Source organism: Salmo salar, chromosome 14 (assembly GCF_965601325.2).
Source record: "Salmo salar chromosome 14, fSalSal1, whole genome shotgun sequence".
Lineage (NCBI taxonomy): Eukaryota > Metazoa > Chordata > Actinopteri > Salmoniformes > Salmonidae > Salmo > Salmo salar.
The window spans coordinates 32937144-33081322 of NC_138304.1; the positions used below are offsets into that span (position 1 = coordinate 32937144).

Genomic DNA, 144179 nt, shown 5'->3' on the forward strand with positions numbered 1-144179 from the left:
ATCAAAATATAAACAATGCTGTGGTAAAAATACTTGTATCACTAATGTTTATGAAAGAGGAAAATAAAAACTTTTGAAGTGTGTTTAATAAATATTAATGTGCCACATCATTATTAGGCCTATGAAGCAATGGGAACATGCTTGATGAAATAATAATCATATTTTTTCTCTTCCAAATTAATACTATGTGTGATTCAGGTGAGATGTGGCAAATTGAAAGCAGCGTTACCTGGGGGTTCTTCCGTTAGAAAGCCAGTAGGCTACTGCACCCCGCTACACAACATCCTTTTGTAATGTGCACACTATTTACCCCTGGATTGCTCCAGGCTAATGTCTCAATAACGTTCACTCCTTTCTCAGGTCCTTCACACAAAGGACTTAACTAATGATCCATGGACAAAATGAAGCATTTAAATTTATTCATTAATCATTCATCTCCAGCTCATTGAAAATGCTAAACTTCCACAAAATTAAGATTGAATATTGAAAAGTGATTGAGGGAGACAGCTTTCTAGAAGAGGGAGAGAAAATGAGAGAGGGAGAAAAAAAATGAAACAACAAAAACAAGTGTGCTTGTCTCCTGAGAGGAAGTGTTTTGCTCGGGCATTGGTCCGGGTGGTCGAGGTAGTGTACTAAGTGGTAGTTAAGGTCACGGTGGGTTTTAGTAGTCCTGATTAGATCTCCAAATCTGGAGAAGCTTAGAATTTCTGTCAACACTGCCTGTAATTATTCTCTTTTCCAATTAATGGTGACATAGATTAATTATCTGATGAGGCAAAGCCAATTGCAATCATTCACCCTGCTAAAATTAGATCAGTCCTGGCAGCAGCATGAAAGTCACCTGTTTCATTGTTATGGATCTCCTGCTGGTAAGAGAGAGAGAGAGAGAGAGAGGGGGATAGTGAGTGAGTGAAGCGTGCTGGGGTAAGTAAGTTGTCTGGCACCAGGTGAATGTCCAATTACACTGTTATCTGAACTGTAGGCATCTTCTTCTTGTTCAACCCAATGGCATCCAGACCCGCTTGTTTGTTCACTGCTGCTGTCTCCATCGTCGCAGCATCATCACTGGTTGTTGAGTCATCTGCCAGAGAGTGCAGAAATGCAGAAATGCGCCGGATTGCTTCTGACAACTCCTCCTGTTTGAATAAGGGAGCAAATAGAATCAATGAATACATTCTAATTAAGAAAACAGAGTGACGACAGTCGTCAGACGACGTTGAGTCGGGGAGATTAGAGGGAGAGCAGCAGCTTTGACGACAGACATACAGTAGACAAAAACAACTCTAGTGTTGATGTGATGCTTTCTCCGTTCTCTGTCTGTTTCACTACTTGCTGCTTGCTCGATGTGCTGTCTAGAGATAGTGAGAGTAAGTTACGCCCAGCGTCTTGTTCTTTATTTTGTAGAAGGAGAGAGCGAGAACAAGAGAGAGAGGCTCCTGGTTGAACCATGGCGCAGGTTCAGTGCGCCTGTGTTTTAAAAATCTCAGCATCCAGTTTTTCTATTAAACTGCCTGGCACTGTCAACCAACTTGGGAATCTGAACCGGCCTAGCCATGCAGAAATTCTCTGACTAACAATTATATCAGAAACAGGATCTTGGATTACTGTCCCTGGAGACTGGGGCTAGTGGGCGTCTGCTACTATCATTACTGGCCATTCAACAAGCACTCTGCACTGTGAGCCTCACCGCTGTTAGCCATTGTCAATTATGCCATCCCTGGTGTAAACTGGCAGAACACAAAAACTCAACTGCCAGTTCTGGCAGCGGTGTTACAGGATGACAGCGCCCCCACCACCACACACACCCACCATCCCACACCGCCCATTGCCTCCTCCTCTGAAGCTACTGCAAAGCAAGAAAATAAGTTACATTTGGCTTCATAATGCTAGTGTGCCTTGGTGGTGGAAGTGCAGAGCTGACCTTTCTGATCTTCTGCCAAATAGGTTAAGTGGACATGATGGATTAGTATAGTACCCAGCAGGATTCAGTCCATGAAGACTCCATTTTGGTACATTTGTTTCATTATGGTTTGTTCTGTTGGTGCGAAGTGGGAACTGTTATGAGGCCATCACCATCAGTATATAAAACATGCAGTGCATCACTGAGGGGCTTTGGTTTTAACATGAACGTTACTCGGAGGGTCTTTCTGTTAAAAGTATGCACTGCTTTATTTGTAAGTGTGCACTACTTAGAGGGTCTTTGATTTTTAAGTGTGTACTACTCTGAGGGTCGTTTTGCTTAATGTGTGCACTACTCTAAGGGGTCTTTCTAAGGGGTGTGCACTACTCTTAGTAAGGACCCTGAGTAAGGAAGCTTAGTAAGGAAGCTTAGTAAGGAAGCTTAGTAAGGAAGCTGTGCGTAGTGCGTAGTAAAGCCTGCTTTAGTCTGCAGGAGCCGGGTTGGGGGTTTAATGTGAGTAGCTGCTCTGCTCTGAGGGACCCTGTGCTGGGCTGTGACGGGTGACGGTGCGCTGCGCTTCAATACACCAGCTCTTTTGTCCTTCACACTCTGCAGCTCCCTGATAGCTCCTCCCTCCTCCTCCTCCTCCTCCTCCTCCATCTCCATGCTCCACTCCTCCCTGCTCTGCTCTACCCTCTGCTCTGTGTTCAGCTGCCTAGGGCCTCCCCTCCTCTCTTCGGGGCTAGACCTGGGAGACATGACTGCTCCCTCCCTCCCTGACTGACTGGCTGTAATGTCTGGCTGGATAAGACCAATCAAAAAGCATGTCGGCAATACAAAGGGGGAAGGAATGGATGGATAGGGAAATAATGACTGAATGTGTTATTGCTCACTGTGTAGAGAAGACTAGACACAGAGGGTCTGAAATTATGTCAAATCAATTCTATCTGGGAAGAAGTCTGATCGAATCAAATCAGTTGAATTATAATTTGAATCGCAATGAAGACCTAAACAAAACTTGTATTGTCTAAGTCTGTGGGACTGTGACATAGGTAATGGTAGTGCTAGCTTGGAAAAAGCTGATAGACATGGCTGGCTGTCACACCTGGATAGAGAGCAGGGGCAAGGAAACAATGCTGAATGTAAACACCTCTGTATAAAAAATATAATGGGTGAGAGAATGTGAATGGTTCCATGGTTGAATGGCACCTGCCTGCTACACTATGATGGTCAGTGAGGGTGCTACAGGACAGAACATTTGATAAAGATTCATCACTCTCCTTCTGTCCGCTTTGACCTCCTCTCACATCTCACCACATATTAGCCACCCATTATCCAGTAATTGAAGATCTCCACTTCTCCATGCACCCCTGCAGATTCAGAATACGTGCCTACTACTTTTTCAGCAAAACATGAGAAAGGTAGCTAGGGGTTATTCAACCTAGGAACACAGGAGGGGTTGTAGTTGTACCATAGATAGTTATCCAGTAGTAACACCCAACACAATAAACATAAGGCAGACACACAGCCAAACGTAATGTAGTGAATAAATATGCGCCCTAATAGAGTGAATGTATAGTTCTCTGGAGAGGAGAAAGGGCAAAGCTTCAGATGCCGGGTCGCAGCATGCCATAGGCACTCGCACCGAAACATCGTCAATCACGTCACTGCGCCGGCGTTGTGACGACTGGATATATGGAGGAAGGGTGATGGTGGCGTCTTTAACTCTAGTGTGATGACGCTACAGACGGGTGTGGTGACTGGGGAATGTTTTCCTGTGGGTTAGTGGACTGGTTAGTTCCCTGCCAATGGAGGCATGACGCTCAGCTCAACATGTTTTAACTTTGGGATGCCACACATGCTCAGCATTACATGAAGTCATTACATGAAGTCATTATACTGTCATAAATTATTATACTCTTATTAAATTAATAAAATCTACTCATCCCATGAATCCTCCCAACGCTTAAAAATATTATTGTGATATACTGCAGGACTAGGCAGGCGGATTGAAGAATTGAAGAAACCCCATTGAACTGGAATGGTTATAATGTTGTATGTGTGTGGATTCACAAGGAAAAATCCTGTGAAACATGCATACCTGGACAGTTTTTATTTTCTGGTTGTTCTCGTTATTGAGGGTCTGGAAGCGGGCCAGTTCAGCCTGGCTATAGAGGTTGCGTTGTCTGAAGTATTTCACCACAGCTTTGTGCATCCTCTTCTGCAACAAAGAAATCTAGGAGGGGGCAGACAGGGAGAAAGAAGGAAGGGAAGAGAGAAGAGAGAAAAAGGAATTGGTAAGGCAGGAGAGGAAATTAATGGCAGTGTTCAAGAAGAATGATGGAGGGGAATAGAGAAAGCAGTCAATAGCCCATTCTGCAGTACACAGGCCTGACAGGAATTTCACAGTCTCTTGGTTTCTCTGCCCACTCGTGTGCAGTCATCAGAATCGAGTCACATCTGGCTGCCAGGATGGGGGGTTAATTTTCTCTAAATGCTTCAGCAGTTTTGTTCTAGCTGAGGCAAACTCTGTGACTGCAAAGCTGATGAGTAAAATATTTCTACTTCACCCAGTTTAACTTTATATCAATCCCCTCAAGACATATTTTACACATACACACAGAGTCATGAACCCCCCACCGAAACTAGAAATTATTCCTAGTCTATTGGAAAGACATGATGCTCGCTTGCTTTATTATTTGAACACAGTTTCAAGCAAAGGGGTTTCTTTCAATTCTGATAGATGCCATTGCTTTTTCTCCCTCCAACTCGGTTTTCTTCCTGCAAAGCTTATCATTGCTTGGCAATGTGTTCCCCAGTGCATAGAGAAACTAAAGCGAATTAGCTCAGCCATCTACTGCTGAAGGAAAGACAATAACAGGAATTCTCTTCATAGCGTGCCCTGTTAAAAACCTGTGCTGAGAGCTCCATCCACATAAACAAAACAATGCTTACATGCAGTGATGAGGCCACTTAAATGAACCATAAGGTAACTGATGCTACTGGAGGAGAAATAACACATCACCATTGAAAACCACTTTTAGGTTAGTGCTATCCTAGTAGATGGGGGTAGGTATAGTAGGTAACCATTATACCAAAAGGGTATTTTGATATTGCCTAACATTTGAGGAAAGTGTTGGGTTGGATCATTGAAGCATTTCAGCTATGTGCAGGTGATAAACAAATGTACCAATTGTAACAGGAACTTACTGTATAATGTCAACTAATAACAAATGCCATAAATTCAGAATGTATCTTTGTGTAGAATGTCTTATTACTATGGTGCTAACTACGTTTGTATTATAACAGGCCAAAACCTGTAAACCTTGGCTTGATGAGTCAGGCCAGTAGAGCGCCTTAGCAGGAGCTTCCATTGGCTCCCTCTGCTGAATATCAAACATTTTACAGGCTCTTTAAACAACTGAGAGCTTCTTCCATGTTTGGAGTGAACCAAGTCATTCCAGTACACAGTATTGCTATGGGCTGTCAAAACATGTGTGCTATGATATGATCCCACCAGTGTGCTGGGTCCTTTGAAGCTAGTCTTTCTTCTCTGGGACAGAAGCAGGTTAGTTAGCCACTATGAATAAAACCCTGTAACATTGGGTATTGAGAAAAAAACAACTGATGGAAATTAGATTGTCAGAGGGATATGAAAATCAGCAACAACAAAAACTAAAAGGAATGAATTACATGAAATCTGTTTCTATTTAGAATGAGAAAATGAGAGATGTTGGTAGGTGGTTCTGTACTAAATGTCTATGTCTAGAGCTGAAACAAACACAAATGGTTAAGGAAGGCTAAATACAGAGTAAAAGAAAAACAGGCTTTGATCATGAGCGTGGAGAATCCTGCCCACAGGATTTTATTTCTGCATTTTTCACTTGATAACATTCATTCAGTCAGATGAGGAATTGCTCAAGTAAAGGTATTAGTCATTTTGGAGAAACAAATCATGTCTATTGCTTATTGCCTGAAGCAGTGCATGTTTTATTTCCTGTTTAGGCTATTGAATATCGTCTTCATCTGCAATTCCTTTTAAGATCAAAGTTAAATTGCGTCCTGGACCATAAAAACCGAAACGGTTTAAATGTTGTTTTCTGTAGCCTCTCTCACAACTATTCAACACCTTTAGGAGTATACGTTGTTCTGTAGTTTTCATTTAAGACCTTTGGGAGTATTAGCATTGAGAGTGTATTCTCTTTTTCTATTATTGACCTGTACCTGCTAGCCCATTGGACACCTAGCCCATTGGCCAACCTAGCCCATTGGCCAACCTAGCCCATTGGCCAACCTAGTGAACAGAAGCAAACATAATGAAACATGTCACCTTGGAACACCTGTATAGTGAGCTTAGTCTTTATGCGTTTGCATGAATTACATCCACCTATCCTCTCTCTAATCTCCCCCTGGGCAGAAATACTACTATATCACATCCATCATCCTCCTACACTAAGGTTATCTCATCAAGATCAGATTACTGCAGTCATCTCCTCATTGGTTACCCAACTAAAACAATCTGAAAATTACTGACCATGCTAAGAAACATTCCAATCAAATATAATTTAACATAATATCATATAATGATTTAAATGTATGATTCAATGATAGTGATTATGATTCAATATGTAAAGCTCTATAATTGTATAACATTAGGAAGTAGACATGTTCAGTAGAGAGCCTACCTGTTTGTGATCATAAAAAGATGCCTCTGCTCGATTCCTCTCGTCAAACACCCCTACAGCCCCCTGCTTGGCGATCATCAGGACTTTCTGAAGGGCTCTGTACTCGTGGGCCAACTCAACGTTCTCTCTTAGGGCTACCTTTAGGTCGGACTACAACACATACACATACAAACACACGTTCAGTTACACAGTTTCACATATATTGATAACAAGGTGTCCTGACAATTTTAAGCACTTGACAGGACTTATGAGCGTGGTCCACAGTCAGAAAATATTGAGGAGACATGGCAGGTTGCAGCACAGTATGACTGAGGAGGTCCATCATGGTGGTTGGTTCCATCAACCCCTAGTGGAGAAGAGCTGCTACAGTCCTACCAAGGAACAATACATGCTGAAGCAGCAGTTATACTGCACTGTATACAGTACATGTTGAATGTCAGCTACTGTGGATCACTGTCCCAGGCTACGGCTATAGAAAGGAGAGATAAACATTCTCATGAACCAATAGGCCTGGGAGTGAATCCATGGATGTACAGTATGTATTTAGGGCATACTGTATACTCAGAATTATGACAGGCTTAAAATGAATTTCCAATAACATATTTTGTCATAGGTTATTTAGTAGGGGGAACAAGTACACGTGTGTGAGACTATATGTGTGTGCTTGTGTGTGCATACTACTGGATGTGTGAGTCTTATAATCTAGGGCACACAGGGACAAATACAGACAAACACTGACTGGACACTATTCTGGAAATCAAATAAATAACAATGACTGGGTAACTCTCTCTCTCTGCCTGCCCTCTTCTCAAGTCTCAACCCATTCATTCCCAGAGTATTTGATCACTGTGCTGCTGTATCCATTGTGCTGCTGTATCCTGGTGGTCTCGACTGTACTGTGCTGTACCTGCAGAACGAAGGAACATAATGAAGTGTGTCTGCAGTAAAACACAACAGCAGCAGCACTAAGGTGATGAGTTTAACCCAGAAGAAAGAGGGGGGGGGGGGGGGGGGGGGGGCTGTAAACATGACAAATGCTTTCTATTGATTCCAGTTTTAATTACAGCAGGCAAGGCATGCAGCACTACTGACTAAGCCCATCTGATGGCTGCTGTTATCTGAAGTGTAAATGGAACGAATTACACTTCATTGCCCATAAGAAACTTATGGAGTCTGTAGTTTGGTTGCGTTGTTTACTTTATCCACGGTGACAACTACACAGAACACCAGCTAGCTGCTTGATTACATTAATGAAGGAAGACACTATGTTGATGGTGGAAACGCTTTGGAAACGTTTGGGTTTGGAGATCATGACAGACATTTACAGTGCCTTCCGAAAATATTCATACCCATTGACTCATTCCACATTTTGTCGTGTTACAGCCTGAATTCAAAATGGATTAAATAAATAAAGAATTCTCATCCATCTGCACACAATACCACATAATGACAAAGTGAAAACGTGTTTTTAGAATTTTAGCTAATTTATTGAATATTAAATACAGAATTATCTCATTTAGAGTATTCACACAAAGAGTCAATATATGTTAGAATCACTTTTGGCACTGATTATAGCTGTGAGCCTTTCTGGATAAGTCTCTAAGAGCTTTGCACACTGGGATTGTACAATATTTGCTCATTATTATTTTCAAAATTCTTAAAGTTCTGTCAAATTGGTTGTTGATCATTGCTAGAGTCTTGGCATAAATATAACGACACAAGGCGAGACCCAGATGCAGACACAAGAGGCAGATGGTTTGAGTTCTGATATTTATTATAGTCCAAGGGGTAGGCAAAAGGCAGGTCGGGGACAGGCAAGAGTTCATAACCAGGTCAGAGTCCATAACGGTACAGGGCGGCAGGCAGGCTCGAGGTCAGGGGCAGGCAGAATGGTTAGGCAGGTGGGCTCAGAGTCAGGACAGGCAAAGGTCAGAACCAGGAGGACGAGAAAAACAGAGACTGGGAAAAAAACAGGAGCTAGTAGAAAAACGCTGGTTGACTTGGCAAACAAGACGAACTGGCATAGACAGACAGAAAACACAGGTATAAATACACAGGGGATAATGGGGAAGATGGGCGACACCTGGAGGGGGGTGGAGACAAGCACAAGGACAGGTGAAACAGATCAGGGTGTGACAATAGATGTCAAAGCAGATTTATGTCAAAACTGTAACTCGGCTATAAAATTTCATAATTTCCAATCCCCCATATACACTGTATATATTTTTTGATTTACTGTCTTCTTGGCAAGCAACTCCAGTGTAGATTTGGCCTTGTTGTAGGTTAATGTCCTGCTGTGTCTGGTGGAAAGCAGACTGAACCAGGGTTTCCTCTTGGATTTTGCCTGTGCTTAACTCCATTCTGTATTTTTTTTAATCCTGAAAAACTCCTCAGTCCTTGATTACAAGCATACCGATGACATGATGCAGCCACCACTATGCTTGAAAACATGGAGAGTGGTACTCAGTAATGTGTTGTATTGAATTTGCCCCAAACATAACACTTTTTAGTTAGGACAAAACGTGAATTGCTTTGCCACATTTTTGCAGTATTACTTTAGTTTCTTGTTGTAAACAGAGTGCATGTTCTGGAATATTTGTATTCTGTACAGGCTTCCTTCTTTTCACTCTGTTAATTAGGTTAGTATTGTGGAGTAAATAAAATGTTGTTGATCCATCCTCAGTTTTCTCCTATCACAGCCGTTAAACTCTGTAACTGTTTTATAGTCACCATTGGCCTCATGGTGAAATCCCTAAGCTGTTTCCTTCCTCTCCAGCAACTAAGTTAGGAAGGACGTCTGTATCTTTGTACTGACTGGGTGTATTGATACACCATCTAAAGTGAAATTAATAACTTCATCATGCTCAAAGCAATATTCAATGTCTGCTTTTTTATTTGTTTATTTTTTACACATCTACCAATAGGTGCCTTTCTTTGCGAGGCATTGGAAAACCTCCCTGGTCTTTATGGTTGAATCTGTGTTCGAAATTCACTGCTCGACTGAGGGACCTTACTGTCACGCCTGCTCCCGCTCCTCCTCTCTGGCGATCGAAGGCGCCAGGCTGCCCATCATTACGCACACCTGTCGTCATCATTACGCACATTAGCACTTCATTGGACTCACCTGGACTCCTTCACTTTGTTGATTGCCCCCTCTATATCTGTCTGTTCCTCAGTATGATCCCCATGTCAGCATTAATGTCGTTTTGTTTCCCCTGTCCAGACGCTGTCCGTGTTCTGTTTCATGTCCGTTATTTATTAAATGTTCACTCCCTGTACTTGCTTCTAGTCTCCCAGCGTCTGTCCTTACACTTACAGTTAATTGTATGTGTGGGGTACAGAGATGAGGTAGTAATTCAAAAATAATGTTAAACACTATTATTGTAAACAGAGTGAGTCCATGCAACTTATTATGTGACTTGTTAAGCACATTTTTACTCCTGAACTTATTTAGGCTTGCCATAAGAAAGGTGTTGAATACTTATTGACTCAAGACATTTCAGCTTTTCATTTTAATTAATTTGTAACAATTTTGAAAACCATAATTCCACATTGACATTATGCGGTATTGTGTGTAGGCCAGTGACACAAAATCTAAATTAATTATATTTTAAATTCAGGCTGTCACACAACAAAATGTGGGAAAAGTGAATACTTTCTGAAGGCACTGTACCTGCTGAATAACTGGACTCCAGCTGATTTTGATTCATTTAATTTCAATTGACTCAGTGTATGGGGCGACTTCATGAGTTGAATGGAACTGTTTGTGGACAAACAACAGTGTTTTGGTGAGAATTAGGTTAAGATTAGGGTTAAGGGTTTTGTTAAGGTTAGTGTTAAGGTAAGGGTTAGTTATAGATTTTGGCTAGTTGGACTGTCAATGGGATGCAGGTCAGAAAAGTCCCCTTAATGACTCCCCACACACAAACACAAGCCTCCTCTGAGCTGTTAGCAATACTAATGTGCTCTACCTGACAGTTAATGCATTTAAAATGTTTATGAGTGTTTTGTTCCCATTCAATCACCAGGCCGACAAAAGTATGTTGACACTGACAGACTATGTTTTTTTCAAAACATCCATAAATCACTCATGCCGGCCCCCATTAACTTGGGTCCGTAGTAGGGTGGTCCCATGGTGGGCATGGAGGTCTAGACGCCCCCTTAATGCATTTAAAACGTTTTTGAGTGTTTTGTTCCCATTCAATCACCAGGCCGACAAAAGTATGTTTTTTTTCAAACCTCCATAATTTACGCATGCCGGCACCCATTGACTTTGGTCCATAGTAGGGTGCTCCCATAGTGGGCATTGAGGTCTGTATTCCTACCGAATGCATTTAAAATGTTTTTGAGTGGGTCCGTAGTATGCTGTTCAAATAGTGGGCATGGAGGTCTAGATGCCCCCTGAATGCATTTAAAACCTTTTTGAATGTTTTGTTCCCATTCAATCACCAGGCCAACAAAAGTATGTGGACACTGACAACCTATGTTTTTTTCAAAACCTTCATAAATCACTGATTCCGGCCCCCATTAACTTGGGTCCGTAGTAGCGTGCTCCCATAGTGGGCATGGAGGTCTGTATGCCCACGGAATGCATTTAACATCCCAACAGTCAACATCCATGGTGACCTCTGGGGCCTTCCAATGATAATATGAGGTCAGCATCTTTCTCCTGTGTAATTTTATATCTCAATGTGTCCAGTCATTACTGTGTTTATTCGTTCTCTGAGTCACGCACGGCGGGTTCCAAATGCTTAGTGTGCTTATTATGTTATGCTAATGTGGACATTATGTGTGTGCTTTATATTCAAATCAAATCGAAGCGTATTGGTCTCGTACACAGATTTGCAGATGTTATTGCAGGTGCGATTTGCAGCTTGTGTTTCTAGCTCCAACAGTGCAGTAATAATACCTAGCAATACAAAACAATACGCACATAATCCAAAAAGTAAAAAGAAAGACGTTAATACATTTCAGAACGCGTATAGAAAGTATGGACAGTATATCAATAGAAACTGTGTACATCAGTAGTTATATAGGACCTAATGAACATAATGATCAAATTAACCAATTTCCTTATAACTTAACACTCGCTCTAACTCTTGATCTTTTTATTTGGTGAGAGGGGCGATAGGCCTATTGTTGTTTCCATTACATTTTTTTCAAGTGAAAAAGGCTAAAGCTATTTTTGCATGATTGCCTTTTATCAGGCTAATGGGACTTGTGTCTATGAGGAAGACTTCCTAATTCTTAAATTGTCTCACGCCAACAACTTCTTTAAAGTTGCTGCACTCGCGGATGCATGGCGGCCTAGCTCCATTGCCTTTTCTTGTTTTGAACTAATGCATTCTTGATCACCGTTTAATGAAACTCTATACCACATGGCGATTTCACATTAGATAAGCCATGTGAGACTCCCATCAGCCACGAGGCGGTGGCTGGGCTGATAATCCTGCATGCTGCAGATGAAAACCTTACAATAAATTGGGCTCTCCCATTAAAGGGGCAATCTGCAGTTGCTATATCAATTTTTGGACTCGTAAATTAATGATATATACCTATACGTTTCTTGAAGAATATAACTTAGAAATGCCTCATGAGCTTAATTCAACTGTCTTACTCCATCAGAACCCAAAATATAAGCTTGTTTTACTGCAATGTTTCTAAACAAAGTAAATGTAAACAAACTCTATAGCCTCTAAACATGGTTAAAACTATAATGATGATATCATTGACGGTCACTCCTTGCATCCATAGCTCTGTCTATGAATTTGAGAGTGGTAACATTTCTCCAGTCCCATCCCTCACCTTTTTACCGAAACAGGAGCGGGGACACCCCTGGTTATTCTTTCAACTGCTGATTGCCACTTTAAAACAAAGCTTAAATATAAAATAATGTATACCACAGACATTTTTTACACTCCTTTTTGAGGTGAATACAAAAAATATTACATTGGTAAAAATGTGTTTTATCACTGTGTTGTCAATGGTGTGAGGTTGGGAAGAATAGGCTTGTGTTTAAATTAATATGATTATTAAACATATAGGTAACTGAATACAGCAAATGTCCAACCAAGGAAGATTCACCAATACAGGAGAGGCCTTCCCACTGGGCACAAACTGGGTGAATCAACGTTGTTTTCACATCATTTCAATGAAATTACATTGAACCAACGTGGGATACATGTTGAATTGACGTCTGTGCTCAGTCGGTTATGAGTTTGGAAAAATACTTTCCAACAGTTAGTTGTCACTACTTTAAAAAACACAACACGATTGACCTTGGCTTGTAATTCTAATTGCTTAGGACGCTGTTGTGGTCTTCTCACAACGGATTGTAGCGAGTAATTCCAGTGACACTAATCCACAAATAACTACACAATAAGCTGAGGACCCTTTCAGACTTTCTCTCGTGTTTGTTACCAATATACCACTTTGAAGACAATTGCCAATGGGCATGTTTGAAAACTAACAAATATTTTTAGCCTACCTGTTTTTAGCCTACCTAAATGGTCTCAATTCCAGTAAGATTAGCTGTATGAGGAATACCAGTAACACTAACATCAAATACAGTGAGTACAACATAAACCAAACCACCTTGTATTAACCAAATTACCCAGTGTTTTACCTTGGTTTCCTCCATTTTTTGCTGTCTGGTTGTGAATAGAGAAGTGTGAGTTTGCACTGCTTGCTCAATCCGTTGTTGACAGTTGGTGATATCACGTTCTAAGGTGTTCATGATCAACGTAGCTGTTTGGTTTTTGAACTCTACGGCGTCAAAGACGGACCTGATAAATACAGGTGAACGACAATCAATTGATTTGGAATAATACCAAGCTGATTCCTGTGCTAATATCAATGATGGAAAAGCCAAGGCTTCAAAGTTAATGGTGACGCTTCATGCTCTGAGCACAGCATGAATCAAACTAATACATTCAAGCTTTCCAGGGTCTCTGGTGCAGCAGGCTTACAATGATAATACATTCTAAATAATCTAGATAGGGTAGAAGGCCTATTATATTATATTGGCAGAGCAGAGGGTGGTTCTGAGGAGAGGACAGATTCTTACTGTAGTTCCTCAATGACATCTGGCATTGTGGCTGCTGTTTCCTCCATCCTGTCAGACCCTGTTCTGTATTCTTTGGACTTAGCAGTGAGGACTGTGATTCTGCTCAAGGCGTGGTCAAACCTCTTGGTAACATCTTGGTGTAATTCCTGTCAACGATAAACAAGATTGAAATGAATGAACCATGCGCCACAATGAAACTTGGCAGCTTGATTTCAACATCAAGAACTTTTATTAAGTCCCACCACCCACCTTGTGATTTCAAATACATTACACTATCACTTGTAAATCATGCGTGTGTATTAGGTGTAATACATTATATTATGAAATGTGTTGTGCTAATATCTATTACATTTCTCACCATTTTTTAAATATGGTGACTGTGTGTAAATCCTTGCTTTATCTTACCTTGGCTGTATTTAGATGGTCAAGTTTCAGGTTCCTTTCCTTTTTCAGACAATTTGCAGTGTTTTTGTGTTCGTTTAGAATATCACAGAGTTTCTCCCTTAAACGTTCAATTTTCTGAAACAGAGAAATTAATAATCAATTGAATTTAAAACACTCAACATATCTCACTAAAACGTTTGTAATACAGTAAACTGAACATAAAATGTTAGATTACCTCAGATTTATCATTGTAAATCTTTCTCAGTTTTTCCATTTCAATTTCCAGTTGTTTTGTTGCTGATGACACCTCTTCAAATTCCTTATGAAGTTCCCATCTGGCGTTTTCTGTGTTGGTTTGCTCCTGGTGTAATTCTGCTTTAAATGTTGTTAATGTTTCCTGAAATACAGTTTAAAAACGTAACAAAACTGTTGTACACAAGGAATCATATCACCTTCCAAGATCAGTCTTACGAGATGACTGGTTTTAGAACACAGCTGACTGTAAAAAGATGCTTGACAGAACCAACCGTAAAAGTCGAAACTACAGAAGACAGACAGAAGAGATTTACCTTCAGAATGGCTTTGGCTTTCATCTCGCTCATCATGTCTTTCTTCAGATTCTCAATCACTTTCTGAGGAGATATATGTATGTGTTGCATCAGTAACACTAGTAAAGAAGCCCACTTCATCATGGTACATGAATCTACTAGTGCATATCTGAATGTCTATCTGCAAGGGCTCTTTTCACAAACCCACCTTGATAGAGACTCCAAGCATGGATGAATCTCTAAAAGCATGAGCTTCTCTCACCGACAACTAATGCAGATTATGTGATTGACAATATCTAACGGAATTTGAATCTAAACATCAGACACTTGTGTCAATGAGGAGATGCAACCTTCTCTTTATGTAGGATTAATTTATAAATGAGTGTCTCTCTAACTTACCCTCATAAATTCTGATAAAATGGATCTCTAGTTATGTGTATGGTACTACAGGTAAGAGTGCATGGATCTCTACAGATGTAAGATCTTAATTTGAGCCAGTTTGCTACAGCAGGAAATTAATCCTACAGCAACAAGAAATGTAAATATTATGTGGATTATAATTCATGGACATTTTTGTAGTGCTTGATACATTTTTCATAAGGAAAATCAAGTCTGAAATCTCAAAGTGGAAATTACAAACCTCACAAGCCTTTTTAAACCTCAAATACACCACACGTTTTAAATGTCCTGCATTGCAAATTAAGATCTTACATCTGTAGCCTTGATCATACTACAGGTAAGAGTGTATGGATGACAAGTTAAGTGCATGTCCCTTTCCACACGGACCCTCATCCTCTGCTCCTCCATGAAGGTCTGCTGCTCCAGCTCCTCCAGGTTGACCTTGGTATTAGCGTGCATTGCTGCCACCTGGGACAACTCCTCCTTGGCCTCTTCTCTCTGTTCCTCGTTCACACTGATCTTCTGTAGCATGCGCTTCCTCTCCTTCTGAAGCTGCTTCACTGCCTGCTCACTGATGGACATACACAGACACATACGTAAGTATGCACACACACACACAGAGCTACGTAAGTATGCACACACACACACAAATGACATACAGTACCTCTCATAGATCATGTTACTGTAGTCCTCAGTCTCTAGTTCATACTCTTTGTTTTCCTCGTGGAGAGCCAAGATGTCCTGATGTTTCTTACAGAACACCTCCTCGGAGTGAGAGACCGATGCTTCACCTGCAAGTCTCTGGAATATGCCCCGGATGCAACGTTAGGAAGCAATAAATATGCAATAAGTTGTATGCAATAAATAAAGTATTGTGAGAAATATTCAATGCCAACAATAACTATCATGAGATCACTTACAGTTGCATGGACTTCTTTCTGCAGCTCTGAAATCTCTTCCTTTAATTGTGCAATTTTTCTACCTTCATCTTCAATAAATATGTTCAACTCCACAACCTGTTGCCAAAGAATAACTAGACATTGTATTCTCAATGTGGAAGGAACATTGGTGCATGTTTCAGCATATTCCTTAAGTAAAATTCCTCATTCATTCGTTCATTCATTAAATTATGATAAATGCAGTTGTTCACAGTGATGAAAATAATTTAAGTTACAGACTGGCTCACATGTGCTGACGTAACATACAGTACACAGTTAGCACAGTACAGTACTCACCAGATCATTGACTGCAGCCTCCTGCACCTCTAGCACAGGGATGCGTTGTGACATGTCTCCCCACTCCTCCTCCTTCAAAGCCACCCTCTCCTCTGTCTCCTTCAATGTAATGCAGTAGCCATCCCAATAATCTATCAGCTGCTGGAACTCAGTTCTGGACAAAATAATACAATCATCTTTTGAAGTGAAATTATGAATAAACTTTGCATGTATGTCTAATTGCGCAAACTGCAAGCATGGCGCAACAGTTGTTAGTACTTTATAACAACACTGTCAGGTTAAGTTACCACGTGACTACAGAGATATTTGAGATTTAACAGGACAGATTACTTGGACAATTATTCCTTTGGTTCCTTCTAACCTTTACCAAAAAAAACTTAACTATCAGATACTTTATGTGAGGACAGACGCTGGGAGATGAGAAGAAGGTACAGGGAGTGAACATTTAATAAATAACGGACATGAAACAAAACACGAACAGCGTCTGGATAGGTGAAACATAACGACATTAATGCTGACACAGGGATCAAACTGAGGAACAGACACAGTTGAAGTCGGAAGTTTACATACACTTATGTTGGAGTCATTAAAACTTGTTTTTCAACCAGTCCACAAATGTCTTGTTAACAAACTATAGTTTTGGCAAGTCGGTTAGGACATATACTTTGTGCATGACACAAGTAATTTTTCCAACAATTGTTTACAGACAGATTATTTCACTTATAATTCACTTTATCACAATTCTAGTGGGTCAGAAGTTTACATACACTAAGTTGACTGTGTCTTTAATTAGGGCTAGGCCCCTTTTTTCTCAATTTCTACCTGAATGACGTGCCCATAGTAAACTGCCTGATGCTCAGGCCCTGAAGCCAGGATATGGATATAATTGGTACCATTGGAAAGAAAACACTTTGAAGTTTGTAGAAATGTTAAAATAATGTAGGAGAATATAACACAATAGATATGGTAGGAGAAAATCCAAAGAAAAACCAAACAGAATTTTTGTTTTTTTGAGAGACCATCCTCTTACAAAGGCAAGTATAAGGTCATACTGACAATTAGCTCCTTGGATACAATTCCTATGGCTTCCACAGGGTGTCAGCAGTCTATGTTCAAGGTTTCAGGCTTGTAACTTCAAAAACGAATAAGAAATATCAGTTTTAGGACAGGGACACAGTCTTGGAAATGTGTGTTTGGGCGTGCCATGAAGACAGGACGCACCTGCTAAAATCGGTTTCCTATTGAACATACTTCTTTCCGTAGAAATATTATAGTTTGATTACATTTTAGGGTACCTGAGGAGTAAATAGAAACGTACTTTGACTTGTTGAAACAAAGTTTAGGGGTAGATTTTCGGATTCCTTTCTCTGCACGTTGAACGAGTGGATTACTCAAATCGATGGCGCCAACTAAACTGCCTTTTTGTGATATAAAGAAGAATTTTATCTAACAAAACGATACTACATGTTATAGCCGGGACCCTTTGGATGACAAATCAGAGGAAGATTTTCAAAAAGTAAGTGAATATTTAATCGCTATTTGTGAATTTATGAAACCTGTGCCAGTGGAAAAATATTTTGATGTGGGGCGCCATCCACAAACAATCGCATGGCATGTTTTCTCTGTAATAGCTACTGTAAATTGGATAGTGCAGTTAGATTAACAAGAATTTAAGCTTTCAACTGATAGAAGACACTTAAATGTACCTAAATGTTTAATATCAATCATTTTTATGATTATTTATTTGAAGTGCGCGCCCTCCAGTTTCACCGGAAGTTACAGCTTGGAAAATTCCAGAAAATGATGTTATGGCTTTAGAGGCTTCTGATAGGCTAATTGACATCATTTGAGTGAATTGGAGGTGTACCTGTGGATGTATTTCAAGGCCTACCTTCAAACTCAGTGCTTCTTTGTTTGACATCATGGGAACATCAATAGTAATCAGCCCAAACCTCAGAAAGCAAATTGTAGACCTCCACAAGTCTGGTTCATCCTTGGGAGCAATTTCCAAACGCCTGAAGGTACCACGTTCATCTATACAAACAATAGTACGCAAGTATAAACACCATGGGACCACATAGCAGTCATACCGCTCAGGAAGGAGACACGTTTTGTCTCCTAGAGATGAACGTACTTTGGTGCGAAAAGTGCAAATCAATCCCAGAACAACAGCAAAGGACCTTGTGAAGATGCTAGTGGAAACAGGTACGAAAGTATCTATATCCACAGTAAAATGAGTACTCTATCGACATAACCTGAAAGGCCGCTCAGCAAGGAAGAAGCCACTGCTCCAAAACCACCATAAAAAAGCCTTTTTGGAGAATTGTCCTCTGGTCTGTTGAAACAAAAATAGAACTGTTTGGCCATAATGATCATCGTTATGTTTCGAGGAAAATGGGGGAGGCTTGCAAGCCCAAGAACACCATCCCAACCGTGAAGCACGGGGGTGACAGCATCATGTTGTGGGGGTGTTTTGCTGCAGGAGGGACTGGTGCACTTCACAAAATAGATGGTATCATGAGGTAGGAAAATTATGTGGATATATTGAAGCAACATCTCAAGACATCAGTCAGGAAGTTAAAGCTCGGTCGCAAATGGGTCTTCCAACTGGACAATGACCCCAAGCATACTTCCAAAGTTGTGGGAAAATGGCTTAAGGACAACAAAGTCAAGCTATTGGAGTGGCCATCACAAAGCCCTGACCTCAATCCTATAGAAAATCTGTTGATCTCAATGATCGGCTATGAAAAGCCAACTGACATTTACTCTTGAGGTGCTGACTTGTTGCACCCTCAACAACTACTGTGATTATTATTATTTGACCATGCTGGTCATTTATGAACATTTGAACATCTTGGCCATGTTCTGTTATAATCTCCACCCGGCACAGCCAGAAGAGGACTGGCCACCCCTCATAGCCTGGTTCCTCTCTAGGTTTCTTCCTAGGTTTTGGCCTTTCTAGGGAGCTTTTCCTAGCCACCGTGCTTCTACACCTGCATTGCTTGCTGTTTGGGGTTTTAGGCTGGGTTTCTGTACAGCACTTTGAGATATCAGCTGATGTAAGACGTTTTGTTGGCAAAACTGAAAAAGCGTGTGCGAGCAAGGAGGCCTATAAACCTGACTCAGTTACACCAGCTCTATCAGGAGGAATGGGCCAAAATTCACCCAATTTATTGTGGGAAACTTGTGGAAGGCTACCCAAAATGTTTGACCCAAGATAAACAATTTAAAGGCAATGCTACCAAATACTAATTGAGTGTATGTAAACTTGGGAATCTGATGAAAAAAATAAATGCTGAAATAAATCATTCTCTCCACGATTATTCTGACATTTCACATTCTTAAAATAAAGTGGTGATCTAACTGACCTAAGACAGGGAATTTGTACTAGGATTAAATGTCAGGAATTGTGAAAAACTGAGTTTAAATGTATTTGGCTAAGGTGTATGTAAACTTCCGACTTCAACTGTAGATATAGAGGAAGCAATCAACAAAGTAAGGAGTCCAGGTGAGTCCAATGAAGCGCTGATGTGCGTAATGATGGTGATAGGTGTGCGTAATGATGGGCAGCCTGGCGCCCTTGAGTGCCAGAGAGGGGGAGTGGGAGCAGGCGTGACACTGTAATACTATTTAATATGCTGTATACTGTACTCACAGTCTGTCATTTAGCAGATTCCTGATGCCCTTAAGCTTATTGAACATCAAACCTCTATCCTCATCTGCTTTCAGTTCTTCCTTTCTCATCTCTTCTTGACAACTCTTCAGTTCACTGAAGGTCTTCGAAAATGTCTCAAGGGCCTAAAATAAAAAAATATATAAATATATGCAATATATTATATGCAATATATATGTGACAATAACAGTGTAGAAAAAAAACTTAAACAAAATTCATTGTGAACAGTACCTTATGTTGAGCCGTATTAATTTGGATCATGAAATCGCTCTCCAGCTGCAGTTTTTCCTTCACAAGAGGCCCATTTTTCTTGATGAAATCAATGTCCTCATTTAACCGCTGATTCAGAACCTCTGTCTTGATCATTCTATCTGTCACTTGGTGAAGTTTATCTCTTCTCAATTTCAGATGCCATTTCAATTCACTGATGTCTCTGGTACAGGCCTCATGCTCTGGAGAGAAACAGCACATATCCAGGTTTCAAGTAAAGTTGCACTGTAAGCAATATATAAAGAACTTACCAAACCTACTAGATTACAGTTTATTTTGTCTTCAACAACAAGTGTTACAGAATAATACTCTTAATAAAAGAGTGATAATAACAAGGGATCTTTGTCTTTATGTCACTGACTGACCTTTCTGGACAGCTACAGGGAACTCCTGCTGCTTCCACAGTGAAATACTATACATTTTCCTCCCTAAAGTTCTCCTTCTCTTCTTCTCCGACTGTAGAGCCTCCTCTGCATCCTGGCGATCAGCTTCCAGACGTTCAATCAGATACACTACTTCTACCAGGACGTCCGTGGTTTCCTTACGCAGCGGAGACAACAGGTCACCCTCTGTATGAAGGAAGAGAGATGCTCGTATAGTATACCAGTAGCCTTATCTATAGAAAAATATTGGTAATTGTCAGATGACCTAAGCTAAAATAAAATAAACTACAAGTGGACTCATAGTACAGAAAGCATCTGTAAACAATAGGGGCAGTACTGTATATGGTTGATTCAAAATAGTGCGCATGTTATAGATGCCATTACACTACATCTTTGTTCCTAGACACATTCTGTTGTGTTCATGGACTTCATCATGTGACACAAGGCTGTGCACTGTATCCCTCTCATTTGAGAAAATAAAAAAAAATAAAAAAAAAATATTCACCTCTTTCACCTCTTGCACTTAGTCCAATGCCTTCGATGTATAACTCTGTAGGTATCATTGAAGACACAGATTCACTGGAATTCAATCTGGAAAACATGGAACACATTTCTTCACATACCTGAAGAAATAGGAACATTCATTTCTGTAAATGTAAAGCTTTAAATGATGACTAATAAAAAAAATGGAATCAAATTGTATTCATCAGGTACACAGTTTAAAGAAGGTTTGAAAGGTGCAGCGAAATGCTTGTGTGCTAACTCCCCCAACATTGCAGTACAATAATCAATAATAAATATCAATAATAAGAGTCAAGTCAAAAATAGCAAGTAATAGAAGAGGTTGTATGCATAGATCAGTATAGATCATGAATGTGCTATGTCCAGTATGTCTGTACTTACAAATATCGTGTCTTGGTCACGCAGTTGACAATAGTATATAATAGAACACCAGCGTTGACTGTGTGTGTGTGGTTGTGTGTGTATATTTGTGTGTGAGTCAATGGTTTGTTTATGGGTGGTTGTGGACGTGTTAAACTATACCCCACAAGAATAGTAAACTAACAAAAATGTGACCAACAGGGGACATTTTTTTGGTCCCCACAAGTAAAAAGGCTATTTCTAGGGCATTTAGGTTAGAATTAGTGCTGGGGTTAGAATTAGGGTTAGGGGTTAAAGGTTAGGGTTAGGAGTTAGGGTTAAGGTTAGATTTTGGGGTTAGGGAAAATAGGACTTTGAATGGGAATCAATTGTTTGTCCCCATAAGGTTAGTTAAACAAGATTGTGTGTGTGTGTGTGTGTGTGTGTGTGGTGTGTGTGTGTGTAAGGGTTGGAGGTGACACATAGGACATAACATAGGACAAAAAGATACATCTTGCCTAAAAGTTTTTCTTTTTTGCTGTTCTTCATGAGACATCTGATGCTGAACATTTCCTGACTGGTAGAGGAGACAGGCAGACAAATGACAGAAATGTATTTATTTATTTTTTCATATTTTTGGCCCATAATAATTAACTCAAAAAGCTTTTTTGCATGATCACACTTTGACATCAGAATCTTACCTGTTGACACCAGTTCTCCACTTTCCTCTTCAGCTCCTGAATATGGCAAACAGCTTTGTTGACGCACGGTGAGGGGGTGTTAACCAGGGCACAACTGCGACGTCTGCTGGGGCACACTGCTTGAAGATCTACCTGATCTTAAAAGATATCAGAAATGACCAGCCGTAAATCAAAATTAAGTGTTAGACATATGCCCCGATTCATGATAATTTTGTGTTGGCTTGATGAAAAGCCAAAAACACATAACTGCTTTCCATAAATATGATACATACAAACAACAGTATGACAGTATAACATAAGGAATAATTAATATGACATTTGTATCCCTTAAAATCCGACACAAAGATATAGTATATCGGACACGTATTCCACTTTGTGTGAAAGAGACTTACTGTACACAGTGTTATGACAATACGACAATGATCTTATGTCATTTTCACTATCACCCATAAATGTCCATATAACCAATCACTATATTGTAAGCATCAGTGAATAGGCCAAGGGCCAGGGAAGCCTAATTTGAGGCTCCTGTGGCAGACTCAAGGGCAATATAGGCTTAGCGGTGGAAGGGTGCCATCTGGCTGCAGTATGGCTCCTGGCCTAAATGCACAATATTGAAACAGATATCCTACCCAGGCTAACATACACTTTAGGCCAGTGCTTTCAAGGCACAACATAGCCTACTCTATGTAAGATGATGCTGCAGCTGGAGCGCTCATACGAAATATGATTAAGCAAGTTGGCGACTTTCACCTTTTGTCATGGACTGTAATGTGAGAGTACATTACCTGCTTGTTGTGGAAATCTGTCTCATGTGTCTCTTTAGAAGCAAGACAATGTGTGATGACAGACAGTATCCCCATTGTATAACAATGCTACCACCTGTATCTCTGTTCTGTTTCAATTGTCTTTCAAGTGTTTAGGTGTGTGAGGGGCTTATTATTTGTGCAAAATTTCATTCAAACCTTGTAAACTTGGCCCGTCCTCCCTTGATGGAAATCTGAGTGGTTCAACTTCAGGCATTGTCGCAATATGCAATCTCCACAATACTGTGCAAAAAAACCAATTATTGTTAGTTAGATCAATGTTGGTGAAATTAAATCACTTATTTGCTACCTTTACATCTTGCCACTGTGCAAACTAATGGCAAAAAGCAGGCTAGCTGTGTGTCATGTCTTATGTTATGCCATGGAAGAAAGTCGAAGCGTGAGCGAGTTGGCTATCAACTTACTTGTTCCCAGAATGGATAGGCCTTCGTTCTTTTAAAATTATAACATCCTGATTCCGGCGCTACTGTAACTACCACCGATACGTTATCTGGAAACAATATATCCGGTGAAATTTTCAAAAAACTTTATTTTATGACCAGAAAGTTACAAAAAAGTAGTTGTAATGCCCCGTATGACTCTATTCCGTCTTGAATGGCTGCGTAAACTACCCGTGTCACATGGTTGCTAAGCAACAAGCAAAGGGCTGCATTCAAGAGCAGTAGCAGAGGTTTGTTCACTGTACTTTATAAAATGACAAATAATAACCCCTTTTGTAGTTTTTCACGGCTTCTCGAGGCCGTTTGCATGGCACAGGCATTGCTCGTCTGCCATCTAAGTTAGAGGGACATATTATGCATTGTATTAATTCAGAGGAACGTTTTCACCAAGGTTAGGCTAAAGTCTAGACATTTTGAGACACTATAACAACATTTTAGGATGATACGTTGCAGGAAGTTTCCCAGTAAAACTGTGTGTCTGACTAGAGGAATAGCAAATGTAATTATACTAGGGTAAGTAAGGCTTGTTGTAGAAATGAGTCATGAAACAAGTTGGCCTATGAATGAAAGGACAATGGGGCATCACATTTGTGCTTAAGCAATTGCACATGCATTCATTACAAGTACAACATAAAAATGATCTGTTTGTTGATCATTAATTGATGAGATACCAACACAATAAATGTCACTTCCTACTGGCAATCAATGCCATTTCCACTTAAAGCACAATTGAATGCTCTAGAAGTTAAACAAAATAAGGAGCAGACATTATATGCCTACTATTCTTAGATCTGTGAGACAGGTTCTAGGATAGGGCAGGGTCAATAAGACCTTAACTGGATACTGGTATGGAAGACAGGACTATCACAAAATATATAGATTTTATTACAAATATGGTACAGTACGCCAGTTACTGGGCAGGCGTAATTTGGATGTCACCAAAGGTAATTTACAGTTTAACAAAGGCCTGAAACAAAACACAGCAAATTTTAAGTTGAAGCTCAGCAAACTGATTTTCAGTGCAACACAGCAAACACAATATTCAACAGGGATTCAATATCAAAGGTCTAATAGATTAAAGTGTTACGTGCATAAAACTGCACTCTCTCTCAATCTCCCCCCCAAAAAACAGTAAGCTATTAAACACAATACATACCCCTGCTGCCTCAGCTGTCTCAAGTCCACTCCACTCGACACAGCCACCATTTATTATTTAGGTTGTTTTTTAACCTTCATTTAAGCAGGGAGTCATGCTGAGACCGCGGTCTCTTTCGCACATGAGCTCTGCATGAACACATCAATAAACAACAATTACACTATACATATCTATAAACACATCAATTACACCTCACTGGCACAGATGTCAATTCAACGTCTATTCCACGTTGGTTCAACATAATTTCCTTGAAATGACGTGGAAACAACGTTGATTCAACCAGTGTGTGCCCAGTGGGACAAAAGATGAAAAGCAAAACAACCATATGAAACAAACACATTCTTCAGTAAAGTTTCAAGTTGTCGTGCTCAAGTACAATGAAATGCCTTTCTAAACCCAACAATGCAGTAATCAATCGACTTCCACCGAAGGTGGCTCCTCTCCCTGTTCGGGCGGTGCTCGGCGGTCGTCGTCGCCGGCCTACTAGCTGCCACCGATTCATTTTTCCTTTTCGTTTGTGTCTGTCTGTTTTGTTTTACACCTGTGTCCTATTAGTTAATTTCGGTGGGTTTATTAACCCCCTCTGCCTGCTATTCTTTGTGCGGGATTATGTGCTGTTGTTGCTCTGCTAGGGGTGCGTGTTTGCGCCACAGGTTTTTTTTCCTCACGGTCGTGTTGTACCGTTGTAGTTTATTTAGGAGTAGAGGTTTCTCCTCCATGTGCTACGTTTATTTCCCTGTGTGTGGCGACTTCGTTGGGTGTGTTTCCCCACCTGTTGTTGTCGTGTTTGGGACGTTCTAATAAACGTTTGTGCTTCTGGAAATCCTTGCACCCCTGCTCCTGACTCTTGCACCTACCTCTCTTAGGAGGCACGTAACAATCAATGTAGTACTAAAAATAACATAAGGCAGAACAAAAACACACACATACAAAGAAATAAGAAGAACACAATAAGTAAGTAAGCTATATACAGGGTCAGTTCCAATCCCATTGCAGGGATACTGGAGTAATAGACATCAGGATATATGATAAACAAAGTAGCAGCAGCGTTTATGATGATTGTATGTGAGTGTGTGTGCGTGTGTGTGAGCAAATGAAGTGTGTGTGTGGGTAACATGCACGTGAGCAAATTAAGTGTGTTTTGTGTGTGTGTTGGAGTGTCAGTGTGCATGAGTGTGTAGAGTCCTGTGAGTGTGCATAGAGAATAAAATACAAGGGTCAACAATCCCACGTGTAACTCTATTGTGTGTCGCACTGCTTTGCTTTATCTTGACCAGGCTGCAGTTGTAAATGAGAACTTGTTCTCAATTGACCTACCTGGTTAAATAAAGGTGAAAAAAGTTCGTGTAGCCATTTTGTTAGCTATTTAGCAGTCTTATGGCTTGGGGATAGAAGCTGTTCAGGAGCCTGTTGGTGACTTGATGTACCGGTTCCTGTGCTGAAGCAGAGGCCCTCTAACATCTGCCTAAATTGGAAACCTGGTCTCAGAGCATTTTGTGTTATTCTGTACGTAAATCTTAGACATTTGGGCTAAGTTTAGGAGTTAGGTTAAAGGGTTAGGGTTAGCTAAAAGGTTAAGGTTAGGGTTAGGGGAAGGATTAGCTAAAAGGGTTAAGGTTAGGGTTAGGGGAAGGGTTAGCTAACATGCTAAGTAGTTGCAAAGTAGCTAAAGAGTAGTAAGTAGTTGAAAAGTAGCTAATTAGCTAAAATGCTAAAGTTGTCCGTGATGAGATTCAAACTCACAACCTTTGGGTTGTTAGACGTTTGTGTTATACGCCCACCCAGTTGCTAATTAGCTCGAATGCAAAAGTTGTCCATGATGAGATTTGAACTCACAACCTTTGGGTTGTTAGACGTTTGTGTTATACGCCCACCCAGTTGCTAATTAGCTCGAATGCAAAAGTTGTCCATGATGAGATTTGAACTCACAACCTTTGGGTTGTTAGACGTTTGTGTTATACGCCCACCCAGTTGTTAATTAGCTCAAATGCAAAAGTTGTCCATGATGAGATTCGAACTCACAACCTTTGGGTAACTAGACATTTGTGTTATACATCCACCCAACCACCCTACTTTAGGTTTTGGCTTAAGTAACCAATTGTCTTATGTAACCATACCAAACTTAAAATATCATACTATTTTGAGTATCCCGGATGTACATTTACTATGTTATGTCTGGTCTATAAGACCAAGCTGGAATTGACCTACAGGCACCAACTCCACCAACTTTAAGGACTTTTGGAGTTCATTCCATATGAGGGGCGCAAAAAAACTAAAAGCAGATATACCTAACTCAGTGGAGATTGAAAGGATCTCCAGGGTTTTCCATCCCTGAGTCTGGTAACTTATGTTTGAAGGTTAACAATGAGGTAAGATATGGTAGAAGTTTATGCAAGAGGGCTTTATAGACAAGAATACTGCAATGCATCGATCTACGAGACTTCAAGGAGGACCAGCCTACTTTCTGATACAAAACATAATTATGTGCACTGAACCTATCGGCCGTAATAAAGCGCAATGCGTTATAATAAAATGCTTCAAATGGCTTCAATATAGCATTCATATAGACGATATCGCCATATAATAATAACCAGAATTAATGTTGACTAAATTATTTGTTTCCTACTATTTAAGAAAAGACAGGACCTGTTACTATAGAAGAAGCCTATTTTAATGATTAATTTCTTAACTAACTCATCAACATGCTTTTTAAAAGATAGCTTTTCGTCAATCCAGATACCCAGATATTTATAAGCAGGGCGATCAATGAAGGCACCATCCAAAGTACCCATGCATAAATCATCAGATACATGTTTACTTGATTTGGAAAATAACATATACTTGGTTTTACCTGCACTAAGTACCAATTTCAGTTCAACAAAGGCTTTCTGTAAGGTAATAAAGGCAGATTCACGCTCTGACAGAGCCTGGTCAGCTGCGGGGGCACTAGCATACATCACAGTGTCATCTGCATACAGGTTCATTTGTATTTATTTTGTACAGATAAACCAATATTGTTGATGTAAATAGTGAAAAGAACCGGACCAAAAATTGATCCCAGTGTCATGTCCAGAAAACCTGATTAAACACATCAGTAAATACACACTGTGTTCTGTACTACAAGTTGTACTGAGAATACATACAATTACCACTTTACAAGCAGAGAGACTGGAAAAGGATTATCAAATGTGACTGAAGTTTGCCACTATCTCAAGGAGCAAACTTCATTTAGAAGAACACCATAGCAAACAGTTGCAAGCCAACAAAACAGTTGCAAAACGTTTTGCAATGGAAATTGTTTACTCCAAACGGAAAACGTTTTGCAACGAAAACGAGAGTTTCTATTGGACAAATTCAGGTAGGTCCCTCCTTGTTTCCTTGTTTGATTCTGTTTGCTTCTGTTGGCTTTCGTTTGGTTCCTAATGAATACAGAAAAGTCTATACGTGGACCCAACTCTGATATCACCCTATTGAAGTTATAATGTAAACTGCAAATTGCCTATGCCCACTGCATCTTGCCTATGCCGTTTTATACCATCACTCATTCATATATTTTTTTATGTACATATTCTTATTCATTCCTTTACACTTGTGTGTATAAGGTAATTGTTTTGAAATTGTTAGGTTAGATTACTCGTTAGATATTACTGCATTGTCGGAACTAGAAGCACAAGCATTTAGCTACACTCGCATAAACATCTGCTAACCATGTGTATGTGACAAATACAATTTGATTTGATTTGATTTTGATTTGATTTTAAACGGTTAAGGTAAGGGTTAAGGTTAGGGTGAAGTTAGGTAAGGGTTATGGTCAGGGTAAGAATTAGGATTAGGGTTCTAGTGAATACACCCCAGGTGGAGGTGCATCCAGAGTCACACCTGCAACCAATCAAAGAAGACAAACAGAACCACTATAACCAGGTCTTTCAGAGGAAAACACAATGTTGTTGTCCTTTGCATCCTCTCTATCTGTGTATCTGAGGGGGATGTTCTGTCTTTTAAAAAAGAGGCAAAGCTTACTCTGACAGTGGCCACTGATGAACATAAACCAAGCTGCTATTTCTGTTCTTATCTGATTTTGATGTGATATGCAGATTTCTCTCATCAGTACTCACCATTTCAACAACAACAACAACAAAGAGTGTGCCAAGAGTGTGCAAAGCTGCCATCAAGGCAAAGGGAGGCTACTTTGAAGAATCTCAAATATAAAATATTTTTTGATTTGTTTAACACTTTTTTTGGTTACTCCCTGATTCTATATGTGTTATTTCATAGTTTTGATGTCTTCACTATTATTCTACAATGTAGAAAATAGTAAAAATAAAGAAAAACCCTTGAATGAGTAGGTGTGTCCAAACTTTTGACTGGTACTGTATTGTCACGACTCCTGCCGAAGTCGACCCCTCTCCTTGTTCGGGCGGCGTTCGGCGGTCGACTTCACCGGCTTACTAGTTGCCACCGATCGATGTTTCACTGTTCGTTTGGTTTTGTCTTTATTGTGTACACCTGTTTTGATTTTCCCTAATTATGTTCATTATTTAAACCTCTGCATTTCCTGTTTGTCTTGTCGGTGATTGTTTGTCTGTTTTATGTAGTTGGAGGTGTTTTTTCCAAACTATGTATTTTGATGAGAAGATTAATGGATAATTTTAGTAAACACGTTTTGTTTACCTTTATCCCTGTGTCCTGCGCCTGACTCCTCCACTTCTCTAAGAAAAGCATTACAGAATCACCGACCTGAAATGGAGTCAGCAGGAGCAGCCAGTTCTCCTAGTCATATAGAGGAGCGCGTTCAGCAGCAGGCGAATATGATCCAGGATCTAATGACTGCCATGGATTGCGTGCTGCTGACCATGGAGAGAGTGGAGAGGAAAGCATGTCCCGTCGACCCAGCCACACCACCGCCCAGCACACCTCTGGATCTTAACTATCCAACCGCCGTCTGGATCCGGTGGGATTCGGCTCTCGCTCCCGGGAGCGTATGACGGAGCAGCTGCCGGGTGTCAGGGGTTCCTACTCCAGCTGGAGCTCTACCTGGCGGCTGTCCGGCCGCCGCCCTCGGGACGCGAGAGAGTGAGCGCCCTCATCTCCTGTTTGACTGGTAAAGCCCTAGAGTGGGCCAACGCCATCTGGGAGGTGGAAGACCCGACTCGGGATAACTACGAGGACTTCTACCGCCGCTTTCGGGCAGTATTTGATCATCCACCAGAAGGAAAAGCGGCGGGAGAGCGCTTGTTCCATTTAAAGCAGGAGATGAGGAGCGCTCGGGAGTTTGCACTGGATTTTAGAACTCTGGCGGCTGGTGCAGGATGGAATGAGCGGGCCCTGATCGATCACTACAAGTGTGGTTTGCGAGAGGATGTTCGTAGGGAGCTAGCATGCAGGGACACCACCCTCCACCTGGACCAGCTGGTGGACTTATCGATCCAGCTGGATAACCTGCTGGCCTCCCGCGGACGTCCGGATCGGGGTCCGTTGGTTCCATCCTCCAGTCCCTTAGACCCAACACCGATGGAGTTGGGCGGGGCTGGTACTAGGGAGACCGGAGGGGAAACCGTTCCATGCACCAGAGGTGACCGCAGAGGACACACTGCTGGTCGGTGCTGGGGAGGTTTTCCAGGTAGTCGAGGTGGTAGGCGGAACACTGGTGGTTCATCTCAGGTGAGTAGGCACACGACTCACCCAGACCCCCCTGTTGCTTACGTGGTTATCTATAAGCTTTCCGGGTTTTCCCCGCATTCCCAGCATAAGGCGCTAGTAGATTCAGGCGCAGCTGGGAACTTTATAGATCGGTCTTTGGCCAATAGATTAGGGATTCCTATTGTTCCCGTTGATGTTCCCTTCCCTATACATGCCATAGATAGTCGTCCTTTGGGGTCTGGGCTGATTAGGGAGGTCACAGTTCCCATTGCTATGGTGACGCAGGAGAGTCATGAAGAGAGTATTAGTCTCTTTCTGATTGACGCTCCTGCGTTTCCCGTTGTGTTGGGGCTTCCCTGGTTGGCTTCTCATGATCCTATTATTTCGTGGCAACAGAGGGTTCTCAAGGGATGGTCCTGTCAGTGTTCAGGGAGGTGTTTAGGTGTTTCCTTAGGTGCCACTACGGTGGAAAGTCCAAACCAGGTTTCCACCATGCATATTCCTCCCGAATATGCCGATTTGGCAATCGCCTTCTGTAAAATCAAGGCGACTCAATTACCACCCCATCGACCGGGGGATTGTGCGATAAATCTCCTGGAGGGTGCTGCACTTCCCAGGAGTCACGTGTATCCTCTGTCACAGGAGGAGACGGCGGCTATGGAAACATATGTCGCTGAATCTCTGGGACAGGGATACATTCGGCCCTCCATTTCACCTGTCTCCTCGAGCTTATTTTTTGTGAAGAAAAAGGATGGAGGTTTACGCCCGTGCATTGACTATCGAGGTTTGAACCAGATTACTGTGAAATACAGTTACCCGCTACCTCTGATCGCCAGTATGACAGAGTCATTGCTTGGGGCGCGCTTCTTCACAAAATTGGACCTCAGGAGCGCGTACAACCTGGTGCGTATCAGGGTAGGGGATGAGTGGAAGACGGCATTTAGCACTACATCTGGGCACTATGAGTACCTCGTCATGCCGTATGGGTTAATGAATGCTCCATCCGTCTTCCAATCATTTGTGGATGAGATCTTCAGGGACCTGCACGGGCGGGGTGTAGTGGTGTATATAGATGATATTCTCATATACTCCACCACCCGCACTGAGCATGTGTCCCTTGTGCGTACGGTGCTTGGTCGACTGTTGGAGCATGACCTTTATGTCAAGGCGGAGAAATGTCTGTTCTTTCAACAGTCCGTCTCCTTCCTTGGGTACCGTTTGTCTGCGTCAGGGGTGGAGATGGAGACTGACCGCATTTCAGCCGTGCGTAATTGGCCAACTCCAACCACGGTAAAGGAGGTGCAGCGGTTTTTAGGGTTTACCAACTAGTACTGGAGGTTTATCCGGGGCTTTGGCCAGGTGCCAGCTCCCATTACCTCCTTACTGAAGGGGGGACCGGTGCGGTTGCGGTGGTCGGCTGAGGCGGACAGAGCTTTTGGTAACCTGAAGGCTCTGTTTACCACGGCTCCAGTGCTGGCGCATCCTGATCCCTCCTTAGCGTTCATAGTTGAGGTGGATGCATCCGAGGCTGGAATAGGGGCTGGAATAGGGGCTGTGCTATCTCAGCGCTCGGGTAACCCACCAAAACTCCGCCCCTGTGCTTTCTTTTCGAAGAAGCTCAGCCCGGCGGAGCGAAACTATGACGTGGGGGATAGGGAGTTGTTAGCTGTTGTCGGGGCTCTGAAAGCGTGGAGACATTGGCTTGAGGGGGCTAGACACCCTTTCCTCATTTGGACTGACCACCGAAATCTGGAGTATATTCGGGCAGCGAGGAGACTGAACCCTCGCCAGGCTAGGTGGGCTATGTTTTTCACACGCTTTTCTTTCACTCTTTCCTATAAACCAGGTTCCCAGAACGTCAAGGCAGACGCACTGTCCCGGCTGTATGATACAGAGGAGCGGTCCACAGAGCCCACTCCCATAATTCCAGCCTCATGCCTGGTGGCACCGGTGGTATGGGAGGTGGACGCGGACATCGAACGGGCGTCACGTGCAGAACCCACTCCCTCCCAGTGTCCCGTTGGGCGCGTGTACGTGCCGTTTGATGTTCGCGATCGTTTGATCTGTTGGGCCCACACATCACCCTCCTCTGGTCATCCTGGTATAGGTCGGACGGTGCGCTGCCTTACGGGGAAGTACTGGTGGCCCACGTTAGCCAAGGACATGAGGGTTTATGTCTCCTCCTGTTCGGTATGCGCACAGTGCAAGGCACCTAGACATCTGCCCAGAGGGAAATTACAACCCCTTCCCGTTCCGCAATGACCGTGGTCACACCTATCGGTGGATTTCGTGACGGATCTTCCCCCGTCACGGGGTAACACCACGATCCTGGTCGTTGTGGATCGGTTTTCTAAGTCCTGCCGTCTCCTTCCTTTGCCCGGTCTCCCTACGGCCCTACAGACTGCGGAGGCCCTATTCACCCATGTATTCCGGCACTACGGGGTGCCTGAGGATATAGTCTGATCGGGGTCCCCAATTTACGTCTAGAGTCTGGAGGGCGTTTATGGAACGCCTGGGGGTCTCGGTCAGTCTTACCTCAGGGTTCCACCCCGAGAGTAACGGGCATGTGGAAAGAGTCAACCAAGAGGTGGGTAGGTTTCTGCGGTCCTATTGCCAGGACCGGCCGGGAGAGTGGGCATCATTTATCCCTTGGGCGTGGATGGCCCAAAATTCCCTACGCCACTCTTCCACTAACCTTACCCCTTTTCAGCGTGTGCTAGGGTATCAGCCGGTCCTGGCACCATGGCATCAGAGCCAGATCGAGGCTCCTGCGGTGGATGAATGGTTTCGGCACTCGGAGGAGACATGGAACGCTGCCCATGTACGTCTTCAACGAGCCATCAGGCGGCAAAAGGCGAGTGCCGACAGCCACCGCAGTGAGGCCCCGGTTTATGCACCGGGGGATCGGGTCTGGCTCTCGACCCGAAACCTGCCCCTTCACCTGCCCTGCTGGAAGCTGGGTCCGCGGTTTGTGGGGCCATTTAAAGTCCTGAGGAGATTGAACGAGGTTTGTTATAGGTTACAACTTCCCCCTGATTATCATATTAACCCCTCGTTCCATGTGTCTCTCCTCAGGCCGGTGGTGACTGGTCCGCTCCAGCAGTCGGAGGTACGGGAGGTTCCTCCGCCCCCTCTGGACATCGAGGGGGCCCCGGCATATACCGTACGAGCCATTATGGACTCCAGACGTCGGGCGGGGGGCCTTCAGTACCTCGTGGAGTGGGAGGGGTACGGCCCGGAGGAGCGAAGCTGGGTATCGGCGGAAGACATCCTGGATCCGTCGTTAATCCAGGATTTTCACCGCTTCCGTCCGGATCGCCCTGCTCCTCGTCCTCCGGGTCGTCCCCGAGGCCGGTGTCGGCGCGCTGCTGCAGCCGCGCGTCAGGGGGGGGGGGGGGGGGGGGGGGTACTGTCACGACTCCCGCCGAAGTCGACCCCTCTCCTTGTTCGGGCGGCGTTCGGCGGTCGACTTCACCGGCTTACTAGTTGCCACCGATCGATGTTTCACTGTTTGTTTGGTTTTGTCTTTATTGTGTACACCTGTTTTGATTTTCCCTAATTATGTTCATTATTTAAACCTCTGCATTTCCTGTTTGTCTTGTCGGTGATTGTTTGTCTGTTTTATGTAGTTGGAGGTGTTTTTTCCAAACTATGTATTTTGATGAGAAGATTAATGGATAATTTTAGTAAACACGTTTTGTTTACCTTTATCCCTGTGTCCTGCGCCTGACTCCTCCACTTCTCTAAGAAAAGCATTACATGTATATATATTTATATATATATACAGTTGTAACGATCGTCGTCGGGTGCTGAGGAAGCGGACCAAAACGCAGCTGGGAGCGAACACATGTTTATTCTTACACCGAAATAAACACGTACACAAAAACAAGACAAGGCCGATACGTTAACTTGCTCAAACAAAGAGACAACACCCCACAAACAGCGTGGGGAAAAAGGAACTTAAATGTGATCCCAATCAGAGACAACTAGCGACAGCTGTCTCTGATTGGGAATCGACAGAACCCAACATAGAAATAACCCACATAGAGCTAACACAAGGCTATAACGCAAACATAGAAAGCAAACCAAGGAAAAATACCCAACATGACACACCCTGACCCAAAATACCCGAGTTCACCTGGTCAGGGCGTGACAACAGTGGGGCAAAAAAGTATTTAGTCAGCCACCAATATTGTGCAAGTTCTCCCACTTAAAAAGATGAGAGAGGCCTGTAATTTTCATCATAGGTACACGTCAACTATGACAGACAAAATGAGAAAAAATTCCAGAAAATCACATTGTAGGATTTTTTATGAATTTATTTGCAAATTATGGTGGAAAATAAGTATTTGGTCAATAACAAAAGTTTATCTCAATACTTTGCTATATACCCTTTGTTGGCAATGACCAGGTCAAACGTTTTCTGTAAGTCTTCACAAGGTTTTCACACACTGTTGCTGGTATTTTGGCCCATTCCTCCATGCAGATCTCCTCTAGAGCAGTGATGTTTTGGGGCTGTTGCTGGGCAACACGGACTTTCAACTCCCTCCAAAGATTTTCTATGGGGTTGAGATCTGGAGACTGGCTAGGCCACTCCAGGACCTTGAAATGCTTCTTACGAAGCCACTCCTTCGTTGCCCGGGCGGTGTGTTTGGGATCATTGTCAAGCTGAAAGACCCAGCCACGTTTCATCTTCAATGCCCTTGACATAGAAATGTCCTTGTTTTTGAAAGAAAAGCACATTTATTGTCCATTAAAATAACATAAAATTGATCAGACATACAGTGTAGACATCGTTAATGTTGTAAATGACTAGTGTAGCTGGAAACGGCTGATTTTTTATGTTTATATCTACATAGGCGTACAGAGGCCCATTACCAGCAACCATCACTCCTGTGTTCCAATGGCACGTTGTGTTAGCTAATCCAAGTTTATCATTTTAAACGCTAATTGATCATTAGAAAACCCTTTTGCAGTTAGGTTAGCACAGCTGAAAACTGTTGTTCTGATTAAAGAAGCAGTCAGTGGGAGGCCCCAGTGCACAACTGAGCAAGAGGACAAGTACATTAGAGTGTCTAGTTTGAGAAGAGTTCTTCTGTCCAGTGTCTGTGTTATTTTACCCATCTTAATCTTTTATTTATATTGGCCAGTCTGAGATATGGATTTTTATTTGCAACTCTGCCTAGAAGGCCAGCATCCCGGAGTTGCCTCATCACTGTTGACGTTGAGACTGGTGTTTTGCGTGTACTATTTAATGAAGCTGCCAAATGAGAATTTGTGAGGTGTCTGTTTCTCAAACTAGACACTCTAATGTACTTGTCCTCTTGCTCAGTTGTGCACCGGGGCCTCCCACTCCTCTTTCTATTCTGGTTAGAGCCAGTTTACGCTGTTTATGCTGTTCTGTGAAGGGAGTAGTACACAGCGTTGTTCGAGATCTTCAGTTTCTTGGCAATTTCTCACATGGAATAGCCTTCATAACTCAGAACAAGAATAAACTGACTAGGTTCAGAAGAAAGGTCTTTGTTTCTGGCCGTTTTGAGCCTGTAATCGAACCCACAAATGCTGATGCTCCAGATACTCAACCAGTTTAAAAAAGGGCAATTTTATTGCTTCTTTAATCAGAACAACAGTTTTCAGCTATGCTAACATAATTGCAAAAGGGTTTTCAAATGATCAATTAGCCTTTTAAAATTAGAAACTTGGATTAGCTAACACAACGTGCCATTGGAACACAGGAGTGATGGTTGCTGATAATGGGCCTCTGTAAGCATATATATTCCATAAAAAAATCTGCCGTTTCCGGCTACAATAGTCATTTACAACATTAACAATGTCTGTATTTCTGATCAATTTGATGTTATTTTAATGGACAAAAATTGCGCTTTCATTTAAAAAACAAGGACATTTCTATGTCTCCCAAACTTTTAGTTTGGTGTATTTATAATGATAATAATAAAACAATTTGATGGGGATTGTTTCCAGACACGCACGTATACTTCCTGTGCATTGTAGTCATGGTGGATTGAATCATTACGTGTTTATATGTTTCTTTTGTCAACTTCAACATTTGTTAAGAGTACACTGACGCAAGTTAAGAGATTCCGCATTACGTCATCGGCAGAGGCCACATACTCGAAGCAAATGTTGGGTAGTGCTAACGTTACGCGAACATTTCTAATACAGCACCACTGCAAAAAGCGTTAGTAATAACAGGATTAGCAGCGTTCTAGGTGTAATGGTGAATTGATCTAAATGAATCGTAATCATATATATAGATACGGCTGACAGTTCAATTCCTGGATGTAAACAATGCAGTTTTATGACCATGCCTCGATGTCCTGGTAAGTATAGACAGCACAAATGCACTGCTACATCGGTAGTGAAACGACATTATCACTCGTTTAAAATCCAAGTTACTGTGTAGTGGGAACTAGTGAGATCGAGAAAAAAATGTATCACGAGGCAAAATGCATGCCAATTAATAGGGTTAAACTATTGACTATTTGGATGTTGTAAAAATGACACCGTTATATCGCTCATTTGTAGAGATGCTTCTGTCGTTACAGGGATACAGGTTATTTTGCAATCGTTGTGCATATAAATCTGTCATCTGTTGCCTTTCTTCACTCACCATGTGTGTTTGACAAAAAACAATGAAATATCATACTGTTTCTCAATTCTTTCTGAAATACACTAGAGCTGAGCATGATCCATTCTAGATAAAATAATCTAGTCATTGACATGGCCATCATGGCTTGTTGTAAAACTGTAATGGCATCATTAACCAACAGTTTGGTATATAGCGCATACATTTCCTACCCATCCAGTTGTTTCTGTTGTTGCGGAGATTACCTGAAGCAGCTTCACTAATCACCACTGTAAAGCTGCCAGTATCAGAGTTTTTTTTTTTCCTCCACCAAGGAGTTCACGTTGGAACACAGTGTCAGTTCAGGAACCACACAGTTCTATTCAGGAACAACAACCATAAACACGTCAAGAACACTCATGAGTTTTTGTCTTGTGGAGCAATGACCCATGGCCTCTTTGCAATGTCTCTGAGTTGTACCAGTTCAGTGCTGTCTGCCCAGGCCAGAGGCCCCATACGCAGATAACTGACTGGTGCAACTCAGAGACAGTACACTGTCCAGTGTAATAGACTCCCAGACAGACAACATAAGACTGTTTAGACTTCTTATTAACTGACTATATAGGCTGCTATAAATACACAATTTCAATATGTGATGGGTGTTGTTATTGGTGATTTCTATACAGTTAACTTCATAACTGAACAAAGTAGACAGCTCTACACCCAGCTCTACACTGTGGTTGGAAATCAGATGCCAACATCAATTATATTCTAATGATGTAAAAATAACACTGGGCAATCAGTGGATGAAAGTAAATACATGAACAGCTGCAATATGTAGCTTATGACTCAGTCTGCAATGGGGAAATGCAGGGTCACAACTCAAGCAACTGCTCGTGTCCCGGAAATACTGTATGACAACCTGATCCAAGTAGTTTAAGACTATAAATGAAAAACACCACAGTCTCCTGTGCTTTTCTTTCTTCGGCTGTGGTAAAAATAGAGCCATAATATAAATAAGGGACTTATAAGGGAATGGTTCAGTGGGCCTGGAACTCAGTTAATAACTGGGCAAGAGAGTCTATCTATCCACTGCAGCAATAATTGTGATCATTTTAATAACACTGAGAGAAACTGACTTTATAGCCTCAGTTTGATTCTGGCAGAGGTGGAGAGTTACAAGTCATCTGCAATGTTTAGTTTATGGTGTACGATGATTTGCTCGTTTCAGGGCAGTTATTTTCTAATACTGCGAGTGTATTTGACACTGGCACAGAGCAAGAGTAATGCTTGCTGGGCAGGCGCCAAGCGAGAGGTTGGAAGGGACTGCAACTGGAGAGCCAGAAAATCTGTACAAGAATGTGGAGCCTGCTCATTTGAAGTTAAAGATAGAGGCAGCAGCACAAGCTGTGTCCTGACAGTTTCTAATTTCAGATATCTGACTGTAGCTAAGCTAACCACCGTCCAACTGAGGCTGGCTGCTTTTGTTGTCGTGCTTGCCTGGTAGAGAGGGCTTTATACTCTACAGTTGTTAAGAAGGACAAACCTTTGGAGTAGCACACAGACAGACAAGGAGAAGGAAACAGAGGAACATGGTACATTCTGAAGGGTACGTTCAACGTTGACAAGTTTGTCATCTCCTGATTTGTGTTGCTTGTAGTTTTCAATCTTCACCAGGGGAATAGTAGTTTGTGTCAATCTTAGCTATTTATTTCACAGTTTAAAAATAGCCTTTGTAAGGTCAAATACTTGGCACAAGAACTTGTCTCTGTTACTTTTGTGATATGAAAAGGGAGTTTGAGTATGTTAACATGTTATTATTAGTTAGTTATGTGTTTCTGCACTACTGTATATGAGACATCTACAGTAGATTGTTCTTGGATGATTCATTAATTATTAACTGAAAAGTGTTTTACATTGTTGTATCTTACTTCAACTAAAACTACATTACAGACAGATCATTTTTGTTTACAGTCATCTTTATTGTATAAATATAGTGTCTAGTGAATGCAGTATTTTTTTAACCAAGTTTACCCAGTGTTACCATAGAGGGCGTAACTCTGCAGAAAAGGATCTGTGTGCAGAAAAATTGTTGTCATTTTTGTTTGTATACAGTACCTTGAATTAGAATTTGTAATGAAACATTTGGAAGTTCCTGCATGTAACCTGAGGCCACTGCATAATATTTGCATATTTATCCCTTTCAATTATATAAATTCTAAAGCCTTATTTGTTGAAAAGTGGCCAGTTTTAGTAGAACGAGTGTAATGAGTCAAAGTTGTTTATAATTTCTGTTCTCATTTTATAATTGACAAGTTCTATTCTAGTTTTATTCGATTTGTAATTCCAATGTATTCAAATCCTGATTCAAACATGAATGGTGCCTGTTAGATCTTCAAGAGAAGATGCATGACGAGAGGGTGGTGAAAAACATTGCTCCACAAACTTGGACCCCTTGGACAGTGCAGCCTTGGACAGTGCAGCGAGGCATGGTGTGAGCGTTCGCTAGCTCTGCCACTCTGCCCCTGCCCCTGTGAAACACTCTTCCTTGTCTCACTCAAGTTTTTCAATGGCCTGACTTATGTTTACATACTTACATTTGTTTTGTGTCCTGAAGGTCAACCAGTAAGAACTTATCTGTCATCAGTGTTTCCCCTAGGATTTCCCCTAGTCCCTCTTGGCTGCACAGACTGTTTTTTGCTGTTTTAAAGCTAATTTCCTGCAATTCTACACATATTACCATGGGGCAGAGATAATATTTTACAGTTTTAAAGCTAGTTTCCTGTAATTCTACAACAACAAAAAATCATGGTGCTGAGAGAACATTTTCAGTTAAAGCTAATTTCCTGCAATTCTACACATTTGGACTTTTGAAGTAACTGTCCAGTGAAAATCTAACTTTTAAAAGTTAATATTCTGTTAACTCATATCCAAATAACGTTGTTGACCTATACTCGCATTTGTGGCCAAAGCATAACTTGGAGACGAACCCCATCTCAAACTTGTATCTCAAACAGACCGTTTAAAAAATGCATGCTATTTCCTCTTAAGCCTTGTTCACATTGGCAGTTTAAAGTGACTCAAATCCAATTTTTTGGCATATCCGACTTGAATCTGTTCTTTTTCCTGCATTCCGAACAACCAAAAAGCACATGGAATTGTATATTTCAAGCCACATTTCAAACCACTTTCATAGGTTCTTTTGAAATCAGATACAAATTTGATTCTTGGCCATACGGCTTGTGTCTGAATGGTCAAATCTGATTTATTTGCCCTAAAGTGGGTTTTAGACTGTTATTTGGCATATCTTGTTGCTTGCTAGTTACTCTGTTGACAGTTTGACAAGAACATGTGGTAGCTAACTAGCTTGTTCATTGTTTACAAACAAATTAGTTAATGTGCTAGAAAGCTAAACAGCTACCTAGCTAGCTACTTGACTGCTGTGGCTAGACAAAAATGACTCATTTTGAAAGTTGGATCATCTTATGCTTTGAGGCTTTAAAAGTGTTCTTATACTTTGATTTTGAACATTCAAGCAACTGGGACTCGTCCATGGCAGGCATTGTCGTCACCTTAGTTTGCTACAGAACTTCTGAGTGATAGGAAACACGAGCACCACCACCAATCAGCTTACAACACTGCGCACACACCCGCCATTACTCTGACAACTAGCGTAGCCATGTCAGCAAATAACTGTTGTCTGAACACACACAAATCCCATTTGTCACTTGTAATTTGCCATTTGGACAGTCGATATTCCAAAATGGATTTGAAAAACAAAACGGATTTGAGCATTAAGTCCTGCAGTGTGACTAAGGCTATAGAATATGATGTCATACTCCTGAGGAAGATAAACTGGCCAATCAGTGGTCTTGGGGAGAATGAGCTGGCCAATCAGTGGTCTACTGTGTTAATATTTTTAATGACCAATATATGCCCACACCATTCTGTTGTTGGGGTACACCCATACCATTCCGACATAGAAAATCTGCTTTTTAACATACTTTACCAGTTTTTGGAAGGAAAACTATTTCACTCATATTGTAGGTAATTATAGGTCATATTTCATAGGAATCTGGAAACACTGGACAGTTTTGTTAGTTCTCAAAGATGACCTTATTTAAAAATGCATAGCTCCATACTTTTTTCTACATACTGTACAGTATATCTGGTTTTAGTTGTTTAAGTTTACAATGAAAACATTTTACATCATCTTTTTTTGGAGTGGCGGCCACAATTTAAATAAATATAGAGGAAACACTGGTCATGCATGCCACCATTTATTCAAGTGAAGATGGGCAGTGTGAGGAGGTCAAAAATGCTCAGCATTGATGAAAAGAATGACCCTAAGTGTCAGTAATTTTACAGATGATGTTTGGTGATGGCCTCTAGGAACTACTGATACAGTATCCTGTGCGGATTCAGGCAAGGAAGTGAATTTAGAAAATAGTGTGTGGATAGTGACATCAAGTGGATGATGATACAGTATGTAGAGTGTAATGGTGGTGATAGCCAAGGGGATAGTGTTGCGCTTGTTGAATAGTGTGTTTAACTCTGTACTGAGAGCTCACTAAATGCATCGAGTCAGTAGGACCGTAGGACGTACATTACATGATAGAAGTTGCAGCTGAGCAGTAGCACTACTATGTGAATAATACTACAACTACTAACAAGTTGTTGAGTTAGTAGTGTCACATTCATGTATTCTAGTGGCAAATTGATTACCTGGGAAGCACTATATTTTGCTGCACACAATTTTTTGCTGCACACATTCATCCATTACAAAGGTATCACTATTAGAAAGTAAACTGTCATGGCCCAGTAGGTGTAATCCTGCTAAGTCATTACTAATGAATAGTCAGTCTGTTTTCCTCTCCTTCTGATCAGAATGATTGAAGATCGTGGGAGGAGTGGCGACATCATGGCGGAGAGACGACAACTGTTCGCAGAGATGCGTAAGTGTCCAGGGCCATCTCTAAAGAGAGACACACATTCAAACTATTATAACTATAGTATACATAATAATGTTATTAATGACATTTACCAAGTCATTTACTAGGCTACTTCTACAAAATATTAATATCGTTAGCATCCAGTATAGGCCTATACAGAAGAACAGCGTTCATTGGGAAAACTAGACAGACATCTAGTGTTAATGTCCACATGAATAGCCTATGAGCAACACTTTTCCCCCAAGAGCTCCGCACAGTCTATCCTCAGCAGCATTCCTGTGTTACTGTCTGTCATATTGCCTTTCACAATTAATGTATTTTTCCTACAGGGGCGCAAGAGTTGGATTCCATAAGATTGTCCACGTATAGAACTGCTTCCAAACTCAGATTCGTTCAGAAGAAATGCAATCGTGAGTATGGTGTGATATCCTATGTTTGATAGTAATAGTCGTGAGTATGGTGTGATATCCTGTGTTTGATAGTAATAGTCGTGAGTATGGTAGAATATCCTGTGTTTGATAGTTATAGTCGTGAGTATGGTAGAATATCCTATGTTTGATAGTAATAGTCGTGAGTATGGTGTGATATCCTGTGTTTGATAGTAATAGTCGTGAGTATGGTAGAATATCCTGTGTTTGATAGTTATAGTCGTGAGTATGGTAGAATATCCTGTGTTTGATAGTTATAGTCGTGAGTATGGTAGAATATCCTGTGTTTGATAGTAATAGTCGTGAGTATGGTAGAATATCCTGTGTTTGATAGTTATAGTCGTGAGTATGGTAGAATATCCTGTGTTTGATAGTAATAGTCGTGAGTATGGTGTGATATCCTGTGTTTGATAGTAATAGTCGTGAGTATGGTAGAATATCCTGTGTTTGATGGTTATAGTCGTGAGTATGGTAGAATATCCTATGTTTGATAGTAATAGTCGTGAGTATGGTGTGATATCCTGTGTTTGATAGTAATAGTCGTGAGTATGGTAGAATATCCTGTGTTTGATAGTTATAGTCGTGAGTATGGTAGAATATCCTGTGTTTGATAGTTATAGTCGTGAGTATGGTAGAATATCCTGTGTTTGATAGTAATAGTCGTGAGTATGGTAGAATATCCTGTGTTTGATAGTTATAGTCGTGAGTATGGTGTGATATCCTGTGTTTGATAGTTATAGTAGTGAGTATGGTGTCATATCCTGTGTTTGATAGTTATAGTAGTGAGTATGGTGTCATATCCTGTGTTTGATACTTATAGTAGTGAGTATGGTGTCATATCCTGTGTTTGATAGTAATAGTTGTGAGTATGGTGTGATATCCTGTGTTTGATAGTAATAAAGTTGATAGTTTGATAGTAATATTAATAAAGTTGTCTTTAAAAAATGACTGCTAAAAGAGAACAGTGTCCATGCATTTCTATTGGATTCTATTCCATTCTGTTATTTTACAGTCCATTTGGTGGACATCTGGAACGTGATCGAGGCGTTCAGAGAGAACGGCCTGAACACCATGGACCTCAACACAGAGTTCACTGTGGCTCGCCTGGAAGCAATACTATCGACCATCTTCTACCAGCTCAACAAGCGCATGCCCACCACACACCAGATCAATGTGGAACAGTCCATCAGTCTGCTACTCAACTTTCTCCTGGCTGCCTATGACCCGTGAGTATCCACCATCCCCTCATTACTGTGGGACGTTCACTGAGCATGATGATGGGACGTTTTTTTCTCTGTGTGTGTGTGTGTGTGTGTGTGTGTGTGTGTGTGTGTGTGTGTGTGTGTGTGTGTGTGTGTGTGTGTGTGTGTGTGTCTCGAGATCTCAGAGGGCCGAAAGAGCAGTACACACAGTCTTTCATGGGAGAATGGAAGTCCAGACTGACTGATGTTATAACGATGCAATGGTCTTACAATGTTCTTGTGCCATTGGTTCATCTTTACTTCTGATGAAAGACAAGAGAAAGTAAACAATAAAAATTATATAGTGAAGATAAATCCAATTGGGCCCTTTTTGCTTGTTTTAAGCATTATTTTTTATTTATTTAACTAAGCAAGTCAGTTAAGAACAAAGTCTTATTTACAGCCTAGGACAGTGGGTTAATTGCCTTGTTCAGGGGCAGAACAACAGATTTTTACCTTGTCAGCTCAGGGATTTGATGTAGCAACCTTTCAGTTACCAGCCCAACACTCTAACCACTATGCTACCTGCCGCCCCAGGCAGGTTGCACAGGTATAAGAGCAACTTAAAGGGATACTTCAGGATTTTGGCAATGAAGCCCTTTATTTACTTCCCCAGAGTCAGATGAACTCATGGATACCATGTTTATGTCTCTGAATCCAGTATGAAGGAAGTTAAATATCGTTTTGTGAACCAATGCTAACTACGGTTAGTGCAATGACTGGAAGTCTATGGTATGTACTAGCATGCTAGCAGTTACCATAGACTTCCAGTCATTGCTCTAATGCTACACTACATGACCAAAAGTTTGTGGACAGCTGCTCGTCGAATATCTCATTCCAAAATGATGGGCATTAATATGGAGTTGGTCCCCCTTTGCTGCTATAACAGCCTCCACTCTTCTGGGAAGGCTTTCCACTAGATGTTGGAACATTGCTATAGAGACTTGCTTCCATTCAGCCACAAGAGCATTAGTGAGGTCAGGCAATGATGCTGGGTGATTAGGCCTGGCTCACAGTCAGCGTTCCAATTCATCCCAAAGGTGTTCGATGGGGTTGAGGTCAGGGCTCTGTACAGGCCAGTCAAGTTCTTCCACACCGATCTCGATAAACCATTTCTGTATGGACTTTGTGCACGGGGGCATTGTCATGCTGAAACAGGAAAGGGCCTTTCCCAAACTGTTGCCACAAAGTTGGAAGCATAGAATCATCTAGAATGTCATTTTATGCTGTAGCGTTAAGATTTCCCTTCACTGGAACTAAGGGGCCTAGCCCAAACCATGAAAAACAATCCCAGACCATTATTCCTCCTCCCACCAAACTTTACAGTTGCCACTATGCATTGGGGCAGGTAGTGTTCTCCTGGCATCTGCCTAACCCAGATTTGTCATTGGACTGTCAGATTGTGAAGCGTAATTCATCACTTCATAGAACACGTTTCCACTGCTCCAGAGTCCAATGGCTGCGAGCTTTACACCACTCCAGCCCTTCGCTTGGCATTGCGCATGGTGATCTTAGGCTTGTGTGGGGTGCTCTGCCATGGAAACCCATTTCATGAAGCTCCCGACGAACAGTTCTTGTGCTGATGTTGCTTCCAGAGGAAGTTTGGAACCAAGGACAGACGATTTAATATATATATATATATATATGTTTAAATATATATATATATATATATATATATATATATATATATATATATATATATATATATATAATCCTAAAACTGTGCCAGGTTGAAAGTTACTGCGCTCTTCAGTATGTTTGTCTATAGATATTGCATGGCTGTGTGCTCGATTTTATACACCTGTCAGCAACGGGTGTGGCTGATATAGCTGAATCCACAAATTTGAAGGGTTGTCCACGTACTTTTGTTTATATATTGTAGTTAGCAATTATGCTAACGCTAGTTAGCAACTTCATCCAAACTGCACGCAGAGATATAAAAATGGTATTGACGAGTTAATCTGACTCTGGGGAACTAGATAAAATCCTGAAGTGTCATTTTAATGTTAAAATGTTTAAATCATTGCAAGTATTATTCTCAAACTGTATATTCTTGACCTGTTCAAATTATACAAGTATACAAATACTAAACACATTTCCTCTTTTAGGGAAGGCCTCGGAAAAATGTCTGTCTTTGTTGTGAAGATGGCCCTGGCAACCATCTGCGGAGGAAAGATTTTGGATAAATTAAGATGTAAGCTCACCCGTTCATCTTTGTTAAGAATAATACATTAGAGAGAGAATTAACCATTTGCAGAGAGTTAATTGTCAATGTTAGCTTTTTGTTAACTTCTTAATAGTTATCCTGCACAATTTAAAATGTGTTTAGTCAGTGAAGTCTCTCTATCGAGGAATTTAGTGATACAACACATTTTGGTTCCAGTGGGTTTTTTCCTTGAAGTCTGTCTGCCTGCACTATTGTTCCTAGATGAAAAAGAGAACAGTGGCCCTTAACTCTCCACTGCTGGGAGAAGTCATTGTTTATAATCTGAAGGATAGGGTTTATTACATAATCCGCCAAATCTAGTGCATCAGACAGCCGCAGCAACTCATGGGGAAAGTAAATGGAAGGTTAGGGTATTTTAGCTTATGTTTTGTGGTAATTACTGTGTATTGCTACACAGCTTTAATTTGTTTTTGTTCTTTGTAAATGCAATACACAGCATGATTGCACTGTCTAATGCTGCAATTAGCTAACAATGGTGACAGCTGACAATTAATTTGATAAATTATTTATATATATTTTGCAGTAATGCCTCCCCTCCCATTTTCTGCCCAGATATTTTTTCACAGATATCAGACCCTGGTGGCATAATGGTATACTCCCAATTCGACCAGTTTCTGAGGGAGGTTCTCAAATTGCCAATGACTGTTTTTGAGGGGCCTTCCTTTGGCTATACTGAGCAAGCCACAAGAACCTGCTTTGCACAGCAGGTAAGAGTCCCCAACTACACTGAAAATTAACATACATTTTCAAGTAAATCAATGAATGAATGAATGAATAACACACTATAGGTATAGAGACTGGATGGCTGTTGTAATTGTGTATAAAACATCCTTTATAAAACTATATTTCTTTGTAGTACTAGCTACCCCATATGCATAACCTGTATGTGATGTGTAACCCTGTCCTCTACTGCATGTCGACAGAAAAAGGTCTCCCTCAACACATTCCTGGACACGATGATGTCAGATCCTCCTCCTCAGTGTCTGGTGTGGTTACCACTCATGCATCGCTTGGCTAATGTGGAGAATGGTGAGCCACCACCGCTACCACGGCATATTTAACACGTTCTTGGGTAGCACTGGGTATGAATTTTGTCTCACACCATCACATTGAGTCACCACACAGTAGACACACTTGCTCAAACACACACACACATACATACACTCACTTCCACCATCACATCACCCTGCCCAATCCCTCGTGATTGACAAGGTACAGAATTAGTCATTAGTCTCACACACACACACTGATATTCACAGAACACCCTCCTTTATTTGAAGAACGCTGTCTGAGAGACCTGCAAAACATCCCAGTGCTGTTGTCCTATATGAAGATATCAGTTGCAAACCAATTTGTGTTTGTATTAACAACTTTTGTGGTATGTGTGTATGTGGACATGCATGCACATGTTGGTGTGTGTGCCCCCCCACCTTGCCCCCTCCGCCCCTGCAGTGTTCCACCCGGTCGAGTGCTCCTACTGCCACAGTGAGAGTATAATGGGCTTCCGCTACCGCTGCCAACAATGTCATAATTACCAGCTCTGTCAGGACTGCTTCTGGAGGGGGCATGCCAGCGGTTCCCATAGCAACCAACACCAAATGAAGGAGTACACGTCATGGGTAAGGGGGACGCCAGCCAGCCAGCGATTTCTGCTCAGCTTCACCCAACACAATACAGTACTATGGGGATGATGATGAGATGGTGATTTGATTCCCTTACCTGTGGCAATGAATATTACATGCAGTGTATTTCCCTTGATCTCTGATGTTCTACATGTGGCCAGATACATTTAAATGATATGGATGGGCAGTGGAGAAATGCATTTTAGATATGGATTGTACTGTTTGTGCTGTGACATTTTGGTCAGTGGCATCTCATCCTATATTATATTTTGAAAGTAATTACTCTGCTTTAAGTACCTCTTCTTGCCCTCTGAAATCATACATAGCATATGTTTGTGTTTCTCCCAGAAATCGCCTGCTAAGAAGTTATCTAATGCTCTCAGCAAGTCACTGAGCTGTGCATCCAGCAGAGAACCTTTACACCCCATGTTTCCTGACATGCCAGAAAAACCTCTGAACCTAGCCCACATTGTGTAAGTATGGGGCTATTCTATTCATACAGTATCACTTGTATTCAAGACCACAGTCATCCTTTTAAATTCCAGTCAATTTCAGATCCATCCCATAATCCCATACTACAGCCCTGTATCCCCAAAGTAATAACCACAATTGGTAAAACAGATGTTTCATCTTTGCTCCATTTTTCTTTGTGTGTGTTCTGGAAATCAACAATGACAATATGAAGCCAAGGTCTTGTAGTGCTACAGTATATCTTTGATGCATTACTTTTCCAACCCTTAACAGCTAAGCCAAGTCAAATGTAGGGTTGCTAAATTCCGGGAACTTTCAGTAAATGTCCTGGTTTTCCCGAAATCCCTGTTTGAAGATACCCGGAATCAGGAGAGAATAAGCAGGAAATGTAAGCCTCCAACCAGGATTTCTGTAAAACCAGGGAATTTATTGAAAGTTCCAAGAATTTAGCAACCCTAGTCAGATGTCTAATCTGTAGTGTGGAAAAGAGTGGCAATGCATTCTAAGGGCTGAGAATCTGAGACAAATATTGATTTTGACACCTACGTAGATTATTTTCATGTGAAAGTGAATTCAGTTGTACCACTCACTGTGGCCGTTGAAGTGCATGCATGGGTGATTGTAACAAATCTCTTTGTTCTTTTCTTGCTGCAAAATAGAGACACTTGGTAAGTTTGCTTTGAATACTTGCTAGAATATGTAGAATATGCTGCTATTCCTTTTAATTAGATCAACTCAAGTACTATAGAAGGTAGTGTATTTGTCACAGGCGTCGTTTTGAACAGACCAAGGCACAGCGTGTATAGTGCTCATCGTCGTTTATTTAAAGAGAACACTTGAACAAAATAACCAAACGACAAAACAGTTCCGTAAGGTACACAGACTAATACGGAAAACAACCACCCACAAAACCCAAAGAAAAACAGGCTGCCTAAGTATGGCTTCCAATCAGAGACAACGAAAGACACCTGCCTCTGATTGGAAACCATACTCGGCCAAACCTGGAAAACGAAACATAGAAAACGAAAACTAGAACACATTCCCCTAGAAACCAACAAACCCCAAAACACACAAAACAACCCCCCTGCCACGCCCTGACCATTCTACTATGGCAAATGACCCTTTTACCTGGTCAGGACGTGACAGTATTATATTACTAGTAGCTAGTGCCATATTCTTTTGTCTGTTGTTTAATCAGATCATGTTAATCCTCCAGGGTCAAGCCTTATATACTATGCCCTGTAGTTCCTCAAAGTGGCACCTTAATTTTAGTACAACCAACTTGTGTGCAGTTCACTACAGGTTTCTGCATCAATTATCCCGTCCCTCCTTTGCGCCACATGTGAATACCTTTTTAGGTCATGTAAACAATAAGATTATGAGGAGTTAATGACCTTCGGATGAGTGAGGAGGAAATCCACACCCACACATTCTTTATGTGACGTGTCACAATCAGAAACTGCAGCTATTGTGTCCCGACTCCCCAGCCCCATTCAATGCTCTTTCGGCCCTCTAAGATCTCGCACACACACACACACACACACACACACACACACACACACACACACACACACACACACACACACACACACACACACACACACACACACACACAGAGTTATGCGACAGTTGCTTCTCTTCCATATGATGATGGCTGTTTGAACATGATCATGTTTGTCTCCTGCACTACAGGCCTCCCAGACCAATGAATAGCACCAATGACTTCATGCTCTCCCACTCCATGCCCACGTCAGGGAACCCTTACTCCACTAAGAAGTGAGTATCTGATATGAAATCAGTCAGAAAGACTGCAATAATGCCGGGTATGCAGAATTTTCAAAGACAGATTCATTTGTCATGAAAATGAACACCTCTAAGCCCCCTTAAAATCCACACGTCAGTATGAATCCTACTAACCAATCTTTATTTTTCTAAACGTGTTTGGATGTATGCAGCTAACTTGTGGAGGTTTGTGTTGTCTCACTCTTTTGTCTGGTGTAAATAGCTTGCCTTATAGTACCAAGAATAATGAAGTTGAGCAGAAAAAAAACATTGGCTAGGGCTGCTTCAGATCTGTTCAAAGGAAAGGGGGTAAGTGACCCAAGTGGGCGTACTGCCTTGGAGAATGGTTTGGTGGTATCAGGGATTAAGGTAAGACCAAGTGCAGACTGTGTGAGGTAACAATGTTTATTGTAACAACAGGGGCAGGCAAACGACAGGTCAAGGCAGGCAGGGGTCGATAATCCAGAGTAGGAACAAAGGTACAGGACGGCAGGCAGGGTCAGGGACAGGCAGAGTGGTCAGGCGGGCGGGTACAGGGTTAGGACAGGCAAGGGTCAACAACCAGGAGGACGAGAAAAATATAGGCTGGGAAAGACAGGAGCTGACAGGACAAATGCTGGTAAGCTTGACAAACAAGACGAACTGGCACAGACAGACAGAAAACACAGGTATAAATACCCAGAGGATAAGTGGGAGAGATGGGCGACACCTGAGGGGGTGGAGACAAGCACAAGGACAGGTGAAACAGATCAGGGCGTGACAGGTGGCTCAAATGCGTACGTGAACTAATTCAAATGGATAGAGGCTGGGTCCGAAATGACATGCTATTCCCTACATATAGTGCACTACTTTTGACCATGGCCAGGACTGGTCTCCTCAGTACCTCCGTACCTTCAGGCTCTGATCAGTCCCTACGCCCAAAGAAGGGCACTGCGTTCATCCACCTCTGGCCTGCTCGCCTCCCTACCTCTGCGGAAGCACAGTTCCCGCTCAGCCCAGTCAAAACTGTTCGCTGCTCTGGCACCCCAATGGTGGAACAAGCTCCCTCACGACGCCAGGACAGCGGAGTCAATCACCACATTCCGGAGACACCTGAAACCCCACCTCTTTAAGGAATACCTGGGATAGGATTAAGTAATCCTTCTAACCCTCCCCCCCTACCCTCCCCCCCAAGAAAGATATAGATGTACTATTGTAAAGTGGTTGTTCCACTGGATATCATAAGGTGAATGCACCAATTTGTAAGTCGCTGTGGATAAGAGCGTCTGCTAAATGACGTAAATGTAAATGGTCTCAAGTAGTGCTCTATTGTAGGGAATATGGTGCTTCTTCAGATGCAGACAGAGTCATTATAGAGCATACACTGCAGTGGAAGCAGTCACTCTTCTGATTTCCTATGTGTATACAAAGTGATACTCAAGGATATATCTGAAATATGCTAGATGGTGCATGCATAGTAAAGACCATTAACCGTTCATTAGGGTAGAGTATCTATTACAATACTTTTCATAGGCGTCCCACATTACCTGGGAGAGTTAAACTAACTGCTGCAAGACACTAATATTAGCTTTGAGTCTCTCTCAAGTTCCTTTTTTCTGTTCTCAGTGTACTGAACATGTACTTAACTTAATCACTCTCTGTAATTTTTACATTTTAGTCATTTAGCAGACACTCTTATCCAGAGCAACTTACAGTGAATGCATACATTTCATACATTTTTTCTCCGTACTGGTCCCCCGTGGGAATCGAACCCACAACCCTGGCATTGCAAACACCATGCTCTACCAACTGAGCCACATGGGACAATGATTGACATACAACTACAGTCCTTTTTTACATACTTGTAAGTTCTTTAATTTTCTGTTTTGCTGGCTCGTAATGTCAGCTTTGGACTCAGGAATAATATAAGTACACGGTAGATATACACACACACACACTTTAGATTTGGGTGTATTGTTGTGAATTGTTAGATATTACTGCACTTTTGGAGCTAGGAACACAAGCATATTGCTACACCCGCAATAACATCTGCTAAATATGTGTATGTGACCAATAACATTTGATTAGATTTGATTTGACTGAGCGAGCCAGGTAGAACCAAGGAAAGTTACAGGAGAAGTTACACACATAATTCATGTAGGCCTATGCCAATAGTGCTCGACGATGCCAAATTTATCATGACCATTACAAATATCAAATCCTACTTGCTAAATTGCTCCTTATATATTCAGTCAATAAAAAAGCAAGTGCCATTTAAAATACATTTATTGAATCCTTGATATCAACTAGTTATATTATATCGTTGAACACAATATGCAAAAAGGCAGTAAGCGCAGCAGGGGCGCTTGCATGTAGAAGCCTGTGACCGTGCAATGGCATAGCCTTGCTTTATTTCCCGAGCCCTTATCACAGTCAACACACCTATTTTATAGTAAAAAAAACTTGATGTAATAGAACATATATTTTTCAAAGGGAAAAAAGATGCCACTGCGAAGTGATGCGCATCTCCCGTCTGGAAAAGTTATTCTCAAAGAGTGATCATTTGAAACGGGGCTCAATTTGCGAAGTTGAAAGACAATTTTTTTCAGGGTTACAAAACTAAATCTGTCTTCTTTTCGATATACAAACTTTCAAATTAGTTTATTTTGCCTGTTCTTAGGAATTTAATAAATGGATTAACAGTTCCACATTGAATACTGCATTGGTGATGAATTACATCTACATCTTTTTCGTGTATAGGCCTAGTTTTAATAATTTTTTATGTCTTTATCAAGCTAATGCTTTTGCAGAACCTCTCTATGTTTAGGGGGGTTATAGCCTAGGCTAACCAATTATTTAACTTTAAATTAAAATGACTTTCTGACAAAATTAGAAATGTATAATATCTGAAAATGTAGCTAGCTAGACTTTCTTACCCGTATACATGGATGGAGGCTTCTCCCTCTCAGTCACGGATGTTTGAAGATGTAATCCGGAGACAGTTGTTTTATACAACCATTCTTCAGTGTGTTCTCTTTTCGACTCCCTCTGCATATTTGCAATCAAACGGCAGACTTTTCTTAATCTCCTTAGCTATCATACTTTAATTACACCAGGCATTCGATTGATTGCAAAACTCGGTCCTCCAGAAAGTGGGAGCCACACTTTTGCAGTTCTACAAAAAAAAAATAATATCTGGACCAAATTGTACTTACCAGTTCAGGCTGCCACAAAGCACATTCCACCAGTGGCGCAGCGGTCTAAGGTACTGCATCTTAGTGCTTGAGGCGTCACTACAGACACCCTTGTTTGAATCCAGGCTATATCACAACTGGCCATGATTGAGAGTCCCATAGGGCAGCGCACAATTGGCCCAGTGTCGTCCGAGTTTGGCCGGTGTAGGACGTCATTGTAAATAAGAATGTATTCTTACCTGACTTGCCTAGTTAAATATTTTTTTTATAAAAAATAGTTTTACAGTACAAAAACGTGATCTCTGGTTAAAGATGGAGCTTTGACGTCCGTTCGAATACTCGAGTACTCATTCCTAGGGCTGTTACGGTGACCGTATTACCGCCACACCGGCGGTCACAAGTCATAATGGCAGTCAAATTCCATGTGACCGTTTAGTCATGGTAATTAGGTTTCTCCAAGCTCTGATGCTGCTGATGGTCATTAGTAGCATACCAAACTTGCTAACTGCCTGGTACTCAGCAGTGGTGGAAAAAGTACCCAACTGTCATACTTGAGTAAAAGTAAAGATACCTTAATAGAAAATGACTCAAGTAAAAGTCACCCAGTAAAATTCTACTTGTGTAAAAGTCTAAAAGTATTTGGTTTAAAATATACTTAAATAACAAAAGTAAAAGTATAAATAATTTCAAATTCCTTATATTAAGCAAACCAGATGGCACCATTTTCTAGTTTTTTATTTATTTACGGAAAGCCAGGGGCACACTGCAACATCATTTACAAACAAAGCATGTCGGTTTAGTGAGTCCACCAGATAAGAGGCCATAGGGATGACCAGTTGATAAGTGTGTGAATTTGACAATTTCCTGTCTTGCTAAGCATTGAAAATGTAACGAGTAATTTTGGGTGATAGGGAGTAAAAAGTACAATATTTTCTTAAGGAATGTAGTGAAGTAAAAGTAGTCAAATATATAAATAGTAAAGTACAGGTACCCCCAAAAAGTAGTACTTTAAAGTATTTTTACTTAAGTACTAATCACCACTGGTACTCGGCACTCTTGTCCCTCTAATCACTCTGACATCAATGCAAAGTAATCGAAAATCGAATCAAACACTTCATGAGAGCCGATGAGCTCCTGATGCGCAACATTTCTATAGTCTATGCAATTGTGTGAGGAAACAGAGTGATGGCCTCTATTAAAAAGAGGAGGATCCCATCAGCTTTCTATAGGCTAGGCCTACTATATTTATTTATCAACCTTCCTAATATTAAGCACATTGCTTCTCTTTAAAACAGGAGTATAGCCTACCTGGCTGGCAGGAGACAGGTCCATGATAATGGTCCATTCTAAATCAAAACAAATTTCACACATATATTATTTAGTATATGTAAAGACAAGATTAAATTAAGAATAGTGTGATGGGTGGCAATATTAGCCTATCACTTGTGAATTATATATTATCACAGGCAAACAGCGCATGCTTTTTTCTCTCTACTTTTTCAAATCATAGTCATACACCTCATGTAGCCTAGCCCATAGACCTATACGTTTTGATAAGGTTTGTATCACAACTAAAGTGTCCAAATAACTTCTTAAAATGAAGCACATTAATCCACTTTACAATGGGTGTAGAGCCTAACTGGCATACATATACAGCGTGTGAGTTTCAAGTTTGGGGAAGTTAATTTTCACCATAAAAATGCTAATTTTAATAAAAGTATTACATGTATAATCGCATTTGTGGTCACTTTTGAGAATGGTGTTTTCCTGCTAATGGAACATTCACGCTTATAGGCTACTGCCTTGTGCGCATTGCTACGCTTATAATGTGAAGAAATAGCCTAATAGTTTATCAACATTTTAAGCTAAACGTTCTCATCTGTTGTGTCAGGCTCATTGCTTAAAACAGTTTTTTTATGCTAGTGGTTGTATTAATTTGGGATCTATCGCATCCCACAACTGTCCCGGACTAAGTTTCGAATATTTATTTCTCGCACAGAATAGAATAGGTCAACTGTTGTACTATGGGGGATAATAGATTGACATAGGCTAGTGCTTTTGCTGTTCGTTAGGACTACTCATCTTGTTGGCTGACGAAAAGTAAATGTGGACAGTTCTTCCAACATCTTCAATAGGCGCCTCGGTATTAGATAAGGACGCGCGCAGTTGCGTCCCTGATGTGTCTGTCTTCACTTGTAGCCTGTGAGAAAGACCTGATCACATGACTGAGAGCCATGTGAGTGAGATGTGCTTCGGCACACAGCAGGGAGAAGGGAATTACAATTAATATATTCAGCCCAAGGGCATAACAGCTACTGGCTGCAAAAGGCATGTTTTTTTTAGGGGGGTTATGGCCACACAAAGGGGATGCAGCTGGGAAATTCGAGGCATTATTAAGTGCTTTTCAAATTGTGAATGAGAGACTGTTGAAGTGTGTAAAGCCGGCGTAAAAAAACAAAGCAGAGCTCATGCCTTTCATGCAACTTTTTTCAAATCATCATTAGTCGCATCATGCAGCCTTAGAATGTATTACTAATCTAAACATATAACCCAATGTTTGTAGAACAACTAAAGTTACATAAAAAACTCTAAATTAAGCATATAGGAGTACCTGTTTCTTTGTTAACCGCTAAACACAGAACAGCCGCATGTGAGCACTCCCTCAAATCGTTTGGAAAAAATATACTTTCTATTTTATTCAGCTATGTTCAGTTGTATTCTTCATACAATAAAATAATGCTACAGAATTCTAAGCAAATCTTGTCTGCTAAATGAACTAGTGTAGCCCACAGCCATTTGGCATAGCCAGATCAGGCCTAACATAAGGACAATGCAGGGTATGCTATTCTGTTCTTCTGAAACAGACTACATTTTCTTCATATGATGTTTCTTTAGACCTGTCTAAAATGAATAATAGATTTATTGTGATGGTGTAGGCTATATTACATGGATTTATTATCCTTTTAAAAATGTAGATGTTCCAAAGGTCATCATCAGAGGCTTGTAGGCTGTGTGTGGAAGACAGAAGATGCTGAATGTGTTTATGTTAATTAACGGAAATTACCATGAGACCGACAGTTATTTGCTTGACAATCACCGACTGAAAAAATGTCATGACCGCCACAGCCCTAATCATGCTGATCCATAGTACCTTGCGTGGATGTGATGATTACTAGAGGTTGAATGGGGGCATGTTCTCTTCTTCTGGCATTTCAGGGCTATTGACAACGTGGTTAACGTTGGGTTTTGGTCTTGGGAGTCTCTAGAAAGCAAACAGTACTTAGCAAAAATCACTCAATCAATCTTGAAATGCTTATTGAAATCATTAGCCTTATTAGACAGAGTGGCAGTTAGTGCATGACTAGGCTTTGTATCTAGGTTACTTGGGAATTTTTCTAAATGTCAAACCAATGACATATTAAAGTTTTGACATTAATTTACTTACAATACTTTCACTGTTGAAAACCCAAACACTGACTATTTAGATCAAATTCCCATAAGGAGATTATGATACAAGATATAAATGCATATTTTTTTCTGTCTGTGTACTGTAGACTATTTGAAACTGCAGTACAGGTTCAGTATCACATTCATATCTATACTATTTGTTTCATAGGAGAATTCAAAAGACGTATCCCAAAGGGATAGCATAACACAACTTTGTTTTCATCTTTTGACTTGTTCAATGACTGAGACAAGGCATATTGCCTGTCCTTGCCCAGTACTCTCTTCCCCTCCCTGTTCTCATCATGTGTGTCATTTGTGTTCTGAAACCCTACACTGTTCCAGGTTAAACTACAGCCTTGATGATTACCTTCAGAAGTCACATAATTAGTTAAATAAAGTCCACCTGTGCGCAATGATCTGTCACATGATCTCAGTATATATACACCTGTTCTGAAAGGCCCCAGAGTCTGCAACACCACTAAGCAAGGGGCACCACTAAGCAAGCGGCACCATGAAGAGCAAGGAGCTCTCCAAACAGGTCAGGGACAAAGTTGTGGAGAAGTACAGATCAGGGTTGGGTTATAAAAAAATATCAGAAACTTTGAACATCCCACGGAGCACCATTAAATCCATTATTATAAATGGAAAGAATATGGCACCACAACAAACCTTCAAGGAGAGGGCCGCCCACCAAAACTCACGGACCAGGCAAGGAGTGCATTAATCAGAGAGGCAACAAAGAGACCAAAGATATCCCTGAAGGAGCTGCAAAGCTCCACAGCGGAGATTGGAGTATCTGTCCATAGGACATAAGCTGTACACGCCACAGAGCTGGGCTTTACAGAAGAGTGGCCAGAAAAAAGCCATTGCTTTTTTGAATAAAAAAAATAAGCAAATACGTTTGGTGTTCGCTAAAAGGCATGTGGGAGACTCCCCAAACATATGGAAGAAGGTACTCTGGTCAGATAAGACAAAAATATAGCTTTTTGGCCATCAAGGAAAACGCTATTTCTGGCTCAAACCCAACACCTCTCATCACCCCGAGAACAGCAGCATCCTGCTGTGGGGATGTTTTTCATCGACAGGGACTGGGAAACTGGTCAGAAATGAAGGAATGATGGATGGAGCTAAATACAGGGAGATTCTTGAGGGAAACCTGTTTCAGTTTTCCAGAGATTTGAGACTGGGACGGAGGTTCACCTTCCAGCAGGACAATGACCCTAAGCAGACTGCGAAAGCAACACTTGAGTGATTTAAGGCGAAACATTTAAATGTCATGGAATGGCCTAGTCAAAGCCCAGACCTCAATCCAATTGAGAATATGTGGTATGACTTAAAGATTGCTGTACACCAGCGTAACCCATCCAACTTGAAGGAGCTGGAGCAGTTTTGCCTTGTAGAATGGGCAAAAATCCCAGTGGCTAGATATGCCAAGCTTATAGAGACATACCCCAAGAGACTTGCAGCTATAAATGCTGCAAAAGGTGGGGAGGGGGGTGAAAACCCCCAAATATTCATTTTAATTCCATGTTGTAAGGCAACAAAATAGGAAAAATGCCAAGGGGGTGAATACTTTCGCAAGCCACTGTATGTGCATTCACAAACCATTGACTTGTTTTTTAAAAGTTGGCATACAGTAATGTAGCTAAACACTTTTCATAAACCATACTGCTTTCACCAGCTGTTACTAAGCAATAGGTTTTGAAGGCTAAATCAATGCTGTTTTGCTTATGAAGTTGTTACAGGGCTGTACAAATTTGCATTTGTTTTGCTCTTCATATAGTAAAAACCTAGTTTCTTGCCCTAGAATTGTCATTTTAATGTGCTTATGATGACAGATTAGACTTTGCTGCGTTTACTTCTTTGCTGTGGCAGTAATCAGTTATTTGTAGAGAATATCTGTGTTTATGTTTGTCCTTTATTATAACATCTTGGACTGTTACAGTAAGTACTTTGATTGGATTTTGTTTCTTGGACTTTAATGCGTCTTTATAAGTTTCAATAAATGCTGTATGATAAATCTCAACTATTTCTACCTGTAATGTTGTTCATTTCGCTGAAAGGAAACTCAGATCCTTACAAAATTATCCAATGGAAGCTACTGACCGTTTCCTGAAGTATCCATCTGAAAGGACTATTTTGTGAGGGTGCTAAGATTAGTAGGAATCATCTGCTTCGGTCCTTGCTGTTCTTCTCTCCTGCTTCGCTCCGCCTCTGTGGACTCTGTAGTAGCATCATCTTAGAGATCTTTCTGCAGATGGAAAATACTTACAGATTCAACTGCATGTAACTTTCCTTAGCATTTGTATAAGCTGAATGTTGTTCCTTAGTGCTTATAGTGTGTGTGTGTGTGTGTGTGTGTGTGTGTGTGTGTGTGTGTGTGTGTGTGTGTGTGTGTGTGTGTGTGTGTGTGTGTGTGTGCGTGTGCGCGCGCGCATTGGTATGTAGCTGCTATAAGGCTTCAGCAAAATGGCTTTGATTTTGTCCCAAAAATGTGCAGCCGAGAACCTTTTAATAGTTTTATCTGTAAAATAGCGTCAACAATTGACATGGAAGTCAATACAAACTACTCTCCAGTGTTTGCATGTAAATACATTATAATTAACTAACCAATCATACAGATACTGTTGCAATTATCATTTGAAATTGATGTACAGTAATGTAAGTAAGTGCAGAACTACTCTTTATATTTGGCAGCAGTATTTTGTGTCTGTGTGTCTAGTTACCTAACTGCAGTAAATATGTAGATATGTAGATGACAGATGACTGTCTCCCCTCCTCTCTCCACCTGTTTAGTTTGCTGGAGAGCAGTTACCACCAGGAGGAAGAGCACAGTCTCATCGCCCACTACGCTGCTAGACTGGCCTCTGACGCAGACGCCGCGGTGAGACACACATGCTATCGGTGGTCATAGTAGTAGGAAATACCATGAATAGCATCCTGACATGTGCTCAGCACGAATTCACATTGATTGCAAATGCCTGTTTTCCTTAGTCAGGTTTCCCATTCAGGAAGAGCTTGTGCCTGTAATCTTGACCCATCAGTGTTCGCTGTGGCTGATTATGTCACTGCTATGTAGTAGTGTATAAGGAAATAACATCAGCCAGATGACATCAGTACTGTAGATAATGTAATGTGTCTCTGTGTGTAATGATGTCATGTGTCCCTGTGTGTAATGATGATGTCATAATGTCCCCATTTGTAATGATAATGGTATGTGTCCCTGTGTGTAATGATAATATCATGTGTCCCTGTGTGTAATGATAATGTCATGTGTCTTACAGCAACAGCAGCAGAGGGTCCCCAACGATATCTCTTTCTCTCTGGATGCCAACAAGCAGCAGAGGCAGCTTATTGCTGAGCTAGAGAGCAAAAACAGGTCAGGGATGGTTTCCATCTGAATTTGCTTTTCTCTCTCTGTTCACCTATTCTTTCCAGCCCTGCCATCGTGCCAAATTACATGAAAGGAATGTGATAGGTTATTTAATGTGGTACTTAATGTGCTTCCCACACAACTGTGGTTGGTAGTTATTCAAATGGGCTGTAGCCCTGTTTGCATGGTAGTACCAGAAAAATACAAAAGCAACTCAAGTCTTAATGTCGTCAAGCTAGCTGGTAGAACCCCCTGTAATCCATCACACCATCTAAATCACACAAACAAAACTACTTCAGAAAGCCTACATATGTGACATACTAGCTTCAACTGGCCTGTGTTTATGTGTGTCACAGAGAGATCTTGCAGGAGATCCAGCGTCTGAAAGTGCAGCACGAGCAGGCCTCCCAGCCTCCCACATGCACGTCCCAACAGAACCCCACTCTGCTGGCCGAGTTACGGCTTCTCAGGTAGACCGACCCATCTCAAATTCTTCTACAAAACAATCTGTGACCATTTAAATGGACAATTACATTTGTATATAAACTCAGCAAAAAAAGAAACGTCCTCTCACTGTCAACTGCGTTTATTTTCAGAAAACTTAACATGTGTAAATATTTGTATGAACATAACAAGATTCAACAACTGAGACATAAACTGAACAAGTTCCACAGACATGTGACAAACAGAAATTGAATAATGTGTCCCTGAACAAAGGGAGGGTCAAAATCAAAAATAACAGTCAGTATCTGGTGTGGCCACTAGCTACATTAAGTACTGCAGTGCATCTCCTCCTCATGGACTGCACCAGATTTGCCAGTTCATGCTGTGAGATGTTACCCCACTCTTCCACCGAGGCATCTGCAAGTTCCCGGACATTTCTGGGGGAATGGCCCTAGCCCTCACCCTCCGATCCCACAGGTCCCAGATGTGCTCAATGGGATTGAGATCCGGGCTCTTCACTGGCCATGGCAGAACACTGACATTCCTGTCTTGCAGGAAATCACGCACAGAACAAGCAGTATGGCATTGTCATGCCACCAGGGTACCACATGAGGGAGGAGGATGTCTTCCCTGTAACGCACAGCGTTGAGATTGCCTGCAATGACAACAAGCTCAGTCCGATGATGCTGTGAAACACCGCCCCAGACCATGACGGACCCTCCACCTCCAAATCGATCCCACTCCAGAGTACAGGCCTCGGTGTAATGCTCATTCCTTCGACAATAAACGCAAATCCGACCATCACCCCTGGTGAGACAAAACCGCGAGTCGTCAGTGAAGAGCACCTTTTGCCAGTCCTGTCTGGTCCAGCAACGGTGGGTTTGTGCCCATAGGCGACGTTGTTTCTGGTGATGTCTGGTGAGGACCTGCCTTACAACAGGCCTACAAGCCCTCAGTCCAGCCTCTCTCAGCCTGTAGACAGTCTGACAGTCTTGTAGACAGTCTGAACACTGATGGAGGGATTGTGCGTTCCTGGTGTAACTCGGGCAGTTGTTGTTGCCATCCTGTACCTGTCCCACAGGTGTTCGGATGTACCGATCCTGTGCAGGTGTTGTTACACGTGCTCTGCCACTGCGAGGACGATCAGCTGTCCGTCCTGTCTCCCTGTAGCGCTGTCTTAGGCGTCTCACAGTACGGACATTGCAATTTATTGCCCTGGCCACATCTGCAGTCCTCGTGCCTCCTTGCAGCATGCCTAAGGCATGTTCATGCAGATGAGCAGGGACCCTGGGTATCTTTCTTTTGGTGTTTTTGAGAGTCAGTGGAAAGGCCTCTTTAGTGTCCTAAGTTTCCATAACTGTGACATTAATTGCCTACCGTCTGTAAGCTGTTAGTGTCTTAACGACCGTTCCACAGGTGCATGTTCATGAATTGTTTATGGTTCATTGAACAAGCATGGGAAACGGTGTTTAAACCCTTTACAATGAAGATCTGTGAAGTTATTTTAGTTTTTTACGAATTATCTTTGAAAGATAGGGTCCTGAAAAAGGGACATTTATTTTTTTGCTGAGTTTATTATGGTTGTTTTTCCTCTACCAGGCAACGCAAAGATGAGCTGGAGCAGAGGATGTCTGCTCTGCAGGAGAGTCGCAGGGAACTCATGGTACAGCTGGAGCAGCTGATGCTGCTGCTGAAGGTGCGTGAGAAAGCCATACAGTTTCATTTCTACTGTAATGTAGGCCTGCTAATGAGACGGGTAGAAAATCCAACACACTTTTCATTATCCCACCACTAGAGAGAGCACTTCTTCAAATCTCACTGGGGCTTCATCATAAGGAAGTTTCCATATCTTCAGTAAATCCTGAGTTGCTCTTGTTTGACAAGTCTTCCTTTCTCATCTTCTTACCATAATCCAAACGTCTCTTTACAAAAAAAGGTGTTTGTGTTCCCCAGTTTCTTCATGTTAAAATGTTTGAGATATAACCTTTTCCAGACCTTCTACTGGTCATTCTACTAAGAACAGTGTTTTGATCATATGTTATGACCACTGGCAACATACAAACAACATAACTCACATAATGGATATATAGGATACAATTCAGTTAGAGTCGGACACAACAACAGTCAATGGGGAAAGGGGTTTAAGAAGCCTCACATAAACTGCTTACTGTACTGAATTAAGTGGTAAGGCTATCAATCTAATTACTCCAATGAAGGGATCAATGCTAATCCAGTTAGCCCTACCTAGCATAACTATGCTAGCATCAGACTTGCTAAAGCCTACTATATGGGAGAAAATCCCTATAAGTTTTTACATATGAAAGAAATTGTCTTCATTGATTGATTATACTATTGTGTGCTTTTGGGACAGTACATGAATAACGTTTTTCTCAACAGGAGGAGGAAAGGAAGCAAGCTGTAAGTTCGTCTGTGAAACCTAAAATAACTAATGCTTCTTACAAAGAAACTTCTGAATGTGATGTTTGTGGTTTTGCTGACAATATTTTATCAGTTCTCATGGGAACTGAAAATGCGTCAGTCAGATGAACTAACAGCATGTTAGATATTTAAATAATATTGACTTAATGTAAAGTGCTGCTAAATGGGCCTAAAATGCATTATGGCACGTGCTCAATGTTTGTTGCTCACCAACCATGGATGTGTTTTCAGCAGAAAACTCTGCTGGCCTGAACTTTAGCAATTTTTGATCCATTACTGGGTCTTATAACATTATAATTAACAATATGGGAATTATGCTATTACTGACACAACTCTTGGAGGTTTCACGCAGTGATGAGGAGTAGGGCCATGAGCTTTTCCTGACCAAAACTACAATCCCTACTTTACGTTCCCCATACAGACCTATGGATATTCATAACTTCATGAATTCCAACTACCCTCCCATGCTAACAGGACAACACCCCAATCAGAAGAGACCAACAGTCCAGCAAGACAGCTATGCAGAAGCGACACAAAGAATAGAGCACCCTGCTGCAGCCGAGCTAAACCAGACAAGGCATCTGCTGAACATAATCTGCAAAAGAATCCATGAATTACTTCTTTCTTATTATCAGACATAGAATAATTAAAAATACAACCTATTATCATTATGAGTTTTACATAAGATACCCAGGAAAAGGGTTAAAGTTAGCTCTTATAAATATATGTAACCTCAGTAACAAAGTTCATGACATTAGTAATTTACTTATCTTAGATAATATGAATATATTAGCAATTTCTGAGGCTCGCTTAGAACACACCTTTGATACAGCAGTAGGAATACAATGATATAACATCTATTGAAAAGACAGGAATGTCTACGGGGGAGCTCAGAGAGGATCTCATGACATGTGAAGTAGAAGTGCTGTGGTTGCAGGTTCACCTGCCTCATCTGAAGCCTCTTCTTTTAAGGTGCTGCTATAGGTCACCAAATGCAAACTGTAAGTATCTGGAGAATATGTGTGTGATGTTAGATAAGGACCCTGATGCTATCAGAGAAATGTATTTTACTGGTGACCTGAACATTGACTGGTAATCATCTAGTTGTCCTCTCAAGAGGAAGCTTCTTACTGTGAGTAATGACTGTAACATAACCCAGGTTATCACTCAACCAACTAGAGTGTTGTCCAATAGTGGTGGATCTGTGACATCCACTTGCATTGAATATATCTTCACCAATGCTGCAGAGATTTGGTCCAAAGCAATATAAGTTCCCATTGGCTGTAGTGACCATAACATTGTGGCAATAACAAGGAAGGGCCTAAAGTTATTTATAAGAGATCATACAAAATGTTTTCTCAGGAGGAACTCTGCCTAGAAGGCCAGCATCCCGGAGTCGCCTCTTCACTATTGACATTGAGACTGGTGTTTTGCGGGTACTATTTAATGAAGCTGCCAGTTGAAGACTTGTGAGGCGTCTGTTTCTCAATCTAGGCACTCTAATATACTTGTCCTCTTGCTCAGTTGTGCACCGGGGCCTCTCAATCTTTCTATTCTGGTTAGGGCCAGTTTGCGCTGTTCTGTGAAGGTAGTAGTACACAGCATTGTACGAGATCTTCAGTTTCTTGCCAATTTCTCACATGGAATTGCCTTCATTTCTCAGAACAAGAAAAGACTGACAAGTTTCAGAAGAAAGGTCTTTGTTTCTGGCCATTTTGAGCCTGTAATCGAACCCACAAATGCTGATGCTCCAGATACTCAACTAGTCTAAAGAAGGCCAGTTTTTCAGCGGTGCTAACATAATTGCAAAAGGGTTTTCTAATGATCAATTAGCCTTTTAAAATTATAAACTTCGATTAGCTAACACAGCGTGCCATTGGATCACAGGAGTGATGGTTGCTGATAATGGGCCTCTGTACACCTATGTAGATATTCCATTAAAACATCTGCCGTTTCCGGCTACAATTGTCATTTACAACATTAACAATGTCTACACTGTATGTCTGATCAATTTGATGTTATTTTAATGGCCAAAAAATGTGCTTTTCTTTCAAAAACAAGGACATTTCTAAGTGACCCCAAACTTTTGAACAGTAGTGTATGTTGGTATGTTGGTCTGATGTGTATAAGGAAGAGAATCCAGATACAGCACTTGCAGTATTTGTTATATTGTTCTTGCCAATTGTTGACAAACATGCAACTGTTAAGAAACTAACTATGAGAACTGTTAGAGCCCTCTGGAAAGATGGTGAATTGAAAATGTTATGGTTCAAAGAAATGATGCAAAAAAGGTGGCAAACAAGTCTGGCTGCTCAGCTGATTGGTTTTTTATACTGTCAATTGAGAAATGTTGTGACTAAATATATACAGTTGAAGTCGGACGTTTACATACACCTTAGCCAAATACATTTAAACTGAGTTTTTCACAATTCCTGACATTTAATCTTAGTAAAAATGTCCTGTCTTAGGTCAGTCAGGATCACCACTTTATTTTAAGAGTGTGAAATGTCAGAATAATAGTAGAGAGAATGATTTATTTCAGCTTTTATTTCTTTCATTGCATTCCCAGTGGGTCAGAAGTTTACATACATTCAATTAGTATTTGGTAGCATTGCCTTTAAATTGTTTAACTTGGGTCAAACGTTTCGGGTAGCCTTCCACAAGCTTCCCACAATAAGTTGGGTGAATTTTGGCCCATTCCTCCTGACAGAGCTGGTGTAACTGAGTCAGGTTTGTAGGCTTCCTTGCTCGCACACACTTTTTCAGTTCTGCCCACATATTTTCTATACGATTGAGGTCAGGGCTTTGTGATGGCTACTCCAATACCTTGACTTTGTTGTCCTTAAGCCATTTTGCCACAACTTTGGAAGTATGCTTGGGGTCATTTTCCATTTGGAAGACCCATTTGCGACTAAGCTTTAACTTCCTGATGTCTTGAGATGTTGCTTCAATATGTCCACATAATGTTCCTACCTCATGATGCCATCTATTTTGTGAAGTGCACCAGTCCCTCCTGCAGCAAAGCACCCCCACAACATGATGCTGCCACCCCCATGCTTCACGGTTGGGATGGTGTTCTTTGGCTTGCAAGCCTCCCCCTTTTTCCTCAAAACATATTTTTGTTTCATCAGATCAGAGGATATTCCTACAAAAAGTACAATCTTTGTCCCCATGTGCAGTTGCAACCCATAATGTGGCTTTTTTATGGCGGTTTTGAAGCAGTGGCTTCTTCCTTGCTGAGCGGCCTTTCAGGTTATGACGATATATGACTTGTTTTACTGTGGATAGATACTTCTGTACCTGTTTCCTCCATCATCTTCACAAGGTCCTTTGCTGTTGTTCTGGGATTGATTTGCACTTTTCGCACCAAAGTACGTTCATCTAGGAGACAGAACGCGTCTCCTTCCTGAGTGGTATGACGGCTGCGTGGTCCCATGGTGTATATACTTGCGTACTATTGTTTTTACAGATGAACGTGGTACCTTCTGGTGTTTTGAAATTGCTCCCAAGGATGAATCAGACTTGTGGAGGTCTACAATATTTTTCTGAGGTCTTGGCTTATTTCTTTTGATTTTCCCATGATGTCAAGCAAAGAGGCACTGAGTTTGAAGGTAGGCATTGAAATACATGCACAGGTACACCTCCAATTGACTCAAATGATATCAATTAGCCTATCAGAAGCTTCTAGAGCCATGACATTATTTTATGGAATTTTCCAAGCTGTTTAAAGGCACAGTCAACTTAGTGTATGTACACTTCTGACCCACTGGAATTGTGATACAGTGAATTATAAGTGAAATAATCTGTCTGTAAACAATTGTTAGTAAAATGACTTGTGTCATGCACAATGTAGATGTCCTAACCGACTTACCAAAACTATAGTTTGTTAACAAGAAATTTGTGGAGTGGTTGAAAAATGAGTTTTAATGACTCCAACCTAAGTATATGTAAACTTCCGACTTCAACTGTATATACAGTACCAGTCAAAAGTTTGGACACGGACCTCCCGAGTGGCGCAGTGGTCAAAGGCACTGCATCGCAGTGCTAGCTGTGCCACTAGAGATCCTGGTTCGAGTCCAGGCTCTGTCGCAGCCGGCCGTGCCAGGGAGACCCATGGGTCGGCGCACAATTGGCCCAGCGTCGTCCGGGTTAGGGGAGGGTTTGGCCAGCAGGGATGTTCTTGTCCCATCGTGCACTAGCGACTCCTGTGGTGGGCTGGGTACAATGCATGCTGACGTGTACGGTCGCCAGGTGTACAGTGTTTTCTCCGTCACATTGGTGCAGCTGGCTTCCGGGTTAAGCGAGCAGTGTGTCTAGAAGCAGTGCAGCTTGGCTGGGTTGTGTTTCAGAGAACGCACGGCTCTCGACCTTTGCCTCTCCCGAGTCCGTTCGGGAGTTGCAGCCATGGGACAAGACTGTCACTACCAATTGGATACCACGAAATTGGGGAGAAAAGGGGTAAAAAAAATGTGGACACACCTACACATTCATAGGTTTTTCTTTATTTTTACTATTTTCAACATTGTAGAATAATAGTGAAGCCATGAAAACTATGAAATAACACATTGAATCATGTAGTAACCAAAAAAGTGTTAAACAAATCAAAATATATTTTAGATTTGTAACGGTTGTCCAAAGGAGTAGACCAAGGTGCAGCGTGGTAAGTGTTCATCTTGATATTTATTGTTACTCAGAATACTTAAACAAAATAATAAACAATGGTAAACGACCGTCACGTCTTGCAGGCTTACCGAGCAGTACAAAAATAACATCCCACAACTCAAGGAGGGAAAAAGGGCTGCCTAAGTATGGTTCCCAATCAGAGACAACGATAGGCAGCTGCCTCTGATTGGAAACCATACCTGGCCAAAACATAGAAATATAAAACATAGAATGCCCACCCCACACCCTGTCCTAACAAAATATAGAAATAAACCGTCTCTCTCAGGTCAGGGCGTGACAAGATTCTTCAAAGTAGCCACCCTTTGACTTGATGGCAGCTTTGCACACTTTTGGCATTCTCTCAACCAGCTTCATGAGGTAGTCACCTGGAATGAATTTCAATTAACAAGTGTGCCTTGTTAAATGTTAATTTGTGGAATTTCCTTCTTAATGTGTTTGAGCCAATCAGTTGTGTTGTGACAAGGTAGGGGTGGTATACAGAAGATAGCCCTATTTTGCAAAAGACCAAGGCCACAAGAACAGCTCAAATAAGCAAAAGGAAACGACAGTCAGTCATTACTTTAAGACATGAAGGTCAGTCAATGCAGAACATTCAAAGAACTTTGAAAGTGCAGTCGCAAAAACCATTGCAGCGCTATGATGAAACTGGCTCTCATGAGGACCGCCACAGGAAAGGAAGACCCAGAGTTACCTCTGCTGCAGAGGATAAGTTCATTAGAGTTACTAGCCTCAGAAATTGTAGGCCAAATAAATGCTTCACAGAGTTCAAGTAACAGACACATCTCAACATCAACTGTTCAGAGGAGACTGCGTGAATCAGGCCTTTATGGTTGAATTGCTGCAAAGAAACCACTACTAAAGGACACCAATAATATGAAGAGACTTGCTTGGGCCAAGAAACACGAGCAATGGACATTAGACCGGTGGAAATCTGTCCTTTGGTCTGATGAGTCCAAATTTGAGATTTTTGGTTCCATCCGCCGTGTCTTTGTGAGACGCAGAGTAGGTCAATGGATGATCTCCGCATATGTCGTTCCCACCGTGAAGCATGGAGCAGGAGGTGTGATGGTGTGGGGGTGCTTTGCTGGTGAGATTGTATGTAATTTATTTAGAATTCAAGGCACATTTTACCAGCATGGCTACCACAGCATTCTGAAGCAATATGCCATCCCATCCCAGCATTCCAGGTGAAGCTGGTTGAGAGAATGTCAAGAGTGTGCAAAGCTGTCATCAAGGCAAAGGGTGGCTACTTTGAAGAATCTAAAATGTAATTTGTTTTACACTTTTTTGGTTACAACATGAGTCTAAATGTGTTATTTCATAGTTTTTATTTATTCACTATCATTCTACCATGTAGAAAATAGTAAAAAATTAAGAAAAACCCTTAAATCAGTAGGTGTGTTCAAACTTTTGACTGGTACTGTATATTTTACCAAAACAAAATAAATGATACAAATAAAAAACATGACATTATGGGCAGAAAACCCAAATAATCGTTTGTTGAAGTTGATGGGTCATTTATCACAAAACCTTTTGATATAGACAATCATTTCAGTTACTATTTAACCGGTAAAGTGGACAAACTGAGAAGTGAAATGACAATATTGAACAGTGAGCCATCATATTTGTCTACTGAAGATCTAATAATGATTGCTGTTTTGAATTTGGTCAAGTTTGTGTGAAAGAGGTGGAAAAACGGTTGTTATCCATCAATAATGATAAGCCACCAGGTATAAATAATCTAAATGGGAAAATATTGAGAATGGTAGCAGACTGTATTACTACCCCTTTCTTTTGCCAAAGCCTAACGGAGTGTGTGCCCACAGGCGTGAAAAGAAGCTTAAGTAATTCCACTGCCTAACAATAGTAAAGCGCACTTTGCTGTCTCTTACAGCCGCCCAATCAGTTTGCTTCCTGTTCTTAGTAAACTGATGGAGAGAATTGTGTTTTTTTTTAAGTTAACTACTGACTTTCAGCATGCATATAAGGAAGTGCACTCAACTAGTACTGCACTGACTCTGATAATAAGATTATAGTTGGAGCTGTAGTGTAAGATTTCAGTGCAGCCTTTGATGTTATTGATCATAATTTGTTATTGAAAAAACTCACTTGTTATGGCTTTACATCACCTGCGATCACATGGTTGGAGAGTTACTTATCCAATAGAACTCTGAGAGTATTCTTCAATGGAAGCTTCTCGAACATCAGATATGTACAGTGTGGTATCCCTCAGGGCAGTTGCCTTGGGCCGTTACTCTACTCTATTTTTACAAATGATTTGCCACTTGTCTTACAAGAAGCCAAAATTACTATATATGCTGATGATTGCACACTCTACACATCAGCACCTACAGCCAGTGAGCTCAATGAGACTCTTAGGAGTTATAGTCAGTGTCAGAATGGGTAATTAACAATAAACTGGTCTTACATACATCTAAAACCAAAAGCATTGTATTTGGTTCAAAGCAGCTGAACTCCTAGGAGTACCATTGGATGGTCAGTTATCAGGATCAAGTCATATTGACAAAGTTATTGTGAAGATGGTAGAGGTATGTCTGTTATTAAAAGATGTTTTGAGTTTTTGACACAAAGATCAACTGTACTAGTTGTTCAGGCTTTGATCTTGTCCGATCTTGATTACTGTCCGGTAATATGGTCAGGTGCAGCAAAGAAAGACCTAGCAAAGCTGCAGCTGGTTCAAAACAAAGCAACACGCCTTGCCCTATAACTGCACACACTGAACTAACATCAACAACATGCATGATAGTCTTTCATGGTTGAGGAGAAATTGACGACCTCACTTCTAGTCTTTTTAAGAATCATTTGTGTGTTGAAAATGGCTAACCACTTAAATAATCTATTTGCATACACTTTGAACAGACATACATACCCTACCAGACATGCCACTATGGGTTTCTTCACGGTACCCAAACCAAACCAAAAACAGATTTAGTTTTATATAGAGCCATGTCATCATGTAATATTCTGCCACCAGATGTTTATCTTTAAAAAACAGATACAAAACATATTGTACCATAGCGCCTGGCCTCTTTCTAAAGATCTAATTTAACTGTACTGTATATAATAATATTAATATATATGATAGCATGTTTGTTGTCTCTTGTTGTCTTTCCTATATATAACTCATATTTTTTTGGGGGGGTCAAATTACGATCTTGTCTCATCGCTGCAACTCCCCAACGGGCTCGGGAGAGGCGAAGGTCGAGTTATGCGTCCTCCAAAACATGACCCGCCAAGCCGCGCTTCTTAACACCCGCTCGCTTAACCCAGAAGCCAGCTGCACCAATGTGTCGGAGGAAACACCGTTCAACCGATGACTGCTGTCAGCTCGCAGTAGCCCGGCCTGCCACAAGGCGTCGCTAGAGTACGATGAGCCAAGTAAAGCCCCCCCGGCCAAACCCTCCTCTAACCTGGATGACACTGGGCCAATTGTGCGCCGCCCTATAGGACTCACAACACTGCGATGTAGTGCCTTAGACCACTGCACCACTCGGGAGGCCCCTTATTTTATATTTAATGTAATATCTTATGTTGTTCTTGTCTGTTACTGTTCTGTACTTCGTCATGTATTTGTACCCCAGGAAGAGTAGCTGCTGTAGCTAATGAGAATCCTAATAACTGAGTCATTCAGTATAGAAATAGCTCCACAAACATTAGATAGATCATTGTGGATGATCACTGGTTGTTACTGCACTGGTGTACTACTGCAACTACTGACACAGTGACAGGAAGTGACACCTAGAGTCACGCTAAACCCATGCTTCCTGTTTCCTGTTTCAGACTCAGGGACCTGGCTCCCCCCGCTCGTCTCCCAGCCACACAGTCAGTCGGCCCATCCCCATGCCAACCCAGTCAGAATCTGCCGGCACCACACCCACTCACACCCCTCAGGACTCACTCATGGGTGTGGGAGGGGACGTGCAGGAGGCCTTCGCTCAGGGTAATACACACACTCACACACCTTTACAGTTAGGAGTGCAGTAGCCTCCTCAGGTTCTGGAATGCCACAGTGTGTGTAGGCTTATGTACCAGCCTCTGTTCTATCTCCAGGCCCCAGAAGGAACTTGAGAAATGACCTCCTTGTTGCTGCTGACTCCATCACCAACACCATGTCTTCATTGGTTAAAGAGCTCAATTCAGGTAATACTATGGTCTCATTGTGTCTCTGACTTTTGAAAATATACCTTTCATATCCTCCGAGCATTTTAAAGCTGTGTGTGTTTTGTCTTCTCCAGAGGCTGGAAGTCAATCAGGGAGCAACATGGACTCTCAGACAGATGAACTGGTCTCCTCTCCCACTTCCGATCTTCTAGCACAGATGAGCACTAAACCACGGTAACTACAGTATGTAGTATGCACAGTGTGTAGATATGCTGTATGAATCTCTATAAAAGCTCCAAATCATATATAGAAGATTGCAGTATGGTAATGTTGGATTTACCTCCATAGTGTTGGTGGCAGGAACCCTGGTGGAGTTGAGGAGGAGTGCTATGAGAATGACTTGGTTCAGGTGCTGGAGGATGAGCTGAAGATGGGGGAACAACTAAAACACAGACGGGAGCAAGAGAAAACCCATATGGTGACCTATGGTTTGAGTTATTATAATGGAAAATAAGTGCATTTCAAAACACATTCCTTACATATTCCTTGAATTCTTCTCTCTTCATTTTGGTTGTTTTCTTGGTGCGGTACAGGTGACTTTGCAGCAATGACCTTGTTTAACAAGTCTCCTGGTAAGAAGACGAATGTATTTATTTTACATGTTCTTACCATTTGATGTTCACTGCGCAAAAATAATAACTATTCATCTTCTGTGTCTATTTGATTCACTGCCTGGAATATATTTTTTCTCACTACGCTATATTCCAGTACAAATGGGCAGAGTATTTAACTCCCTGTCCTCTCAACAGGTAAGCAATATGAAAAGCCACAAAAGTAGAAAAACACTGGAAGATGGATGAGAAGAGAAGGCATATAGAGAAGGCTGTGAAGAGATGATGGTCCACATGCATGCAAGTCAAGCTAAAAAAGAAGTGACAAGGAGGAAGGATCAAAGTTATTACACTGCTAAATCCAACAATAGAATACATAGTTATATTATGTAAAGATCTATTTTTTAAACCAACAGCATTTCTAAGTGAATACTGTGAACCGATATGGAGGGATTATTAAACAAAGCAGCTGTCTATTATACCACCGGTGCCATAAAATCGAATAGCTTTGTTGACAATTATTTGATATTTAATCATATTATTTTTGGGTATGAGTTGTTGAAGAATTGTGCAAATATATGCTGTAGTTAATTTTTCCCTGAGGCCGCATTCGGTCTTCAACGAGGTCCGGAGTGTCGCACTGAATTGTTTAAAATATTTCCTTGCTGTCAAAATTTGCAAAAAATTGTCCTCTATCCATCATTTTGGGAATTGCCTATGATCTCTGACTGTTTAGTAGCGAGCTGGACTGTCAAGAAACTGTATGAGTATAGGTCCAATATCATTTCTACACAGTTTTGATTAGATTTTAGTCCTTTTTTTTTCATTTTAAAGTGTATTTTTACTCAAACCACCCACGGGCCAGATTGGACGCCCTCTGACCTGCGGGTCGTATGTTTGATACCCCTGCTGTAGGTGTATTGCTGGTGAGATTGCTTTTTAAACCAAATAGTAAACTTGGTATATGTGTAAACTGAGGCACAACTGTATAATCCAGAGGGTAGCTACAGTATGTCTGACGCTATGACCTGGTTGGCCCACCAGTCGAATGATACTGGTGTTGTATCGCTTTTGTATTTGTTGTTTGACCTTTTAGCTTTTTGATTGACCTATTGAAAGAGTGGCTTGTCAGATAGTTTATTTTATTTGCCTTAGCTGGTTAGTCTAGCTCACCTTTGGATGGGGTACAGTCAGACCTTCAATGCAGCATGTACTGTAGCTAACATTGTTCCAGCCACTGATAAATTCACTGTCAAAATCAATTTGTTTATTTCACCCACAAGTATTGCCTAGTAGTTAATAGTACTGTATTACGTAAGACAACTTTGCAGCCGAGGAACAATGTTATTTGCCTTCTGCATGTTGTGTTTGCCACATTGCAAATTTTATTTAATTCCACCTGGAGTATTAAGCCGTTAGGTGATACTAAGAGAATGAGACAGTATAAGACAAAGAAGCTGAACCTATGATACATCTAATGCTGGAAAGTAATATTGTCTACTGAAGGATTTTGTTACCTAATAGCTATACATTGATTAAGAGTTATAGTTGAGTTTATTTTATTATAGCTGCTTGAGATTTGAAGATGTGACGACATAAATGAAATTGGAGTAGGGAGTACAGTACGTAGACAGTACATAGTAGATAGAATGGACAGTACAGTACATATAATGGACAACATTGTTCATAACACTCCAGATTCTAAGGTTTACACTTGCAAGAACAGAGGACATTGTTTGTTTACCATGTTTCAGAATCAATATCTTCTGTTTTACCAGAGATTTTGAAGTTGCATTGTCATTTAAATGTTCTGACCAAATTATTAGCGTTCTTATACTCACTCACACACAAATCTCTCACAAACATACACTCAAAGACACTCACAGTCACACACTTGGTAACCAAGCTCATTGTGTGTAAATGTTACCCAGTCACTTTAAAATATGTGGTGCAAGCCAATAAATGTGTGAAATATATCTAGTATGATTTTCAAACTAATTCGTATAAGTGATTTTGCATGGTGGTGATGATGCATAATAAAGATTTGACACAACATGATAATGTTGTTGCCTATGAGCTCTTTCTCTTCTTTTTATCCATCACTTATAAAAGGCACCTGCATAGCCTGGAATCCAAACTGATATCTGTTTGAAGCAATGATGAAACTGAGAATATCAGTTTGGATTCCAGGATAGCACTATGAATTCCCATAGGTTTGCTTTACTGCCCCACAATTTATTATCTGTCACTAGTTCAATGCACCCAGCTCACTGCATTTAATTCATCACACACCCTCCCAGTTAGAACAAAAGAGCAGACAACCATTGCTAGATAAGATCACTACTTGTGTATAACCTCACACAGACTGTAGGTGTATCCCTTGGCAACTGTCAATAATATAGGGTCTCTGTTGAATTCAGAAGTAGCCTTCAAGTTGACATGATTCCCTAAGAATTTAAATCAGTAGAACAATTGCACGCAGCAGCTGGGTACTGAACGTCTGAAAGTATGTCAAATAACCCCTTGGGCCAAAGAAAAGGCCTTCGCCGAAGCATTTCAGCCAAGGTAATCTTAAATGCTAATGACATTTCATGCTTTCTTGCTCCTAACTTATTTATGAAACTGACACCATCGTTTCATTGCTTTGCCTGCTCTGTCCTCTGTTTCTGCTCTCCTGCTCTTGCTTGACAGGCCACTCCATTGTTCTGTCTTCCTCCCTCTACGTAGGACTTGAGTGCCCCCTGCTGTTCAACAAGTATCTTCTTCTTTGGTATTATGGCGGTCCGAAAGCAGGCGGTGCGTCACTCCGCCTACTTTCTTGGCTGTATATCAGCCTACTATTCTGGAGAATGAATTCATTACACTTTGTGAAAAAGTTGCCCTACCGACTAACCCTACACCCATTAAAACCTCATCACTATTCCACTACTTTGGCTCTATCTGATCCTACATCAGGCCAACAGCCTGGGAGGACGGGACACTATCGTTCAAACACCTTGTAACTCTTCTGCAGTAAAATCTCATACACCCAAGTACTTCTCCGCAGCTGCCATCACAACATCTATCCTATGTGATTTACTTTCCATTCCTGCTGTACAGTTGACAACCATGAAAGCCAAAAATACGAACCTTACTGAAGCATATTTTATTCCTATCACTCTCACTCTCTATTGACCTCTGCCTACTCACAGGGGATCCTCTTAGGATCTCTCACCCTGGACCCATTTTCCTCTACTACTCTCATCACTGCCTCAGCATACGACACCTTCTGCACTACTTTGATCCTGGTAACCTCAACATGTTTTTGTCTCACCGAACACCTCTGATCTCCAACACCATGCGTAACCCTACAGTTTACACACACAACTTTTTCCACCGATACTACAAATTCCTTTGCCTCATGTCCTCCTGCACACTTCTCACATCTAGAAATCTCCCTCCTACAGACTGCCGCCAACACCATAAGCTTGACATCTAAAACACCGTAATGGGTTTGGGACAAAAGCTCTCACGGGATAACTCGCACATCGTAACTTGACTTTATCTGATAAAAACTTACCATCAAAATTCAGTTGTACAGGCATTGTCTTCTCTGTTTCACCACGCTCTCCACCGAGTCTGTGTTGCACCAAACGGTGGTCGTCACGGACACCGGGAATCTTCAACTTCATCTTCAACTTCACCAAACCCTCCTCAACACTTAATACCAGTCCAGTTATCACTCCTTTCAACAGAGGCGCGCTGCTCAGGAGAGAAAAACATGTCACAGTTCTTGTCCCCAGTCAATTTTGCTGTGACTCTTACATGGATGATGTTAAAAATATTTGTTGGTCTAATGTGATTAATAAGGAGCATCCAGACGCTGCACTTGATGTATTTATGAAATTGCTTCTTCCAATTATTGATAAACATGCACCTATTAAGAAACTGACTGTTAGAACTGTTAAGGCTCCATGGATTGATGAGGAATTGAAAAACTGTATGGTGGAAAGAGATGGGGTAAGAAGAGTGGCTAATAAGTCTGGCTGCACATCTGACTAGCTGACTTACTGCAAATTGAGAAATGATGTGACTAAACTCAACAAAAAGAACAAGAAACTGTATTTTGAGGCCATGATCAATGATATAATGAATGCTGGAAAAAAACTTTGGAGTATTTCAATTAAATTATGGTCAGAAAGACAAATTCAACTCCATCTTTCATCGAATCAGATGGCTTATTCATCACAAAACCATTTGATGTTGCCAATTATTTTAATGATTACTTCAAGTGGGCAAACTTAGGCAGGAAATTCCAACAATGAACAGTTGGCCGTCGTATTCATGCATAGAAAAACAAATAAGAAAGAAAAGCATTGCAAGTTTGACTTTTGTAAAGTTAGTGTGGGAGAGGTGGAAAAATTATTGTTATCGAACAATAATGACAAACCTCCTGGCATTGACAACTTAGATGGAAAGCGACTGAGGATGGTAGCTGACTCTATAGCCACTCCTATCTGTCATATCTTTAATCTGAGCCTAGAGGAAAGTCTTTGTCCTCAGGCCTGGAGGGAGCCAACGTAATTCCTACCCAAGAGTGGTAAAGAGGCCTTTACTGATTTTAACAGCAGACCTATAAGCGTGGTACCAGCTCTTAGCAAACTGTTGGATTTTTTTGTTCTTTCTCTGTAAACAAATTAACAACAGACTTTCAGCATGCTTATAGAGAAGGGCACTCAACTTGTTCAGCACTGTCACAAATGACTGATAATTGGTTGAAAGAAATGTATAATAAGAAGATTGTGGGAGCTGTATTGTTAGATTTCAGTGCACCCTTTGATTTTATTGACCATAACCTGTTGTTGAAAAAAATGTATGTGTTATGGCTTTTCAACTTCTACCATATTGTGGATCCAGAACTATCTATCTAATAGAACTCATAGGGTTTTCTTTAATGGAAGCTTCTCTAATGTCAAACATTAGCTCTTAGGCCCTCTACTCTTTTCTATTTTTACCAATGACCTTCCACTGGCATTGAACAAAGCATGTGTGTCCATGTATGCTGATGATTTAACCATATACGCATCAGCAACCACAACTAATAAAGTCGCTGAAACCCTTAACAAAGAGTTGCAGTCTGTTTTGAAATGGGTGGCCAGTAATAAACTGGTCCTGAACATCTCTAAAACTAAGATAATTGTATTTGGTACAAATCATTCCCTAAGTTCTAGACCTCAGCTGAATCTGGTAATGAATGGTGTGGCTGTTGAACAAGTTGAAGAGACTTAATTACTTGGCGTTACCTTAGATTGTAAGCTGTCATGGTCAAAACATACAGATTCAATGGTTGTAAAGATGGGGAGAGGTCTGTCCTAGTTAATCTGCAGCTGGCCCGAACAGAGCAGCATGTCTTGCTCTTCATTGTAATCAGAGGGCTGATATAAATACGATGCATGCCAGTCTTTATTGGCTAAGAGTTGAGGAGAGACTGACTGCATAACTTCTTTTATAAGAAGCATTATGTAGAAAATACAATTTTTTTTGCTCCCTCTGGATGGCAGAAATGCAAAATTCTACCCGATTCAACTTCGAGTCACTTTCACTGACCCAACATTGCCCAACCTCTTCTCCACCCAACCTGACACCACATATGGATCAGCCAGAAGGCAAGGATCCATATTCTCCAAAAATCTCACTCGCACTAGGCAAAAAAACATCTTTATCACCATCGGGACGAGGCTCGAACTTGGCGGTCTTCACTGCACCTGCCACCATAGTTAATTCATCCTCACTCTTGTCATGTTAAATTTCTTTCTGCAGGACTCCATATTTATTCTTAATATGCTCCGTAGTCTTTTTTAATTTTTTTCTGCCTGCCTTCTTACCGACCTCTATGGGTTCCCCTGACTCCGTCCCCAAGTCCGACAACCATTCGGGGACGTACCTGCCATCTTGTCAACCACGCCTCTCCATTACGTGGGTTTAATGACAAGACCCAAAGAGGGACAAACATTTTTTTTAACAAGTATCTCAGCCCCCAGAACCAAATATTGTCTGCCACGAGAGACCAACAGGGTTTTAACAAGATGGGATACAGGTTTAGTCAGATTTGACTTTTTGTAGCAAGTTAGGAGTACTTACTTACCTTGCAGGTTAGGACAATTAGGTTAAAGTTAGAAAAAGGGTTAGCGTTAGCTCACCAAGCGAGGAGATTATGTATGTAATGGCTTATTTGCTCGAATATACTTTTTCTAATGCTTAGGTTGTTATGCGTGTACTGATATAAGTAGGACACGTGACATCCTGGAGACTTTGAGAAAGAAACACTTTATATCGAAGATTATGGACATACTGACAAGATGCATGTCTCTCCTCCCTTTTTTGAATATTCAATGAATATTCAATTCAACCGCCTGTATTCAATGGAGAGAGATGCTATGCTACTAGCCTCATACCATGAATATGCATAGCCATCACTAGACAACTCCCACATTAAATTATGTTTATCAGACTTTCTGGGACATCACGTGTCCTACTTATATTAGTACACTAGCAACAATTTAAGCATTACGAAACTTCCATTCAATCAAATAAATATCATGTAGCAAATAAGCCATACATACTTCTTGCTTGGCCGAAACAATGAGTCACCTGCTGGAGGGAGACAGATTTTACCCAGAGTTGGGCCTCTCTTCCTCTTCCTCTCTGTTTATATCGGAGGTCATGTTAGTGTTATCTACAATCCTTGGGACGTACCTACCCTAAATCCTAACCCTAGCCTTAACCCTTACCCTAAACAGTAGCGATTTTAGCATGTAAATCTTGGTGGGGCAAACTCCCCAAATTGTTTTTAGATGCATGCCAGCAAAGCCACTACACAACACAACACTGAACAATACATTAATTGCACTATAATGGTGACAAATGGTGCTCACAAACTGTTAGGGCCTACATAAAGCTGTCCCAACAGCAGAGCTTTCTTTTCAGCACCTTTGAATTAACCCTTACCACTTCTTCACCTGACTATCAGCGGAGCCTTGTCTGGCAGCGAAACAGTTCATTCAGCCTCATTTACTGCCTTTTAAAAAAACATAGCTGATATGGCTGACTTGCTTAAACAAATGTGGTTTCTACTGACAATTGAGATGTAAAACTATGGCATAAGGGGATGACGAGCGAATAAGAGACAATCTGTAATTTCCATTAAGACATTAATGAGCGAGCTAGGATGGACATAGTCAATAACTATACGTTCAGCACTTTTGAAATGTACAGCGACAGAATTCAAATCAAATCAAATTTTATTAGTCATATGCACCGAATATAGACCTTACAGTGAAATGCTTACTTACAAGCCCTAAACCAACAATGCAGTTTAAAAAATGTGAATAAGAATAAGAAATAAAAGGTACAAGTAATTAAAGAGCAGCAGTAAAATAACAATAGCGAGACTATATACAGGGTGTACCGGTTAGTCCAGGTAGTTGAGGTAATATGTACATGTAGGTAGAGTTATTAAAGTGACTATGCATAGATAATAACAGAGAGTAGCAGCGGTGTAAAAGAGGGGGGGGGGGGGCAATGCAAGTAGTCTGGGTAGCCATTTGATTAGATGTTCATGAGTTTTATGGCTTGGGGATAGAAGCTGTTTAGAAGCCTCATGGACCTAGACTTGGCTCTCCGGCACTGCTTGCCATGCAGTAGCAGAGAGAGCAGTCTATGACTACGGTGACTGGGGTCTTTGACAATTTTTAGGGTCTTCCTCTGACACCGCCTGGTATAGAGGTCCTGGATAGCAGGAAAATAGACCCCAGTGATGCACTGGGCCGTACGCACTACCCTCTGTAGTGCCTTGCGGTTGGAGGCCGAGCAGTTGCCATACCAAGCAGTGATGCAACCAGTCAGGATGCTCTCGATGGTGCAGCTGTAGAACCTTTTGAGGATCTGAGGACCCATGCCAAATCTTTTCAGTCTCCTGAGGGGGAATAGGTTGTGTTGTGCCCTATTCACGACTGTCTTGGTGTGCTGGGACCATGTTAGTTTGTTGGTGATGTGGACACCAAGGAACTCGAAGCTCTCAACCTGCTCCACTACAGCCCTGTCGATGAGAATGGGGGCGTGCTCGGTCCTCCTTTTCTTGTAGTCCACAATAATCTCCTTTGTCTTGATTGAGGGAGAGGCTGTTGTCCTGGCACCACACGGCCAGGTCTCTGACCTCCTCCCTATAGGCTGTCTCGTCGCTGTAGGTGATCAGGCCTACCACTGTTGCATCATTGGCAAACTTAATGATGGTGTTGGAGTCGTGCCTGGCCATGCAGTCATGAGTGAACAGGGAGTACAGGAGGGGACTGAGCACACACCCCTGAGGGTCCCCTGTGTTGAGGATCAGCGTGGCGGATGTGTTGTTACCTGCCCTTAGCTCCTGGGAGCGGCCCATCAGGCAGTCCAGGATCCAGTTGCAGAGGGAGGTGTTTAGTCACAGGGTCCTTAGCTTATCGATGAGCTTTGAGGGCACTATGGTGTTGAACGCTGAGCTGTAATGAATGAATAGCATCCACACATATGTGTTCCTTTTGTCCAGGTGGGAAAGAGCAGTGTGGAGTGCAATAGAGATTGCATCATCTGTGGATCTGCAAATTGGAGTGGGTCTAATGTTTCTGGGATGATGGTGTTGATGTGAGCCATGACCAGCATTTCAAAGCACTTCATGGCTACAGACGTGGGTGCTACGGGTCGGTAGTCATTTAGGCAGGTTACCTTTGTGTTCTTGGGCACAGGAACTATGTTGGTCTGCTTAAAACATTTTGATATTACAGACTTGGACAGAGAGAGGTTGAAAATGTCAGTAAAGACACTTGCCAGTTGGTCAGCGCATGCTCGCAGTACATGGTAATCCGTCTGGCCCTGCGGCCTTGTGAATGTTGACCTGTTTAGGGTCTTACTCACATCGACTGTGGAGAGCGTGATCACACAGCTCTCCGGAACAGCTGGTGCTCTCATGCATGTTTCAGTGTTAATTGCCTCGATGCAGGCATAGAAGTAGTTTAGCTCGTCTGATATGCTCGTGTCACTGGGCAGCTCTCTGCTGTGCTTCCCTTTGTAGTCTGTAATGGTTTGCAAGAACTGCCACATCCAACGAGCGCCGAGGCCGGTGTAGTACGATTCGATCTTAATCCTGTATTGATGTTTGCCTGTTTGATGATTCGTCGGAGGGCATAGCGGGATTATTTATAAGCTTCCGGGTTAGAGTTCCGCTCCTTGAAAGCGGCAGCTCTAGCCTTTAGCTCAGTGTGGATGTTGCCTGTAATCCATGGCTTCTTGTTGGGGTATGTACTTACGTTCACTTTGGGGGCGACGTCATCGATGCACTTATTGATGAAGCCAATGACTGATGTGGTGTACTCCTCAATGCCATCGGAAGAATCCCGGAACATATTCCACTCTGTGCTAGCAAATCAGTCCTGTAGCTTAGCATCTGCTTCATCTGACCACTTTTTTATTGACCAAGTCACTGGTGCTTCCTGCTTAAATTTTTGCTTGTGAACAGGAATTGGGAGGATAGAATTATGGTCAGATTTTCCAAATGGAGGGCGAGGAAGAGTTTTGTACACATATCTCTGTGTGGAGTAAAGGTGGTCAAGATATATTTTTCCCTCTGGTTGCACATTTAACATGCTGATAGAAATTTGGTAAATCTGATTTCAGAACATGGGAACATGGGCCATTCTTACAGTATTCTGCATGAACACCATGTCAGACCTGTAGGATAAATAAAGGGGGCATATAAGAAGACAATGCAAGCTCTTATAATATTTGATGATGACATTTCTCTAGAACAGGCTATAGACTACAGGTGCACCACCAAGTCAGAACAGTAGGCTAAGTTACGAGTGGGAAATGGACTTCAATTGGTATGATATGTTACGTTTCATATCAAATCAAATCAAATGTATTTATATAGCCCTTCTTACATCAGCTGATATATCAAAGTGCTGTACAGAAACCCAGCCTAAAACCCCAAACAGCAAGCAATGCAGGTGTAGAAGCACGGTGGCTAGGAAAAACTCCCTAGAAAGGCCAAGACCTAGGAAGAAACCTAGAGAGGAACCAGGCTATGAGGGGTGGCCAGTCCTCTTCTGGCTGTGCCGGGTGGAGATTATAACAGAATATGGCCAAGATGTTCAAATGTTCATAAATGATCAGCATGGTCAAATAATAGTAATCACAGTGAACAGGTCAGGGTTCCATAGCCGCAGGCAGAACAGTTGAAACTGGAGCAGCAGCACGGCCAGGTGGACTGGGGACAACAAGGAGTCATCATACCAGGTAGTCCTGAGGCATGGTCCTCCGAGAGAGAGAAAGAAAGAAAGAGAGAAAGAGAGAGAGAGAGAATTAGAGAGAGCATACTTAAATTCACACAGGACACTGGATAAGACAGATACTCCAGATACAACAGACTGACCCTAGCCCCCGACACATAAACTACTGCTGCATAAATACTGGAGGCTGAGACAGGAGGGGTCAGGAGACACTGTGGCCCCATCCGATGATACCCCCGGACAGGGCCAAACAGGCAGGATACACCATATGGTATATATTAATTTGTGGGTGTCCATCATTCATTTCATATGATATGTTATGAATTACAATTTGTATATGTTTACAAAAATTACAATTCATATATGTTACGAATTGCAATTCATACAACATATTCAAATTGCAGTTTGTACAATATGTTACGAATTTGCTAAATGTATGATATGCTACGAATTCCAATGTGTTGTTGCTAACGTTAGCTAGGTGCCTAGGTTCGGCTTAAGGTTATAGGGTTAGGAGTTAGGTTAAAGGGTTAGCTAACATGCTAAGTAAACTCAGCGAAAAAAGAAATGTCCTCTCACTGTCAACTGCGTTTCTTTTCAGCAAACTTAACTTATAATATTTGTATGAACATAACAAGATTCAACAAGTGAGACATAAACTTTACAAGTTCCACAGACATGTGACTACCAGAAATGGAATAATGTGTCCCTGAACAAAGGGGGGGTCAAAATCAAAAGTAACAATCAGTATCTGGTGTGGCCACCAGATGCATTAAGTACTGCAGGTCATCTCCTCCTCATGGACTGCACCAGATTTGCCAGTTCTTGCTGTGAGATGTTACCCCACTCTTCCACCAGGCACCTGCAAGTTCCCGGATATTTCTGGGGGGAATGGCCCTAGCCCTCACCCTCCGATCCAACAGGTCCCAGATGTGCTCAATGGGATTGAGATCCGGGCTTTTCGCTGGCCATGGCAGAACACTGACCTTCCTGTCTTGCAGGAAATCATGCACAGAATGAGCAGTATGGCTGGTGGCATTGTTATGCTGGAGGGTCATGTCAGGATGAGCCTGCAGGAAGGGTACCACATGAGGGAGGAGGATGTCTTCCCTGTAACGCACAGCGTTGAGATTGCCTACAATGACAACAAGCTCAGTCCGATGATGCTGTGACACACTGCCCCAGACCATGACGGACCCTCCACCTCCAAATCGATTCCGCTCCAGAATACAGGCCTCGGTGTCAACGCTCATTCCTTCGACGATAAACGCAAATCCGACCATCACCCCTTGTGAGACAAAACCACGACTTGTCACTTGAGAGCACTTTTTGACAGTCCTGTCTGGTCCAGCAATGGTGGGTTTGTGCCCATAGGCGACGTTGTTGCTGGTGATGTCTGGTGAGGACCTGCCTTACAACAGGCCTACAAGCCCTCAGTCCAGGCTTTCTCAGCTTATTGCGGACAGTCTAAGCACTGAGGAGGGATTGTGCGTTCCTGGTGTAACTCGGGCAGTTGTTGTTGCCATCCTGTACCTGTCCCGCAGGTGTGATGTTCGGATGTACCGATCCTGTGCAGGTGTTGTTACATGTGGTCTGCCACTGCGAGGACGATCAGCTGTCCGTCCTTTCTCCCTGTAGTGCTATCTTAGGCGTCTCACAGTACGGACATTGCAATTTATTGCCCTGGCCACATCTGCAGTCCTCATGCCTCCTTCCAGCACACCTAAGGCACGTTCACGCAGATGAGCAGGGACCCTCTGCATCTTTCTTTTGATGTTTTTGAGAGTCCATAGAAAGGCCTCTTTAGTGTCCTAAGTTTTCATAACTGTGACCTTAATTGCCTACCGTCTGTAAGCTGTTAGTGTCTTAATGACCGTTCCACAGGTGCATGTTCATTCATTGTTTATGGTTCATTGAACAAGCATGGGAATCAGTGTTTAAACCCTTTACAATGAAGATCTGTGAAGTAATTTGGATTTTTACGAATTATCTTTGAAAGACAGGGTCTTGAGTTTAGTTGCTAGTTCCAAAGTTGCTAATTACCCAACATTTTTGTTTTTGCCTTAACCTTCTGTCTTATTTAACCATACCAAACATAACAAATCATACTAATTTGAGTGTCCCGGATTTACATTTACTATGTTTCATCTAGTCTTGAGACCAGGCTGTTCCTACAAGCAGTGGTCCAACCAGTTGTTGGGTCCAATACAAACTCTAAAAACAACTAAAAAGCATTCTTAATGGAGATGATTAATTGAGCTTAATTTGTGCCTAGGAACTGGCACCAAGAGTACATAATTTTGATAATGATACATCATGACTTGCCAAATATCTGAGATATATTTTTAGTGCCCCTTTATATAATTGCTGTGTGCTAAGGGAAATGCTAAGGGGAAATCTGAACTGCTAAACTGTTAACTTCTTACAAACAAATCAAGGAGCTCAGTATGCAGACAACTTATTGCAGTCAAGCACAGTCAATGCTGAATGATGAAATATGCTCTATGACTCAAATCTCTAGCAAGTCTGCTTATTAACCTACACATATAATGGAAATAGTTTGTAGATAAGATCTCAACCAAGGAACTGTGGACCTTACGTCTTGCACACACTTGTGGGAATATCTCATTTGTTTTGTTTGACATATTTTGATATTATATTAAATTAGTTGACCAAGTCAGCTCTGGTGAATGTTTTCTTTTTGGCCTGAAACCAAATTCCTTACAAGCCTCAAAATATAGATTCCTACTAAATGTGTCTGAAAGCCCTCTTGCTCTGGACCACAGCTTCTCTCTCCAAAGAGATTGATTTATGATGAGAAAAATCTATATATGGTATTCCTAACCTCACACTATACATTTTAAACAAGCACATGAAAGTTGTTTGTCTTAGAGCTTGATTTTTCACATTTGGAAACAAGATAAGTCTTATCATATCCAATGTGGTTAGGAATCTTGAAGGTGAAACCCTTCATTTGAAGTACAAAAGTACTAGTTGGATAATTTAAAAGAAAATGAAATATATAAAAAATAAGAATTAAGAAATTCAATGACATACTGCATTTTCTCTGTATACATTGCATATTGTCTTATTGTGTAATACTAAAAGGAATGCAGGAATGCATTATCATGTTACTAAAAAAGGAGAGTGCAGAGGCAACTTCAATGCCCACGTACAGTAGCTGTCAGTTGTACTCAATGAGCAACGCATCAAGTTATGACTGGTCGAAATCACACCAGATGTTACAATCAAGCCAATCGGCTTCAGCAACGCTGGTTCCTTGTCGAATGAAGCATGTGTACGTTGTCGGCGTCATCAGCTCCTACAATGAGTGGAAAGAGGGTGGGGTGACTCAGGAAAATAGCAGCTTTTGAACACCGAATAACCTGAAATCTGAGTTCACTGGTGAGTCAAAAAATCTACGGTTGCAATGTGTCATTTTTTGTCAAACTTGTAGAACATGTTTTAGGACATGTATGGCGGGCTGTACACCTCAGTATTTTGTTGAATTGTACTCGATGTAATGTGGTTAAAACTGTATATGTTGGCTACCGGTTTCTGTCAAAGTGGGCTTGTAATTATTGCTAGCTTGCTAGTCCAGCAGTCTACGTTACCGTGGTGGTGCTAGCTACCGGTATACATTGATTAGCCAGCTAGCTAGCTAGCATGCTAACTATGTTTGGTTTGACAGCTAGCCACCACCTAGTTTAGAAGTTTCACTCACTACTCCACTTTCACTTTGGTTTGTGTGTGTCTTTTTAGCATGTGACATTTTGCACATTTGAACCACTTCCCGCGTGAAAGGGGACAGCAAATTGCAACCAAAACTCTATACAACAACGTGGATATCAAAAAACAAGATAATGCTTGTAAAAAAAATATTCAGCTATGAAGTCCTTTGACAAGTCTCAGCCACCAGAGAGAAACTTCTTCATTTGTGCACTGTGCTGACTGCTGCTCGGGTTTAACACAACATTGAACAGCATGGCACCACAATGGTACAGTGCAAATCAATACAGTAATTCAGTACCAGCCAGCTAGGTGTCCAAGAAAGCTGATGCCCCAAAGCAGCTGCAAATGAGATCTGAAATGGCCAATTCAACTTGGCATTTTTTCCTTATGTTATGATTTCTGCAGTCATCATTATCCATATTTGCCCGGTGTTGATTTGAGATGGAGAACAGCTACGTGTTTAATCATCAGAACGTTTTCATGTTGTGTATTTGGCAATGTTTTCATTCCTGCTTTTCTTGAGGGCATATGTGCACTGACTGAATATTTATTCAGTCAGTGCACAGATGAGTACACTGTGTTCTAGTTGTACCAAGAATAAACAGTGTGTGCACTGTCAGAGGATTACTACTCAGGCTGGCTTATATTTCATCCATATACAGTACCAGTTTGGACACACTTGTTCATTCAAGGGTTTTTCTTTATTTTTACTATTTTCTACATTGTAGAATAATAGTGAAGACATCAACACTATGAAATAACACACATGGAATCATGTAGTAACCAATAAAGTGTTAAACAAATCAAAATATATTTTAGATTCTTCAAAGTAGCCACCCTTTGCCTTGATGACAGCTTTGCACACGCTTGGCATTCTCCCAACCAGCTTCACATGGAATGCTTTTCCATCAGTCTTGAAGGAGTTCCCACATATGCTGAGAACTTGTTGGCTGCTTTTCCTTCACTCTGCAGTCCAACTCATCCCAAACATCTCAATTGGGTTGAGGTCAGGTGACTGTGGAGGCCAGGTCATCTGATGCAGCACTTCATCACTCTCTTTCTTGGTCAAATAGCCCTTACACAGCCTGGAGGTGTGTTGGGTTATTGTCCTGTTGAAAACAAATGATAGTCCCACTAAGCACAAACCAGATGGGATGGCGTATCGCTGCAGAATGTTATGGTAGCCATGCTGGTTAAGTGTGCCTTTAATTCTAAATAAATCACACAGTGTCACCAGCAAAGCACCCCCACACCATCAAATCTCCTCCTCCATGCTTCACGGTGGGAACTACACATGTGGAGATCATCCGTTCACCTACTCTGCGTCTCACAAACACACGGTGGATGGAACCAAAATTATAAAATTTGGATTCATCAGACCATGGACGGATTTCCACTGGTCTGATGTCCATTGCTTGTGTTTCTTGGCACAAGCAAGTCTCTTCTTATTATTGGTGTCATTTAGTAGTGGTTTATTTGCAGCAATTTGACCATGAAGGCCTGATTCACGCAGTCTCCTCTGAACAGTTGATGTTGAGATGTGTCTGTTACTTGAACTCTGTGTGAAGCATTTATTTGGGCTGCAATTTCTGAGGCTAGTAACTTTAATGAACTTCTCTGCAGCAGAGGTAACTATGGGTCTTCCTTTCCTGTGGCATTCTCATCATAGCACTTGATGGTTTTTGCGACTGCACTTGAATAAACTTTAAAAGTTCTTGAAATGTTCCAGATTGACTGACCTTCATGTCTTAAAGTAATGATTGACTGTTGTTTGTCTTTGCTTATTTGAGCTGTTCTTGCCATAATATGGACTTGGTCTTTTACCAAATCGGGCTATATTCTGTATACCACCCCTACCTTGTCACAACTGATTGGCTCAAATGCATTAAAGGAACGAAAGAAATTCCACAAATGTAACTTTTAACAAGGCACACCTGTTAATTGAAATGCATTCCAGGTGACTACCTCATGAAGCTGGTTGAGAGAATGCCAAGAGTGTGCAAAGCTGTCAAGGCAAAGAAAGGGTGGCTACTTTGAAGAATCTCAAATAACACTTTCTTTGGTTACTACATGATTCCAAATGTGTTATTTAATAGTTTTGATGTCTTCATTTTATTCTACAATGTAGAAAATAGTAAAAATAAAGAAACCCTTGAATGAGTATGTGTCCAAACTTTTGACTGGTACTGTATACAAAAAAAATAAAAAGGTCTATTATTCCCTGAGGTATATAAATTCTGCTTGCAGGCTTTTGTTCTAGCCCAGCACTAACACCTGAGGGTTTGGCAGGGCGGCAGTTGGAGGATGGCTGGTAATCTGAGGGTTGCAATCATAGCTTATGTCTGACACTGGGAGAATCTTGCGGGATTCACAGTAATCAGTCAACTGGCAACCAGAGGTTGCTGGCATCGCTATCTCTGGTACAACCGTTGTGCCCTAGAGCAAGGCATATCTTAAACCAGGTTGGAAAGGCGTCGGTTTCCACTTCAAGTCGATTTAATGGGCCACCAGCCCAAAAAAAAGAAAATATGTGTTCTGTCTTAATAAAACACTATTTCCACCACCATGTTAGTGATTAATGCTGCTTCCGGATATTGTGTACTGCATTCAGCTAATCAGGTTCTAGCAGTCTGTTTACCCCTGGCTGAACAGTGTACGCAACATCAGGAAGTGGCATTAGCCAATAGCATGGTGGTGGAGAAAGGGGTTTTATTAAGAGTATGTATATTTTTCCAGTTTTGTTTTTAGACCGGCGCACCATTAAATCAAGTCAAGGAGGAAACCAAGTAACCGACGCATTTGCAACCTGAATGGAGGATGTTTTATGAACAAACTGGTCGCCGGGGGACACGAGTGTATCACCGTCTCGACAGATTACAGTAGGGGACCAACTTTACAAATGACGTAAGAATTAAGAGGCATCTGGCGGAAGTAGGGGTACAGCCTGCCATGTGGTGTGTTAGTGGGCCAGTGCACTGTCTCAGCAAAATGACAAGTTTCAGTTGAGCTAATTGATAAACTGGCCTATATACAGGTATTCTGTTTCAACTAATCTATTTATTACCATTTGTTGAATCAGAGTTAGTGCTGGGTTGGAACGGAAGCCAGCATATGCTCAGTAGCTCTCCAGGACCAAGGTTGGTGAATGGTGACCTTATAGTATGGCTAACAACAAAGGCTTTTGTTCTGCTACTTGTGGTTGCAGTACAGCACTTTAGAAGGCAATCCTTTTAAGCCATAGTGCGGAGTGATTAGTCCTTTTTTGAGGTCAGTTCGGTTTTGGTTCGATTATCAAAATAAAAAAGAATCAGGTTTTTGGTTTAAATTATTTTTTTAACATGAAATGCGCTATGCATTGTGGTTGAATGCTGTAACAACACAGAATAAAACAGTTAATACAAGTCCCATGATGGTAGTGACTGCCCATTTCTGCGTATCGCTTATTAACCATCATTACCTTTATAAAATATTTCAGTTCTGCATATTGCATTTGTTTTTGTCAATTACTTTATTTTATTGCAAGTCATCTCATCTCTATAGAGCTACCGCCTATGCTGTCTGACAACACTATTTTAGTAGTTTTTCAAAGTAAATAAGGCATACTTTTATGACTGCTGAATACCAACTATCAAATACTTAGATAATGTATTTTCAGGGAGAGACCTCGTGAAACAACTGCTCACTATCCCTCCCCATCGCGCATTTTTCTCTTCTCAGTGTCTGTCCCACTTAATGTAGCAGGCATAAAATAAACAGACTGGACAAGTAGGCGTGCAATAGATGATGGTCATTGTAGTTAGTTCAGCTCAGAAAATGTGGTAATTATGTGGCCTGTTATCTAAAGCATTGACCTCACAGAAAAAAAGAACAAAATGGAATTGAAGTAATTGAACCAACATCAATCAATTAGTTGTTTTAAAAAAAAAAAAAAGATTAAAAAAAAAAGAATTGGTTAATGGTCAACACTAGCCATCACTGGAAGAGGGTTGGGTTTTCAGTGCAACATTAATGAAACTGCTTACCAGTATGCAAAATAAAAAATGAACTCGGGTTCCAGTTCAGAATTGGTCCCATATGTCCCGGTCACAGATTCACTATTATTCTTCTGCATTTCAGCAATATAATAACCCTATGTAAATGAAATCCAACAAGCAATAGAATTCTCACTTGCCCAAATAATGAGAAGATAGAAAACCAAGAAGCACAATAGATGCATCATTTTATAATAAAGGCCTGGCATTTAAATATGTCTACAAGTAGGCCAACTATTGCTATTGACTACGAGGCACGAAATAAACGAAACCTTTTGCGTTTGAGTGAGTAAGGGTCCCTATGTCCCTTCATTTCTATTAGTGGAATTCGCCGTCCACCTTCCAAGAAGCGCACCGCCACCCCATCAGTCACGTGGTTGGTTAGGGTGCAGTGACGTCACCAGAGACAGATTTGTGAAGAATAAGCAGACTAGAGAACGAGCCGAGGTGCGTCACTTTATATTGCATCGTCCTTTCATAGAGAGAGAGCAGATAATCTGTTCAATATTTTAGAGACCCAATGCCTGGTCCCACCCAAGCACTGTCCCCAAATGGAGAGAATAACAACGACATCATCCCAACGGACGGATCCAACTGCATTCCTTACAGAAAAAATACAGTGCGAGGAGAGCGCGCCTACAGGTAAATCAGTGCAAATGCCGCATTTGGCGTGGTTTCATAACAAGGCTTTGAGCACAAGGTTGCTGCAAAACCCTGAACATTTGTTTCACGAGCATTGAATGTTTTCCATGCCACGGTCTAGCGCTATTTCGATTCCGTTACAATGAATCGGCTCGTGCAATAGTGCATGTATTGCCTTCTTGGTGACTTGTCATTATCAAATCCAACATGTACGTGCTGTTTCTTAACCATGGGTTAAATCGTTTTGAGGAGGCCTCTGCAAGTTAACAATTCTGCCAAAGCGAAATACGTGACATTTACAGTGATAAAACGGCACAAATTATGTGGCTAGTTGGAAGTAAGACCGTTGTCAAACCGACTACCCCGTTAGCTTGCTTCATTATCAAATACACAGTCACTGTCTTGACTATAACGTTAATGATTGCAAGTAGCTGCCATAATATTTTTGTTGGTCCTACCCTACCTAATCGTGTGTTCTGGGAAAAGGGGCACCTTTACTGTCTTAGTTATTCCTTGTATTATATAACATGGTTTTAAAACCAGTCTGTTCAAATGATAAGCTCTTCTGTCTGGGTCAAGTATAGCCAATGAGCTAACTGGCTAACAAAGCTAGCAGTACACCCGTTTTGTTGACACGGGAACGGCTATCCTTTTTATCAGTGCGCAATCAATGAAAGAGGATAGTTCGAAACCGAAACTTCAGTCCAAATTTGGTCAGTTTGGGTCATTTGAATAAATTACGCGCTTGATGTAATTGTTGCCTAACGTTAGCTGTTACCGTAATGGAAATGCATTGTCCGCCTGCCGCTAAGTGGCCAGCCCTCCTTGTTATCTGTGACAGTGGGATGTAAGATTATTAGCTAAGTGTTTGGTATGGTGGAGCGATAGACCACTAGACATTTGTAGGCCCGTTTATTATTTCTGATACCCATCTGAGAATATGAAATGGTGCAGTAACAACTCGGGTCTTACATTTTGACATTATGGGCTCCAGCCTCATCATTTAGAATGAAATAATTCAAAATACCAAAGCGGTGAAAAGCGCTATTTTGTTGCACTTTACAATGTTCTTGCATAATGTAGGCTACACTCGTCAAAGACCATGTTTGAAGTTACTGTGATCACTATGGTGATCAACAGTTTCACACGTTATACTATTCATGATATTTGTTTGCACTGTGAGAGCTTACACCACTTTCATTTCACTTTGCTCCATTGATGTTTCTTAACACTCTCAACAGCCAGCCTCATGAAGATGCATTTTTTTTTTTATCCTCATGCAATGTCTCCTCATCACATGTAGATTTTGTAGTACAACTATACTCAAACTTCGCTCAAATTCAATACTCTCCTGAATGCTTTTTCCATATGTTTGAGCCCTCTTCTGTTATGGGTGTATTTGCATGTTTAGTGTTGATAGTGTGTATCCATTGCTGTTAAATTGGACATCCTTTATCTTTATATTTGCGTTACTAACATGTTATCACATTACCGGACCTAACATGGGATATGTCTGGCTTAATTTCCTACAGTATCTAGTGGCTGTGGTTATATGCCTAGGTTTACTTGCTTGCTGTCAAATCAGTGAGTTTCCACTTGATGGTTTGTATTGTTGTTGTCTGCCTTGCTTAATCTTTGCTACTGCATCTCTCTGTTTAATGGCAGTAGTTGAAAATGATATGCAGGTTTTTATCTGTTGGTCAACCATTGTGTGTACAGAATGTTGGCTAACCATTATGTAAAAGGGATACAAAACAATGTCCTTAGTTTGAGATGGTAATGTTTTGTAGAAAGTGAATTATAACTGACTGAGATATGCCTTCCTGTCTTTTGCAGTTGGGGGATGGCGGTCAACGTATATTCTACCTCAATAACCCAGGAGACTATGAGCAGGCATGATATCACTGCCTGGGTTAACGATCTTCTCGGTCTGAACTACACTAAAGTGGAGCAGCTCTCCTCAGGTAAGAATAATTACCCTGTAAACTCTGCTGCAAACTGTGCTTCCTCCCAGAACCAAGGACCTCAGGATATAGGCCTAGCATAAGAAGGGAGATGCAGGATGATACTATAGGTATTGGATGAGAAACACCTGGCCATACTTTTCCTCTCTTATATGCCCAACTTCTGCTGATGACCCTCTAATAGGCATAGTGGTATGTATAATCAAAGAAACCTGGTGTAACCCCAACCTTGCTCCTAACCTAACCTTGCTCTGACAGAGAAGACGGACTGTGCTATTAATAAAACTAGTTTGCACACTTGCTGTGCCTACCATGCCATGGCTACCCCAAGTAATCCAATCTCTCCTGAACCACACACAGTCCTGTCGCAAGGTGTGCTAATGGTACTAATTCCATGGTCTCTAGTCTGTCTTTTAATTGAAAGGATGTGTTGTGCGCAGGTTTGCTAATGGCAGTACCGTGAAACACTTCCATCAAGCATATGCCTGAAAAATATAATTAGTTTGCACTTGTATCAGAAGAGAAACGAGCAGTAATTTTTGTCACACATCTTCATTCCCTTCTAGGAGCGGCCTACTGCCAGTTCATGGATTTGCTATTCCCTGGCTGCGTCCATCTTAAGAAGGTTAAGTTCCAGGCTAAATTCGAGCATGAGTACATTCATAACTTCAAGCTGCTGCAGGCCTCTTTCAAGAGAATGAATGTGGACAAGGTGAGAGGATGAGGCAAAGTGTCCTGACGGGACCTACCGTAGTTGCTAATGAGTTAGTTGCATTGGCAAGGCTATATTAGATAGAACACACACACACAACGTTCCTAAAAAAAATTTATTCTAATTTGTCATGTCACATGAAGTCCAGATTATTAAACAATTACCCCAACTATTTCATCTTGATAATTTATTTCCACTTCTCCTCTTTAAAGATTATTCCTGTGGAGAAGCTTGTGAAAGCCAGATTTCAGGACAACCTTGACTTCATCCAGTGGTTTAAGAGGTTCTTTGATGCCAACTATGACGGTAAAGATTACGACCCACTTCAGGCCAGACAGGGTCAGGATGCCATCCCCCCACCTGACCCCGGTGAGCAGATCTTCAACCTGCCAAAAAAGTCCCAACACCACGCAGCCAGCTCCCCCACTGCAGGTAAGACCAGCTACCTGAGGGGTCTAATAGAAAGCAGGATCAATGAGTTAGGCAGATAACGTGCCTAAATATTAGGAAATAATGTTTTATTTTTTTTAAAGATGTGCTTGAAATGAGCATGGTCTAACTGACTCAACAACCAAAAACACATAAGTTTAGCTTTCTTAATGAACCAGAACATTTGTTAATTCTGGTTGTTTATCAAAGTTAGCCTGCTAACTCATTGATCCTGTTTTGTAGGACACCCCTCTGGACAGCAGACATTGTTTATGTAGATTAAGAAACTGACTGGGGGTGTTTTCACATAGGGTCCTCTTTAATGAACCTATATCAGTCCTCTTTACTCTGGAGTAAAGGAAAAGCAAAATAACTATGTTCTCTTTGTATTCACACTGCCCTTGTCTTTGAATAAGGACTCAACTCTTTTGCCAGTTCACTTGACCTGGTCGGAGTCCTCTTTGCATTCACATTGCTATGTTTATAAAGGAACCAAGATCTTTTTCCAACATTCACTCAATGCACTCTGGGTTTTTACAAAGCAATTCTATCAGATCATGTTATTGGACATCTAGATATACTTTTTGGAAGCTAATAGATTCTATTTAGTTAAAAGATGAGACGTATAATTATAATTTGAAGATAATATTAACATGTAAAAATGATTGGTAACAGAATAAATATCAGAAGAATACTGCATATTAAATATTGCTGTAATTGAACATTTTACACCCAATATAGGCCACTGGCCCTTTACGAGTGACTTTCCTAGTTAAATAAAGGTTAAATAAATAAAAAGAGCTAGCGTTGATTTTATGGTTAGTGCTATCGAGGCTCTTTGGGACGTTCCTACCCTAAATCCTAACCTTAACCCTTATCTAAACTTAACCATTACCTTTCCTTAACCCTTAACTATTTTAAATGTGAACTTCCATGGGGTAACATCAGAGTTGGAACGTCCCAACGATCCCGGATAGCACGTCTCTTGAGTTTGTATCCTATGTTGTGATTATCGCCAAATATGTTGTCTTCTCACAGTATTCAAACCCCACAAACGAAATAAACAGCGTATGAAACTTTCTTAGCCTATAGATCACATAGTGCAAACAAATAATCTGAACGTCGTGTCAGTACAAAACTCCACACATAATTTGGAATTTTTGTGCGTTCTTGACAATCGCTAATCAATATCCAAAAAACGACACGTTTTTTTCCCATTAACCTTATCATTTTTTCTCTTTTGTGGCACCAATGTGAGGGATTATGGCAGGGGAAACGGTGTTGTATTAGTGTAGTACAGTAATAATGGCAAGCGAACCTGGGAAGCTTTGTGTTCGCATTGCCCTAAAAATGGGAACCGGACCACGGAATTCAAGCGAACCGAACTCAGACCACCTCTCGATGGTCTCAGTTTGGTTCGCTTCGGGGGCTCTTTTGAGGGTCGGAGTTCCTTTTTTTTATTTTACCTTTATTCATCTAGGCAAGTCAGTGTTCACACTGAACAAAAAATTAACAAACCGCGTTGAGTTCATAAGAATTGGCTGAAAGGGACCAAGTGTGAACACCCTGACATGACCAGATTATTTACATTTTCTAACCTATCTTTGTGTTCAGGAGCCACCAGGGCAAGTGCAACAACCCCGAAACAAAACCCCTGCAGCCCCCATCCATCCTCCAGACCCTCTTCAGCGAAAAGAATCCCAGTTGCAACTCCAACAACAACTCCGGCCAAAGGAGAGCGGGAACTGGAAGCACAGGTCACAGGGCTCAACGACCAGGTATAAAGTCACTACTACAGCATAATTACAATTTAATATATGTAAGTTACTACAACAGCGTCATTACAATTTAATATATCTAAGTTGGACTCACACATCCTTCTTACGAATCTAAACAGTGTCTATTGTTTTTGGCAAAACCAAAATGACAAGTAATTACAAACTGCATTGAATGATCATTCCATAATTCTGATTTTACAAGGATTAGATTACTGTTAAACCCTAAACATGAAAACGATCCAAGTAATAAGCAGTTGGGGATCAGAGGAACAGTGGTGTATTACAGCTAGATTTTTAAGATGGTGCGCTGTCCAACTTTGTGACCATTTTGTATTTTATTGACAATGGAAAAATCATTAATACTGCACATCATTATACAAAAGTTTCCACACAAAGAGAATTGTGGTGTGTGTGAAGTAAAACAAATAGATGATAGGAATATCAATTTGTCTGTACAATACTGATACTACTTTGCCTCATTTTGTGTACAGGTGAACACATTAAAACTTGCACTTGAGGGTGTGGAGAAGGAGAGGGACTTTTACTTTGGAAAGTTGCGGGATGTGGAAGTGCTGGCACAGGAACAAGGTCAGGAGAGCGCCCAGTTCGTGGAGCGGCTAATGGAGATTCTGTACTCTGCAGACGAACAGGTCAGTCGGCTGTATTTGATTGGCTCTTCATTGATTGATCATTCATAGGAATTTCCCAGAGGCGATTGGGTGTGGGTTGCTGTTGTGCAACATTTGTTTTAGGTTCTAGAAGGTTGGTGCTGGATTGGATAGCAAATGTTTTTCTAATCGTTCAAGGACCTAATTTTCTTTTTAATCACAGGCCTTTGTTTGATTGATCAATTGATTTAGGTTGTTGGTGCTGTTAATTACCTGAAGAGACCTATGGTGGCTCTGGCCCTGACATTTTGCTATTACTGCTTGTGTCCCTTCAGGAAGGTGCAGGAGAGGTGGATGGAGAAGATGTGGATCCAGGGGTCCATGAAGAGGATGTTCCTGATGATCAGCAGGATGAGTACTGACTGCCATCACTCCCTGTCCTTGCCCCTGGCCACAGCCCTGGCCCCACCACAACACCATGCCCTTTTGTTTTGTGAGAATTTTGTTACAGGTTTTATTTTTTTTATTTTCTCATTTGTATTTTTTCCCTCATGGTTTGTTTATTTTTTGGTTCTCCTGAAGACTGAGCACATGAAACAACCTCATGCAAAGAAACATGACCCTAGTTTTTATATATATATATATATATATTTCCTCTGCCGTTCTACATTCTGTGTGTTATTGTGACTGTTGCGAAATGCTGTGGGCAGGTGGCTGTTATTACATACCGCCACATGCAGACAAGCTCAGAACATCACAGAAGTTTCCAAGGACAGTGGGAAAAAAAACAAGTCATCCAAAATTCTAGATGTGACAAAATGTTGTAGTATGGAGTGGACAGATAGTGTTTTTATCTGTCAGCAAGTGTTATGTTGCCAGCTTCGGTCGGTCCCGTGATCCTTCCATTATGTACGTTGTTTCAAAGTTATTGTTTATTTTATTTTTTATTACATATCAACCATATTAATCATGAGAATGCAATAAGAAAAAGCCTTGAAGGGCTCGTAGTATCTCCTATTTAACCTTCCTCCATATGTTGCACTGACATTTGACTCTGGAATGGATAATACTGTATGTCCACACAATTACAAATTAATTACTATAACAATAATTAAAGCTTAGAAGACTCGATATTGCCTCTACATGAAGTGAGGCAGTACGGTCCATGAGAATCATGAATGAAAAGCAGTAGTGAGTTAGTCACATACTACTCATAATTTGTCTATCTTCATGAATTCTAAGAATTCTGATAAATTAATCAGTGTACTCAAAAATGTCTAATTTGCACCAGATTTGGTGCTTCAGTGACAGAAACAAGGTTGTTTCAGTATGGCTTCATCATAAGGGAAGGGAGCTCATTTTAGTGTAGACTAGTATGAACATTATTTTCAACTTTAGTTTTAACAGCAACTAACCACCTTCGTATTCAGTGGAAGTCAGGTATATTTCAGATGTTTTCATATGACTTTTGAACCACATGTCTTAGGGAAAGTTGTGAGTCAGTTCACTGAGTAATTTGACATACTATATTCCAAGTACGTACATTGTATACCTTTTTTTAATGTTGCATTTATTCTTATTGAACTTGGCAGTGCACCATAATGCTTTAGTCATATATTGTGTAAATGAAAAGGAATGTAAACATGTGCTGTCAATAATTATATATTTTTTTCTGACGTCCCACTCATGCATTCCCCAAAACGTGTTGCATGTTTGCATTTTATTTGTGAATAACTTGACCTGCTTTTTAAATATTTAATAATAAAAAAGAACTATGTTAAGTGAGATGTGTTTTTGTATGTTTAACCTGCGTTTTGAAAGCTGTTGAGATTTGGATGGATTTACTGTAATAAAACCTTTCACCTTTTCAGTCAAATTGAGTTTTTCATTATGTTGTATCAACCAACCTTCAATATTATTCACTGCGACAGTTGAGATTTTTTTTTTTTTAAATGTAAGGAACGAAAACTGTTCATTTGGATTTGGCAGTGCAGTGGTCAATGAAGAGGCATTGATGCCCAAAACAGGCTATGTCTATTTGATGTGTTTACTGAAGGAACCGACTCCATTTGGGTTTGCTTTGCACCAAAATAGTACACTTTGGCTAGTGTTTCTGTTCGTCTATTTATTTAACCTTTATTTAACTAGGCAAGGCAGTTAACACATTCTTATTTACAATTATGTATTGCAGTAACAGTAGGGCACTGTAGAGTTGATTGGAGTCATTGAAATTACATTTCCTCAATGAATCCTCTAACATTTGTCAGCTTAGAACCAAGTTCTCTGCTGCAAACTCAGAGGCCTGACAAGTGGTAGATATATAGCCTCTTGCTATTTACCTAAGTAATTAAACATAAATCAACAAATAATGGAGTTTTTCAGTGTCGAACTGCTTCCAGCATTTTCTATTTAATGAACGTAAGCACTGTACTACAAGCAAATGACTGGAGTGCAAGGTGCGTCACCAACCTTAAGTACTACATTTCCCAGAAGTCAACAATAAGTCAATAATTATATCGTAAAAATTCATGAAAACAAAATTGTGCTTATTGGTCTTCATTTAAGGTTAGGCATAAGGTTAGGGGTATGTTTAAGGTTAGGTTTAAGAAGAGAAACTGTATAATTGCCATGGTTTATGGCTGTGGGACCACAAACAGAAGGGGTAACCCAGACAAGTCACAGGGGCTATAAAGCTGACGCATCTGTTCAGAACGTTTTCTCACCACCAAATGTGGTAGTGAGAGAAAGTCTGCGAATTTTCCCATCGATTAAACATCTTATCTTAATAAATGTTTCTATTTACAGCACAGTGTAAAAAGTGTTATAGACTTGACGCTTTGCCAAAGTTTTTTTTTAAATTGCGCGGTTTAGAAAGAGAGCGAGGTCGAATTGCGTTTGTGGACACGCGCACTTCACAAAGGAGGCGTTCCCTAACGGAAATATGCAAAGACATGCTACAACGCGCCAATAGGTTCTCGCAAACTTGCCATGCCTGTTTTGCCCACTATGCTTAATTTGCTCCCACTGTAAACGACACAGATGAACTGTCTTGGGTTAGTTATAAATATCTTTGATGGGAAATGTAACCATTTCCTGAAAGCAGTGCGCCAATAAGAAAAGTTGTGGACCGTCAGCTGGTCATTTCATATTAGTGCTGGGCGATTAACCGAATTGTCGTTATTTTTTTGTTTTTAAACAACTAATTGACCGATGTCGGTTCAATTATTTGAATTCCGTTTCGTTCGTTTTTAAAAAAAAATGTAAATTTAATGCGCATATTGCACAGTTTGGTTTCTCTAGAGAAAAATCTAATCCATCATGAACTCTGCGATTTAGTAGGGAGTTGTAGTTTCCAACAGACCAATATTGTACATAGTTTAGGGCAGTAAACGTGGTTATTAACGACAATGACCTTAATCCATTGCGCATCTACTTTTTCTGTTTTTATTTTATGTCAGCATAGGAAGAGCCAGAAGAATGCGCAATCATGAGGGAACAGCTGTTGCTTTGCGAGGTATCCCCACAAATCTCATAGTTTTTTTCTGTTGTATCCCTACTTGAAAATACATTATCTAAGTGATTGATAGTTGGTATTCAGCAATCATAAAAATATGCCTTATTTATTTAGAAAAACTACAAAATAGGGATTTTGTCAGAAAGCATAAGCAGTAGCTCAGTAGATATGAGATTATTTGGAATGAAATAATGAAGTCATCAAATAAAACAAATGCAATATACACAATGACAGAAATATTTTATTAAAGTAATGTGAATAAATAATGGTTAATAAGTAATAAGCAGTAATGGCCAGTCACAACCATCATGGGACTTTTATTAATTGTTTTATTCTGTGTTACAGCATTCAACTCAAATAATTGATACGGAAATCTTTATTTTTTATTTTTTTAATAAACTAACCGAAACCAAACCGACCTCAAAAAGCATTAATCGCTCAGCACTATTTCATATAATCCTACTGGCTAAACTGTCGTATCTCACAAAATTGAGGTATGATTAGACCTATCATGTCCTATACCACTCACACAAAACGGCATGTAGCTATTTGCCAACATTACTTTTCAAGGAAAGGTCATTTTCTCTGACTATTCTGCTTTCTTTCTAGCTAGCTGTTAGCTAACTTTATCTTGCTCTGGTTCCATCGCGCAGCGACAACAAAGCTCCACTGATTCTTTCATAGAGAATCAATTTTGTTTAGTGACATTATATCACCAAAGTGAAGAAGTTTCTAAAGTGTTAGTCAAGGTAATTGAGGTAATATGTACATGTAGGTAGAGTTCAAGTGACTATGCATAGATAATAAACAGAGAGTAGCAGCAGTGTTGAAGAGGGGGAGGGGGCAATGCGAATAGTCTGGGTAGCCATTTGATTAGCTGTTCAGGAGTCTTATGGCTTGGGAGTAGAAGCTGTTAAGAAGCCTTTTGGAACTAGACTTGGCGCTCCGGTACCGCTTGACATGCGGTAGTAGAGAGAACAGTCTATGACTAGGGTGGCAGGAGTCTTTGAAAACACCACCTGGTATAGAGGTCCTGGATGGCAGGAAGCTTGGCCCCAGTGATGTACTGGGCCGTATGCACTACTCTCTGTAGTGCCTTGCAGTCAGAGGCCGAGCAGTTGCCATACCAGGCACTGATGCAACCAGTCAGGATGCTCTCGATGGTGCAGCTGTGGAACCTTTTGAGGATCTGAGGACCCATGCCAAATCTTATCACTCGCCTGAGGGGGATTAGGTTTTGTCGTGCCCTCTTCACGACTGTCTCGATGTGCTTGGACCATGTTAGTTTGTTGGTGATGTGGACACCGAGGAACTGGAAGCTCTCAACCTGCTCCACTACAGCCCTGTCGATGAGAATGGGGGCGTGCTCGGTCCTCTTTTTCCTGTAGTCCACAATCATCTCCTTTGTCTTGATCACGTTGAAGGAGAGGCTGTTGTCCTGGCACCACATGGCCAGATCTCTGACCTCCTCCCTATACGCTGTCTCGTCGTTGTCGGTGATCAGGCCTACAACTGTTGTGTCATCGGCAAACTTAATGATGGTGTTGGAGTCGTGCCTGGCCGTGCAGTAATGAGTGAACAGGGAGTACAGGAGGGGACTGAGCACGCACCGCTGAGGGGCCCCTGTGTTGAGGATCAGCGTGGCGGATGTGTTGTTACCTAACCTTACGACCTGGGGCGGCCCGTCAGGCAGTCCAGGATCCAGTTGCAGAGGAAGGTGTTTAGTCCCAGGGTCCTTAGCTTATTGATGAGCTTTGAGGGCACTATGGTGTTGAGCTGTAGTCAATCAATAGCATTCTCACATACACTACCATTCAAAAGTTTGGGGTCACTTACAAATGTCCTTGTTATTGAAAGAAAAGCAAATTTTGTCCATTAAAATAACATACAATTGATCAGAAATACAGTGTAGACATTGTTAATGTTGTTTATGACTATTGTAGCTGGAAACGGCAGATTTGGTATGGAATATCTACATAGGTGTACAGAGGCCCATTGTCAGCAACCATCATTCCTGTGTTCCAATGGCGAGTTGTGTTAGCTAATCCAAGTTTATCATTTTAAAAGGCTAATTGATCATTAGAAAACCCTTTTGCAATTATGTTAGCACAGCTGAAAACTGTTGTTCTGATTAAAGAAGCAATAAAACTGTCCTTCTTTAGACTAGTTGAGTATCTGGAGCATCAGCATTTGTGCGTTCGATTACAGGCTCAAAATGGCCAGAAACAAATAACCTTCTTCTGAAACTCGTCCGTCTATTCTTGTTCTGAGAAATGAAGGCAATTCCATGCGAGAAATTGCCAAGAAACTGAAGATCTGGTACAACGCTGTGTACTACTCCCTTCACAGAAAAGGCGCACACTGGCTCTAACCAGAATAGAAAGATGAGTGGGAGGCCCAGGTGCACAACTGAGCAAGAGGACAAGTACATTAGAGTGTCTAGTTTAAGAAACAGATGCCTCACAAGTCCTCAACTGACAGCTTCATTAAATAGTACCCGCAAAACACCAGTCTTATCGTGGATAGTGATGAGGCTGAAGATAAAGATGAGAGAGAAGGAGGAGGACAGTGTGGGGAAAATCTCTGACTGTGAGTCGGAGTCCTACGCTGAGGAACCGAAATAATCATCACTTAAACCTATGACGGTGAGTAAACTAGAGCTTTACTTAAAAAACCTTACCAATGCTACATAAAACAGTAAGACAAAATAAATATAAACACATCTAGATTTTTTTGAAATCATGTTTATTTCAATAAATAAAAACGCAGACATTTCACATAGTGGTTTAAGACAAATATACTATTGCAAAAAATCCATAATGATACACAAACAATACAGTACACAAACTTTACAGTACAGACTACAAAAATGTCCAGAGGTGAATGAAGAGGCATGGCATTCTAAGTTTCAGTCATGTTCAATGACACTAGGTGGTGCTATGCACCTTCCAGTGCATTGTTTTCTTCCTTCTGCGTTTATATAACAGTGTGACAGTGCTAGATTTATCATTATCTATCCCAGTTGAATCTATTTCTAAATATCCTTCCTTCACTCAGTATGAGCGTAATGGTAAACATGTGCACGTGTATAGCAACATGTAATTAGTGTCATGGTGGTTTCCCGTAACACATGTCAGATGTCAGCAGACCACATGGTTTCCCCATTAGGCTATAACTGATACAGTTTTGGCATATGCCCTGCACAGCTCATATCAAGACACATGTAAACAAGGATGTACACAACAACACAACACTGTTATATACCTTTAAGGCAACATGACTTTGTAATCTTAACATCAACAGGGTCTAGGTAGACCTTTTTAGATATTCTACCATTGGGTGGATTATTCAAAAACAAACTGGCAGTCGTAGTCTGGCAGGCCAGTACCAACACAGTACAACATAGTGCACTTTCCTTTGTAGCTTAGTTGGGAGTGCATGGCTCTTGCAACACCAGGATAGTGGGTTCAATTCCCCGGACCACCTGGACGTAAAATGTATGCACGCATGACTATATGTAGCTTTGGATAAAAGCATCTGCTAAATGGCATACTGTATATTATATCTTTAGGTCATGCTCTAAATTGTCCCAGTGGTGTTTCTGAATGGAGCACTGTCTATGTGGGGAGAGGGTAGGGCACATTCCAAAATAGCAACCAGCCACTTAACCCTTTACACTCGTGGGAATTGGCCTATATGGATAGGGCTACATTGAAATGTTCCGTAAAGAATAATTAAGAAAAGCATATGCATAACCATGGTAGCAATTGAAAGGGAACAGTTTGGAGATAATGTGAAAATTATTAGACCAAAGGTGAGGACACAAAAGTTCACCTGACACAAGACTGAATCCAAACATTACACTGTACATTTTATGTGCATTTTACATTTACTGTACTTATCGTCGCATTTGTTGATAACGGAATCTGAAAATACTCTGGATACATTAAGTAACATGATAAGACTATTCCTGGAAAATGTTTGGGTAGGTGCAACATAACAAATAATGCTTTTTTAAAAAGTACTAAATTACAAGACAAATCATTTTCTATTTGTGTGAAAGGACTAACAGGTCTCTCCAAGTGGACACACACCTCTCCAAAGTGTTCACAGTTCCTAAGACATTTCAATGCACTTATTTACTCAAAGAACAGTCTTCAACTAAAAGGTACTTTTTGACCTCTCCTAGCTGTGCCGTTGAGGAACTAGAGCAAGCACACTTGTAGTTGTTTCCTTTGGAACACAACCCTGCATCCCTGCCATCACACAATTACTGTTGTTGTTTACGCAATCCAAAAAACAGTCCATTATAAATCGCTATCTGGGTCAGGTGGGCATCATTTGAAAGCATGTTCTATTGCCAACATGACTAGCTAATTTATAAAATACGATCTTACAGTGTTAGGCTTCCACAAGGCATTTCAGAGAAACATAATGTCATTTTGGTGCACATAGAAAGGAGTCGTGTGCGTTCAGGTGTGTGTGGCCCGACACATTTTCTTCACAATAAACAAAAATAGGCTAATTCTATTCAGAACAACCCAGGTAAATTCAATTCATTGGACATGATTTGGAAAAGCTCACCACTGTCTATATAAGGTCCCACAGTTGACAGTGCAGGTCAGAGCAAAAACCAAGCCATGAGGTTGAAAGAATTCTCCGTAGAGCTCCGAGACAGGATTGTGTTGAGGCACAGATCTGGGGAAGGGTACCAAAACATTTCTGCAGCATTGAAGGCCCCCAAGAACACAGTGGCCTCCATCATTCTTAAATGGAATAAGTTTGGAACCACCAAGACTCTTCCTAGAGCTGGCTGCCTGGCTAAACTGAGCAATCGGGGGAGAAGGTGACCAAAAACCCGATGGTCACTCTGACAGAGCTCCAGAGTTCCTCTGTGGAGATAGGAGAACCTTCCAGAAGGACAACCTTCTTTGCAGCACTCCACCAATCAGGCCTTTATGGTAGAGTGGCCAGACGGAAGCCACTCCTCAGTAAAAGGCACATGACAGCCCGCTTGGAGTTTGCCAAACGGCACCTAAAGGACTCTCAGACCATGAGAAACAAGATTCTTTGGTCTAATGAAACCAAGATTGAACTCTTTGGCCTGAATGCCAAGCTTCATGTCTGGAGGAAACCTGGCACCATCCCTACAGTGAAACATAGTGGTGGCAGTATCATGCTGTGGGGATGTTTTTCAGCGGCAGGGACTGGGAGACTAGTCAGGATCGAGGAAAAGATGAATGGTGCAAAGTACAGAGAGATCCTTGATGAAAACCTGCTCCAGAGTGCTCAGGACCTCAGACTGGGGTGAAGGTTCACCTTCCAACAGGACAACGGCCCTAAGCCCACAGCCAAGACAACGCAGTAGTGGCTTCGGGACAAGTCTCTGAATGTCCTTGAGTGGCCCAGCCAGAGCCCGGACTTGAACCTGATCTAAAATCTCTGGAGTGACCTGAAAATAGCTGTGCAGCAACGCTCCCCATCCAACCTGACAGAGTTTGAGAGGATCTGCAGAGAAGAATGGGAGAAACTCCCTGAATACAGGTGTGCCAAGCTTGTAGCGTCATACCCAAGAAGACTCGAGGCTGTAATCGCTGCAAAATGTGCTTCAACAACGTACAAAGTAAAAGGTCTGAATACTTATGTAAATGTGATATTTCCGTTTTTTTTATTTTATAAATTGTCAACAATTTTTAATACCCTGTTTTTGTTTTGTCGTTATGGGGTATTATGTGTGGATTGATGATGAATGTAATGTAACAAAATGTGGAAAATGTCAACGGTCTGAATATTTTCCAAATGCACTGTATACTGTGTTTTCAAAATACCCCTCCATATACCCCTCATATACCCCCCCCCCGTGGGAAGAACTGCATTCGGGTTTCATGTGCAGTCTTGCAGTGTCAATTATGCGTGTGGTTTGAATTTATGGCAACTTTGTGTAAAGTAAATAAGGTAGGCTAAAGGCTTCCAACAACCTTTTTGGATAATATGCTGTTTTATTTTTTCACAATGCTGCTATGCATGTTGTGTATTTTGTGAAATTGCATTAGTCTGACATTAGGGGGTTAACTTTGTAATTTCCCGGGTCTTGACATTTCATTTTGGGGGAAAATGTGAAGAATGGGCATGGGACAGGATGCTTACCGGTGTTAATCCCTAATCCATTGTTTTCTAAAGTTCTAGAATATTTGTAACGGCCGTCGTTAGAGAAAGACCCAGGTGCAGCGGAGGATGTGTTCATGGTGAATGAATTTTAATACAAAAGAGAACACTACAAAAATGAACAAAAGACGACAGCAAAACAGTCCTGTTAGGAAATACTCTAAACAGAAACAATCACCCACAAAAACCCAAAGGAAAACCAGGCTACTTATGTGTGACTCCCAATCAGCAACAACGAACTACAGCTGTGCCTGATTGGGAGCCACACACGTCCCAAAACAAAGAAATACAAAAACATAGAAAAATGAACATAGAACGCCCACCCAATGTAACACCCTGGCCTAACCAAAATAAAGAACAAAAACCCCTTTCTATGGCCAGGGCGTTACAATATTCTACTATTTGGCTTTGGGTATGTTCAGTTACAGTGTTGACAAGTCAAAATGTGCCAAGCCTCTTGAGGCGCTCTCTGTAAGTATACTGAAGAAAATGTAAATGCAATAATTTCAAAGATTTTACTGATTTACAGTTAATTTATTAAGGAAATCAGTCAATTGAAATACATTTATTAAACCCTAATATATCGATTTCACATGACTGGGAATACAGATATGCATCTGTTGGTTACAGATACCTTGAAAACAAATGTAGGGGCTTGGATCAGAAAACCATCTTGGTAAGCAAATTCAGTGTATATTTGGCCTTGTGTTGTAGGTTATTGTCCTGCTGAAAGGTGAATTTGTCTCCCAGTGTCTGTTGGATAGCAGACTGAACCAGGTTTTCCTCTAGGATTTTGCATGTGCTTAGCTCTATTCCGTTTCTTTTTATCCTAAAAAACTCCCTAATCTTTGCCGATGACAAGCACACCCATAACATGAAGCAGCCACCACCATGCTTGAATATATGAAGAGTGGTACTCAGTGAAGTGTTGTGTTGGATTTTCCACAAACATAATACTTTGTATTCAGTACATTAAGTTGATTTCTTTACCACATTTTTTGCAGTTTTACTTTTGTGCCTTATTGCAAACAGGATGCATGTTTTGGAATATTTGTATTATGTACAGGCTTCCTTCTTTTCACTGTCATTTAGGTTAGTATTGTGGAGTAACTTTAATGTTGTTGATCCATCCTCAATTTTCTCCTATCACAGCCATTAAACTCTGGAACTGTTTTAAAGTCACCATTGGCCTCACCTAAGTGGTTTCCTTCCTCTCCGGCAACTGAGTTAGGAAGGACGCCTGTATCTTTGTAATGACTGGGTGTATTGATACACCATCCCCCAGGGGTATGCGCAATGCCATCGGGGGTACGCCAAATAAAAAAGTGATTCACATTTAAAAAATGAAATGAAAAATCTATTTATATTTTCCAACAGGGCTATACATTTGGGTGAGTTTTTTTTCTCGCATGAGTAGCCTCGTTTCACTGACAAAAATAAAATTAAACCATCTAGTGTTCAGCGAATTAACAACACAATGTCAAATACAGGTAGCCTTGTAAAATAATTAACATCCAATCACATTAACTGTTACTCTCTCGCGGGAATTCCACTAACTGTCCGTATGTAGCCAAACATAGCTGCTGCTCATGTTGGTATCTGTACTGATGGCTCAAAAGCCATGACAGGCAGTTGCTCCCGACGCCACTTGGGTACACTGCAGCATCCACCGAGAGGCTCTTGCTGCCAAGGGAATGCCTGACAGCTTGAAAGAAGTTTTGGTCACTACAGTGAAAATGGTTAACTTTGTTAAAGCAAGGCCCCTGAACTGTTGTGTATTTTCTGCACTATGCAATGATATGGGCAGCGACCATGTAATGCTTTTACAACATACAGAAGTGCGCTGGTTATCAAGGGGCAAAGTATTGACATGTTTTTTTTAAATTGAGAGACAAGCTTAAAGTTTTCTTTACCGACCATAATTTTCACTTTTCTGACCGCTTGCATGATGATGAATTTCTCACACGACTGGCCTATCTGGGTGATGTTTTTTCGCGCCTGAATGATCTGAATCTAGGATTAGTGTAAGGGAGTGTTTAACTGGCAGCAGGGAAGTCAGGCGCAGGAGAGCAAAACTTGGTAATCAACGGAGCAGTTTTATTCATAAAACCACTGGTAACTAGAACCACAAACAAATGGGTACAAAACCCGTCGTGCACCAGAGAAAACGTGCACATGCACTTACAATAAACAATTCCGCACAAAGACATGGGGGGAACAGAGGGTTAAATACACAACATGTAATGAGGGGAATTGAGACCAGGTGTGTGAGAAGACAAGGCAAAACAAATGGAAAATGAAAGGTGGATCGATTATGGCTAGAAGACCGGCGACGCCGACTGCCGAGCGCCGCCCGAAGGAGAGGAACCGACTTCGGCGGAAGTCATGACAATTACAGGGACTCTCCGGAAATATATTCAGTGTGCGGGACAGAATTGAGGCTATGATTAAGAAGTTGGAGCTCTTCTCTGTCTGCATTAACAAGGACAACACACAGGTCTTTCCATAATTGTATGATTTTTTGTGTGCAAATGAACTCAAGCTTACGGACAATGTCAAATGTGATATAGCGAGTGAGTTGGGTGCGCAATTACGCAGGTACTTTCCCGAAACGGATGACACAAACAACTGGATTCGTTATCTCTTTCATCCCCTGCCTCCAGTCCACTTACCGATATCTGAACAAAAGACCCTCATCGAAATTGCAACAAGCGGTTCTGTGAACATTTTATTTAATCAGAAGCCACTGCCAGATTTCTGGATTAGGCTGCGTTCAGAGTATCCTGCCTTGGCAAATCACGCTGTTAAGACACTAATGCCATTTGCAACCACATACCTATGTGAGAGTGGATTATCGGCCCTCACTAGCATGAAAACTAAATACAGGCACAGACTGTGTGTGTAAAATGATTTAAGATTGAGACTCTCTCCAATACAACCCAACATTGCAGAGGTATGTGCATCCTTTCAAGCACACCCTTCTCACTAACCTGGGGTGAGTTATTCACAATTTCCGATGAAAAAATAAGGTCTTATATGTAAGATGGTTAAATAAAGAGAAAAATTATTGATTATTATATTATTATTTGTGCCATGGTCCTATAAGAGCTCTTTGTCACTTCCCACGATCCGGGTTGTGACAAAAATTCACACTCATTCTTATGTTTAATAAATGTATCGTATAGTGTGTGTGGAAGGCTTACAATGATGGCAAAAAACAACATATGAGAGTGCGCTGACCCTGGTGCTAGAGGGGGTATGCAGCTGGAGGTTGAATGTTTGAAGGGACTATACGGAACTATAAAAAGTTTGGGAACCGCTGCTCTAAGGGATATTCATTGTCAGAATTTTTTCATTTTTACACATCTACAAATGGGTGCCATTCTTTGCAAGGCATTGGAAAACCTCCCTGGTCTTTGTGGTTGAATCTGTGTTTGAAATTCACTGCTCGACTGAGGGACCTTAAAGATAATTGTATGTGTGGGGTACAGAGATGAGGTAGTCATTAAAAATCATGTTAAATAAACACTATTGTTGCACACTGAGTGAGTCCATGCAACTTATTACGTGACTTGTTAATCAAATGTTTACTCCTGAACTTATTTAGGCTTGCTCAGAACAAAGTGGTTGAATACTTATTGACTCAAGGTATTTCAGCTTTTCATTTTTAAATAATTGGTAAAAATATCTAAAAACATAATTCCACTTTTACATTATGGGTTATTGTGTGTGTGTTGTCCAGTGACACAAACCTCAATTTAAATTCAGGCTGTAACACAACAAAATGTGGAAAAAGTCAAGGAGTGTCACTACTTTCTGAAGGCACTCTATTAGTGTGAAAACTACTACTTTTGACATGAATGGATGCAGACATAACTATGGCCATCATTTATAAACTAAAAGTAAGTGTTTCCATATCCTACTCTACTCAGTGGCTATCAGTTTCCCTTTCCTTTGAATACAGCTTGGGTCAGTAGGGTAAGAGTTAGTCGTTTTCTACTCTCTGCGGAGGATGGGATGGTTACTGCCGATAGTAAATCAAATTGGATCTAACAGGATACAGATTTTGAGATCTCAAATTCATTGTTTAATTTCAAGCTGAAACAAAACACACGACTTGGCTGACTCACTTTATCTGTGTTTGCCATGACAGTGTAGTGCTCTTTCATTTGTATTATTGTTCTGGAAGTCTGTGGTGGGTAGATAAGAGGAGGAGCATGCATGGTGACAATGTATTTCAAGGCCAGAGAGTTAGCCACTTGCCAGATGAAGGCAAATCCACACCCAAGCCTAATCGTCCAAAGCCAAGACCTAGGTTCAAAAACTATTTGAAATAATTTCAAATAACTGCTTGATTGAGCTTACCGGTTGCAATGGAACCAAAAAAGTCCAAAAAGTACAAGCCCCGCCCACCTGGCACTCCAGGCACTAAAGCAATCACTCAAACTATTTGAAAGAGAGAGTTCAAATAGCATTTGAACCCAGGTCTGCTGCAGCCTTTCTGCAGCCAACAGGGTTAATAAGATTATCGGTACCACATCTAGGCGTGCCAGCAGGGTTGTAAAGCAGCCTTTTACTACTGTTGGTTCAGCAACAACATGCTAGCTAGGAGGCAGGTCCTGGCGCTCATAGGTCGAGAGAGAGGGAGAGCTGTGTGAGCTGTGTACTTACTTCCAATGCATTCAGTGCAGACAGGGTAAATGAACACATTTTTTAGCACAAGCCAGGAACATCGTGTTCCTGCTCTCTGTAGCTAGTTAGAGTGTGACGTCTGCTGGCACTCCGCCTAGCAGGGCCAAGTTGATTCAAGTAAGAAAGCGTGCTGCTGGGCTGCTGCTGCGTGGGCTAGGGTGGGTGGCTGACAGGGTAGGGGCGTGGTAGGCTGCACTGGGGTGGGGTGGGTGGCTGACAGGGTAGGGGGCTGGAAGGCTGGACTGGGGTGGGTGGCTGACAGGGAAGGGGACTGGTAGGCTGCACTGGGGTGGGGTGGGGTGGCTGGCTGACAGGGAAGGGGACTGGTAGGCTGCACTGGGGTGGGGTGGGGTGGGTGGGTGGCTGACAGGGAAGGGGGCTGGTAGGCTGGACTGGGGTGGGGTGGCTGGCTGGCTGACAGAGAAGGGGGCTGGTAGGCTGGACTGGGGTGGGGTGGGTGGCTGGCTGACAGGGAAGCGGGCTGGTATGCTGGACTGGGGTGGGGTGGGTGGCTGACAGGGAAGGGGTCTGGTATGCTGGTCATGTCTGCACATGACAGGGTGGAGAGAGAGTGTCTTGGATTTTTCCACATGAGAACTTATATCCAGGTGTGCTGTGTGTACCCAACAAAACAGTAGTAAAACACAGTGTTCTGTAATTGTTAGTGTAACAGCATGTTCCTTTGTGCCCATCCTTTATAATTCCATATGAGTTCCTTAATCCTCATTGATGACAGTTTAAGAGAGGTTTTTGATCCTATTGTACATAATACTTGATACGTGATAATATGCCACATAAAGGCACCCAAGTGTTGGATCAAATATTTGAATGAAGGAAAAGACCTGCCAAAACAATGACAGTTGGAATGAACATATTACATTGATATCATGGTATGATGTGTAAAGCTCTTAATAATAGACTAATGGCAGACACTGACATCTCCAACTACCCGTCTGATGGGGAAGGAGAAGGAAAGAGCAATGACACCCTGACCCAGAGCAGACTGGAAGCTGGGGTTGTTACTGAGTGTCCTATACAGACTGGAAGCTGGGATTGTTGCTGAGTGTCCTATACAGACTGGAGGCTGGGGTTGTTGCTGAGTGTCCTATACAGACTGGAAGCTGGGATTGTTGCTGAGTGTCCTATACAGACTGGAAGCTGGGATTGTTGCTGAGTGTCCTATACAGACTGGAAGCTGGGATTGTTGCTGAGTGTCCTATACAGACTGGAAGCTGGGATTGTTGCTGAGTGTCCTATACAGACTGGAAGCTGGGATTGTTGCTGAGTGTCCTATACAGACTGGAAGCTGGGATTGTTGCTGAGTGTCCTATACAGACTGGAAACTGGGGTTGTTGCTGAGTGTCCTATACAGACTGGAAGCTGGGATTGTTGCTGAGTGTCCTATACAGACTGGAAGCTGGGATTGTTGCTGAGTGTCCTATACAGACTGGAGGCTGGGATTGTTGCTGAGTGTCCTATACAGACTGGAAGCTGGGATTGTTGCTGAGTGTCCTATACAGACTGGAGGCTAGGGTTGTTGCTGAGTGTCCTATGCAGACCGGAGGCTGAGGTTATGGCTGAGTGTCCTCTGCAGACCCGGAGGCTGAGGTTATGGCTGAGTGTCCTCTGCAGACTGGTGAGGGAGAGGGCAGCAGATGGTCAGTCACTGACTGGGTCAGGTCCACTCAGGCAGTGCGGCAGACACCCCAGAAACATACTGACAGGAACTCCAAGGACCCATAGGACTCCAACAAAAAGAAAAGGACATTTCAAAGGTTTGAGAAAAAAGACAAAATTAATATTTTACATACATACACTTAGGTTGGAGTCATTAAAACTAGTTTTTCAACCACTGCACAAATTTCTTATTAACAAACTAAGTAATTTTTCATACAATTGTTTACAGACAGATTATTTCACTTATAATTCACTGTATCACAATTCCAGTGGGTCAGAAGTTTACATACACTAAGTTGACTGTGCCTTTAAACAGCTTGGAAAATTCCAGAAAATGATGTCATGGCTTTAGAAGCTTCTGATAGGCTAATTGACATAATTTGAGTCAATTGGAGGTGTACATGTGGATGTATTTCAAGGCCTGCAGACCTCCACAAGTCTGGTTCATCCTTGGGAGCAATTTCCAAACGCCTGAAGGTACCACGTTCATCTGTACAAACAATAGTAAGCAAGTATAAACACCATCGGACCACGCAGCTGTCATTCCGCTCAGGAAGGAGACGCGTTCTGTCTCGTAGAGATGAACGTACTTTGGTGCGAAAAGTGCAAATCAATCCCAGAACAACAGCAAAGGACCTTGTGAAGATGCTGGAGGAAACAGGTACAAAAGTATCTACATCCGCAGTAAAACGAGTCCTATATCGACATAACCTGAAAGGCCGCTCAGCAAGGAAGAAGCCACTGGTCCAAAACCTCCATAAAAAAGCCAGACTACGGTTTGCAACTGCACATGGGGACAAAGATCATACTTTTTGGAGAAATGTCCTCTGGTCTGATTAAACAACAATACAACTGTTTGGCCATAATGACCATCAATATGTTTGGAGGAAAAAGAGGGAGGCTTGCAAGCCAAAGAACACCATCCCAACCGTGAAGCACGGGAGTGGCAGCATCATGTTGTGGGGGTGCTTTGCTGCAGGAGGGCCTGGTGCACTTCACAAAATAGATGGCATCATGAGGAAGGAACATTATGTGGATATATTGAAGCAACATCTCAAGACATCAGTCAGGAAGTCAAAGCTTGGTCGCAAATGAGTCTTCCAAATGGACAATGACCCCTAGCATACTTCCAAAGTTGTGGCAAAATGGCGTAAGGACAACAAAGTCAAGGTACTGGAGTGGCCATCACAAAGCCCTGACCTCAATCCTATAGAACATTTGTGGGAAGAACTGAAAAAGTATGTGTGAGCAAGGAGGCCTACAAACTGACTCAGTTACAACAACTCTGTCATGGAGGAATGGGCCAAAATTCACCCAACTTATTGTGGGAAGCTTGATGAAGGCTACCTGAAACATTTGACCCAAATTAAACAATTTAAAGGCAAAGCTACCAAATACTAATTGAGTCTATGTAAACTTCTGACCCACTGGGAATGTGATGAAAGAAATAAAAGCTGAAATAAATCATTCTCTACTATTATTCTGACATTTCACATTCTTAAAATAAAGTGGTGATCCTGACTGACCTAAGACAGGGAATTCTTACTAGGATTAAATGTCAGGAATTGTGAATAACTGAGTTTAAATGTATTTGGCTAAGGTGTGTGTAAACTTCCGACTTCAACTGTATGATCTCTCTCATAATAAACTAGATCTTGGATATTGAGAAACAATGCGAGGGAAATAATCATCATTGCATGGCACGCACACAAACATACACAACGTCTGCAGATGTTTCCAGGATGATGCTGCTGATCAAACGGCTACCTGGGTGACATCATGTCAGTGCCAAATGTCACTATCCTAGTTAAGACCCTTAGATAAGACATCCTTTCTCCACAGAGTATGACTACTAGCCTAGCTACTTACTTTCTTTTAAAATTCTACAGTTCCATGTACAGAATCATGTATGTGGACTTTTCACAAATCCATTTAAAGTACCTCAACCTGAATTGAGTGCTATTTATACAGTATTGGTGAGGATACTGAAGGTGGGGTCTGTGTGTGATGCTGTGTGTCATTTCCTGCAGGGGCAGCCTGGCGGAGCGACTGAACAGGCTCCAGCTTCTGGAGGCACCAGTCCATCTCTGACATTACTACTACAGCCACAGTTAATACAGGCAACAAATGAACAAACAAACAACCAACCAAACGCACCAGTCCATCTGACTTTACTGTAACCACATGTAATATAGACAAACCCCCAAATATTTTTGTACCTTTAGTTTGCATGTAAAAACAAGGAAACAACAAACATACAGAAGTAAAATGAAACTGTTGTTTGCCACTTGCATGATCACAGAAATTGGATATTAGAGCAGCACATGAATAGAACACAGAAATTGGTTATTAGATAAGCACAAACATTAAGTGTGGAGATCAATTTGTAATTTCCATTACAAAACCTTGTGCAGGGTGGGGAAAGAAACCTAGTGGTGCTTATGAACTGGTCCTCATTCTTACCACACGTTCCTACATACGGTAGCTACTCTCCTTTTAGGGTTCAAAATGAACTTTGATTTTATGCTCTCTCTCAAGCGGGCATGATTTTCTGCTCTGATCTGTGGTCTCATGAAGACTGAGGGCGCATGGAGGAAATGCTGGTTGCGGCAACAGTGAACTTGGTCGCGGCCAGTATGTAGGTGACAGGAAACGCTCTGCTTGCTGACTTGTTTTTTGTCTTTCCATGGTGTAACCGAAGCACAAGTTTGTCACTCAATGTCATTGGCTCTTAGATAATTAGGTTGAACAACTATTGTAACGTGACAGTTGATCGTGGAAAAAGACAACACAAAAAACGCCTACCTTTTCCAACTCACGTTCAGTCAGTATGGATGACTTGGTTTTCTTTTGACAGTGTGAGAGAAGAACATGAATATAGAATGTTCAGGTGAAGAGTTTGCACAAATTTCGCCGAGTTTTTAGCAGGGCTGGGAGTTGCCAGGGATTTCACGATACAATATTATCACGATACTTAGGTGCTGTTACGATATGTATTACGATTCTATATGTATTGGGATTTGATACTTCGATTGATGTTCCAAACATATTGCTCACTATACAGTGCATTCGGAAAGAATTCAGACCCTTTGAATTTTACCACATTTTGTTACGTTACAGCCTTATTCTAAAATTGATTAAATAATTTTTTTCCATCAATCTACACACAATACCCCATAATGACAAAGCGAAAGACGGTTTTAGAAATGTTTGCAAATTTATAGAAAAAACTAAAACAGAAGTACCTTATTTACTTTCAGATCCTTTGCTATGAGACTCGAAATTGAGCTCAGGTGCATCCTGTTTCCATTGATCATCCTTGAGATGTTTCTACACCTTGATTGGAGTCCACCTGTGGTAAATTCAATTGATTAGACATGATTTGGAAAGGCACACAACTATCTATATAAGTTCCCACAGTTGACAGTGAAGGTCAGAGCAAAAACCAAGCCATGAGGTGGAAGGAATTGTCCGTATAGCTCGGAGACAGGATTGTGTCGAGGCACAGATCTGGGGAAGGGTACCAACACATTTCTGCAGCATTGAAGGTCCCCAATAACACAGTGTCCTCCATCATTCTTAAATGGAAGAAGTTTGGAACCACCATGACTCTTACTAGAGCTGGCCGCCCGGCCAAACTGAGCAATCGGCGGAGAAGGGGCTTCGTCAGGGAGGTGACCAAGAACCCAATGATCACTCTGACAGAGCTCCAGAGTTTCTCTGTGGAGATGGAAGAATCTTCCAGAAGAACAACCATTTCTGTAGCACTCCACACTTTTTTAAACATTTTTAAATGTAACCTTTATTTAACAAGGCAAGTCAGTTAAGAACAAATTCTTATTTACAATGATGGCCTACTCCGGCCAAACCCTCCCCTAACCCGGACAATGCTGAGCCAATTGTGCTTCCCTATGGGCCTTTATGGTAGAGTGGCCAGACGGAAGCCACTCCTCAGTAAAAGGCACATGACAGCCCGCTTGGTGTTTGCCAAAAGGCACCTAAAGACTCTCAGACCATGAGAAACAAGATTCTCTGGTCTGATGAAACCAAGATTGAACTCTTTGGCCTGAATGCCAAGCATGAGGTCTGGAGGAAACCTGGCACCATCCCTGCGGTGAAGCATGGTGGTGACAGCATCAAGCTGTGGGAATGTTTTTCAGCGGCAGGGACTGGGAGACTAGTCAGGATCGAGGGAAAGATGAACGGAGCAAAGTACAGAGAGATCGTTGATGAAAACCTGCTCCAGAGTGCTCAGGGCCTCAGACTGGGGCGAAGGTTCACCTTCCAACAGGACAACGACCCTAAGCACACAGCCAAGACAACGCAGTAGCGGCTTCGGGACAAGTCTCTGAATGTACTTGAATGGCCCAGCCAGACCCCGTAATCATTAGGCGCTCACAATCTGGATCCATATTTACTCAAGTGTGCGGCACTTATTATTGCTGGTGTAGTGAAACATATCTTTAATCAAACATTTATCGTAGGAAAGATTCCTAAATCTTGGAAAACAGCTTTTGTTTTACCACTCCTCAAGGGAGGTTATGGTAGTGAATTGGATAATTATCGGCCCATCTCTAAGCTCTCCTGTTTGGCTAAAATTCTAGAGTCATTGGTGAATAGGCAACTACAATCTTTTTTAACTGTTAACAATACTCTTTCTAGTAATCGATCTGGCTTCAGACCTAAACACAGTACTATTACGGCCACTGTACATGTTGTAAATTATATAACTAATTCCCTAGATAATAGAAAGTACTGTGCCGCCTTGTTCATAGATTTATCGAAAGCTTTTGACACTGTAGACCATGCAATACTTTTGGGTAAGCTGTCGTCAATAGGACTGGGATTGGATGCCTGTCGTTGGTTTCATGACTATCTAAAGGATAGAAGTCAGGCTGTTAGATTCGACGACATCCAGTCGGAGCCATTGGAGTTGGTTAAAGGGGTCCCACAAGGTTCTATACTCGGTCCATTACTGTTCACTCTACGCATAAACAATATCAGTGATGAGATAAGAAAGTGTCAAATTCATTTATATGCTGATGACACTGTCATGTACTCTATCTCTTCAACGGCTGACCAAGCATTATCATTATTGGAGACCGATTTTAAGATATCACAAGGGTCTTTTATACAGCTGGAACTTGTTTTAAATGCAAAGAAAACACATTTTATGATTTTTAAAAGGTTCAAAAAGTTGGTTGAAAATACACTTGCACTTACGAGCTTAGATGGTTCTCAAATTAATCAGGTCTCTGCATATAAATACTTAGGGATATGGTTGGATGATAAACTGTCTTTTAAAATGCATATTGACGAACTTTGTAAACGGCTAAAAATCAAGCTAGGCTTCCTCTATAGAAACAGGACATGTTTGTCCTCTACAAATAGAAGACAAATTGTACAAGCTACTTTGATGTCTGTTATAGATTATGGGGATATTATTTACATGCATGCTACGGCATCAACACTTAAATCGCTGGATGCTACTTATCATTGCGCACTTAGGTTTATTACAGGTGCTAGCTACAGAACTCACCACTGTGTTTTATATAAAAATGTGGGTTGGACTTTGCTGTCCGTGAGACGAGAACAACATGCTCTCGTGTTTGTCTATAAAGCACTTCTGAATAAGCTACCTTCTTATTTATCATCACTCATCAATATTAGAATTAGAATTCCTAAAACCAGGTCTCAAGCATGGATTACACTTGAGGCCCATGCGATTTCCACAGAGTTGGGTATGGCTGCCTTTTCCTGTTACTGTCACGGCTGTTCAAAGGATCGGACCAAAATGCAGCGTGTTCGTAGTTCCACATATTTTATTTACCGTGAAACAAAATGCCAACACTAAATACTTGAATACACAAAACAACAAACCGTGATGCAGAGAGAAAACACACTACTCAAGAATTAATCACACACAAAAACAGGTGGGACAAACATCAACTTAAATATGACCTCCAATTAGAGACAACGACAACCGGCTGCCTCTAATTGGAGATCATACCAAACAAAACCAACATAGAAATACAAAACTAGAAACTGAACATAGAAATACAAAACATAGACAAACACCCCCTGTCACACCCTGATCTACTCTACCATAGAAAATAACAACTTACTATGGTCAGAACATGACAGTTACGCTCTTTGCTTATGGAATAGCCTGCAGACTAAACTTAAACTTGAGACTCTTGTCCCCCTTGCCCATTTTAAATATTTATTGGAGGATTTTTATTTTTGTATTGCTAATAACTGTTTCGGGTAATAAAAGTTATTGTGCTGTTAGGGGAATAACCTATGTGTAAATGTAATCGGTTGCTGTATTTTTTGGTGTTATCTGTGATCGTTTTGTTTGTCTTGTGTAGTTTCTTAATCATTGTACCTAAACTGTATGTGTAAACATGTATACGCAGGGCCCAGCTGTAAAAGAGACCTTGGTCTCAGTCTGTGTTCCTTGTTGAAATAAAGATAGACAAAATAAATAAAAAACTTGAACCCGATCGAACATCTCTGGAGAGACCTGAAAATAGCGGTGCAGCGACGCACCCCATCCAACTTGGTATTTGGTATTTTATTAGGATCCCCATTGGCTGTTGCAAAAGCAGCAGCTACTCTTCCTGGGGTCCACACAGAACATGAAACATGACATAATACAGAACATTAATAGACAAGAACAATTCACTCAAGGACAGAACTACATCAATTTAAAAATATTTTCAAAAGGCACACGTAGCCTACATATCAATACCAATACATACACACAAACTATCTACTTCAAATATGGAAGAGGTGTTGCTTTATCTGTTTTTTTTAAACCAGGTTTTCTGTTCATTTGAGCAATATGAGATGGAATGGAGTTCCATGCAATAATGGCTCTATATAATCCTGTACACTTTATACTTTCCGAATGCAATGTATATCTGCTGCAGATAGACAAAAGAGAGCCTGAGAATACGATCAGTCAGGGAAATAATAGTGCTGAAAACATTTTGGCTCACTATTTAAAAAGAAGATGGAGAACAAGCTATAGGACGACAAATACCAGAGTTTTGGCACAGGTACAGCCAAATTGCGCTAGCTAACGCTATCTATTATTTTTTTATACAAATCGATGCTTGGAGTCATATCAATATAATATTGTACAAAAATAATATTGCGATATGTTACTGTATTGATTTTTTTCCCCCATCACTGTTTTTTAGAGTCATGTGACATCTAGTGAGTATTTGGCCTTCCTGGATCATGCTATACTACTGTTGGCACTTGTTTGTTGACTTTCTCGCGTTGATTTACGAGCAACTTCTCGTAAACAATAATACCGGCAGTTATTAGAACACCACTAGCTTGAGCAATTATAAGACACCTGTTTGTGTTCATCCTCATAGGAATTAACTGTATGTGTGTGTCTGTCATTTATGTTATTTCTTCACACACACTTGATTAGATTGATTCACTAGTTCATTACAGAAAGAGGACTCAGTTCACTCTTTCCTGTATTAGACCTGCTGTCTAATAAAGCAGGGGTTCCCAAACTTTTTCACTCGGGGCCCACCTTCCAACATTGGGGAATGGCAGAGTTGCAAAGAAAAAGTCATATCTCAGACTGGCCAATAAAAATAAAATATTAAGATGGGCAAAAGAACACAGACACTGGACAGAGGAACTCTGCCTAGAGGGCCAGCATCCCGGAGTCGCCTCTTCACTGTTGACTTTGAGACTGGTGTTTTGCGGGTACTATTTAATTAAGCTGCCAGTTGAGGACTTGTGAGGGGTCTGTTTCTCAAACTAGACACTCTAATGTACTTGTCCTCTTGCTCAGTTGTGCGCCGGGGCCTCCCACTCCTCTTTCTATTCTGGTTATGGCCAGTTTGCGCTGTTCTGTGAAGGGAGTAGTACACAGCGTTGTACCAGATCTTCAGTTTCTTGGCAATTTCTCACATGGAATAGCCTTAATTTCCCAGAACAAGAATAGACTGACAAGTTTCAGAAGAAAGTTATTTTTTTCTGGACGTTTTGTGCTTCTGATTGAACCCACAAATGCTGATGCTCCAGATACTCAACTAGTCTAAAGGCCAGTTTTATTCCTTCTTTAATTAGAACAACAGTTTTCAGCTGTGCTAAAATAATTGCAAAAGGGTTTTCTAATGATCAATTAGCCTTTTAAAATGATAAACTTGGATTAGCTAACACAGCGTGTCATTGGAACACAGGAGTGATGGTTGCTGATAATGGACCTCTGTAGGCCTATGTAGATATTCCTTAAAAAATCAGCCGTTTCCAGCTACAATAGTAATTTACAACATTAACAATGTCTACACAGTATTTCTGATCAATTTTATGTTATTTTAATGGACATATTTTTTAATTTTCTTTCAAAAACAAAAACTTTTGAACGGTAGTGTACTTTATTCATTCACAACATCTCTCGCCATAAGAGATATTACATCACGAGTGACACTGACAGTGAAACTGTTATGAATTGATTTTTCTGATTCAGAAATTGGAATTGCTATTCAGCTTCCTCAGTTGAAAACTGAATTGACCCCGACCCTGCAATACAAGGTGCCCCACACAGACACTGACACCATCTGTGCTGTTCTTGTCCTTCCTCCATTGCCTGGGATTCTGGAGGTCCTGACAGTCCAGGTGGAGAGCTGCATGCAGCCCCCTGCTACGGACCACCACAGACCCCCTCTCACCGCCAGAGCTAACCAGAACCACTCCCCCACTACGGACCACCACAGACCCCCTCTCACCGCCAGAGCTAACCAGAACCACTCCCCCACTACGGACCACCGCAGACCCCCTCTCACAGCCAGAGTTAACCAGAACCACTCCCCCACTACGGACCACCACAGATCCCCTCTCACCACCAGAGCTAACCAGAACCACTCCCCCGCTACGGACCACCACAGACCCCCTCTCACCGCCAGCGCTAACCAGAACCACTCCCCCACTACAGACCACCACAGACCCCCTCTCACCACCAGAGCTAACCTGAACCACTCCCCCACTACGGACCACCACAGACCCCCTCTCACCACCAGAGCTAACCAGAACCACTCCCCCACTACGGACCACCACAGACCCCCTCTCACCGCCAGAGCTAACTAAAACCACTCCCCCACTACGGACCACCACAGACCCCCTCTCACCGCCAGAGCTAACCAGAACCACTCCCCCACTACGGACCACCACAGACCCCCTCTCACCACCAGAGCTAACCAGAACCACTCCCCCACTACGGACCACCACAGACCCCTCTCACCGCCAGAGCTAACCAGAACCACTCCCCCACTACGGACCACCACAGACCCCCTCTCACCACCAGAGCTAACCAGAACTACTCCCCCACTACGGACCACCACAGACCCCCTCTCACCACCAGAGATAACCAGAACCACTCCCCCACTACGGACCACCACAGACCCCTCTCACCGCCAGAGCTAACCAGAACCACTCCCCCACTACGGACCACCACAGACCCCCTCTCACCGCCAGAGCTAACCAGAACCACTCCCCCACTACGGACCACCACAGACCCCCTCTCACCACCAGAGCTAACCAGAACTACTCCCCCACTACGGACCACCACAGACCCCCTCTCACCACCAGAGCTAACCAGAACCACTCCCCCACTACGGACCACCACAGACCCCCTCCCTCCACCTTCACCACTCCCAGCAGCAGAGCCCAGGTCCTGGTACTGTTTATTAAGGAGACAGCTGCCCAGCTCATGCCTGAACCTAGAGACATCATCGATGTGTACCCACCATGGTGAGAGTGCACCAGTCTGCAGTAGTTACTGTATTGGTAATGCACAGCCATGGTGTCATGTTATAATTTTAATGGCACAGGAAATGCCAGAGTCATTATGTCATCTATCATCAAGCACGTATCCTCCTCATGCAGTAAAGCTATGGTCATATCTCACGTTGAACCCAGTTTATATGTTTTTATATAGGCCTACCAGTACTTTTCTGTTTTAAAATGTGTCGTAACAGGAAGCACTATTCGGCTAGTGAGAGGCCCAATAGCCCTCTGGTGCGGTGCAGTAGTGTTATACACACAGAGTAGTTGGGGCGTGTGAGGTTGTTTTGGAACAGGAGAAAGGCAGAGGCTGGTTCCAGCTGTTGAGGGTTTACTTTGGGAGTGCAGCGGTCAGCTCTGGAATATCCAGGCTGGGGCCTGGCCTGGCGGAAGCCCATGGGCCTACTGTCAGCTCTGGAATATCCAGGCTGGGGACTGGCCTGTTGGAAGCCCAGGGCCCTACTCTAAGCTCTGACGTCACCAGCTGCTCAAGGGAATGACGCTTCGCATTCCTCTTCCTGGCAGTAGAGTAGTTAGGTCATTTCCAGCAAACCGGCCTGGGAAAAAACACACTGGGATTATTTTCTCGAGCATTTGGGAACAATGTAGAAGAAGCCAAAAGGACCAGATTGAAAACACATGCTGCTCTGCTGCACACACAAACGAATGTGCGCACACGTACACAGATACACACACACACCACACACACACACACACTGTGTAATGTATCATTGATTTAGAATTATTAGAGCAGTTTTATTTTCACCAGCAGTAGAGAACAGTAGTCTCCCGCTGACTGTTATTGAAAGCAAAATAATTTCAGCATTTATAATCAAATTCATTTATTTATTTGAATGCTCTTTCTACTCATTGTCCTTGCCATTGTCTTATTTTGTAAATTAAAATATAGGCCTATAAATGTTCCTTAAATACCCCCCCCCCCCCCAACTTTACTCAAAATATCCTATTTGCTGATTGCAGAAAGATATAGTGATATTTAGAACGTCCAAAGGGGAAAACGCACGTAATTCATAGAATCCTCTATGCTGGTTAAATTTCTATTTCTTATCTACCAGCTTCCTGTGTGATGTGAATGGTTTCCACCCCCATACTCCTTCACTGATTGGGCCCCTCCATCCCGCCTAGCCGCCTACCACTCCTTGTGAGACAGTGGAGCGGAAATACCTGCCAGCATTATTCACCTTTGCTCTGATGACAGCAGCCACTCCTTAATTAACCTAACTACCTGTCTGATGACACATGTGCTAGTTCCCAACAGTCACCTGCACTGTGCAGGGTAACACTTCCTGTACTGTTGTTCCTCCAAGAAAGCCTTTATCACTGATAGTTGAGAGATTTAGGTATAGATTCAATTTAGAATATGGAGTCTTTGAAACCTTAATACTGACACTGATTGAGTGTGATGAGGCACCCTATATACCCTTTATATTAAGAGGGTTTATTAACATTGAGAAATCTTAGGCTAAACTATAACTAAAACATTGCACGTGTGTAGCTAGAGTGTGTGCACTCGTTCACTTCCGGCCAACATCTCAAACATTAGTCTATTCTTGATCATTTCCTGATGATTCGACACAACAGAAATGTACACCTTTTGAATAGCAGATAACATATTCTTATTTTTTAAGTGAACTCGATTACATGAAATTGCTAATTTGTTATATTGACAGCAACTGTAACCTACATTTTTATGAAGTGTGATTAATTATCCTGCCTCCTCTATCATATCACCAGTCAAAGGCAGGCTGGAACATGTAGGCCTAGCTGGATCCACAGAAACTGTGGTTGTCTCTGAGTCAACTATAAGCATTGTTGTTATTACCTGTGCCACATCCCAAAAAAATATTGAGTTAGAACATTGCCTTATCCACATTATAGAGATGATGCGATCTAAATAAGATTGCTTGTTTTTAAAGGCTGGATATTTCTTGGTATATTAACGTTCAGGAAAGCTTAAAGTGAATCTCCTTTACAAGCTGTAATGCTTGACTGTTGATTTAAAAAAAGTTTATTCTCTCAGTATTTGATTAATATGAGTATTTGTCCTCCTGGTATAAAATCAAGACCACAAGTTTCTCCATGATCAGCCTCCCCCAAAAATATAATAATTACATTTCACTGCAGCTATCATTGCACCTATGGTGCATTTGGAAAGTATTCAGACCCCTTGACTTTTTCCACATTTTGTTACGTTATAACCTTATCCTAAAATTGATGAAATGAGTTGTTTTCCTCATCAATCTACACACAATACCCCATAATGACAAAGTGAAAACAGGATTTTAGAAATGTTGGCAAATGCATTAAACAATTAAACCAGAAATACCTTATTTCCATAAGTATTCAGACCCTTTGCTATGAGACTCGAAATTGAGCTCAGATGCATCCTGTTTCCATTGATCACCGTTGAGATGTTTCTACAACTTGATTGGAGTCCACCTGTGGTAAATTAAATTGATTGGACATGATTTGGAAAGGCACACACCTGCCTATATAAGGTGTCAGAGCAAAAACCAAGCCATGAGGTCGAAGGAATTGTCCGTAGAGCTCCGAGACAGGATTGTGTAGATTGTGTAGAAAAAATGTCTGCAGCATTGAAGGTCCCCAAGAACTCAGTGGCCTCCATCATTCTTAAATGGGAGACGTTTGGAACCACCAAGACTCTTCTTAGAGCTGGCCGCCTGGCCAAACTGACAGAGCTCCAGAGTTCCTCTGTGGAGATTGGAGGACCTTCCAGAAGGACAACCATCTCTGCAGCACTCCACCAATCAGGCCTTTATGGTAGAGTGGCCAGATGGAAGCCACTCCTCAGTAAAAGGCACATGACAGCCCGCTTGAGTTTGCCAAAAGGCACCTAAAGGACTCTCAGACCATGAGAAACAATATTCTCTGGTCTGATGAAACCAAGATTGAACTCTTTGGCCTGAATGCCATGTGTCACGTCTGGAGGAAACCTGGCACCATCCCTATGGTGAAGCATGGTGGTAGCAGCATCATGCCGTGGGAATGTTTTTCAGCGGCAGGGACTGGGAGACTAGTCAGGATCTAGGGAAAGATGAACAGAGCAAAGCATAGAGCGATCCTTGATGAAAACCTCCTCCAGAGCACTCAGGACCTCAGACTGGGGGCGAAGATTCACCTTCCAACTGGACAACTAAGCACACAGCCAAGACAACGCAGGAGTGGCTTCAGGATGAGTCTCTGAATGTCCTTGAGTGGCCCAGACAGAGCCCGGACTTTAACCCGATCGAACATCTCTGGAGAGACCTGAAAGTAGCTGTGCAGCGAGGCTCCCCATTCAACCTTACAGAGCTTGAGAGGATCTGCAGAGAAGAATGTCATAGTATCCAGGTCTGTGCCCAAACAGTTCGAGCTTCTACTTTTAAAAATCCACCTTTCCAGAAATAAGTCTCTCACCATTGCCACTTGTTATAGACCCCCCTCAGCCCCCAGATGTGCCCTGGACACCATATGTGAATTAATTGCCCCCCATCTATCTTCAGAGTTTGTACTGTTAGGTAACCTAAACTGGGATATGCTTAACACCGCGGCCATCCTCAATCTAAGCTAGATGCCCTCAACCTCACACAAAGTATCAAGGAACCTACCAGGTACAACCCTAAATCCGTAAACATGGGTACCCTCATAGATATCATCCTGACCAACTTGCCCTCTAAATACACCTCTGCTGTCTTCAACCAGAATCTCAGCGATCACTACCTCATTGCCTGCATCCGTAATGGGTCAAACGACCACCCCTCATCACTGTCAAATGCTCCCTAAAACACTTCAGCGAGCAGGCCTTTCTAATCGACCTGGCCCGGCTATCCTGGAAGGATATTGACCTCATCCCGTCCGTAGAGGATGCCTGGTTGCTCTTTAAAAGTGCTTTCCTCACCATCTTAAATAAGCATGCCCCATTCAAAAAATGTAGAACTAAGAAAAAGTCTGGTTCACCCTAGACTTGACTGCCCTTGACCAGCACAAAAGCATCCCGTGGCGTACTGCAATAGCATCGAATAGCCCCCGCGATATGCAACTTTACAGGGAAATCAGGAACCAATATACACAGTCAGTTAAGAAAGCTAAGGCTAGTTTTTTCAAACAGAAATTTGCATCCTGTAACACTAATTCCAAAAGGTTTTGGGACACTATAAAGTCCATGGAGAATAAGAGCACCTCCTCCCAGCTGCCTACTGCACTGAGGCTAGGAAACACTGTCACCACCGATAAATCTACGATAATCGAGAATTTCAATAAGCATTTTTCTACAGCTGGCCATGATTTCTACCTGGCTCCCCCTACCCCGGCCAACAACTCTGCACCCCCCGCAGCAACTTCCCCAAGCACCCCCCGCTTCTCCTTCACCCAAATCCAGATAGCTGATATTCTGAAAGAGCTGCAAAATCTGGATCCCTACAAATCAGCTGGGCTAAACAATCTGGACCCTCTCTTTCTAAAATGATCCACCGAAATTGTTGCAACCCCTATTACTAGCCTGTTCAACCTCTCTTTTGTATCGTCTGAGATCCCCAAAGATTGCAAAGCTGCCGCTATCATCCACCTCTTCAAAGGGGGAGACACTCTAGACCCAAACTGTTATAGACCTATATCCATCCTATATCATGCCCTGCCTTTCTAAAATCTTCAAAAGCCAAATTAATAAACATATCAATAACCATTTTGAATTGTCCAATACCTTTTCCACTATGCAATCTGGTTTCCGAGCTGGTCATGGGTGCACCTCAGACATGCTCAAGGTCCTAAACGATATCATATCCGCCATAGAAAAAAGACAGTACTGTGCAGCCGTCTTCATCGACCTGGCCAAGGCTTTCGACTCTGTCAATCACCGCATTCTTATCGGCAGACTCAGTAGCCTTAGTTTCTCAAATGACTGCCTTGCCTGGTTCACCAACTACTTCTCAGATAGAGTTCAGTGTGTCAAATCGGAGGGCCTGTTGTCCGTACCTCTGGCAGTCTCTATGGGGGTGTCACAGGGTTCAATTCTCGGGTCATCCGTTTTGTCACCAAAGCCCCATATACTACCCACCACTGCGACCTGAATGCTCTCGTTGGCTGGCCCTCGCTATATATTCGTCGCCAAACCCACTGGCTCCAGGTAATCTATAACTCTTTGCTAGGTAAATCCCCGCCTTATCTCAGCTCACTGGTCACCATAGCAACACCCACCCATAGCACGCGCTCCAGCAGGTATATTTCACTGGTCATCCCCAAAGCCAACACCCCCTTTGTCCGCCTTTCCATCCAGTTCTCTGCTGCCAATGACTGGAACGAATTGCAAATATCACTGAAGCTGGAGATTTATATCTCCCTCACTAACTTTAAGCATCAGCTGTCAGAGCAGCTTACCGATCACTGTACCTGTACACAGCCCATCTGTATATAGCACACCCAACTACCTCATCCCCATATTGTTATTTTAATTGTTGTGCTCTTTTGCACCCCACTATCTCTACTTGCACATCATCATCTGCACATCTATCACTCCAGTGTTAATGGTAAATTGTAATTATTTCACCACTATGACCTATTTATTGCCTTACCTCCCTAATTTTACAACATTTGCACACACTGTACATCGATATTTTATTGTGTTATTGACTGTACGTTTGTTTATCCCATGTGTAACTCTGTGTTGTTGTTTTTGTCACACTGCTTTGCTTTATCTTGGCCAGGTCGCAGTTGTAAATGAGAACTTGTTCTAAACTGGCCTACCTGGTTAAATAAAGGTGAAATAAATAAGACATTTTAAAAAATGGGGTATTGTGTGTAGATTGATAAGTGGAAAACATTTTTAAAATAAATTTTAGGATAAGGCTCTAACGTAACAAAAAGTGGAAAAAGTCAAGGGGTCTGAGTACTTTCCGAATGCACTGTAGGCTATTATTCAGAATTTGAATTGAACGTGTTATCAAAAGAACAGCGAAACAAAGAACCAGCGCTCGACTTTCTCTGACTGAGAGTTTTGGATTGTACTGTGAAGTACGTTTGGTCGGGCTTTTTCTTTTCACAGTATTCTGAGCAGCCCGTGTCTGAATTCACTGTTCTGAAAAATAAAAAGGCACCTTTGTATACAGTGAAAGATTCCCGAACTTATCAGTTCAGTTGTATTTTTCCATGGAGCATGAGGGCGTTTAACCCACCTGAACCTGCTACGTGCCTGTGGGAGGGTGTTTAGAGAGTGAGGAGGCCAATGGAGGTGGAGGTGGCTGCCTTCTTATCAATCTATCTACATTTGATATCATACATCTTCTTCAGGCTTCCTGCCTCTGCCTGCAGTCTTATGCAAGAGCAGAACTCCCCTAGTCCCCTCTATACGTTTACTCAACCCTTTCCACACCCCTTAAAACCTCAATATTGCTTATTTTACAGATACTCTACCTTAAATTCCTTTTGTAGTTTTATGTCAGTTTGGAATTATGTTCTGTATTTCAAACAGATCCCCCCTCCACTCTTTGCAGTCAAAGTCTCATGATCGAGGGTGAACCTAATACCGTTATTCTCAAAACACACTTCAGCCAGAAGGTCTACTCTGACACCAAACAAGCCAGCATGTCCCTCACCAGGGCCCTGGTCCCAGTGGAGAGAGATGCATCCCATACTGTCTGACCAGGTCATTTGGCAAGCTGGAGATCAACAAGAACTCACCAGAGGGAGACAGCACAGTCAACCAGGTAGGTTGGGTTTCATTACATTTACTGGCAGATATCTGACCTTGGATGGACAATAAAGTTCTATTCAGTTCTATTATTTTCTATTCTATTGCTGTGAACCTAGGTTTGATTTATCATATCCTTTTGATGGTCTGCCCTGCACTTCACAAAGCATCGGGTGTGACTCCCTCCTGGAGGCCATAGAAGGGCCAGGCTAGGTTGGTGCAGATGGTAGTCCAGAGGGTTTACGTTACCCCTGGCAGTTCCCGCTCCATAAAGGCAAAAGCAGGTAGAGTATAGACGTCACATCTTATCTTGTTGTACAAAACCCATCCAGCTCTTTTTAATGGTCTTTTGAGACGGATTTGAACCAATGATCTCCCATCTGATCTTTTATTTTTTTGAGATCTGGTGCTCTTGTTACTGAAGAACCAAACTGTGTGTTACCCATGAAGGCCATGTACTTCCTCCTCTGAATTTGATTGAATTTAACTGTATAATATCAGTTTGGTTTTCGATCACATGCAAAGTTTATGCCCTCAAGTAGGGTTGCAAAGGGTCGGAAACCTTCTGGAAATTTTCCAAGGAAAGTTAAGCCCGGGAATTTTTCTTAAATTCATCAAAATTTAGCTTACAACAGTGAACCTTTTTTGTGGGATACACATAAAGCAATTCTAGGTCTTGTGGCATATTTTGGTTAAACTATCCCCATTTAATGGAATTGTAACCCTCTGCATGCACAGAGCATTCTTCCATCACATGTACAGCTGATAATCAAGATCTTGCACACTAATGAGATGCTATTGAGCCCACACGACTACACTGTCTGAGCCAAGGACTACATGCTTTCTGGTGAGTTTTGATTACAATACTGGGTGGGGTGAATATATACTGCTCAAAAAAATAAAGGGAACACTTAAACAACACATCCTAGATCTGAATGAAAGAAATCATCTTATTAAATACTTTTTTCTTTACATAGTTGAATGTGCTGACAACAAAATCACTCAAAAATAATCAATGGAAATCCAATTTATCAACCCATGGAGGTCTGGATTTGGAGTCACACTCAAAATTAAAGTGGAAAACCACACTACAGGCTGATCCAACTTTGATGTAATGTCCTTAAAACAAGTCAAAATGAGGCTCAGTAGTGTGTGTGGCCTCCACGTGCCTGTATGACCTCCCTACAACGCCTGGGCATGCTCCTGATGAGGTGGCGGATGGTCTCCTGAGGGATCTCCTCCCAGACCTGGACTAAAGCATCCGCCAACTCCTGGACAGTCTGTGGTGCAACGTGGCGTTGGTGGATGGAGCGAGACATGATGTCCCAGATGTGCTCAATTGGATTCAGGTCTGGGGAACGGGCGGGCCAGTCCATAGCATCAATGCCTTCCTCTTGCAGGAACTGCTGACACACTCCAGCCACATGAGGTCTAGCATTGTCTTGCATTAGGAGGAACCCAGGGCCAACCACACCAGCATATGGTCTCACAAGGGGTCTGAGGATCTCATCTCGGTACCTAATGGCAGTCAGGCTACCTCTGGCGAGCACATGGAGGGCTGTGCAGCCCCCCAAAGAAATGCCACCCCACACCATGACTGACCCACCGCCAAACCGGTCATGCTGGAGGATGTTGCAGGCAGCAGAACGTTCTCCACGGTGTCTCCAGACTCTGTCACGTCTGTCACGTGCTCAATGTGAACCTGCTTTCATCGTTGAAGAGCACAGGGCGCCAGTGGCGAATTTGCCAATTTTGGTGTTCTCTGGCAAATGCCAAACGTCCTGCACAGTGTTGGGCTGTAAGCACAACCCCCACCTGTGGACGTCGGGCCCTCATACCACCCTCATGGAGTCTGTTTCTGACCGTTTGAGCAGACACATGCACATTTGTGGCCTGCTGGAGGTCATTTTGCAGGGCTCTGGCAGTGCTTCTCCTGCTCCTCCTTGCACAAAGGAGGAGGTAGCGGTCCTGCTGCTGGGTTGTTGCCCTCCTACGGCCTCCTCCACGTCTCCTGATGTACTGGGCTGTCTCCTGGTAGCGCCTCCATGCTCTGGACACTACGCTGACAGACACAGCAAACCTTCTTGCCACAGCTCGCATTGATGTGCCATCCTGGATGAGCTGCACTACCTGAGCCACTTGTGTGGGTTGTAGACTCCGTCTCATGCTACCACTAGAGTGAAAGCACCGCCAGCATTCAAAAGTGACCAAAACATCAGCCAGGAAGCAAAGGAACTGAGAAGTGGTCTGTGGTCCCCACCTGCAGAACCACTCCTTTATTGGGGGTGTCTTGCTAATTGCCTATAATTTCCACCTGTTGTCTATTCCATTTGCACAACAGCATGTGAAATGTATTGTCAATCAGTGTTGCTTCCTAAGTGGACAGTTTGATTTCACAGAAGTGTGATTGACTTGGAGTTACATTGTGTTGTTTAAGTGTTCCCTTTATATTTTTGAGCAGTGTATTTTATATGACATACATGATTTTTTGTTAACTAGTAAATAGTAGCCTACAGCAAAGTGTGTTTAAATCATTTCTAACTTGTTAACAATTTCTGCTAGTTTGTTTTTGCTATCATGTGGGTTTTAGCTTGCTTGAGCCTGCTAACTGAGGAGTGTTAATTGTTTCCATACATTTTGTAACGTGTGCGCTGGGAGTAGGGAAGCAAGTTCAGGGAGTGAATCATTTAATCAATAAATGAAACATAATACAAAACAAGAAACACAAACAACGCACAGACATGAAACAGAAACAGTGACGCCTGGGGAAGGAACCAAAGGGAGTGACATATAAAGGGCAGGTAATCAAGGAGGTGATGGAGTCCGGGTGAGTGTCATTATGCACAGATGCGCGTAACGATGGTGACAGGTGTGCGCCATAACGAGCAACCTGGTGACCTAGGGGCTGGAGAGGGAGCAGACGTGACACGTTTCATTTAAAAACATTTATCTTACAAAGGAGTTGTCTAATCTAACTGCTTAATTATTTATCTGTACATGGAATTGTATTTGTACTCATTTTTTTCTAATCTTTACAGGAAAATACCACGGGCACTATCTGATGTGTAGAGCTAATGATGTGTAGAGCTAATGTAGAAGGAAAAGCTGTGTACATTTGCAAATACTGTGCCAAATCCTATGTGAAGAATGCAACAAAGATGCAGAATCATCTGGCTAAGTGCCAAGTTCCCTCAGCGCTGACAACAAGCAACCTCTGCCAAAAGTCCCTCTACTTCTATTCGAGGTGAAAATGATGAATCAGACACCTTATCGATAGCAACAGCTCATTGTCCTCCTGGAATCAGAAGTTTTTTTGACTCAATGGAGGAACCTAGTCAGAGAAATGCTGATGTATGTCTTGCTCGAGCTGTGTATGCAACTGGTTCACCTTTGATGCTCACAGGCAATGTGTATTGGAAGAAATTTCTGAATGTTCTTTGCCCAGCATACACCCCTCCAACCAGACATGGTTTAGCTACTAATTTGCTGGATGCAGAGTTCAACAGAGTTCAAGTGAAGGTCAAGCAAATCATAGAGAAAGCAGACTGTATTGCAATCATCTCTGATGGGTGGTCGAATGTTCATGGGCAAGGAATAATTAACTACATCATCTCCACCCCTCAACCAGTATTCTACAAGAGCACAGACACAAGGGACAACATACGCACCGGTCTCTATATTGCAGATGAGCTGAAGGCAGTCATCAATGACCTTGGACTAGAGGTCGACCGATTTTGATTTTTCAACGCCGATACCGATACCGATTATTGCAGGACCAAAAAAAGCCGATACCAATTAATCGTTTTTTATTTTATTTATTTGTAATAATGACAATTACAACAATACTGAATGAACACTTGTTTTAACTTAATATAATACATCAATAAAATCTATTTAGCCTCAAATAAATAATGAAACATGTTCAATTTGGTTTAAATAATGCAAAAACAAAGTGTTGGAGAAGAAAGCAAAAGTGCAATATGTGCCATGTAAGAAAGCTAATGTTTAAGTTCCTTGCTCAGAACATGAGAACATATGAAAGCTGGTGGTTCCTTTTAACATGAGTCTTCAATATTCCCAGGTAAGAAGTTTTAGGTTGTAGTTATTATAGGAATTATAGGACTATTTCTCTCTATACGATTTGTATTTCATATACCTTTGACTATTGGATGTTCTTATGGGCATTTTAGTATTGCCAGTGTAACAGTATAGCTTCCGTCCCTCTCCTCGCTCCTACCTGGGCTCAAACCAGGAACACATCGACAACAGCCACCCTCGAAGCGGTGTTACCCATGCAGAGCAAGGGGAACAACTACGCCAAGTCTCAGAGCGAGTGACGTTTGAAACGCTATTACTGCGCACCCGCTAACTAGCTAGCCATTTCACATTGGTTACACCAGCCTAATCTTGGGAGTTGACAGGCTTGAAGTCAAACAGCGCAATGCATTGCGGAGGGCTGCTGGCAAAACGCACGAAAGTGCTGTTTGAATGAATACTTACGAGCCTGCTGGTGTCTACCATCGCTCAGTCAGACTGCTCTATCAAATCATAGACTTAATTATAACATAATAACACACAGAAACACGAGCCTTAGGTCATTAATATGGTCGAATCCAGAAACTATCATGTTTATTCGTTCAGTGAAATACGGAACCGTGTAACGCCCTGGCCATAGAGAGGGGTTTTTTGTTCTTTATTTTGGTTAGGCCAGGGTGTTACATTGGGTGGGCGTTCTATGTTCTTTTTCTATGTTTTTGTATTTCTTTGTTTTGGGCCGGGTGTGGCTCCCAATCAGGCACAGCTGAAGTTCGTTGTTGTTGATTGGGAGTCACACATAAGTGCATGTTTTTCCATTGGGGTTTTGTGGGTAATTGTTTCTGTCATTGCGTTTCACCTGACAGGACTGTTTGGCTGTCAGTTTCTTGTTTTGTAGTTGTATAGTGTTCCGTTTAAATATTAAATATGATGAACACTAACTCCGCTGCATCTTGGTCCACTCTCTCTCACGACAGCTGTTACAGAACTACCCACCAAACTCGGACCAAGCAGCGGAGGAACGAGGAAGAAGGATGGACGTGGGCGGAGATGAGGATGAGCATTTCCAGGGCTATGGATGAGTTAAGTAAACCCGAGAGGCAGCTCCAATAATTTTTTTGGGGGGGGCACAAGGGCAGTTTTGCAGGGCGAGGATGGAGCCCCAGGCCAGCTCCCCGCACTAGCCCTGAGGTGCGTCAGCCCAGTCTGACTCGGCCTGTTCCCGCTCCCTGCACTAGCCCTAAGGTGCGTGTGCCCAGACTGGCACATCCTGTACCAGCCCCACGCATCAGGCATCTAGTGCGTCAGCCCAGCCTCGCTAGTATGGTGCCGCCAGAGCCGCCCGCCAGTCAGGAGTCGCCAGAGCCGCCCGCCAGTCAGGAGCTGCCAGAGCCGCCCGCCAGTCAGGAGCTGCCAGAGCCGCCCGCCAGTCAGGAGTCGCCAGAGCCGCCCGCCAGTCAGGAGTCACCAGAGCCGCCGGCCAGTCAGGAGCTGCCAGAGCTGCCCGCCAGTCAGGAGTCGCCAGAGCCGCCCGCCAGTCAGGAGTCGCCAGAGCCGCCCGCCAGTCAGGAGCTGCCAGAGCCGCCCGCTAGTCAGGAGCTGCCAGAGCCGCCCGCTAGTCAGGAGCTGCCAGAGCCGCCCGCTAGTCAGGAGCTGCCAGAGTGGCCCGTCTGCCCGGAGCTGCCAGAGTGGCCCGCTAGTCAGGAGCTGCCAGAGTGGCCCGTCTGCCCAGAGCTGCCAGAGTGGCCCGTCTGCCCAGAGCTGCTAGAGTGGCCCGTCTGCCCAGAGGCCCGTCTGCCCGGAGCTGCCAGAGTGGCCCGTCTGCCCGGAGCTGCCAGAGTGGCCCGTCTGCCCGGAGCTGCCAGAGTGGCCCGTATGCCCGGAGCTGCCAGAGTTGCCCGTCTGCCCGAAGCTGCCAGAGTGGCCCGTCTACCCGAAGCTGCCAGAGTGGCCCGCCGGTCCGGATCTGCCAGAGTGGCCCGCCGGTCCGGATCTGCCAGAGTAGCCCGCCTGTCCGGATCTGCCATCGCCGCCCGCCAGCCGGGCGCAGCCATCACCGCCCGCCAGCCGGGCGCAGCCAGGGTCATCCGCCAGTCAGGCGCAGCAAGGGTCACCCGCCAGCCGGGCGCAGCAAGGGACACCCGCCAGCCGGGCGCAGCCATCGCCGCCCGCCAGCCGGGCGCAACAAGGGTCGCCCGCCAGCCGGGCGAAGTCAGGGTCGCCCACCAGACCTTCGGCGCGGCCAGGTGCGCCACCTAAGAGGGCGAGGCCAAGGGTGTGGCAGAGACCACGTCCCGCACCTGAGCCGCCGCCGTAAGAAGGCCCACCCGAACCCTCCCCTTCAGTGTCAGGTTTTGCGGCCGGAGTCCGCACCTTGGGGGGGGGGTACTGTAATGCCCTGGCCATAGAGAGGGGTTTTTTGTTCTTTATTTTGGTTAGGCCAGGGTATTACATTGGGTGGGCATTCTATGTTCTTTTTCTATGTTTTTGTATTTCTTTATTTTGGGCCGTGTGTGGCTCCCAATCAGGCACAGCTGAAGTTCGTTGTTGTTGATTGGGAGTCACACATAAGTGCATATTTTTCCGTTGGGGTTTTGTGGGTAATTGTTTCTGTCATTGTGTTTCACCTGACAGGACTGTTTGGCTGTCAGTTTCTTGTTTTGTAGTTGTATAGTGTTCCGTTTAAATATTAAATATGATGAACACTAACTCCGCTGCACCTTGGTCCACTCTCTTCATCGACAGTTGTTACAAACCGTTACGTATTTTATCTAACGGGTGGCATCCATAAGTCTAAATATTCCTGTTACATTGCACAACCTTCAATGTTATGTCATAATTACATAAAATTCTGGCAAATTAGTTCGCAACGAGCCAGGCGGCCCAAACGGTTGCATATACCCTGACTGCGTGCAATGAACGGAAGAGAAGTGACACAATTTCACCTGGTTAATATTGCCTGCTAACCTGGATTTCTTTTAGCTAAATATGCAGGTTTAAAAATATATGCTTCTGTGTATTGATTTTAAGAAAGGCATTGATGTTTATGGTTAGGTACAGTCGTACAACGTTTGTGCTTTTTTCGCAAATGCGCTTTTGTTAAATCATCCCCCGTTTGGCGAAGTTGGCTGTCTTTGTTAGGAAGAAATAGTATTCACACAGTTCACAACGAGCCAGGCGGCCCATACTGCTGCATATACCCTGACTCTGTTGCAGAGGTGACACATTTTCCCTAGTTAAAAGAAATACATGTTAGCAGGCAATATTAACTAAATATGCAGGTTTAAAAATATATACTTGTGTATTGATTTTAAGAAAGACATTGATGTTTATGGTTAAGTACAAGTTGGAGCAACGACAGTCCTTTTTCGTGAATGCGCACCGCATCGATTATATGCAACGCAGGACAGGCTAGATAAACTAGTAATATCATCAACTATGTGTCGTTAACTAGTGATTATGATTGATTGATTGATTGTTTTTTATAAGATAAGTTTAATGCTAGCTAGCAACTTACCTTGGCTTCTTACTCCATTCGCGTAACAGGCAGGCTCCTCGTGGAGTGCAATGTAAAGCAGGTGGTTAGAGCGTTGGACTAGTTAACCGTAAGGTTGCAAGATTGAATCACCAAGCTGACAAGGTACAAATCTGTCGTTCTGCCCCTGAACAAGGCAGTTAACCCACCGTTCCTAGGCCGTCATTAACTGACTTGCCTAGTTAAAATAATAATAATAATAATCGGTGGCCAAAAATACCGATTACCGATTGTTATGAAAACTTGAAATCGGTCCTAATTAATCGGCCAGTCCGATTAATCGGTCGACCTCTACCTTGGACCACAGAAGATATTTGCACTGGTGACAGACAATGCTGTGAACATGAAGGCTGCTTGGTCTAAAGTGGAGGAGTCCTACCCTCACATCACACCCATTGGCTGTGCTGCTCATGCATTGAATCTGCTCCTCAAGGACATCATGGCACTGAAAACAATGGATACACTCTACAAGAGAGCCAAGGAAATGGTTAAGTATGTGAAGAGTAATCAAGTTATAGCAGCAATCTACCTCACCAAAGCAAAGTGAGAAGAATAAGAGCACCACATTGAAGCTGCCGAGCAACACCCGTTGGGGTGGTGTTGTCATGTTTGACAGTCTCATATAGGGGAAGGAGTCTCTCCAAGAAATGGCCATATCACAGTCTGCCGATATGGACAGCCTCATCAAGAGGATCCTCCAGGATGATGTATTTTGGGAGAGAGTGGTAAGCAGCCTGAAACTCCTGAAACCTATACTGCCCTACTAAACATTAACAAATTTTCGACCAAATGAGCAGTTACTGCCTTTTTGCTTGGTAGGGCAGTATAGCAGTAGCCATTGCACGGATTGAGGGAGACAATGCCATCCTGTCTGATGTTCAGACTCTGCTTGCAGATGTAAGAGAAGAAATACGTACTGCCCTGCCAACTTCATTGTTGCTCCAAGCAGAGGAAACTGCAGTTCTGAAGTACATCAAAAAGCGTGAAGACTTCTGCCTGAAGCCCATACATGCCGCAGCGTACATGTTGGACCCCGACTATGCTGGCAAGAGCATCCTGTCTGGTGCAGAGATCAACAAGGCCTATGGTGTCATCACTACCGTGTCTCGCCACCTTGGCCTGGATGAGGGCAACTTTCTTGGCAGTCTGGCGAAGTACACTTCCAAGCACGGGCTTTGGGATGGAGATGCAAAATGGCAGTCGTGCCAACATATCTCATCAGCCACCTGGTGGAAGGGACTTTGTGGATCTGAGGCTCTTTCCCCTGTTGCTTCCATCATCTTCCAAATCCCACCAACATCAGCTGTTTCAGAGTGCAACTGGTCCATGTTTGGGAACACACACACACCAAAGCACGCAACAGGCTGACCAATACAAGGGTTGAAAAATTGGTGGCCATCCGGGCAAATTTTTGGCTTTTTTAGCCTGACAACGAGCCATCCTCAACAAGGTTGGAAAGTGACAGTGAAGATGAGGCCTCAGAGTCTGATTTTCAAGAGTTGGACATTGAGGAGGTCCAGGGAGAAGACATGGAAGCCTGAGAGGAAGACAACCAAAGCTTTAGTTCCTAGACTATCATTTTACAGATGTATGTTGATAACGTTTTTGGGAGATGCGATGCATCATTGGGGATCATTCAATATTCCCTTTCTTTTATTGCTCAGTGAAATCATCCCATGTGAAGAGTCAACTCATTTAATTAAAGTTCAATTTGTAACTAAATTGTTTTTAAAATGTATATTGGAAGGATTTAATCATTTGCAATTATGTCTACTTATGATAAGGTAAAAGGTTTATGTTTCTGTCTCCATATGATATGGTAAATATATCCAATGCAAAAAACATCTACATTTAAATGGTAATAATATTAATTTGCATATATTCCCGTTAATTCCCACATGTTCCCATGTATTCTCGTTAATTCCTATGGAAAGTTTCCACCTCTGAATATTCCCCAAAATGTGTAACCCTGCCCTCAATGATTATTTTCTGCAGCAAGTTTCTCTGCCTCTTCTCTGACATTTGCCTCTCCTTGGTGGCAACATGTGCCCCAGTTAAGTTTCTAGCTTTTGTTAGCTGAACAGACCCCCTCCACAGAGGGCTCTCTCTGTCTCCACTCTCCAGCCATATGGCATTGCTTGACAAAGGACACAAACATTTCTAATTTAATCCAGCCCTGCTGTGCTGTGAGTCGTGCTCCACCAGGCCAATTCTCTGGAACTAAAGACAGCATGCTGTGTTGTGGAGCTCTAGGGAGGGTCCCGTTGAGGCCTGGCTGGGCTGCAGCATCCCAGAGATGAGGGAGGGGATGCCCAGTATTGCCCACTCTAACCTTTGATTAAATGGCAGCCTACATGAAACCAATTTCCATTTATTGATTTTTATAATGTTTTATTGTTTTTGGTTTTATTTTTTTTAAATCATACCAAATACAAACAAACAACAACTTACAGACGCATACACACGACTACTTCTCATCTGCCCAGACCCGCAGGCTCACACCCCCATCCCTAGTGCCTGCATTATTGTTTGCCACATGGCCTGAAACTGCACCATTTTGTTTCTCTTCGTAGTCCAGGCACTTTCAATATTTAAATAATAAATAATTTGATTTTTCCATTGTGTTAATGATGGTGGATTAATTGATTTCCACATTTTATTACACTTTTTTTCAAGATGAGTGATGAGAAGAGAATCGTCTAACACATCGGCTATCTCATTACTCCCCCATATGTCCATTTAATTCCGTTGTTCAGAAAGCAATGGGTATTTGCTTTAGGGGATAGCTTTTTATTGTTTTATTTTAGGCAGGCTTGACAGTTGCCTGAATATGGACCCTGGACTGGAGCTCAAGATGGAAGGGATGGTCGTTAAAAGTACTAGTTGTAGTTCACTTTATTATCCCACAATGGGAAATGGCTTGCAGCAGTTTTAAAACAAACATAAAAACCATACATCTACAGTATATATATATACAAATTGCACTGGAAGGAATAAAGTGCTGGGATTTGAGAGCATGGCTTCTGCCATTTGCAGTATTATGTTTGTTTAGGAGTCATATTGTTGAATCGCTACCATGCTTTATTACTTTTAGTACTCCCAATGACTTTAAAGTCTTGTCGTGTTGGTTAATGAACACACTAGCACACTTCAGCCCAACCCTGGCCTGCCTGCCTTACGCATGCATGTAGTATATGACCTTTTGTTCCCTTCCCTGGCCCTCCCCTGGCCTGTTGTTTTTGTTCTATCCTGCTGCTGAAAAGTACGACTGTGGTTTTTGGGGCGGGGTGTCTGTGTGTCTGTGCGTTGGGAACACAGTGAGGCACACGTGAGGACTGGAGTGGTATGTTAGGGTATAAGGAAGGGGAGAGTCCCGGTCAGCTGACTAAGCTGTCACCTGACCGGCAGTAATAATTTGACACCTCTGCTCCTGCCATGCTGCTACCGCTGATAAACAAACACCTCCTCTCAAAGGAAACACACACACACAGGCACAAGCACGCACATATTGGAACACAATGCACAGGCTTCAGCCTCACTAGTCCACAACCAGATTGAGCTGGCTCAGGTGGGGGGGTCAAGGATATGGGATATGGCATTGAGGTCTGGGATTTCAGATTAAACCCCTGCCTGTCTGCCTCTCTGCTTGAGCCTGTTATCCAGTGTCCAGTGTTGAGTAATAGGAATTTGCCCAATTTGAAAATATTGTTTCCATTTGGTCAACTGAAATGATAATGTTGTCATGTGTTTTTTGGGTGTAGTAATGCAATATTTGAAGGACTCTTGGTTCTGTTTTTTTATTTAGTGTTTGTTTTAAGAAATCGTTATTGATGGATTGGGAGCGGAGTATATATATTTTTTAATATACAGTACCAGTCAAAAGTTTGGACACACCTACTCATTCAAGGGTTTTTCTTTATTTTTACTATTTTCTACATTGTAGAATAATAGTGAAGACATCAACACTTTGAAATAACACATATGGAATCATGTAGTAACCAAAAAAGTGTTAAACAAGTCAAAATATATGTTATATTTGAGATTCTTCAAAGTAGCCACCCTTTGCCTTGATGACAGCTTTGCACACTCTTGGCATTCTCTCGACCAGCTTCATAAGGTAGTCACCTGGAATGCATTTCAATTAACAGGTGTGCCTTGTTAAAAGTTAGTTTGTGGAATTTCTTTCCTTCTTAATGCGTTTGAGCTTATCAGCTATGTTGTGACAAGGTAGGAATGGTATAGAGAAGATAGCCCTATTTCATAAAAAACCAAGAACAGGACAAATAAGCAAAGAGAAACGACAGCACATCATTACTTTAACACATGAAGGTCAGTCAATCTGGAAAATTTAAAGAAATGTAACAGTTTCTTCAAGTGCAGTTGCAAAAACCAATGCAGCACTACGATGAAACTGGCTCTCATGAGGACCGCCACAGGAAAGGAAGACCCAGAGTTACCTCTGCTGCAGAGGATAAGTTCATTAGAGTTAACTGCACCTCAGGTTGCAGTCCAAATAAATGCTTCACGGAGTTTAAGTAACAGGCACATCTCAACATCAACTGTTCAGAGGAGACTGCGTGAATCAGGCCTTCATGGTCAAAATACTGCAATGAAACCACTTCTAAAGGACACCAATAATAAGAAGAGACTTGCTTGGTTCAAGAAACACGAGCAATGGACATTAGACCGGTGGAAATCTGTCCATGGTCTGATGAGTCCAAATTTGAGATTTTTGGTTCCAACTGCAGTGTTTTTGTGAGATGCAGAGTACGTGAACGGATGATCTCCGCATGTGTGGTTCCCACCGTGAATCATGGAGGAGGAGGTGTGATGGTGCTTTGCTGGTGACACTGTCAGTGATTTATTTAGAATTCAAGGCACACTTAACCAGCATGGCTACCACAGTCTTCTACAGCGATACACCATCCTATCTGGTTTGTGCTTAGTAGGAATATCATTTGTTTTTCAACAGGACAATGACCCAAAACACACCTCCAGGCTGTGTAAGGGCTATTTGACCAAGGAGAGCGATGGAGTGCTGCATCAGATGACCTGGCCTCCACAATCACCCGACCTCAACCCAATTTATATGGTTTGGGATGAGTTGGACCACAGAGTGAAGGAAAATCAGCCAACAAGTGCTCAGCATATGTGGGAACTCCTTCAGACTGTTGGAAAAGCATTCCTTGTGAAGCTGGTTGAGAGAATGCCAAAAGTGTGCAAAGCTGTAATTTTTATTTATTTATTTCACCTTTATTTAACCAGGTTGTCATGTCCTGACCCTTGTAAGAGGTCATTTTCCATAGTAGAGTCGTCAGGGCGTGACAGGTGGGTGTTTTGGGTGGTTTTGGTTTTCTGTTTCTATGTGTTTTCTAGATTTCTATTTCTATGTTTTTGTTTCCTTATGTTTTGGCCAGGTATGGTTTCCAATCAGAGGCAGCTGTCTATCGTTGTCTCTGATTGGAAGCCATACTTAGGCAGCCTGTTTTTCATGTGTGGGTGTGGGTAGTTGTTTTCTGTTTTGTCAATTGTACCTTACGGAACTGTTGTCGGTCGTTTGTTGTTTTGTTGAAGTGTTTTTTTCATTAAAGAAAAGAATGAGCACTATACACGCTGCGCCTTGGTCTCCTTTAGACGACCCTTGTTACACAGGTAGGCAAGTTGAGAACAAGTTCTCATTTACAATTGCGACCTGGCCAAGATAAAGCAAAGCAGTTTGACACATACAACAACACAGAGTTACACATGGAGTAAAACAAACACACAGTCAATAATATAGTAGAAAAATAAGTCTATATACAAAGTGAGCAAATGAGGTGAGATAAGGGAGGTAAAGGCAAAAAAGGCCACGGTGTCGAAGTAAATACAATATAGCAAGTAAAACACTGGAATAGTAGATTTGCAGTGGAAGAAAGTGCAAAGTAGAAATAGAAATAATGGGGTGCAAAGGAGCAAAATAAATAAATAAATACAGTAGGGGAAGAGGTAGTTGTTTGGGCTAAATTACAGATGGGCTATGTACAGGTGCAGTAATCTGTGAGCTGCTCTGACAGCTGGTGCTTAAAGCTAGTGAGGGAGATAAGTGTTTCCAGTTTTAGAGATTTTTGTAGTTCGTCAAGGCAAAGGGTGGCTACTTTGAAGAATCTCAAATATAAAATATATTTAGATTTGTTTAACACTTTTTGTTGGTTATTACATGATTCCTTATGTGTTATTTCATAGTTGTGATGTCTTCGCTATTATTCTACAATGTAGAAAATATTAAAAATAAAGAAAAGCCAGTTAATGAGTAAGTGTGTCCAAACTTTTGACTGGTACTGTATGTTAGTGTAATGTAGGCCTAGTCTATAACCCAATGTAGGCCTAGTCTGGCCCAATGGCCCCCTTAAGTCGTCTAGCTCAGGGATGGGCAACTGGCGGCCGCCGCAGCCCCCCTTTTGTAGGCCCACGAATAAACTCAGTCGTGGTCTCAACTTACTGTTGAGAGTTAGAATAGTAGAATACACAAGCTACAGTTTCAACAATTTCAACATTTTCTGTCAGTCACTGACAGTCACCAAATTAGCCTATGTCTGCTAACATTTTTTATATTAGTAAGTCAGTCTAGTGGCAAGCTATCTAAACTTGTAGTAAACATGGTCTGATTACCGACCGGGGGGCCCCCATTGATTTTGTTAGTCACTCTCACTAAGATATTATATAAAAAAAACTGCAAATGTTTCTCTCCACCCTATGGCAAACTGTGTAGAATTGCAGGAAATTAACTTTAAAACTTATTTTTTTCTCTCCGCTGTCAAGAGGGGGGACGCTAAAGTGTTTTTCTCACAAGGTGGGGCCCAACAGAATTTCACTTTGGACCCCCAAAAGGCCAAAGTGGGCAAAAGGTGCAGCCCTGACTGCATGTGTGGGTATGGATGTGTGTTTGCAAACCCGCGAGCCACTGTGTCCCCTCATGATGAGTTCCGATTTTTTTGTTGCCCCCACCCCCATCGAAGTTGCCTGTCCCTGGTCTGGCTAAAGGAAGTAGGATGGGTGACCTGAAGACCTTGTACTCAGTCCCCAATATATATGACTCACTCTTCTGTTCAGCTAATTTTCTCTGGTCCTGTTGTTGTTGGATTTATAGACTGTTCCTTTCACATACACATGGGACAGAGGAATCCAGGATTTTATTTATGCTCGAAGAAGAAGATGTTTAGTTCCAGTAAATTCGGAATTGAATAAACAAGAAGATTAACTGTTTGCAGAGAGGGAGTGAGGAGTAGCGAAGAGAGGAGGGAGAGAGGAGGACAAGATGGGTGGGAGAAGAGGATGAAGGGGGAGAGGAGGGGAGTGAGGAGAAGGAGGGAGGGAGAGAGAGAGAGGAGAGGGGGAGGAGAGGAGGAGGAGGAGGAGGGTGGGTATTTTCGCAGTAGAGCAGGGAACACAATGTGCTGCAGGGATCCAGTTACATGCATGTTTATCACACTCTGTGACATGATTGGTGGACTGCACAGAGGAAGAATCCCGCCTCCACACCTCCTGCCAATGAGGCCTCTCGGCTGTGTTCTTAGTGTGTGGGTCGCTTACTTACTGTGGGGCCTGCCAAGTGGTGTGTGGGGGAGTCAGTGTGTGAGGAGGTATGTGTGCTCAATGGATCTTAATTCCTGGAAGAACCCCCGAGTTGCTGAGAATTCCTGTGATTGCTCACAAATTCCCAAAATCAGCCTGTGACTGTTTGAGGAAGTGGTTCTGGAGAAGGCTAAAAAGAGGGGCTGAATGGGGGATAGTTTTAGTTTAGAGGCTGGGTGGGTGGGTGGTTGTTTATGTCAAGATGGTAATACCACGAGACTCCTCTCTCTCTCTCTCTCTCTCTCTCTCTCTCTCTCTCTCTCTCTCTCTCTCTCTCTCTCTCTCTCTCTCTCTCTCTCTCACCCCTCTCCCCAACTCTATCTCTATATGCTCACTTTAGGTCTTCAGGTTTGAACCTGCTCTGCTGTCGACAACATTCTTAACTTGTTTTGGCTTAGTTTAGACTGGCCATTGTGGACAAAGTGAGCTATTCTGGATCAGACTCTGATTTCAGGTCAATTTTGTTAA

The 144179-nt window shown here is 42.0% G+C and overlaps 3 protein-coding genes across 11 annotated transcripts; 2 read left to right on the top strand and 1 right to left on the bottom strand.

The window, feature by feature from the left end:
* Window positions 1-402: 402 nt before the first annotated feature.
* Window positions 403-23539, bottom strand: ccdc178 (coiled-coil domain containing 178). Of its 3 annotated transcripts, XM_014140135.3 has the most exons (20): window positions 23337-23539; window positions 23071-23154; window positions 22106-22242; window positions 21923-21981; window positions 21049-21134; window positions 20526-20729; window positions 20122-20342; window positions 19873-20015; window positions 16218-16371; window positions 15903-15998; window positions 15647-15783; window positions 15370-15553; window positions 14605-14667; window positions 14271-14432; window positions 14057-14170; window positions 13652-13797; window positions 13211-13370; window positions 6586-6735; window positions 4002-4136; window positions 403-1136 (listed from the first exon to the last, which is right to left on the bottom strand). In XM_014140135.3, exons 2-20 carry the CDS (start codon window positions 23126-23128, stop codon window positions 960-962), a joined length of 2586 nt encoding a protein of 861 aa, XP_013995610.2. In that variant the 5' UTR covers window positions 23129-23154; window positions 23337-23539; the 3' UTR covers window positions 403-959. The 3 variants fall into 3 exon arrangements, with proteins under 3 accessions (XP_013995610.2, XP_045550147.1, XP_082817037.1); XM_045694191.2 differs by lacking the exons at window positions 403-1136; window positions 4002-4136; window positions 6586-6735 and adding an exon at window positions 8342-8544; XM_082960911.1 differs by lacking the exons at window positions 403-1136; window positions 4002-4136; window positions 6586-6735 and adding an exon at window positions 8342-8668.
* A 12739-nt stretch (window positions 23540-36278) lies between these two features.
* LOC106569131 (dystrobrevin alpha) lies at window positions 36279-73845 on the top strand. Of its 4 annotated transcripts, none has more exons than XM_082960913.1 (21): window positions 36279-36509; window positions 41642-41709; window positions 42036-42116; window positions 43147-43360; window positions 45484-45569; window positions 46155-46309; window positions 46526-46631; window positions 47055-47221; window positions 47573-47697; window positions 49388-49471; window positions 58894-58981; window positions 59382-59476; window positions 59827-59940; window positions 61514-61610; window positions 62312-62332; window positions 70838-70997; window positions 71108-71197; window positions 71293-71392; window positions 71507-71636; window positions 71752-71790; window positions 71968-73845. In XM_082960913.1, exons 2-20 carry the CDS (start codon window positions 41643-41645, stop codon window positions 71767-71769), a joined length of 1998 nt encoding a protein of 665 aa, XP_082817039.1. In that variant the 5' UTR covers window positions 36279-36509; window position 41642; the 3' UTR covers window positions 71770-71790; window positions 71968-73845. The 4 variants fall into 4 exon arrangements, with proteins under 4 accessions (XP_082817039.1, XP_082817038.1, XP_082817040.1 ...); XM_082960912.1 differs by lacking the exon at window positions 36279-36509 and adding an exon at window positions 38123-38363; XM_082960914.1 differs by lacking the exons at window positions 36279-36509; window positions 62312-62332 and adding an exon at window positions 38123-38363.
* Window positions 73846-85342: 11497 nt separating this feature from the next.
* Window positions 85343-97839, top strand: LOC106569130 (microtubule-associated protein RP/EB family member 2). Of its 4 annotated transcripts, XM_045694192.2 has the most exons (8): window positions 85349-85472; window positions 88536-88678; window positions 92309-92436; window positions 93003-93148; window positions 93361-93580; window positions 95192-95355; window positions 95847-96005; window positions 96299-97839. In XM_045694192.2, exons 2-8 carry the CDS (start codon window positions 88617-88619, stop codon window positions 96383-96385), a joined length of 966 nt encoding a protein of 321 aa, XP_045550148.1. In that variant the 5' UTR covers window positions 85349-85472; window positions 88536-88616; the 3' UTR covers window positions 96386-97839. The 4 variants fall into 4 exon arrangements, with proteins under 4 accessions (XP_013995606.1, XP_045550148.1, XP_013995605.1 ...); XM_014140131.3 differs by lacking the exon at window positions 88536-88678 and having other exon boundaries at window positions 85343-85472; XM_014140130.3 differs by lacking the exon at window positions 85349-85472 and having other exon boundaries at window positions 88538-88703.
* Window positions 97840-144179: the final 46340 nt, after the last annotated feature.

What these genes read in the sequence shown, in the direction of transcription:
- LOC106569131 (XM_082960912.1), top strand. An exon ending in GATTTTGGATAAATTAAGAT is followed by an intron (nt 45,570 to 46,154) that starts GTAAGCTCACCC and finishes TTTTCTGCCCAG; the next exon opens with ATATTTTTTCACAGATATCA. An exon ending in AGGAGGAAAGGAAGCAAGCT is followed by an intron (nt 62,333 to 70,837) that starts GTAAGTTCGTCT and finishes TTCCTGTTTCAG; the next exon opens with ACTCAGGGACCTGGCTCCCC.
- LOC106569130 (XM_014140129.3), top strand. Translation starts at nt 90,351, where the DNA reads ATGCCTGGTCCCACCCAAGCACTGTCCCCAAATGGAGAGAATAACAAC. An exon ending in CGAGGAGAGCGCGCCTACAG is followed by an intron (nt 90,473 to 92,308) that starts GTAAATCAGTGC and finishes TGTCTTTTGCAG; the next exon opens with TTGGGGGATGGCGGTCAACG. An exon ending in AGTGGAGCAGCTCTCCTCAG is followed by an intron (nt 92,437 to 93,002) that starts GTAAGAATAATT and finishes ATTCCCTTCTAG; the next exon opens with GAGCGGCCTACTGCCAGTTC.
- ccdc178 (XM_014140135.3), bottom strand. Translation starts at nt 23,128, where the DNA reads ATGCCTGAAGTTGAACCACTCAGATTTCCATCAAGGGAGGACGGGCCA. An exon ending in TGGAGAACTGGTGTCAACAG is followed by an intron (nt 21,982 to 22,105) that starts GTAAGATTCTGA and finishes CTCCTCTACCAG; the next exon opens with TCAGGAAATGTTCAGCATCA. An exon ending in AAAAAATGGAGGAAACCAAG is followed by an intron (nt 6,736 to 13,210) that starts GTAAAACACTGG and finishes TATGTGTTGTAG; the next exon opens with TCCGACCTAAAGGTAGCCCT.